General features: G+C 40.6%; 4 protein-coding genes and 1 pseudogene across 4 annotated transcripts; 1 reads left to right on the top strand and 4 right to left on the bottom strand.

Annotated features, from left to right (window-relative positions):
- The first annotated feature begins 10,112 nt into the window (after positions 1–10,112).
- Positions 10,113–16,488, top strand: LOC125245188 (annotated as a pseudogene).
- Positions 16,489–20,451: 3,963 nt separating this feature from the next.
- On the bottom strand, positions 20,452–25,650 carry LOC125245191 (gastrula zinc finger protein XlCGF57.1-like). Its single transcript, XM_048155695.1, has 3 exons — positions 25,261–25,650; positions 23,520–23,668; positions 20,452–22,608 (listed from the first exon to the last, which is right to left on the bottom strand). Exons 2-3 carry the CDS (start codon positions 23,602–23,604, stop codon positions 21,209–21,211), a joined length of 1,485 nt encoding a protein of 494 aa, XP_048011652.1. The 5' UTR covers positions 23,605–23,668; positions 25,261–25,650; the 3' UTR covers positions 20,452–21,208.
- Positions 25,651–38,904: 13,254 nt separating this feature from the next.
- LOC125244402 (E3 ubiquitin-protein ligase TRIM47-like) lies at positions 38,905–45,011 on the bottom strand. The gene is made up of 5 exons (XM_048154489.1): positions 44,423–45,011; positions 42,451–42,546; positions 40,493–40,699; positions 39,414–39,452; positions 38,905–38,964 (listed from the first exon to the last, which is right to left on the bottom strand). The coding sequence occupies exons 1-5, from the start codon at positions 44,993–44,995 to the stop codon at positions 38,905–38,907; spliced, it is 975 nt and encodes a 324-aa protein (XP_048010446.1). The 5' UTR covers positions 44,996–45,011.
- A 2,906-nt stretch (positions 45,012–47,917) lies between these two features.
- Positions 47,918–66,600, bottom strand: LOC125245198 (tumor necrosis factor receptor superfamily member 14-like). The gene is made up of 9 exons (XM_048155711.1): positions 65,530–66,600; positions 58,231–58,350; positions 55,734–55,859; positions 55,457–55,612; positions 53,469–53,556; positions 53,201–53,382; positions 53,071–53,111; positions 52,905–52,948; positions 47,918–48,051 (listed from the first exon to the last, which is right to left on the bottom strand). Exons 1-8 carry the CDS (start codon positions 65,669–65,671, stop codon positions 52,925–52,927), a joined length of 879 nt encoding a protein of 292 aa, XP_048011668.1. The 5' UTR covers positions 65,672–66,600; the 3' UTR covers positions 47,918–48,051; positions 52,905–52,924.
- Positions 66,601–96,208: 29,608 nt separating this feature from the next.
- On the bottom strand, positions 96,209–104,976 carry LOC125245186. The gene is made up of 5 exons (XM_048155690.1): positions 104,819–104,976; positions 103,646–103,816; positions 101,577–103,559; positions 101,418–101,465; positions 96,209–96,275 (listed from the first exon to the last, which is right to left on the bottom strand). Exons 1-3 carry the CDS (start codon positions 104,834–104,836, stop codon positions 101,940–101,942), a joined length of 1,809 nt encoding a protein of 602 aa, XP_048011647.1. The 5' UTR covers positions 104,837–104,976; the 3' UTR covers positions 96,209–96,275; positions 101,418–101,465; positions 101,577–101,939.
- Between the last annotated feature and the right edge of the window lie 26,406 nt (positions 104,977–131,382).

The following is a 131,382-nucleotide window of genomic DNA, read 5'->3' as shown; positions in this document are numbered from 1 at the left end:
AGAGTGTCATGACCTTCTGGTCATTTAAATGAACAACTACACTCTCTGGCACACAATTTTTAAAATCTTCCAATAAGATCAGCTCTTGAAGCTGCTCAAGACTCGAAATTTTAGTAGCAAAACACCATTTTTCAAAGAGGGTTTTCTTTTCTCGAGCAAATTCAGTGTAAGTTTGATTGACTGTTTTCGTTAATTTTCTATAACGCTGCCGGTAGGCTTCCGGCACTAGCTCATAAGCTCTGAGAATGGCAGCCTTAACCACATCATAGTCTAAACACTGCTCAACTGACAGGGAAGAGCACACTTGCTGTGCCTTGCCAGTTAAATTACACTGGAGCAATAACCCCCACATATCTTTTGGCCACCCCAGTTTACCAGCTATACGCTCGAATGCTATAAAATAGGAATCCACCTCCATTTCTTTAAATGGGGGTACAAGTTTTATGTGCTTCGTCACATCAAAAGTGGAGTGAGACTCTTGAGTTTCTGAGGGAGTAGCAGTTCGCACACTAAAAGGGGAGGAAGGAAGTCTAGCACGCGGTGCCGGGACAGGTTTTCGCCGTAAAGACTCTGCCTCTAGATCTAGAGAACGCAATTTAATATCTCGGTGAGCCTGTACCTCTACCGTACGAAGATGTACTAGCTGAAGCTCTTGTTCCTGCTTTTTCAAGGCAAGATCTAATTCTTTAAATTTGAGTGCGAGTACAGGGTCAAAACACGGACTGGTAGGATCAATACTGGGTGGCAGAGGAGCAAAAGAGCCTTCATCTGCAATCCCAATATTCTCCTCCAAAGCATCTTCTGAATCAGTCGGCAGAATTCCAGCAGTAACTAGTTCTGAGTAAAGCTTATCCTTAATTACCCCTTTAGCAGCTTCTCTTGGAACACTGATGCTAAAAAAGTCTGCTATCAACAGCAAATCCTGCTTTCTACACTTATTAAAGACCTCAATAGTAGGAGCTAAAGTGAATGCTGTTAAATCAAAATCCATACTCACCCTCCAAGACGTCTCCTCTCACCCCTCAAAAAACAAAAACAGTCAAGCAAACTAGAGTAAAGAAAATGGCCTCTTTGAAAAACTTTGAGACGAGCCCCCAAATATGTTACGTCCCCCTTTTGTCTAGGGGTGGCGGGAGAGCAACATATAGAAATAAAAAGTAATAAAAGATATGTCCCTTCAAAAACACAGGGCAAAAATGAGAGAGAGTTGGTTCAGTCTGCACTCCCAGAACTCACACGAACACAAAATAACTCTTGAAAAGGTTTATTGAACAAAGTCTCTCATAACAATCAAGGATAAGGCAAAATAATAAGGATAACTCACAAGTCACTTCTAACTTTGGGAGGGGGTTAAAGCCAAAATAACAAACAAAAGGAGTAAGCTAACTGGAGTAAGGGAGTCTAAATAACCTATCAAAACAAAACACCAAAATAAACAACAAATCCCTTACCTGACTGCCTCACTAACCAAAAACAGGGGAAAACAGGGGTTAGTAAAAACAAAAGGGCACCCACCTCCCTACTGCATCTGCAACATTAATAATGGGACAATTACACACTGCCACAACAGCAGATACAACAGGTTTCTCTCAAAGAAGCTTTCACACCAGCAAATACAACAGGTTTCTCTTAAAGAGGCTTTCACACCGGCACATACAACAGGTTTCTCTTAAAGAGGCTTTCACAACAGCCAAGACAACAAAAGTTCTGGGAGGGAAGACAGGCCACACTCTCTCTGGGGAACAGCCAGCTCCTGCGGTGTAAATGCAAGCTCCTCTCCATACTCTAACGAGGAACAGGTGGCATCAATTGGGCTCCTGCAAGAGGACAGGGAGGAACAGAGGAAATAGGGAAAAAAACTACACTTCCCAGCAGGCTGTTGGGCATCAGAGAGACAGTGTCACATACACATTCACAGAATTACAAAACAATAAACGATATACGTCCTGGGACGTAACAACTTAATATGGAACAGCACAAATGAAACCTTGATGAGTTTAACAACACTCACAATGTGGATTACAGTTCATATCCAGACTGGAGCAACCGTGTTTCAAATTTTATTGTCATATTTCATATATATTTTTATATATATAATAGTGTAGAAGTAGTGGATCCCAAGCTTTGTATTGGCTATGACCTGTTGCTGTTGTTCTGAACTGGCCACATTTCTTGCAGGTGTTTGCCTCAACTTTCCTATTGTATGCACATGGCGGATGTGTATGGAGAGTTGCAAAGGGTAGAGGAGCACTGTTGCCAGCTTCAGAGCACCAAACCCCTGTGCTGGCAAACCACTGCAGACGGGACATCCACTCATCCATGGCCTTGTGTGACTTTTAGAAATCTCTGGAACATGTGAAACATATTTAGTTAAAAATGATTGCATTTACTTATTAACACTAGCCATGTCTTGACTACTTATTACTGTATGATACAGTACTTTAATTACAATAACTCTAAACAATAACACACCAGTATCATGATCGATTATGACATTATAACACCATAAAGAACACTGAAAGCTAAAAATCCATGAATTTAATATTGTTGTTAATGTAGTTCATCATAGGAAACAGTAACATGAGAAGTGCTGCAGTATACTACATCAAGATAACTACTGTTATGACACTAAATGCTAAACATAATGCATCATAATTAAAAAAAAAAAGAAAAATACAATGAATATGTTGTTAAAAGTAGTTTATCATAAAGGGGAGTAGTATGAAAAGTGCTGCAATATACTAGCTCATCAAGATAGAGATGTCATGACATTAAAAAAGCAATTGAATGGATTATAAAATACGAGAAAAAACATGTATTAGTCTGTTGTTGTTAATGAAGTTTATCTTACTCTCTCGCTGTTGACATCCGATGAATGAACTTCAATACTTCGTTGGGGTACACCCAAGAGAAAAAGAGAGCCCGTCTCTACAGAGACTACAAAATGAAAAGATGAAGCAAAGATAAAGCCAGAAAACACCATTTGCTCAGCAAAGATGGAGATCTGACACATGTTCAGTACACATGTTGTGTAATTTAGATTCCTTTATTATGTGGGTAATCATTGTACTAAACTTTATTCCACTAGGATTTTTTTGTTTTGTTGTTTTTGTTCATTCTGTGTTCGTTCACATCTAAACTTCTGCTCATTTTGGGTTCATTCTCCCCTATACTTCTGAACCAGCTGTTTTTCATGTACATTCAACTTCTGCTGTTTTGATCTTCCTGCCCCATTGCACTACAGCCCTTTCAGGGGCTTAGCCCTGTTTCACTGCTTACAGCTATATTTGGTATTATTATTGGATTTCATTTGCAGTTTTGTGCTTTTCCAATTTATTTCTACAGGGAGTGCAGAATTATTAGGCAAGTTGATTTTCTGATCATATTTTTTTCCCAAGCACATTTTACCAATTCCAATCCACATCAATCTTAATAACTACTATTAATATTGTTTTTAATCATTTATAAGTGATATATAATTGTTCATGAAGGCTGAAAATGAAAAATGCCTTATATTCAGGTGTGCAGAATTATTAGGCAAGTTTTCTTTTACTGGCAAAATGAGCCAAAAAAGAGATTTAACTCAGACTGAAAAGTCAAAAATTATTAAATACTCATGAGAAGGACGCAATACTAATGCAATACTAGAAATTGCAAAGTTAAAGCATGACCAAGGGACAGCAAAATGCTCATTGGGTCAGCGGGGTCAGACAAAAACAGGTGGAAAAGAAAAGACACATGTTAACTGCAAAATAATTAAGAATTAAGGTGAAGAATTAAGTGTGAAACCATCAGGAACCCTTTAGTCTCCAGCGCCACCATTTTCCAGAACTGCAACCTACCTGGAGTCTCCAGAAGTGCAAGGTCTCAGGATCTCAGAGACTTAGGTTAGCTAAAGAATCCTAAAAAATGACCTGCACTTGATAAGAATCACAAGCTGAAGTGTTATAAAATACATGAAGACTGGGTTTTAATAGGGCTTATAGACAGACAGCTTGAGAATGACTCCTGATGGACCAGCACCACATCCTCTTGTACCACTGTTTGAAGAATTTATCCAGAATCTGGCAGTAAGGTGTTTGAGTTCACTTTTAGTCCATCTCTTATCCTGAAATGTCTGTCTTGCAGAGATGGACTAAAAATGATCTTCCAAAACTTACTGCCAGATTCTGGAAGATAAATACTTCAAACAGTGGTACAAGAGGATGTGGTGCTGGTCCTTCAGGAGTCACTCTCAAGCTGTCTGTTTATAAGGCCTATAAAAACCCAGTCTTCATGTATTTTATAACACTTCAGCTTGTGATTCTTATCAAGTGCGGGTCATTTTTTAGGATTCTTTAGCTAACCTAAGTCTCTGAGATCCTGAGACCTTGCACTTCTGGAGACTCCAGGTAGGTTGCAGTTCTGGAAAATGGTGGCGCTGGAGACTAAAGGGTTCCTGATGGTTTCACACATAATTCTTAATTATTTTGCAGTTAACATGTGTCTTTTCTTTTCCACCTGTTTTTGTCTGACCCCGCTGACCCAATGAGCATTTTGCTGTCCCTTGGTCATGCTTTAACTTTGCAATTTCTAGTATTGCATTAGTATTGCGTCCTTCTCATGAGTATTTAATAATTTTTGACTTTTCAGTCTGAGTTAAATCTCTTTTTTGGCTCATTTTGCCTGTAAAAGAAAACTTGCCTAATAATTCTGCACACCTGAATATAAGACATTTTTCATTTCCAGCCTTCATGAACAATTATATATCACTTATAAATGATTAAAAACAATATTAATAGTAGTTATTAAGATTGATGTGGATTGGAATTGGTAAAATGTGCTTGGGAAAAAAATATGATCAGAAAATCAACTTGCCTAATAATTCTGCACTCCCTGTATTTATCATTTTTTTGTATGGAATGAATGATTCATATATTTTTTAAAATAAGCTCTTTAAGCATTAGATTTCCATTTTTTTTTTTTTTTTTAGTACATGTTGATACATATGTATCACTACTAAATACAAATTTCCTTTTGATACAGACCTCCAGAGGCAGTGCTGAAAACACTAGTGGATAATCCCTCTCGCTTGACCAAGAATCAAATACAAAGTTGTCACCTCATGACTCATGAACTGTCTTCAGCTATAACAACCCCTTTACATGTCAAATCGCGCTCCTCCTCATTCTCACCTGATTGAATTGAAGTGACAATATTTTGTGCAGTTTGCTGCTTATGAATTCCTCAGGATATATACGTGAGCTGTTTCATCATTGTCATCATATTTTTTGCTGTGCACAACGATCATGAGCAATATTTTATAAGCATGACGCTTCGGAGAGGCTTCAGTCTTCTGGTTGGACACAGGATGTATGTGGAGACAGAAACAGAAGGGTTGTGAGGTTTGAGAAGTGAAACTTGGAAGCTAGGGTGAATCCTGTACTGAGGGGGGAGCTGGAGTTGATAAGTGACAGGATTGACCTGCTTCACAAATTGTAAAGGAGCCAATGAATCTGGGACTTAACTTTCTGCACGGCAGACGCAGCCTGATGTCCCTGGTAGACAGCCAGACCTTCTGTCCTGGCTGGTAGTTGGAGCGTTGGATTGACGAAGGTTGGCTGTCATCCTGCATCTGCGCAGTGCCCGTTGAAGTTGATGGTGAGCTGAGTCCCAGACCCTCTCACTCTCTCGGAACCAGTAGTCGACAGCTGGAACGTCTGATGGTTCCCCTGTCCAGGGGAACAGTGGGGGTTGGTATCCGAGTACGCACTGGAAGGGTGTGAGACCAGTGGTGGATTGCCGCAGGGAGTTCTGTGCGTACTTGGCCCAACCCAGGAACTGGTTCCAAGAGTCCTGGTGGCCGTGACAGAAGGTACAGAGGAAGTGGCCAATCTTCTGGATCTTCCGCTCCGTCTGCCCGTTCATCTGAGTGTGGTATCCAGACAAGAGACTTACGGTCACACCTAGGAGAGAGAAGGCGGCTTTTAATACTCTGGAGATAAATTGGGGCCCTCTAACCGACACGATGTCCTCCAGGATTCAGTAGTACCTGAAGATATAGTTGAACATGAGTTAAGCAGTTTCCATGGCAGTCGGTAGTCCCTATAAAGGAATCAGACGCACAGATTTAGAGAATCTGTCAACAACCACTAATACACAGGTACAGTCATTGGAAACAGGCAAGTCAGTGATAAGGTCCACTCCAGGGTCTGTTGGGAACAGGCGAGGATGGAGTTTACCGGAGGGAAGTTGACGAGGGCTTTTGGGAGCGCACATCCCTGCACGTACCTTCTCACGTCAGATGCCATATTCGGCCACCAGAAGCATTCTTTCAGCAGCGAGAGAGTTTCATTGACCCCTAGGTGGCCAGTGACCAGTGACATTTGAGTGGAGAGGATGAGGGGAGTGCGCCGTGTCCGAGGGATGTACTGTAAACCTGGTGGACAAACCGGCGGAGTTTTGGCGGAGGCACTGGAGGAAGGCAAGGTCTTTTCAGTCCAGGTAATGGGACTTACTATGAGCTTTTCAGGAATGATGGGTTCTTGTTCTTCAGTATTGCTTCAGGACTGTACAGATGAGACAGAGCATTAGCTTTGACATTCTTAGGACCAGGACGATAGGAGATAGTGAAGTTGAACCTAGTGAAGAAGAGTGCCCATTGCGCTTGTCTGGGATTGAGTCTCTTTGCATCTCGGAGATATTCTAGGTTCTTGTGATCTGTTAATACGAGGAATGGATGTTGAGCACCCTCCAACCAATGCCTCCACTCTTCCAGGGCCAACTTGATGGCGAGAAGTTCCCTGTTGCCGATGTCATAATTTACCTCCACGGGGTTGAGTTTGCGGGAAAAGAAGGCACATGGATGGAGTCTACTTGGGTTCCCCTGCTGCTGAGATAAGACTGCTCCAACTCCGGTGGTAGAGGCATCCACCTCTACTACGAAGGGCTTGTCAGGGTCAGGATGCACGAGGAGAGGAGCAGTGGTGAAGTCTTTCTTCAGTGTTTCAAAGCATCCCCCTCACGTGTCCGGATGAGGTTGTAGGCGCTGCAGAAGTCCAACTTGGAGAAAACAGTGGCACCTCAAAGTTGTTCCAGGGCAGCTGGGACGAGAGGAAGTGGATAGCGGAACTTGACAGTTATCTTGTTGAGTGCCTGGTAGTCTATGCAAGGCCGCAAGCCTCCGTCCTTCTTTGCCACAAAGAAAAAACTCGAAGCAGCAGGGGAAGTAGACGGGCAGATGAAACCTTGCTCCAAAGCCTCCTTGATGTATTCCTCCATTGCCTTCCCCTCCGGTAGTGACAGAGGGTAGATCTTTCCTCGGTGCACTGGCTCACCCAGAAGCAGATCGATGGCACAGTCCCATGGCCGGTGTGGAGGCAGCTTAGAGGCTCTCTTCGGGCAGAAAACATCACTGAAGTAGGAGTAGCATTGTGGAATGTCCACAGACGGTTTCTCAACAGGGCTCTAGATGGATGTGGAACAAACGGAGAGAGGTTTGGAGCATAGAGAAGATGGCAGAGGAAGTATTAAGAAACAAGATGGAAAACAGTTTTCGCCCCACTTCAGGATCTCTTTTCCATGATATTACAGGGTTGTGCTGCTCCAACCATGGGTGCCCTAGAATCACGTCAGTGGTGGACTCCTCCAGAACTAGCAGATGGAGTTGTTCAATGTGCAGGATACCCACTTGAAGTTGTACAGGTCCGAAAATGTGATTGACTTTTCTTCGACTGAGGGGCCTTCCAGTTATTGAATGGATCTGGTAGGTGGACGGCGTGTTTGCTGTCTTGAGCTTGAGCTGGCGGCAGAGGGCACCGGAGATGAAATTGCCAGCTGACCCTAAGTCGAGGAGAGCACTGACTGGAACAGAAACATCAGCAGCAGTAAGGGTAATGATAATAGTGAGTGAGCTTCATTGAATTCAGAGGAGGGAGAATGGCACTCACCATGGGACGAGGAGGACAGATAGGGCATGCCGAGAGTATATGCCCAGAAGCTCCACAATATAAACATAATCTCAGGGTCAGCCACCTCTGCCGCTCAGTTGGTGTAAGTCGATTATTGTCCAGTTGCATGGGTTCACTGGCTGGTTCTGGAGGGCTGACGGATTCAGGCCGGTGGAGGAATGATGAAGGCTCAAGCTGGCCCTGGTGCTCTTCAAGTCACGACTGCATACAAGTAGCGAAGAGTATTGACAGCTGGATGAAGCATTCAAGCCTGATGGTGTCCTCGTATGCAGCATGATGCAAGCACACACGTGGATTCAATCCTTGACAATAGGTAGTGAGCAGGGATTGTTCGTTCCATCCACTGGCAGCTGCAAGTGTTCTGAATTAAAGAGCATATTCATTAACAGCCATTGATCCTTGTTTTAAATGATAAAGTTCCTCACCAATTGAAGAATCCCATGCAGGTTTTCTGAAAACCTCCTTGAAATGGGCGATGTAACTGGTGAGAGACTTGGGTTACAGCATTTTTTTGGGTCCAGAGCGTTTCAGCCCATCGAAGCACCTTGCCGTTTAACTGTGAGATGATGAAGGCGGTCTTCGAGTGATCATCCGGGTACAGGTGCAGTTGCATCTCCAGGACCAGTGAGCACTGTAGAATGAATCCATTGGGTTTAGCCATGGGACTGGCGTATACTAGCAGCGAAGGAGTAGTGCTGGGTGGTGTGGAAGTGATCGCTGGTGGATTGGCATTGAATGTATGGTGCATGGCGTCGGCGAGCACCTGAAATGAATCCGAGTTGCTCATACTGGAGTGAATCGGTTTTGGTCCGGTCTTCAGTTACAATCACAGAAGGACAGAGACACAGGATGTATAAATGTAAGGTGTTTATTTTCACAACCAGATGAACAACAGTAATGCAGGTTGACCAGGTGAATGGGAAATCTTTAGGTGAATAGTGATAAACGGAATGGTAATACGTTTCTTTGTTTTGTAGATGGTGAAATGGAGGCAGAATGCTGGTTTCCAAACACAAACGATTGAGCTGGACTTCACACACGATGACGATGTACACAGGAGGGAAACAGGAGACAAACATTGAGACAGGTAAGTATTCCAACGGAGTCCTTGAGGTAAGCATACAGGTATGATGCTAACAAGACCGGACAATGAGTGTGTCTGAATGAGAGTCCTTTATACTGCCGGTAATGAGTGTGCTGATGACGTGCAGGTGTGCATGATTAGTATTCGGGTGACGGAGTGCGTTGTGATTAGGTGATGGTGGAGCCTGGCATTTCTGTGACAGTGAAGAAATGCACTTGGAATTCCTGGGTCACCTGACTTGAGAGTGTGCGCATGTTCATCGCTGTGCAGATATCAACTCGTCCTTTTAGATTTGAGGTGAGTATTTAATTTGTCATGAATGTATTTAGCTGTTCTACATGCCTTAACATAATCAATATCATGTATGGCCATCACCACCCCCCTCATGTCTTGGTATCAGTCATCTTAAGGAGGCATTGTCTGACCCATGCCCAGAGTGCTCTGTAATGTTGCTCGCTGTGCGTCAAGCACGTCTAGCAGGCCTGTAATCTAGAATGGAAGGTTTGTTGCTTTCTTCCAGTATTACTACTGTTGATTGTAAGCGTAAACAAGTATCTCAAAATAAAAAGAAGATTACAAAGAATATTTTCTGATTCTAGAATCTTCTGATTTAGCACACAAGCTTGACTAGTTGTCTTCTGCGGTAGAGTTGTTACTGACTCTCCTGGCTAAAGCTCATCCTAATATGGAGATACAAGAGAAAGCTCTACCTGATTCCGCTGTCGCTTTGTCACTAATGATGCATACGGGATGTGATGTCAGTGGCTGCCTCTGATTCACTTTTTGAAGCTACTCCAGTAATGTCAGGTAATAAAGAAAATTCGCCTGCATATCAATCGTGTCACTCTGGCAGTGAGACAGTGTCGTAGAAGTCAGGTGGGTCATCTTCAGTTGCATTAAAGAAGAAGCATTAAAAACAATACTTGCCTGCATTAATCTGACCCATTAATCTGAGCTTGGTATCATGCCACCTCTAGAATCTAGTGTGGCAGCACTCATTGTGTGTCCTGAGGAAGCACTTTGTGAAAATATGCGCTGCCCCAATGTTGAGTGCAGATGCACTGATGAAATACTTGCAATTCAATACATGCAATTCAAAAGGTTTGGGAACCACTGGTATAGGCATCTTCAGAATTTCCAACTTCGGAATCCAGAAGCTTATCACTGGACATCAATTTCAGACATGACACCCAGGCCCCCAATGATATCCCCTGACCTCTACAAAAAAGCTGACGTGGAAATGTCAACCGTGGGCTGTTTCACGGAAAGTCACCTGGATAATTGCAGATCAATAACCCCAGATTGGTGGCTGCTGACTACCCTGTCAACAGGGTACCATTTACAGTTTCACTGTTGACATCTTGTTCATACTGGAGTGAGACGTACAATAGTTTATGATCCATGCCAGTCACCAAGAGATTTATCAAAGTCTGCTGGCAAGGCTTTTCAGCAAGGCTTTTAAATGCATGCAAATAATGAACTTGTGATTGTGATTAAGTGCAGTGTCCTGTGAGCGTAACTCTACCGCTTTGTTAACCGCTGTGTTACTTTAGTACATAGTGGTTGGATATTTACTCATATAAGAGCATAGACTTAAGGGCACACACAAACAGGGCCATTTTGGAGAGAAATGAAATGCACAGAAATGATTTAAAACCACAATTCACAAGTGCGTATTGAACCGTGGATGTCGTACTGAACGGTTCAATATTTTATTAAGAATTGTGGCATCCCTAATTTATACCTTTCAGTTCCTTTTGTTCATTTGTCTGATGTTGACTGAGTTTAAGTACTCACCATTACACTGCTATATCTGCTATTTATATAGTCTTTTAATCCAAATACTCAAGGAACAGACAGGGAAACTCAGAAAACAACCATCAAACATAGAAGAGACTTGACAAATAACTGAACCAAACAGGGAGTAGCCTTAATATGTTTGAGGAAGATGTAATATGTTCTTCCAGCAGTAGGGGGGAGCTGTATTTCATTGTTTGATTGTGCCCTCTTTACATGGGTGGAGCTGTTGTTGGTCACAGTGTTCTTCCTTTGTGACAAGGTAAGGAATGTCTTCCCAGCTTTTTGTTATCTTATAAATTTATATGATTAGTTTTACCATCCGTGTTATATAAAGAGATATATTGTTGTTAAAGAGGTTTACTAATGAATATGTGCAGTTATTTTCGTTGGATGGTTTTGTATTTCTGATATTATTTCATATGTTGTAAGTTCCATGAGGTTGAGTATATTTTTCCTTGTATTGTATTGTGTTCAAGGTTTATTTGTGTATTTTGTGGTTTTATCATTTGTATTTTGCATATATCTTACATCCATCTTTAGTTTTTCTGTGTTGTAGTTTATTTTTCCTTAGTTTGCAACCATGTGATTGGCTCAGCTACAGCCGTTTTGCTGCCTGTTGTAATTTGATAAATAATGTTTTGATATTAATTTGGAATTAACACAATGTTCTTCTTTTGTGACAAGTGGCTGATGTGTACAAGACACATAAAAAGAAATCTTCACTGCTGTGACAACGACGGTCTTGGTGTCCTCCTCTTACACCCAGTACATCACACAATGCAGAGACATTTGGGGGAGCACACCAACGAAGAGGGTTACATATACAAGACTAAACAAGGAACTAATTGAGCTAATTAACGACCAACCGGTGAATAAGAAACAAAGAAACATATGGGAAAGCTGGGTCAACTGAAGATGAACAAACAGAAGGTAAACACAATGAAAAGCCTCCTCTAAGGACAGCAAGCCAAGTTCGTTTACTATTAACCTTTAAGGCTGAATGGGCAGGTGAATTTGTGAATCATAATTATCATATGTGTAGATATACATGTAATTAGTGTAGCTGTAGGTCATTTCAGTCCATTAATTTTGTTACCTGCCAATAGTGGTACACGTGAGGGAATGAATAAATAAAAAAATGTCTATGCCACATAATTTGCCTGGATCCTCTGAATTAAGGATGAAGCTTATGACTATGTCTTCTGTGTAGATATTTTCAATTCAGGAGCTAATGTTCGTCTGAGGACACAGTCATACAATGACATACTGTATTCAAGAACTGTTTAAAAAAACAAAGCAAATAACTTATCTAGTTTAAACCACTTATAGCACTGCATAGATGTGATGAGGATGCAGTATCACTGCAGTTATTAATGGTGTTGCCCTGATTCTCTGTAACTCTTATTCTTTGAGTCTGTCTGAGACTGACACCTAGTGGACGTTTTATGATCTGTGACTTTTGCACACGGCACTCAAACACAGAACCAGGAAGCAGGTATTGCATGTTTTCAGAGACGGAGAAACTGAAGTGTTGTTGAGCTGTTGTGTGTTTGTCTCTGTATTCATGCAGTAAAATGGCAGAAGCCAGAATATCTCAGGACGAGTTCACATGTCCAGTGTGTCTGGATCTCCTGAAGGATCCGGTGGCCATTCCCTGTGGACACAGTTACTGTAAGATCTGTATTACAGGCTGCTGGGATCAGGAGGATCAGATGAGAGTCTACAAATGCCCTCTGTGCAGAAAGACCTTCAGTCCAAGACCTGCTTTAGCTAAAAACACCATGTTAGCTAAAGTGGTGGATAAACTGAAGAAGAGAAAACTTCCTGCTGACTGTTATGCTGGAGCTGGAGATGTGCAGTGTGACGTCTGTACTGGAAGAAAACACAAAGCTGTCAAGTCTTGTCTGGTGTGTCTGAACTCTTACTGTCAGAATCACCTTGAACAACATGAGAGTTGGTTTAAAAGAAAGAGACACAATCTGACTGAAGCCACTGGACGACTGCAGGAGATGATCTGCCAAACACATGATAAACTCCTTGAGGTTTTCTGCCGCACTGATCAGAAGTGTATATGTGTGCTGTGTACGATGGATGAACATAAAAACCACGACACTGTATCAGCTGCAGCACAGAGGACAGAGAAACAGGTATGAACTATAATCTAGACACTGATGAAATAATGTTGACTATTTATATTTATACTACTTAAATAATTCACACTGCAGATGTCAGCAGAAGTGAACAGGAGCTGCGAGTGGACTTTAACTGCTGAGCACAAATATTTATCAACTTTTTAATGACAGCACTATAATGTGACATTTGCTGTTTTTTGGTTTGTGCGGCAGAACCAGCTGAAGGAGACGCAGAGGTCGTTCCAGCAGAGGATCCAGCAGAGAGAGAAAGATCTTCAACAGCTGAGAGAGGCTGTGGAGTCTCATAAGGTGAGTCTGGAGAAGAAGAGAAGTTTGAGAAGTCTCAGTCAGGACTCACTGAAGCCACTGTGTGATTGTGATGTGTGTCCTAACAGCGCTCTGCACAGACAGCAGTGGAGGACAGTGAGAGGATCTTCACTGAGCTCATCCGCTCCATCGAGAGAAGCTGCTCTGAGGCCACACAGCGGATCAGAGATCAAGAAAAGACTGCAGTGAGTCGAGCTGAAGGACGACTGGAGCGACTGCAGCAGGAGATCAATGATCTGAGGAGGAGAGACGCTGAGCTGGAGCAGCTTTCACACACACAGGATCACATCCATTTCCTGCAGGTAACAGAGATCTAGAAGAACAGGATCGTAGTGGACTTGAGCAAGAGACTCACAGAGAAACATTTTATGAGAGCAGAGTGAGCCTTTGACTGAAGTGTTGATCTGTGTGTTCAGTTATTATATAATCATCAGTCAGACATCTGATCTTCTTTTGAAAGAGACACGCTTACAAATGCAGTTCAGCTTTCAGAAATATCTTAGGAAACATTTTTTCTGAAATATATATTGAGATATATTGAAAGACATATTTAACCTTTTTTTCAACCACATGAAATCCATGAACTTGATGGTACCAGTTTCACCCAGCTAGATTTCCCATCATCTCTTTACTTAACTTTACTAATAAAAACTTTAGTAATGTTTCCCAAAATCATATAATTCTTTTATAATAATTTTCATTAACACATTAGACTGGAAGTGAGGCTGTATATCAGCAATGCTTCAGTGTATTTAAACCACAAAACCTGATCTTGTGATCGTGTCCTAAGAGTCCTTGTGAATTTCAGAGTCACTAACTGTTCAAAAGTTATAAATTATAGTCACTCTATCTACTCGTGCCTTTGAATTGCTTTTCCTGAACAAACCTACTCAACCCTGTCATGTGACATCATTTATGAAATTGATCCATTGGCAGTATTTTTCTAGAAAATTCACATATAGTCCCAATCCCAATTCTCTTTTATACCCCTTCGCCTTGCCCCTTGTAACGTAGTGGCAAAATGTAGGGGTGAAAATATTCCCCTAAGAAATAGGACACCACTACTACACATCATCATACCTAGTTTCTTTTGTTAGTGTCCTATAACATTTAACCAGTATGAACAGCAATGAAGTGTGCATATCAACAGAAATCAGCATGTTTAACAGATACTCACTCCCAACATTGTTTTGCGCTGTATTTTGGACGTACTTTGTTTCAGTTCAAAAACGTATGAGCCTTCGAGTTTCCCAAGACTGGTGAAGCCCCTTGTCCATTGGGCCAAGATGTTTGTCTAATCATTGCATTTCGTGCCGGTACAGAGATGGTTTCATTTTCTACTGTGGTGCTGCGATAACGGAGGTCTTTGCAATGTAATACAAACGAGTCAGTTGTTGCCTTGGTAACGCAAGAGTTTACAGACGATACAAGATGCAAATAGCGACTGCATTATGAAGGATGACCAGATATTTCTTTAACTGTATTATTCATGTGTGTTCATATCATTCAAATAGTGAATTTAGTAAGCTACGGAGAAACTGGCAGCCAGGTAACACATAAGTGATCGATCCTGAGTGGAAATATCACTACCATGATCACTACACACAATCGGTGTATGCAGAGAAATTTCACATATCCCTTTGTCCGAAGTGGGTCCCAAAAAAACTTTGTTTGAATCTGTCCCTCCCCCTTCCCCCTACCACTCCAGCCAAAAGAGAATCGAGTCACCCCTACCCCTTCACGCGAACACACAAAACGAAGGGGTGGAAATGGGATTGGGCCTAAGTGTCAAACACCAGAACTTACAACTCCAATATGATATAATGAATTTGAAAAGAATGAATTTGATGCCGTGAAAGTGCTGGATTGAGGAGAGTTACTAAAGATCAACAACAACTGCTCAAATCTGACAGTAGTGCAGGTTATTGTCTGAAGTGTGGAGGTGATGAGCTTTGATTTGTGTTTTCTGTAGAGTTTCCAGTCTCTCTCAGCTCCTCCTGAATCTACAGACGTAAATGATGATCCCTTCAGTTCTTTCTCATCTTTTGATGTCGTGAGAGAATCTGTCCTTCATCTGAGAGAAAAACTGGAGGATTTCTGCAAAGAGGAGCTCAGGAATATCTCTGACAGAGGTAAAGTCCTGGAGATTCATCTGCTCTCAGAAATGATCCTCCATCTCATATCATGTAGAAGATCATATAAGAAATGTCTTAGGAATGGATGCAGGGATCAGTTTCTCTTGACCTGATAATCAAACTCTTCATGTCTGTTGATTTCCACAGTCACTTTCTCCAACATTGTTCCCAGGACCAGGAACAACTTCTTACAATGTAAGTCACTAAGAAAACAAGCAGAAAAACTCACTGAGTGTGTTCATGTTCTTTCTGCAGAAGGTGAAAGAAAACATGACAGAAGAGTTTTATAGTTGATCATGTAAATGATTATTTGCATCTGGTAATTTATATCTGGTAAACTGTACTGAGACACTGATGATGTATTGAACATGAAGAGTTCAGATACATTAAAAGATCAGATTCATAATTCCTGATTCTGGTGTGTTTTATCCCCATCAGATTCCCATCAGCTCACTCTGGATCTGAACACAGCACATAAACTCCTCCATCTGTCTGAGAAGAACAGAGTGATTACTGTCACTCGCAAAGATCACATGTATCCTGATCATCCAGACAGATTTGATCGTGTGTCTCAGGTGTTGTGTAGAGAGAGTGCGTGTGGACGCTGTTACTGGGGAGGTTGAGTGGAGTGGCTATGTGTATATATCAGTGTCATATAAGAGCATCAGCAGGAAGGGATGGGGGTAGTGAGCGTGTGTTTGGAAAAAATGATCAGTCCTGGAGTTTGATCTGCTCTTCCTCCAGTTACTCATTCAGACACAATAACATAGAGACTAAAGTCCCTGTAGAGTCCATCAGCAGTAGAGTAGGAGTGTATGTGGATCACAGTGCAGGAACTCTGTCCTTCTACAGCGTCTCTGGAGACACAATGAACCTCATCCACACAGTCCAGACCACATTCACTCAACCGCTCTATCCTGGGTTTAGGGTTGGTTCCGAAGGGCCTTTGTTTTATATTGGATCATCAGTGAAACTGTGTTGATGAATCAGAATACACTCTAGAGATATTCTACCCATAATACCTTCATTATCTCATTACATTAAAGCCGTTTCTCAATGTGCGTACTTGTCTGTACTTGTGTTCTTGTGGACTTGTGAAACGTCATCAGTCGCTGTCCAAGTACTGTTCCAATTCAAAGTTCACATCTAGCCAAGTACAGTTCAAATCCCCGGATGTGTTCTTGATCCGCCCCTTTTATCGAGGATGCATTGAGAGGTGACTTGTGCAGACTTGAGACAGCCAGGTATCCCAGAATGCATCTCAGACTAACCAGCAAGCGTCAATAGTAAAGGAGAAAACCCACGTAATTTAAACATATTACTATTTTTTTTGTGTGATATGTAGTTTTAAGAGTTTTTCAGGCGATAATGTGCTAGTTTAAAGCACAAATTTATGGTTTATTGATAAAGATAGTGCCTTTCTGAAAATTTAATCTGACTTTGTCGGAGTTGTGAGATCCAGGCGATCAGCAGACACTCAGCGCTCATGTACCCAGCCGAGAGCAGCCTTACCTCGGCGAGTCCTTCTGACGTTTGCTGCTGGCTCCGTTTTGGCTGAGGGCAACGTGACGTTTCATAACTTTATATATTCAGGCTATTTAACTTTTGTATCCTATTAAAGCGCTGATTTTGTACGCTTGACTGAATTGTTTGCTTTATTTCTTATCGTAGCTATATTGTTATACCTTTTATAATGGCTATTGATCATTAAAAGGGTTGTGTTTTATGTTATAGCCTATTTCATTTAACTACAGTGAAGATAATCAGAGTATGCACAAATAGTATTACATTTAATATTTTTGAAATATATACGAAAAGAGGCAGGGTTGTTTAATATTTCGTTCACTCACTCGTTGCCTCAGGTTATGTTTTTGTTTGCCTATTTTCGTTTTATTTAAAAAACAGAGTGGTGTTTTATAACAAATTTTGTTTTATTGTTCGCTAAAATATACATAAAGAGATGAGTGATGTTATCAAGTATGTTGCATTTGCAGAATCACCGGACTTGCGTCCTCACGTCCACGGGAGTTTGTTCTCCTGAGTCGAACTTGCCAAGTCCTAACTACCAAGGATGCAAGTCCGAACTTGGTTTTGAGAAACGCCTTAAGTCTCCATTCCTGGGGGGGAACATCAAGTGCATTCTGCTTTCAACAAGCAAAAATCTCAGTAAAAATATTTCCCATAGAATTAATATTATTTAACAGTGTAAAAATGGTATTATATTGTATGTTGTTTTATGTCAAATAAAAAATGTTCTTTCTATGGTTTTTCAAGTTTCATCAAATAAAATAGACTTGAACTGTAATGATTTATGACTGCTGTGTATGCCTAAACCCTTCCATGAGCGGGAGGTCATTGCACGTCGCTCTGTGGTACATGTCAGCGATTTCCATCTTTCTCATTCTTTGGGACAGGTGTACAGTTCAGGTGTAAAGTGTAGAGTCCAAAGAGGAAGACGAGGAGACAATGAAAGTACAAATAAGGTAACACTTTTAAGGAAGTTAAAATGTGTGTTATGGTAACTGAAGATGAGACTTGTGAACGTAGGGCAAGTTATATGATAAATTTGTGAATTTAAAGTACGAAAGACAACTACACTGTTGGAGAGATTTATAAAGAATGAAGTTGTGTTTATGAATTATACAGACTGCAAGTGTTTAATAATGAAAATAACGACTGATTTTGTCTCTGTGAATACAGTAATAAACGATGGTAACTTTAACCACATTTAACAGTACTTTAGCAACATGCTAACGAAACATTTAGAAAGACAATTTACAAATATCACTAAAAATATCATGTAATCATGAATCACGTCAGTTATTATTGCTCCATCATTTTTCGCTGTTGTTCTTGCTTGCTTTCCTAGTCTGATGCTTCAGCTGTGCACAGATCCAGAGCTTAATACTGGCTGCCCTTGTCTAATGCGTATGCATATATTGGGGGCGTACATATTAATGATCCCGGCTGTAATGAACACCGACCAACAGTCGGTGTTATGTTGAGATTCGCCTGTTTTCTGGAGGTCTTTTAAACAAATGAGATTTACATAAGAAGGAGGAAGCAATGGAGTTTGAAACTCAATGTATGTCATTTCCATGGACTGAACTCTTGTTATTCAACTATGCCGAGGCAAATTCAATTTTTGATTCTAGGGCACCTTTAAAACTCCTGAGACTTGTGGAAATAAATTGCCAATCTCTGAGTCTTCGGTACAAGGAACTGTAGCTCAAGTAACCAGAGAGAATCTGAGCATGTACACACTTCTTGGTTTTGGTCATTTAGTTTTGGTCAATTATTTTTCTGACTGTCAAATCCTCCTGATGATGCTGCTGCTGCTGCTGCTCCAGTCATCATTTGGTGTCTACTTGCTCAACTACTTCCACGGGAGTTTCCAGTAATAGCGTTCAACGCACACACGTACATACAAGCAGTTATTTGCAGATTATTGCAAGGTTTAAGGGCTGTCAATATTTTAAAACAGTGAATCATATATGATCATGACAAAATCATACAATGAATAACTGAGTAATTTGAGGTTTAAAGAACTTTACAGAAGAAATCTCATTCCTAACTTATGTGCCCATATTAAACGTTACCTAAGGTAATTTCTTGTTTGTTGAGGATGCTATCACTTTTTTAGCAATATTTGTCCAAAAATGTGTTTATAGTAACATCCACCCACTGTGTAGGATAACAAAAAGTTTTGCCTACTCTATACAGTAAAATAAAGAAAAAAAGGGTAAACATCACATTGCCAGAAATAAGTGCAGATGTACACTTCCCAGAAACTCCTTAAATGAATTAACATCAGTTAATTTCCTTCTCCTATTGAACCAATATAGACTATATTGTCATAATACTGTATGTATTGCAGTGCAATATCTTAGATATGCATAATAAACTCAAATCATCTGCTAGTGAAAGTTATTTGCAAAATACTAAACAGATACAGCCCTACTTAATTTACTTATTCTTCTTTTTCATTTAATATAATAACAGTATTTATGAAAACTGAAATTAGAGCAGTAAAGCACACATCAGAAATATACAAGGTTTGTTCCACTGAGCAGTACAGTTCAGTTCAGTACAGTAAACCCTGATCCAGCTTGTATTTCTACTACCAACAGTACCCTTTCTTGATAGGCATGGTGTATGATGGAAAGTAGCAATCGACAAGCAATCGCCATTCTAGTGTGAAGAAGAAAGTGACGGTAAACAACAATGAAGGACATATAGCTGCTTTGTTAGAGCAGCTGAAGACTGCAAGGAAAGGCTGAAGTCTGCAAGGAAATACAGCCGAAATATTATTGTGGTATTGTGTTGTCATTCCCCTTGTAGCATGCACAAGTGATAATTCTTTGTCAACCAATCAACGTTGCTCCACCCTTTTGGTACTAGTACTATTGTTCTAGGTACTCCAACGGAAAGGTCCCAAAAAAAGTGGTATGGTACGGTTCTTATTTTTGTACCATTCACAACTTCTGACAATGGAAACAGAAATAATTGCGTACCGTACTGTACTGTACTAAACCTTACCTCTCGGTGGAAGCAAGGTACTTATGTCCTTTTTCGAAACATTCAAAGGCTCTAGTGCAGGGGTAGGCAAGTTCAGTCCTAGAGAGTTTGGCTCCAACCTTAATCGAACAAACTTGAATAAGCTACTCAGGCTCTTCAGGATTACTAAGGCTATAGGCAGGTGAGGGTTTTTTTTCCATGGTTGGAGCTAAACTCTGCAGGACAGCGGCTCTCTAGGACCAAACTTGTCTACCCATGCTCTAGTTTGTTTGCTCTTTGACTTCTTTGCTTTTACTTCAGCATTTGCTAGTCAGCTGTAGACACAAATTCAAAGTTGATGGTGCTTGTGTTCTAAACCGGCAAATGCTCTATCCCAAAATGATGCCAAACTACATAAGATCATTTTTAGAATACATTACAGTCACTCTACTCAACAGCCCCAGAAGGTGTCATTTTGGTGGCATCATAATTCAATGTCAGTCAGCTGTAGAAACATTGCATGTTAATACCAGATTTTTCTTTTATTCAGAAGGTGGGACACACTTTGATAAGGTCAGAAAAATTGGCTTCATTACTGGTGAGTGTTAATTCATCTATATCCAATGAACAAAGGGCCTAGTATTTTGCTGCCCATCTTGATTGGTGGACTATTGATAAGTGGATGTTACAGTTATGGAGGCCCTGCATCAAAGCTGGAGGCCCTAGGCCAGGGTGGCGAACCCTGTTCCTGGAGAGCTACAGTCCTGCAAAGTTCAGGTCCAACCCTAATCAAACACCTGAACAAGCTAATCAAGGTTTGAAAGGTTGTTATTAAGCTATAGGCAGGTGACGTTTTATCAGGGTTGGAGCTAAACTTTGCAAGACTGGGGCTCTCCAGAACCAGAGCACCCCTGCCCTAGGCAACTGCCTGCTCTGCCTATGGGTAGTGCCAGCCCTGAGCATTTCACTGCAAGACAGAAGTTTAACTAAGAATTTGATTCTGAATTGTCAAAATACCAAATGGAGTGACACCCGCATACAGTTAGAGCATGTTTACTGCAACCACTCAATTTTTTAAATAATGGCAAAGCAGATGGGCAGTAAAATTTGAACCAAATTCAGTTGCGGCATGAGCATAGTCTTAATTTTCACACCAATACATATTTTTTAGTGCCATTTTAGACACTTTGCACACAAAGAACAAAAATGGGGTCTCACATAAGCATGACTTGTCAGGAATTTCTGAACATTTAATGGCAAAAAAAAATATTACAATGAACAGAATTAATTGTGAACCTTCATGTGGGATTTAAGGGATACTTTACGTTTGAAATTCTTTCCACACTGACCACATGTGAACGGCTTCTCTCTAGTGTGACTGATCATGTGATTCCTAAGGTTTATTTCTGTTGTGAAGCTCTTCCCACACTGTTGGCAGGTGTAAGGCTTCTCTCCGGTGTGAATGTTCATGTGTTTTTTAAGGTGTGCTTTATGAGTGAAGCTCTTTCCACACTGAGGGCAGGTGAAAGGCTTCTCTCCAGTGTGAATTCTCATGTGTTTTGTAAGGTTTCCTTTTTCAGTGAAACTCTTTCCACACTTTTGGCAGGTAAAAGGCTTTTCTCCAGTGTGAATTCTCATGTGCCTGTTAAGGGTTACTTTTTCAGTGAAACTCTTTCCACACTGGGAGCAGGTGTAAGGATGCTCTCCAGTATGAATTCTGATGTGGGCGTTATAAGTGGGCTTATTTGCAAAACTCCTTCCACATTGAGAGCATGTGTAAGTGTGTTCTCCAGTATGAATTCTCATGTGGGCATTAAAAGTTGTTTTATATGCAAAACTCTTCCCACACTGAGAGCATACGTAAGGCTGCTCTCCAGTATGAAGCCTAATGTGGTTTTTAAGGCTTGCTTCTCGAAGGAAACTCTTTCCACACAGTTTGCAGGCGAATGGCTTCTCTCCGCTGTGGATTCTCACATGGTTATTAAAAGTTGGTTTATGTGTGAAACTCTTTCCACATTGAGGGCAGGTGTAAGGCTTCTCTCCAGTGTGAATTCTCATGTGGCTTTTAAGGCTTGCTTTTCGATTGAAACTATTTTCACACATTTTGCAGGTGAATGGCTTCTCTCCACTATGAATTGTCATGTGGCTTTTGAGGCTTCCTTTTTGAATAAAAGTCTTTCCACACAGTTTGCAGTTGTAAGGCTTTTCTTCAGTGTGAATCCTCATGTGGCTTTTGAGGCTTCCTTTATTAACGAAAATATTTCCACACAGTTTGCAGGTGAAAGACTTCTTTTTAGTGTGAATTCTAACATGCCTGTTAAGGATTTCTTTTCGAGTAAAACTTACTCCACACTGTTGGCAGGTAAAAGGCTTTTCTCCAGTGTGAATTCTCATGTGTTTTGTAAGGTTTCCTTTTTCATTGAAGCTCTTTCCACACTGAGAGCAGGTGTAAGGCTTCTCTCCAGTGTGAGTTCTCATGTGACCTTTAAGACGTTCTTTTCTGTTGAAACTTTTTCCACACTGTTGACAGGTGAAATAACTTCCATTTGCTCTTTTTCGTGAAGACTTTTCAGTCTGTGAGCAACCAAATGACTTTTCTCCAGTAATAAGATCATGATTCTCATACTGGTCTTTCTTTTCTATTTCATTCAGTTCTTGACTCTCCTCTTTCAATGCCATCAGGTCTAAGGCAAAAAGACAAATACAAGTTAACTCCAGTTTAAGGGCACAAAGCAACAAACATCAAAACCAACATCAAGTATCAAAACAACAACATGTTAGATACTATACACACTAAGCTACTAAGATAGGCATTACATATAATCTCAAAACCACAATATTGTCAAATCTTCACTGTCTTTAGGACACGTCCCCAAAAATGTCCAAACTTTCAGTTATAAACAAAAAAACAAAAAAACACTTGCCTAGAAGTTAATTATAGGTCATAGATGTCTAAAATATTATATAAAATATTATAGCACACAATTATGGAGTACCACAGGGCTCGGTATTAGGTCCTCTGCTTTTCTTCCCTAATCATTCACCTTTAATGAGGGTGACAAGAAGAAATTTGACAATGTTTCCTAAATGGAATGTGTCCTAAATGAATGTATTGGAACTTTATATGATTTTTAAGAACACTGTGACTTTGGGGAACACAGAGATGTTTGAATTTGTGGGCAAACTTTCAAAGTCTTCCTTTTGGCATCTTCAGTGCCCCACAAATATTTCAATGAAAGATGACGGAACATCTACAATGGCTTAAAGGAAAATTAGTATAGACAATATATTACTTTATGGAAACACTATTAGTGTATGGAGACACCATGGAACAGCATGACCAAAGGCTTAACAAGGTATTGTAAAGAACTGAGTATGTTGGGTTAAAGTTAAACGAAATAACATTACTGTGTGGTTGAAAAGTTGTTTCATACTTATACATGTCAATTGCTCATCAACAGCACTAATGCAGATTTGAATGTTCCAGTGTGATTTTGTAAGTTTTAATAGACACTGGCAAATTGTTTCACTAATTTCCCTAGAGCTGCTTACTTTAAGGATAAGGATAAAATTTAGATTTGAGAATGAAACCAACCTTTTTGTTCCTCAGTTTCTTCATGTTTGACTCTGAATGTTTCTTCAATCTTCACATCTTCACTCTCCTCTTTAATAAACTCCATCTTTATAATAGTGTGTCACGTGGATCTCAGTCGCTTCACCAGTTTTTCTGTGTGTTTGGACACTCTGTCATGATTAAGATGAGAATAATTAACAGAAAGAAAAACACATCCAAATTAAATCTCTGGGTGCATCTCAATCAACTCCTTTGTTCAGTAGTCAGCGCAATGATAAGGGAGTCAGAGTGATATTTAAGGAACTTACAGTTTTTCTGAATTGCTTAAACACATTCAATGAAACAACAAAATAAAACCATAAACATAAAACCATAAACATAAAATCTTCAAACTACATTCAGAGAACATCTGACTCTTTTGGCAAAATCAAACAATTGCCTCAAAACCATTTTATCTGTGCTCAAAACCAATGCTTTCAGATCTTACACAGCGAGTCAATATTATAAACTGTATGCACTGCAAGTATAATCACACCATGCTCTTTCTCATCCTCTTCTTCCACTCTTTCTCATATTTTTTCCATCTATTGCTGGTATCATCATTCAGCACCTGTGTACTTTGAACTGGCTTATTTTGTACAGTTGGTGTGATCACATCATTAGAAACAAGTGTGAACAATTTTGAGTCATTGTGTGTAAGCCGTGACAACTGTGCTGTAGTTGTGTTCATCATTTACCTGCCTGTGTTTAGCATTTTGCATCACAGTGAGAAATGTTTTAGTAAGTGCAAATGTGTCTAAAGTTTTGCAAATTGTGTGTAACTAACTGACACTTGTTTAAGGTTTTAAAGAAAGAGTGATTTATTTGACAAATTGGTTTAGATTATTGAGAATTTGGTTCAGAAAATGGGGTTTAGTGTTTTAGCAATTCAGGAAAAAAACTGTAAATGACCTGATTAGCCATAAAAAACATATATTACACAAACAATATCCATTGTAGACAAATGATTTACAGTGTAGGTTATATATAGCATGATAACTTTCATTAGACTGGCGATTGAAATGAATCATACTGATTATTGGCCTAATGTTTTTAAAATGTGACAAACAACTGCTTATTCAGAATTTATACACTGTTTGAATATTGTTGCAATTAGCCATCTCAACTTAAAAAAATTGTGTTAGAATAACTTTCCTGGATTTAACTTGTTGGTATAACTCAACTATCCATGTTGTCTCTTTCACATTTTAATTTAAAAGTAAGATGTGTAGCCTAATTAAGAATTTTATTTAATAAAAGATTAATGCATCTTTGAATATTACAAAGAAACAGTGCTTTAACAGGAGCAACACCACGAACGTGGACACGAACACTAATTCTGTTATGTGACACCACATTTATTTGCATTAAAGAAGTTTTTCTTGATAAAAATTATTTCCAAACTAATTTTTGCATTCGATATAGAATTTATCTGCTAATGTTAAAAGGAAAAAGATAGTGTCGACACTGGAGAAATTTTGCCGATAAATGGCATTTCTATCAGCTATATCCATCATTTTTACGATAAACTGTTCTTGATAAAGGGAGCTAAGTGAGACCCAGCTTTTCTGTTATTCATGTATGGAATCATAAAAAAACTGTTCATTAATTCTACATTACAATATTACATTAAAAAAATAATGAATTCCTTCCCAAGATCTCTATATAATTATATGAACGGGTTGTATGGATTTAAACACTTTAAATGATTAAAACCACAAACCTTTCTTCAGCAGAATCACAACAGATGCAGGAGCTTGGCGCAGACTTATGACGTCATATCCCCACACCAAAATAAAAGTCCTGTTCACATGCTAAAAAAAAATAATGGAAATGAACATACAGAAAACACATTCAAATGATAAGATAAAGGATTGATTAATCTGTAAATGTAAGCAAGTGTTAAGTAATCACAAATATAATACCAACTACAGAGCATTTGTGATCGTCTCAAGCAAGGATAAAGTCAAGTATTAATTACAAACGATTGGAAAGAATGATTAAATATTTCAAACTCGTTAGTGAGTGATTTGAATCACTCTACATAGGCAGACACATGATATTGAAGACTTGACTTGCTATTTTTTTGTATTGAATGAATCACATTTATATTTGACATTTATTAATCATCATCTTATTCTTGTGAGATCATAATTTTTTTAAATTTATACCAATTTGTGGGGTATTTTTTGATAAAAATTAATTGTATGTCCATATTTTAAAAATAGAAGAAAAAAAACACTGACCTTTATGTTTCAAACTCTATTTTTATTTTATTTTATTTTATTTTTACATGTTTTTAACACATTTGTCATTATTTGCATTTTAATAATAATGATATCTGGAATTAATATTTTCCTCCTAAACATTACCCTTGTTCAGCACGTTATTGGAAAACACAAATTTAAAAATTTATTTTAAATATGTATTTCACTGAATTCCTGACATCTATTTAAATATGTACACTAATACTCTAATGACTGCAAAGTTATTTATAGTTAGTAGAGTTTCTAAACTGGACTACGGTATTTTTTTAAGAACTTAGAAAAAAGATGCTGCAGCCATTAATGCACAGCCGGCAAGGGCTGGTTGCAGGATGAGTCAACCTCCGCAGACAGTTTTTAATGTTTATCAGACAATAACTACTCAAGATTTTGCTTTAGTATAATTTTCAGGACAATTAGGACCAGATTCGGGATTCGGGACAACAGTGTGGGGGTGTGGGGGGTCGTCACAGTTTGGATTGATGTAGATGTCACTGACATGCAGGCATACATAGGACTGCTGATTCTGGCTGATGTGTACAGGTCCCAAAATGAATCGACAAGCAGCCTGTGGGATGTGAAAAATGCACAGGCCATTTTCTGAACCACCGTGTCCCACCCCCACACTATGGTTCGATGACAGGCTGATGCAGCCTGCACATCATTAGCACGAGAAGCTGGCTGCATTTTAGCAAATAAGCTGCAGCGAGGAACAAAGAAACTTTTTCCCAATTGAAATTATACCTTTGCATTGGTCAAGCCAAACTCTAGGGGTGTGATCTCTGTGGAAGTTAAAAGACACTATCTCTGTGACCTCAGTTGTTGTTGTTATCTGGAAAAGAGCTAAAGAGAAATGGAGACATCCAGTCCTACCACAATGCTACAGGACTTCATTTTGAATTGGAGATGTACCGTGGCATCGCCACAACTACATTAAGCTATGTTGTAACTTTCCACCCAGGAGAGAGAGCATTCTTCCAACAAAAACCAGAATAACATCTGAGACTGCATCCAGACACTCGTTTAACAGCAAAAAGCAATGCAGGTACTGTATTTACCTAAACTAAACAGAGGTTTAATATAAGCTTGTATAACCCCTTTTTACCAAGGCACTGATGGTTGTTCAGGTGGTTTTTACATCACCAAGTGCAATGCAAAGTGTCGGATGCAGTGGTGTAATTCATGCCACCACTGGACGCAGTGGAGACGTGTTCTCTGGAGTGACCAATCACGCTTCTCTGTCTGGCAAGGCAATCCGATGGATGAGTCTGGGTTTGGCGGTTGCCAGGAGAATGGTACTTGCCTGACTGCATTGTGCCAAGTGTAAAGTTTGGTGGAGGGGGATTATGGTGTGGGGTTGTTTTTCAGGTGTTGGGCTTGAACCCTTAGTTCCAGTGAAAGGAACTCTTAATGCTTCAGCATACCAAGACATTTTAGACAATTTCATGCTCCCAACTTTGTGGGAACAGTTTGGGGATGGCCCCTTCCTGGAACAGGAACAAAAGCAAGTGCACAAAGCAAGGTCCATTAAGACATGGATGAGTGAGTTTGGTGTGAAGGAACTTGACAAGTCCTGACTTCAACCCGACAGAACACCTTTGGGATGAATTAGAGCAGAGAAAGTGAAAAGCCTTCCCAGAAGAGTTGAGGCTGTCATAGCTGCAAAGGTTGGGCCAACTCTATATTAAACCCAGGCGTCCCAAAACCTTTGGCAATATAGTATATTTTAACCTGTTAACCATCACTGGTGCGCCGACGCACCGAAGCTTCTTTGTTTAAATTAGCTCAAATTTACTGTTAAATGTAATGTAATTACCCTGACAAACTATACATCATTAAAAAGATCTAAGACTCGAGCTTCAATTTTTAATCTTTATTTTACTCTCAATATCGTATAGTGACCGTTATTTGTTTATATGCGTCGGGAGTTATGAATATGAAAAACTGAGTCGTTACCTTTTCATTGAAATATGAGCGTCAGCCTCAGCCATTGAAAAAAAAACTCCATGAGATCGTCATGAAAAAACTCGACAAAATAACATCCCTCAGGGCTTTTAGCTTAAAAGCATGCACATTTGGAGAAAAATTGATGGATTCTCATACGTTTATGTGAATTTTCTATACAGAGGAGTAATACTTATTATTTTTTACCCGAAATGTTGTCATCATATTAACGCTGTATACACAGATCTACTGTGTTTTCAACTCATACTGCAGCTGGAGGGCGCTCTCTGTGCACATTTAGTCCAAGAGTTATGACACAAAGAAGAGAAAATCATGTGACCTCAAAGGAACTAACAACAGTTGTCCAGACATTGCTATGCTATGCTATATACTCCTATGCTATAATCCAGTATATCACGTGCAAATCGACACTTTTGGAAGTAATAAAAACACGATTGTGACGATATGTGGTTTATCTGTGTTCTTCACGCCATGTCAGGTATTCATAATAGTAAATTATATTTATAATGCAATGCTAATCGAGATAGCTTTTTTCATTGTGCAGAATAGCCTAAAATGATATATTTTCTGTCTGATTTTTGATCCGAAGCCACATCACATCACAAAAGGTTATTTAAAACACTCGACTTGTACATTTGGAGCAAAAACTTGGTTTTAATCTTATAAATTGTCGTGTTTTGTTGGTGTGCTAAGCTAACATGCTAACGAGCCCAGAGATCCACCTGTTCTGAGCTAATGCAAATAAATAATTTTGAATTGTACAGCTTACTGAATTTTTTTCTTTTTTTCAAGGAGGGCATTAGATACAGTTTCAAACAAGGTGAAGTGAGAAGTTTGGTGAAAGAAATGAGGGATTCAATCATCTTGAATAGAACATCAGTCTAATTATAATATAGACAAAAGAAAACAATAATAGAGCCATAAGCAGGCTGGAGAGGTGTGAATGTGTTCAGGGGAGACTGAAACTGAATGGGGCAGTTTGCACCACATAACAAATGAGACAATACACTTGAATAGATGCTTAGATGATGACAATAAACATCAGTTAACATTTTAGTCTTTTCAATATAAAATCACATGACATGGTCTTGAAAAACTTTTAATAAAAAGCTTTAGCTGTAGTGCATTTTTAGATTGCTAAAAGGCCAACTTCACTTTTATTTCCATAAAGATACTTCATAAAATTTTCAAAAATTTGAAGCTATTTTAAACTATTTTCTTCTTTCTGACAATAATTAATTATGACTTTACCATAAACTGCAAAGTGTCTGCTTTCAAATGAGACCATACTTAGGCTTTTAGTGCAAAGGGTTCATGAACTGTATCTGTTTTAGTTTGGGTATGTCATTTCTTGGGATTTTCCAAAAGCGGGGGTGCTGGCTAACAGGTTAAACTGTTAATTTAAATCCTTTTGATGGATTTAATTCTGCCTATTTTTTTTTTTTTTTTTCAATTAAATCCCTATAGTTAGGGTACCACCGTTACAAACCCCTACTCTTTTTTTCGAAGGACATCCTGGGATTTTTAATGAGCACAGAGAGTCAGGACCTCGGTTTAACGTCTCATCCGAAGTATGGTGCTTTTGGACAGTATAGTTTCCCCATCACTATGGAGCGTTAGGACCCACACAGACCACAAGGTGTGCACCCCCTGCTGGCCTCACTAACACCTCTCCCAGCAGCAACCTAGTTCCCTTTCATGGGAACTATCGACGCTACGTCGAATGACATTATGGGAACACTCTGCGTGATTGCGTCATGAAGCACTTCTGTATCCAACCAATGATGAGACGAGACGTCAGAGGCGGGTGACATCACGGACCAGGAAACTATAAAGCATGCCCAGAACAAAGAACGCTAGCTTCTGTTGTCTTCAGCAAGCGCTATCTGTATCTTGTTTGTCTTATTTAGTGTTGTTTGTCTGTTGCTATCACAGTGATCTCTTCATCTGAGGACAAGAGTTTCAAACACCAACACGATATATATATATATATATATATATATATATATATATAAAATGGCGGAAAAAGACAAACTTAGCAAACAGCAGTTCACCAAGTGTGCCTCCCTGCACGTGATTTATTTTGGGTGGGGACACACATGAGATGTGTGTTGTTTGTATGGGAGTTGAGCATGCACAGGCAGCTCTTGAGGGAGCTGTCTGTGTACATTGTGAGCGGCTCACTCTCAGAGTGCTAAGATCACGCCGGGCGCTCTTTGAGGAGGGTGCCGCGGTGAGTGTTCCCCGCAGATCAGGTCCCGCTGCTGCTGAGGCACAGTGGAAGCTGCATTCGTGGGGATCACAAATGGATCTGACAGAGGGGGGAGAGACGGGACCAGCCCTATCGCTCCCCTTACCTGCCAGACCCAGTGTCTCTCCTTTGGTGGTGGAAGCAAGTGCTGCGGTTTCTTCCCCCCGGAGGGAGACACCAGCGCTCAACATATCTTCCTCCGAGGAGGTGGACATGGTGAGCGTCGAGACTGGAGATGAGGACCCGCCATCCTCATCTCCAGCCTATGAGGAGCTGCTGGAGGTGGTGACTAGGGCAGCCGACAAGTTAAAAATAGACCCACAGAGAGAAGCGACACGAAACCAAAGAGTAAACTTGATGAGCGTTTTCTCCCCGCACGGTCACTACCCCAGCGTCGGGGTCTGCCGTTCCTTCCCGACCTCCACACTGAGGTGTCGAGGTCGTGGAATAGACCTGTACAGTACCGTGTTTTCAGCCCCCAAACATCAACATATAGTAACATCATGGGGCTGAAACACTACGGCTATGGGGCGATGCCTCGGGTTGAAGAGACGCTTGCGAGCTATCTCTCGCCCGAGTCTGCATCATCCCTCAAGACCCCGACATTGCCCACTAAGCCTCTAAAAACAACTTAGGGCTTGGTGGGCAAGGCTTATTCGGCAGCAGGTCAGGCTGCAGCTTGCCTCCATACTACGTCAATATTGCAAGCTTACCAGGCTGACCTGCTGGGGGAAATTGATGAAAGCGGGGAAGCGACATTTGAGTACATACAGGAGCTCAGAAAAGCGACAGATCTAGCTCTTCGGGCCACCAAGGAGACGGCCAAATCAATCGGCCGCTCTATGGTGGCCACGGAGAGAGACCTGTGGCTCAATTTGTCAGATATAAAGGAGAAAGACAAAACATCCTCATGGATGCACCGCTGTCTCCTGTGGGCCTATTCTGTGATGCAGTATCCTCTGTCATCGATAGGTTCCAGGAGTCACGTAAACAATCAGCGGCCTTCCAAAGATTTCTTCCCCGCCGCGCTCATCCCCCCAAGGCTGCTGAGCAGGAGCAGTCTCGGCCGATAGCCGGCTCCTCGGCGCACAGAGCGCAGCAGAAAGCCAGTGTGGCCACCCGTGCTCCCCTGCGGAGAGCTTGGGGACCGGGGCGGTCAGCACAGGAGAAGCCTTCTGGGGGTAAGACGGATCTGAGGACCGTCATTATTTCACGGAAGGCTTCAAAGAAGAAGTCCTGATGCCAGCAGTCAAGGACTTATGAGGGCAGCCCTCTCCGGAGGGGTTAGATATTAAAATATCAAGTGTCCGTCCCCCTTCGGCACCCTCAGGGGGCCGTTCTGCCAACCCTGCCACCCAGTGTATGTCAGGGCGCAGCGGTCTCCACCGATCCTCCGAGGAGGGTCGGTTGTCACTTGATTCGTTTGTCTACCGGTGCACCGGGTCAGACCAACGAGCCAAGTACTCAAAAAACACCAGAGGCCAGTTTTGAGAGACTGGTTCCCTTAGTAGAATTTATGGAAGAATGGAAACGTCTCCCGAACATTTCGAAATGGGTGCTGCTCATGGTAGAACAGGGTTACAAAATACAGTTCGGTTCTCGACCGCCCAGGTTTAATAGGGTTCTTCCCACAGTGGTGGCCCCAGAGCAGTCTCTGGTTATGGAACAAGAGGTTATGACGCTTTTGTAAAAAGGAGCTATAGAAAGGGTTCCTCCTCCCAGCAAAATGTCAGGCTTTTACAGCCGCTACTTCATTGTTCCAAAGAAGGATGGAGATTTGTGTCCGATCATAGATTTACATGTGTTAAATCGATCTGTACGAAAGTTGAAGTTCAAAATGCTTACACTCAAACAGATTATTCCACAAATCAGGTCCGAGGACTGGTTTGTGGCGATAGACCTGAAAGACGCATACTTTCATGTATCCATCCATCCTTCTCACAGGAAGTTCCTCAGGTTTGCTTTTGGGGGACGAAGCTTACCAATACAAGGTTCTTCCCTTCGTCAAATTACTAACTACTTAGGGGTAGTTTGGGACTCCACCACGATGCAGGCATATCTATCCCCTGCTCGTGTGAGTTCCATTCTCGGGGCCGTGAATGGGGTAAAATCTAGCGTTAGTGTCAGTTCTGGCAGGTCACATCAGTCAAGCTTGCATCAGCTGACTCCCAGGTGACTTGCATCTACCTATAGGAATACAACGCCTATTACGGCATCTATATATAAGCTCCTCAGTATTATCAGCAGCTATTGCATTCTCAGGAGCAAATTACCCTCCTCCATCCCCAGCTCCTCCTCTCTTCAGTCAGGATTGGCCTTATTATTTCCCCTGAATCAGACTAATTCTCGAATATGTGTACGTTAAATCATGACATTTAATGATATCTGCATGTTGGTCCTGTTCTGTTTACCCTAGGGGGTTTATTGCTGCTCTCCCTGCTCTTATCCATGCTAGGCTGCATGGATGCGCAGGGAGTTCTTGCCCAGAACAGAACCATACCGCCAATACAAACTCTATGCATTATCTATCATATTTGACGATAGTGGTCCTGACAGAAGTTAGGCCAGTCACTCACTGTAAAACAGTTTCAGAGACTGTTGGGTCTTATGGCAGCTGCGTCCAACGTGATACCTTTTGGCCTTCTGCACATGAGACCTTTACAGTGGTGGCTCAGGACCAAGGGGTTTTCTCCGAGGGGAAATCCTTTTCGCATGATCAAAGTCACGCGGCGATGCCTTCGTGCTCTGGTCATGTGGAAAAATCCTTGGTTACCTGTCCCAGGGACCTGTGTTGGGGACTTCTTGTCGTCGCATAATGCTTACGACAGATGCTTCCCTCACGGGCTGGGGGGCGATCATGAGTGGTCTCTCAGCTCAGGATCTTTGGGGGGGACCATCAGCTCTCCTGGCACATAAATCGGCTGGAGATGATGGCGGTATTTCTTTCATTGAAACACTTCCTCCCAGACCTGAGGGACCATCACGTGTTGGTCCGCACGGACAACACGACGGTGGTCTCATATACAAACCATCGGGGGGTCTGCGGTCTCCCCGACTTTGCAACTTGGCCCGTCGGATCCTCCTGTGGGCCCAGGGAAAGCTCCTCTCACTGAGAGCAGCAAATATTCCTGGGCATCTAAATGTGGGAGCAGACGCCCTGTCGAGGCAGGGGCCGAGGCCCGGGGAATGGAGACTCCACACAGAGGTGGTGAAGCTCATTTGGAAAAATTTTGGTCAAGCGGAAGTAGACCTATTTGCTTCGGGAGAGACAACTCAGTGTCCACTGTGGTACTCCCTCTCGCATCCAGCACCCCTGGGTCTGGATGCCATGCTGCAGACGTGGCTGAGGCTATGTCTGTATGCATTTCCCCCGGTCGCTCTGCTCCCGGTTCTGGAAAAAGTACGCCAGGAAGGGGTCAGCCTAATATTGGTGGCCCCGTACTGGCCAACGAGGATTTGGTTTGCAAACCTAATATCTCTATTAGACGGCTCTCATAAGGAGCTTCCTCTCAGGCAGGATCTCCTGTCTCAAGCGGGCAGCACGATACTCCATCCCCGCCCAGAATTATGGAAGCTGTGGGCCTGGCCTCTGAGGGGGCAAGGCTCATAGATTCCGGTCTCCCAACCGAGGTTGTGGAGACCATTCTTCATTCCAGAGCTCCCCCGAGGAAGCTGTATACCTATAAATAGAAATTGTTTTCTACATGGTGTAGTCAACGTAATGTGGACCCTGTCCAGTCATCTATCAGCCTTGTGCTTCAGTTCCTCCAAGAGAAATTCTTGGAAGGTTTATCTCCTTCAACTTTGAAGGTTTATATAGCAGCCATTTCTGCTTATCATGTTCCTATAGGGGACTCCTCGGTGGGTCGAGACCCCCTTGTCATATGCTTCCTTCGTGGCACGCGGAGGCTGAGGCCTGTAGTGTGTACAAGAACTCCTACTTGGGACTTGGCTATAGTTTTAAAAGGTTTAGCTGAGGCTCCCTTCGAACCACTAGAAGAGGTATCGGAGAAGTTCCTTACTCTAAAAACGATATTTCTGTTGGCAATCTCGTCTCTTAAAAGAATAGGAGATTTACAAGCATTGTCGGTTGCTCCTTCGTGTCTGGAATTTGTGCCTGGTATGGTGAAGGCTTTCCTACACACTAGACCTGGCTATGTGCCAAAGGTCCCCACCAACGTCTCAGGTCCTATAGTACTTCAGGCTTTCTGTCCTCCTCCTTTTGTAAATTCGGATCAGGAGAAACGTAATCTGCTTTGCCCAGTTAGGGCTTTGGATGCATATGTCCACAGAGCTGCCCTGTGGTGGAAAACAGATCAATTGTTTGTATGTTATGGGTCCCCTAAGAAGGGGGGCCCAGCATCTAAGCAGAGGATGAGCAAGTGGGTGGTCGAGGCCATCTCACTTGCCTATGGAGTGTCTGGACAGCCATGTCCTTTAGCTGTCCTGTGCTCATTCCACCAGGGGTATGGCGGCTTCTAAGGCATTAATGTCAGGAGTGTCATTGAATGATATATGTGATGCAGCTGGATGGTCATCCCAGCACACGTTCCTCGGTTCTGTCTACAAGATCACAGACAGGCACTTGGTGATACGGCGTAGTTGGGATAGCGTTCCCATAACGTCATTCGATGTAGCGTCGATAGTTCCCATGAAAGGAAACGTCTCGGGTTACTGGTGTAACCCTTGTTCCCTGAATAAGGGAACGAGACGCTACGTCACGTTGCCGTACCCCCAGCGTACCTATGAGCGTCTTGCTTCAGCCATAATCCAGAAGCTAGCGTTCTTTGTTCTGGGCATGCTTTATAGTTTCCTGATCCATGACGTCACCCGCCTCTGACGTCTCGTCTCATCATTGGTTGGATACAGAAGTGCTTCATGATGCAATCACGCAGAGTGTTCCCATAACGTCATTCGACGTAGTGTCTCATTCCCTTATTCAGGGAACAAGGGTTACACCAGTAACCCGCGACGTTTTCACAGGAAGTCTCCTATCCAGGTATTGACCACCAGGCTCAACCCTGCTTAGCTTCAGTGGGCAACCAGTCTTGGTCTATAGGGTGATATGGCTGCAATCTGAACAGTGTAATTTGTAATGTAAAGTTAAAATATTCTGTTGCCCAGAGAGAAAAACAATATGTGGTGTCGGAAGAAAAAATACACAAGAGACAAGAGTTGGCGTATTTTCCCCAGATTTAATAAAATGACTTAAATGTCACACTCATCCACATACATGGGGATTGAGTGAGAGAAAGTACACAAATACACCAAGAAAGAGTAAGAAAGAGTTCTCTTGCTCACCTTTCACTTCTATGCATTATCTATGCACTTGCACAGTTCTCATTCTACCCAGAATTACTGTAAATGCTGGTGACCGTTAAGTGACTGTTACACAATATTTAGTACAATGTTGTCATGTAAACATACCCATAAATTATATTTGAATCTGTTCATTAAAATAAAACAGCTTGTAGTCACTAAAATATAATTGTAAATTGAAATCAGGAAGCCACAGAAAGAATATATTTTATTTATTAAAATCCTTTTTTTCCCCCTTTATATATTTTTTTTCACCCTTTATATATAGTTTTTTCCCCCTTTCCCCCTTCATTTTTCATCAGACATACTGTAACATGTTTAAAATGTTGTTGTGTTGCGGATAGCAAGGAGTTAAATAAATAAAAGTGCAACATAAACATTATTGTGTTGGGAACTGTTATTTCCTGCAGCATATTTCATGCTGTCTCAAAATACCACAGTTGAGTACACTTTGATGTTCTTAAGATTATATTATGTAGTACTAAAGAAGAGCTTTTAGTATATTAAGTACAAAATTAGTGCACGAAAATAGAGCAATTTAAGTATATTATAAAAATGTACTTTTTTCACCTGGGTTGGCATCCCATGATTATCAATTTCTATGAAAACTTTTATTAAATATGTTCAATTAATAATTAATTGTATTTCAGCATTTTATTTTCGTAATCCATAAAAAAAAAACTTTCACACAATTGGAAGAATCCCATGATCCCTCTAAAATTCAGGCTATTTATTGGGTCGAAAATGTTGTTCACGGTGAGTTTGTGAAGTGTCTGCCTAGGGTGATAAAGAACATGAGTGGGTCTGTACCATTTCGTTTTGTTTGGGAAAAGCTGGCATAGTAAAGCGGAGTAAACTGATCAGGTAATGCATCTGATTCTGTTTGAATTCTTTAATTATTGAATAATGAAATATTTAACAATTAATAAACTTTTATGACAAAAATAAAACAACATGTAAATGATTTAGACTAATTCCTTCATTATCTATACACTTTAAAATATTTAATTAGGCTAATAGAATAGTCATTTAAGTCTGAATTGTTCTTTTGAGACTCTTGTTTGTAGTCTCAGATGCTCAGATATTGGGGTTGGGAGAGTTAAGTAGGTTCACGGTGGGGGTGCAGGACAATAGCAAAAAGGTGTGAATCGTGCGTCAGCGAGGAAGACAGATACCGTCGTCCCATAACGGCGTGATGAATACGATCTTTAACTAGATGGAACTAGATTAAATATTTTGACTGTTGTAATCCCAGTCTGACTTATGACCTGTAGAGCTGCCTGAATCATAATCAAGCACTGTTCACTAAAGGCCAGATGAGAACTGGCCCCCCCGACTGATCCTGGTTGTTTTTTTTCTCCATTTTGTCACCTGATGGAGTTTGGGTTCATTGCTGCTGTCGCCTCTGGCTTGCTTAGTTGGGGACACCTGATATTCAACAATGTTTTTGATCTCCCTGCATCGACACCATTGTATGAGAACTGAACTGAGCTGGACGATGACATCACTGTTTTCTTCAGAGTCGATGTATAGATGAATGAACTAAATTAACTGTGCAGCCAAAATTATTTACCAGTTATCACTGTAAAGCTGCTTTGACACAATCTTCATTGTAAAAAGCTCTATATAAATAAAGGTGACTTGACTTGACAAGGAAATTGAAATCTAACGTGTTGGCGAGAGAGACAAAAAGAAAAACTTCTGTTCTTAACTTGAACTATTTCCATTTTTTTTAAATCATACACAGCAACCTATTTGGCAAAACAAATGTAAAATATTGCAAGAATAAGATTCTGTATTCCTCATTTTACATAAAATTTCACCAATAAACACCTGTAATAAACACCTGTAATAAATAAATAGGCTAGGCCTATTGTCCCAAGACTTTACCTTAAAAATAGCAATACTGTTTAGCCTAGTTCAAGCCAGGTCTCGAACTCGGATCTCGGATGTGTTGTAGCATTGACCACTACCCCCCAGGAATGAAGACTTAATGTAATGAAATAATGAAAGTATTATGGGTATAACCTCTCTACAGTGTAGGAACTGTGGACAAACCAGTCAAATGAATCATTCAGTTGATTCTTTCAAATCATAATTCCAGAAACCCAAGCTCAGAGAATCTAATTTTTGGCTCCAGTCTGTCTACAGAAAACCCCTGCTAGGTACTTTTATGACCCCCATGCTTCCTGACTGAAGGAGAGGTGGCAAACTTTTTAGCCATTTGTAGAAACCAAATGGTCACCAGAAGATAAAGTGTCTTTGATCTCCAGTTTAAAAGAGACAGAGACAATTCAGACCATGTTGTTTTTCTGAGTGACCTAACATACAGAAAAACTCACAGAGACTGTTTTTACGACTGCATCATATTGTTCCAAACAATCTGTGTAAAATGTATCATTATTCCATTTAATAGAAATTATGCCTAAACAGTATTCTCTGCCAAAGCCGGCAATTCCAGAGAAATAATGCTTATTTTATGATTTGGGGCGGAGAAAAGCCACCTTTTGAACCAAGACGATATCTGATTGGCCAGAACGCCTCTCAGAGGTGGGACAAACACCTAAGTATAAATAGTCACATCACAAGAACTAGTAACAAAAAAGTAAAATTTAAATGTCTTAAACTGTCGATCTTAAAGTTACCGCACTCTAATTAGTGTTTTCACAATAGTAGATATTCATATCCACTACAAGAGCTTATTAAGGCCCGAGCAGATGAACGCTGGATGATTCGATTGGTCGGTCGTGAACTAAATGACTATAAATTAATTATTCCATTTGAACTGATTTTGGTCCTACAATAGTCTTTTCTAATTTATCAACACAGTTTTACTGATGATTTATAACCAACCCTAAACCCAGGATAGAGTGGTTGAGTGAATGTGGTCTGGACTGTGTGGATGAGGATCATTGTGTCTCCAGAGACGCTGTAGAAGGACAGAGTTCCTGCACTGTGATCCACATACACTCCTATTCTCCTGCATCGGATGGACTTTACAGGGAATTTAGTCACTATGTTATTGTGCCAGAATGAGTAACTGAAGGAAGAGCAGATCAAATTCCAGGACTGATCATTATATCCAAACAAACAGTCACGACCCCGTCCCTTCCTGCTGATGCTCTTATATGACACTGATATAGACACATCTCCACTCCACTCAACCTCCCAGTAACAGTGTTGATTACTTACATTCTCTCTACACAACACCTGACATATATCAAATCTGTCTAGATGATCAGGATACGACTGATCTGTGTCAGTGACAGTAATCACTCTGTTCCTCTCAGACAGACGGAGGCGTTTATTCACTGTGTTCAGATCCAGAATGAACTGATGAGAATCTGATGGAGATAAAAGACATCCGAATCAGGAATGATCAATCTTATCTTTTTATGTATCTGAACTCTTCATGTTCAATATTTCATCAGTGTCTCAGTACAGTTTACCAGATATCCTGTGCAAATCATCATTTACATGATCAACTCTAAAACTCTTCTGTCATGTTTTCTTTCTCCTTCTACAGGAAGAACATGAACACACTCAGTGAGTTTTTCTGCTTGTTTTCTTAGTGACTTACATTGTAGGAAGTCGTTCCTGGTCCTGGGAACAATGTTGGGGAAAGTGCCTGGAAATCAACAGACATAAAGAGTGTGATTATCATGTCAAGGGAAAATGTTCCCTGCATCCGTTTCTAAGACAATTCTAATTGGATGATCTACAAGGGATGGGCAATTTCGGTCCTGAAGGGCCACTGTCCGGCAGGGTTTAGATCCAACCATGATAAAACTCACCTGTCTGCAGCTTTCTAGTAATCCTAAGAAGTTGATTAGCTTGTTCAGGTGTTTGATTAGGGTTGGAGCTAAACTCTGCAGGACAGTTGCCCATGCCTGATCTACATGATATGAGATGATGGAGGATCATTTCTGAGAGCAGATGAATCTCCAGGACTTTACCTCTGTCAGAGATCTTCTTGAGCTCCTCTTTGCAGAAATCCTCCAGTTTGTCTCTCAGCTGACGGACAGATTCTCTCACGCCATCAAAAGAGGAGAGAGAACTGAAGGGATCGTCATTTACATCTGTAGATTCAGGAGGAGCTGAGAGAGACTGGAAACTCTACAGAAAACAGAAATCAAAGTTCATCACCTCCACACTTCAGACAATAACCTGCACTGCTGTCAGATTTGAGCAGCTCTTGTTGATCTTTAGTAACTCTCCTCAATGCAGCACTTTCACAGAATCAGCTTCATTCTTCTCATATTCATTATATCTTGTTAGAGCTGTAAGTTCTAGTGTTTGACACTTACACTATATGTGAATTTTCTAGAAAACACCTGATGATCAAACATCTGAAAGTAACATAAATGTAACAGATTAATGTTGACATTCAGGGCCGTTTCGAGGCACAGGTGAACTAGGCGTTTGTCTAGTGTCCCACCAGCTGGAGGGGGCGCCAGTGAGTGCCTCAATGCCCGTTACCATGGTAACATAAATAAGCTGCGCTTGATTCAAACATTTACCACAGGCTAAGAACATTTAAGATCAATATTAGCTTAAAAAAAGACATGTTTTTTTAAAACATATTAGAAATATTAACATGAATCCAAATATTTTGTGTGTTTTGAAATGATATATTTAAAAAATAAAGGACAGCAACAGCAAAATTACACAAATGTTTGGTTGGTTACGACCACATTTTTAAAAATATTTGTAAAATTTGCTAAATTCATATTTTCATGACAAAAAGGCATTAATATGTAATATTTTTGTTTTCATTCATTTAATTTAGAATGTGAAGTAGTATTACTAAACAATTTAACATATGCTCGGAGTTGGGATAATTTAATTTTCAATAAAACAATTTAAGTGTTAAAAGAAAAACAATTATAGAAATAGATATAAATTTTATCAGCTTTAAAGATCATCTGATGCAACTTTAGTGAACATTACTCAAAATTTGCAATTTGTACTGAACTGCATTTGTAAGTGTGTCTCTGTCAAAAGATGATCAGATAAGAGTCTGACTGATGATTATATAATAACCGAACACACAGATCAACACTTCAGTCAACGGCTCATTCTGCTCTCATGAAATGTTTCTCTGTGAGTCTCTAGCTCAAGTCCACTATGATCCTGTTCTTCTAGATCTCTGTTACCTGCAGGAAATGGATGTGATCCTGTGTGTGTGAAAGCTGCTCCAGCTCAGCGTCTCTCCTCCTCAGATCATTGATCTCCTGCTCCAGTCGCTCCAGTCGTCCTTCAGTTCGACTCACTGCAGTATTTTCCTGATCTCTTCTCTCAATGGAGCGGATGAGCTCAGTGAAGATCCTTTCACTGTCCTCCACTGCTGTCTGTGCAGAGCGCTGTTAGGACACACATCACAATCACACAGTGGCTTCAGTGAGTCCTGACTGAGACTTCTCAAACTTCTCTTCTTCTCCAGATTCACCTTATGAGACTCCACAGCCTCTCTCAGCAGCTGAAGATCTTTCTCTCTCTGCTGGATCCTCTGCTGGAATGACCTCTGTGTCTTCTTCAGCTGCTTCTGCAGCACAAACCAATAACAGAGATGTCAATTTATACAGCTGTCACTATATCATCATGTGAAGAGATTTGTAAAAAGGTTTGCGTTGATAAATGTTTACGGTGCATTTCACCATATTTTCTGTTAAGTACAATATGGAGCACAGATACACTCAGCAGTGATGTCATTTACATCTGTAGATTCAGGAGGAGCTGAGAGAGACTGGAAACTCTACAGAAAACAGAAATCAAAGTTCATCACCTCCACACTTCAGACAATAACCTGCACTGCTGTCAGATTTGAGCAGCTCTTGTTGATCTTTAGTAACTCTCCTCAATCCAGCACTTTCACAGCATCAGCTTCATTCTTCTCATATTCATTATATCTTGTTAGAGCTGTAAGTTCTAGCGTTTGACACTTACACTATATGTGAATTTTCTAGAAAACACCTGATGATCAAACATCTGAAAGTAACATAAATGTAACAGATTAATGTTGACATTCAGGGACGTTTCGAGGCACAGGTGAACTAGGCGTTTGTCTAGTGTCCCACCAGCTGGAGGGGGCGCCAGTGAGTGCCTCAATGCCCGTTACCATGGTAACATAAATAAGCTGCACTTGATTCAAACATTTACCACAGGCTAAGAACATTTAAGATCAATATTAGCTTAAAAAAAGACATGTTTTTTTAAAACATATTAGAAATATTAACATGAATCCAAATATTTTGTGTGTTTTGAAATGATATATTTAAAAAATAAAGGACAGCAACAGCAAAATTACACAAATGTTTGGTTGGTTACGACCACATTTTTAAAAATTTTGTAAAATTTGCTAAATTCATATTTTCATGACAAAAAGGCATTAATATGTAATATTTTTGTTTTCATTCATTTAATTTAGAATGTGAAGTAGTATTACTAAACAATTTAACATATGCTTGGAGTTGGGATAATTTAATTTTCAATAAAACAATTTAAGTGTTAAAAGAAAAACAATTATAGAAATAGATATAAATTTTATCAGGTTTAAAGATCATCTGATGCAACTTTAGTGAACATTACTCAAAATTTGCATTTTGTACTGAACTGCATTTGTAAGTGTGTCTCTGTCAAAAGATGATCAGATAAGAGTCTGACTGATGATTATATAATAACCGAACACACAGATCAACACTTCAGTCAATGGCTCATTCTGCTCTCATGAAATGTTTCTCTGTGAGTTTCTTGCTCAAGTCCACTATGATCCTGTTCTTCTAGATCTCTGTTACCTGCAGGAAATGGATGTGATCCTGTGTGTGTGAAAGCTGCTCCAGCTCAGCGTCTCTCCTCCTCAGATCATTGATCTCCTGCTGCAGTCGCTCCAGTCGTCCTTCAGCTCGACTCACTGCAGTCTTTTCCTGATCTCTGATCCGCTGTGTGGCTCTCAGAGCGGCTTCTCTCGATGGAGCGGATGAGCTCAGTGAAGATCCTTCACTGTCCTCCACTGCTGTCTGTGCAGAGCGCTGTTAGGACACACATCACAATCACACAGTGGCTTCAGTGAGTCCTGACTGAGACTTCTCAAACTTCTCTTCTTCTCCAGACTCACCTTATGAGACTCCACAGCCTCTCTCAGCTGCTGAAGATCTTTCTCTCTCTGCTGGATCCTCTGCTGGAATGACCTCTGCGTCTTCTTCAGCTGCTTCTGCAGCACAAACCAATAACAGAGATGTCAATTTATACAGCTGTCACTATATCATCATGTGAAGAGATTTGTAAAAAGGTTTGCGTTGATAAATGTTTATGGTGCATTTCACCATATTTTCTGTTAAGTACAATATGGACCACAGATACACTCAGCAGTGAAAGTCCAGCAGCTACTGTTCACTTCTGCTGAAGCCTGCAGTGTGAATGATGTTATCTGATCATATAGGTGCCAGTATAAATAATATCAACATTATTTCATCAGTGTCTAGTTTACAAACCTGATTCCAAAAAAGTTGAGACACTGTACAAATTGTGAATAAAAACAGAATGCAATGATGTGGAAGTTTCAAATTTCAATATTTTATTCAGAATACAACATAGATGACATATCACATGTTTAAACTGAGAAAATGTATTATTTTAAGGGAAAAATAAGTTGATTTTAAATTTAAGGACATCAACACAAAAGTTGGGACAAGGCCATGTTTACCACTGTGTGGCATCCCCTCTTCTTTTTATAACAGTCTGCAAATATCTGGGGACTGAGGAGACAAGTTGCTCAAGTTTAGGAATAGGAATGTTGTCCCATTCTTGTCTAATACAGGCTTCTAGTTGCTCAACTGTCTTAGGTCTTCTTTGTCACATCTTCCTCTTTATGATGCGCCAAATGTTTTCATTGGGTGAAAGATCTGGACTGCAGGCTGGCCATTTCAGTACCCGGATCCTTCTTCTACGCAGCCATGATGTTGTAATTGATGCAGTATGTGGTCTGGCATTGTCATGTTGGAAAATGCAAGGTCTTCCCTGAAAGAGATGACGTCTGGATGGGAGCATATGTTGTTCTAGAACTTGGATATACCTTTCAGCATTGATGGTGCCTTTCCAGATGTGTAAGCTGCCCATGCCACACGCACTCATGCAACCCCATACCATCAGAGATGCAGGCTTCTGAACTGAGCGCTGATAACATCTTGGGTTGTCCTTGTCCTCTTTAGTCCGGATGACATGGCGTCCCAGTTTTCCAAAAAGAACTTCAAATTTTTATTTTGTCTGACCACAGAACAGTTTTCCACTTTGCCACAGTCCATTTTAAATGAGCCTTGGCCCAGAGAAAACGCCTGCGCTTCTGGATCATGTTTAGATATGGCTTCTTTTTTGACCTATAGAGTTTCAGCCGGCAACGGCGAATGGCACGGTGGATTGTGCTCACTGACAGTGTTTTCTGGAAGTATTCCTGAGCCCATGTTGTGATTTCCATTACAGTAGCATTCCTGTATGTGATGCAGTGCCGTCTAAGGGCCCGAAGATCATGGGAATCCAGTATGGTTTTCCGGCCTTGACCCTTACGCACAGAGATTGTTCCAGATTCTCTGAATCTTTGGATGATATTATGCACTGTAGATGATGATAACTTCAAACTCTTTGCATTTTTTCTCTGAGAAACTCCTTTCTGATATTGCTCCACTATTTTTCGCCACAGCATTGGGGGAATTGGTGATTCTCTGCCCATCTTGACTTCTGAGAGACACTGCCACTCTGAGAGGCTCTTTTTATACCCAATCATGTTGCCAATTGACCTAATAAGTTGCAAATTGGTCCTCTAGCTGTTCCTTATATGTACATTTAACTTTTCCGGCCTCTTATTGCTACCTGTCCCAACTTTTTTGGAATGTGTAGCTCTCATGAAATCCAAAATGAGCCAATATTTGGTATGACATTTCAAAATGTCTCACTTTCAACATTTTATATGTTATCTCTATTCTATTGCGAATAAAATATAATTTTATGAGATTTGTAAATTATTGCATTCCTTTTTTATTCACAATTTGTACAGTGTCCCAACTTTTTTGGAATCAGGTTTATATATTTCATACCTGTTTCTCTGTCCTCTGTGCTGCAGCTGATACAGTGTCGTGGTTTTTATGTTCATCCATCGTACAAAGCAGGCATATACACTTCTGATCAGTGCGGCAGAAAACCTCAAGGATCTTTTCATGTTTCTGGCAGATCATCTCCTGCAGTCGTCCAGTGGCTTCAGTCAGATTGTGTCTCTTTACTTTAAATAAACTCTCATGTTGTTCAAGGTGATTTTGACAGTAAGAGATTAGACACACCAGACAGGCCTTGACAGCTTTGTGTTTTCTTCCAGTACAGACGTCACACTGCACATCTCCAGCTCCAGCGTAACAGTCAGCAGAAATTTTAATGTTCTTCAGTTTCTCCACCACTTCAGCCAGCATGGTGTTTTTAGCTAAAGCAGGTCTTGGACTGAAGGTCTGTCTGCACTGAGGGCATTTGTAGACTCTCATCTGATTCTCCTGATCCCAGCAGCCTGTAATACAGATCTTACAGTAACTGTGCCCACAGGGAATGGCCACTGGATCCTTCAGGAGATCCAGACACACTGGACACGTGAACTCATCCTGTGAAATTCTGGCTTCTGCCATTTTACTGGATCAATACAAAGACACAACAGCTTAACTTCACTTCAGTTTCAGTTTCTCTGAACTTGTGTGATTCCTGCTTCCTGGTTCTGTGTTTGAGTGACGTGTGCAGATCTCTGCTAGTCTGTAAAGTCACAGATCATAAAACGTCCACTAGATGTCAGTCTCAGACAGACTCAAGAATAAGAGTTACAGAGAATCAGGACAACACCATTAATAACTGCAGTAAAGGCATCCTAATTATCACATCTATGCAGTGCTGTAAGTGGTTTAAACTTTTTTAAGATAGGCAGGATAATTGTTTTTAAGTATGAAATTTTAGTAATGGATGGAGATTTTACTCTTGAATTGAACGTTTTTGAATGAAATCGTTGTTTGATGCTATGCTGTTTCAATTAATGCAATAGGCTTATCAATAGACATTGAGGGGGACAATATTTGATATTCTTGATGCTGCTCTGTTGCACTGTATCGCTCTGCATGTTGAAAAAATTAAAATGTTACATTTTTAGGCTGGTGTGTTTTGGTTGTCTAACAGTGTGAATTCCAGCATGATACTTTAAAATATAGCAAGAGTTCAAGGTAAGGTAAAGGCTAGCTAAACATAATGAATAACATAATAAATGTCAACTGTTTTACAACAAAAATGTTAAATGACCAACAGCAATCCACAACTTTTTTGTCAAATGTTGCCCTTTTGATTTTGAACTTAATTTATATAATTTACGTGACTGTTTAATGTTATTCGTTTGAATGTAAGAAAAGCAGAGCTGTTTTTGGCATATTAGGCATATAATTAAGAGTGAATGTGTGCATATTTAAAAATAAAAAATATAATTTGCAAATGCATTACAATAAATTCTATTCTCTGAAATCCTTTTCAATCCTGGGCAGCGATCAATTTGTGATAACTTCATTAAATTTCGCGAGGCCCCCTAAAGCGCGAGGTCCTGTGCAGTTGCACGCTTCGTACAGCATTTGCGACGGCTCTGGGTGTAATGATGTAATTGATACAATCTTTATTTGAAGCATTAAATTACTTTAGGCCTACTCTATTTTGATCACTAGCACAGACATTATTATATTCAATAATGTAAATGTTTGTTTATGATACTGTGTTAGTTATATTTAGAATAAACAATATATTTATACTAAATATAACAACAACAACAAAAGAAAAAATGGAATATTGCTAGAATATTTAACTGGAATAATTAATTAGACATACACAAAAAAGACCTACAATGCCATAATGGACTCAAATCTGTGAACCTTTCAATCAAGGTGATTTACTAGAATGAATTGAACTACATAAGCTACATATGAGAGAGGACTGTTTAAAACAAACCGATTCAATCGAATAAATCGGACTTGCAAAGCTGTAAGTGTTTGGAGTGTTAACATCATAGTAGTGTGCTCAAAGGACACACTGAACCTTATAGCTCGGATTAATTTTTATTGTTGTCATGTAATTTTGTAGAAATTGTTTACACAAAGATCATAAGACTATGTTGTTGTCACTGTAGAATAAATAATCACTCTAAAAACGAAACAAACCGGCACAGTATGAACGAATTATCATTATTCATAGCTGCTGTCGAGACTCATCACTGAACCGACAAATTGAGATCTTGCTAGAGAGACCTGTCTACTTTGAATGTATCTAAAACGAGCCAGTGTACATTAGAATGCGAGATCAGTTGCGCTACGCTGCAGTGTGGGTATTTAATGAACAGCAGGTGCATTGCACAGCTTTTCACTTCGGAGCCGAGCGGTTCTATTGTTCCAGCTCCGCAATTTATTTTGTGTGTTCTTCAACAAGTCTTCTTTTTGGGAAGCAGTGGTGGTCACAATCTCTTCATTCAAACAAACAGCTGATATCGCAGCATTTTTCAGAGAGGTGAACCTTAATGACATCCCTGTTTGATCAGCCTGAGTGAGGTTGTGTCTTCTATGAGTGAGAGCACACAACGGGCTGCACTTTTTCCTATTTGTTGTGCCATGGCCATTTCCCCTCTGCGCTTCAGCACCAGAGAGAGAGCTTATTTCCCTAAAAGAGTGCTTTTGTAAAGATGGCATTCTACTTGTGTATTTCTGGATGCGGTTGTTACCTGGCTCCGTCTGACAGTCACGATGTGTCTGGGAATTAGGCACGAATCATGCACCCACTATGCGAAGATGACCATCGCAGTTTTGCGGTTGAGACTCCAATACCTCAAACAAGGTGGAGTCCCCAATCTAGTTCTGCTTCTGGTGGACACCAGAAGAGGGCTATTTCGGCTAAGAGCCCAGGTGACCTAAGGATCACAGTGAGAGCTTCCCTGTCGAGTAACCAATCTCTGTGGGTCCCTCACTCCTCCAGCAATCCGCAAGCTGTAGAGCTTCCTCAGGAGCGCTTTGGTCCCTCTCGTGGGGTACCAGTTGTTACCTTTGGGGCTGTGGCAGATGTCGATTGCTGCATCGGAGGGTGAGCTTGGTTCTTCTGGGGATGAAGATTCACCTGCGTTACCCCCTTCGGGGACTGTAACATTGACCAAACCTGACCTGGAGCTGACAGCTATACTTTCCCGGGCTGCCGAGAGAGTCGTGCTTGAATGGAGTCCTCCACCGTGTCCTGAACCCTCGAGGCATGACCATGCTAGTTCTCAGCACCCTGCCCCAGTTCCATTCTTGGTGCACAAAGAGTTTACCAGATCATGGGTGGCACTTTTTTCTGCCCAAATCTGGTCTGGTGCCTTGCCTCTTCTGCCCTCACTACCCTAAATGGCAAGGCGGTCAATGGGTACATGGAGATCCCCCCAGTGGATCGGTCTGTTGCGATTCAGCGGTGTCCAAAGTCCGCTACTTCCTGGTGGGGTAATCCACGTCTCCTCTCCCGGGCCTGTATGTTCTTATCCTCACTTGGTGCCAAGGCTTTCAGAGATTGTGGTGAGGCTGCCTCTGGCCTGCATGCCATGGTGGTGCTGTAGGTCTACCAGGCTAAAGTGCTAAAAGAACTGCACGAGGGTAGTTCTGACCCAGGTGTTTTGCAGGAACTGCGCACAGCAGCAGACCTCGTCCTACATGCAATGAAAGCAGTTTGTTCAATAACAGTGGTTATGAGAAGATCTTTTTCAATGGTAAAGTTATTAACAACTTAATAATGACAAAAGTTGCTATTTTTTCCAGCTACCATTCAGTCACTGATTCCAAAAAGTGCACAAATGTCATTATAGTCAGGAGCATGAAATATTGTTGACAATAGTGATGACATACACTTTTTAACAATTGCTGAGAAAATTAATTCTTCCCAAGTCAATAGTCAAGTGTCCATCTAAAGTGAACACTGAACAGACTTAACAACCTTTGTACATGTACCAAAGAAATAAAGCCAAACTGGTTTATAATAAGTGATTATGGTGATGCTGTTTTCAGAGTTGTTTAAAGGTGCCCTAGAATCAAAAATTGAATTTACCTTGGCATAGTTGAATAACAAGTGTTCAGTACATGGAAAAGACATACATTGAGTTTCAAACTCCATTGCTTCCTCCTTCTTATGTAAATCTCATTTGTTTAAAAGACCTCCAGAAAAGAAGCGAATCTCAACATAACACATAACATAACACGTTACGTAACAGTCGGGGTCATTAATATGTACGTGCCCAATATTTGCATATGCCAGCCCATGTTCAACGCATTAGACAAGGAAAGGCAGTATTAACGTCTGGAGCAGCACAGCTGAATCATCAGACTAGGTAAGCAAGCAATAACAATAGCGAAAAATGGCAGATGGAGCAATAATAACTGACATGATCCATGATAGCATGATATTTTTGGTGATATTTGTAAATTGTCTATCTAAATGTTTCGTTAGCATGTTGCTAATGTACTGTTAAATGTGGTTAAAGTTACCATCGTTTCTTACTGTATTCACGGAGACAAGAGCCGTCGTTATTTACCATATTACAGCCGCGTGCTCGGTGGGCAGTGAGCACGAGATTTAAAGGGGCCGCACGCTGAATCAGTGCATAGTTAATGATGCCCCAAAATAGGCAGTAAAAAAAATTTATAAAAAAAAATCTATGTGGTATTTTGAGCTGAAACTTCACAAACACATTCAGGGGACACCTAATGCTGCGTTCACACCAAACGCGAATAGAGCGTCAAATTCGCGTCTACCGCGTCTAGTTTGCCGCTTGAACATTTTGAATGCATTCGCGATAGACGCGCGTAAAAAACAAGCGTTTGAAGTGAAATTGACGCGCGTCCGAGGCGAAATCCGCTTCTTGTGGGAGGGGCAAGTGCTAGGCGGTTGTCTGTTTGCAAGATGGCTGATGTTGATCGTGCGTTCATAGAGAGAGCTAACGTTACCGCTTTGTATTCGCAGGTCGAAAAACGTGTACGTGTCTCAAAAGTGAAATGTGTATTTACAACTTACCAAGTTGCCCAATCTCCTCACTGACACTCTTCCAAGCGAGGTCCTTTTTATTCCTGTCTCCATAGAAGTATGAACTTGTGTCATAAATCTCTGGGTGACTGCTCACTGATAATATCAGTCGTTCCTCCATTTTGAATGAGTGACTCCGGGCGGGCCTGCCGCCACAGCAGCAAGCAGGCTCCTGATTGGTTAATGCGGCGCGAATTTACGCCAAAGTTCAAATTTTTCAACTCGGGCGTCAGACGCGAATTCACGTCAAACGCGTAAATGCACAAAATGCACCATTCGCGCGTATCGTGCGAAACGCTCAATTCGCATCTTCCGCGCCGCTCTAAACGCCTCATTCGCGCCGCGAGACCTCCAGACGCGCGTAAACGCGTCTTTACATTGACTTAACATTGAAATCATTCGCCCCAGACGCTCTATTCGCGTTTGGTGTGAACACAGCATTAGACTTATATTACATCTTGTGAACAAACATTCTAGGGCACTTTTAATACATCTAAGATGATTTGACAGATGCCAGATCCTTGTAACCATGATAATTAATCTCTGAATAATTTGGTTCTTCAAATTAATTTGCAGATTTGATTAAAATATCTGGATTAAGTTGTCTGAGATTACTGCATACTCTTGTGATTATTGGAAAGGGCAGATATATCGATACTCGGACCCATGATTAGCAATGGAGCAATTAGCTGGTGGCAAGACAGCAATGTAATGACATCATATTAAAAAAGAACATCACACACCTGATGAAAAACTTGATGAATTTCTGGACCTTTATAAGTAAACAGCCAAGTGACCAAAACCACACAAAAGTTAAAATAAAATGTGTTCTGTTTGCTACATGAGTTTTTAATTATTTCCATTATTTCTTGATTTCTATTTGTTCAGACTTTATTTTTATTTTTAATGTTGTAATTAGCAATTTATTTAATTTTACCTGTGCAGCAGATTTATGTGACAGCATTAAAGTTTGACAGCACAGCAGGCAGCATTTTTTCACTGTATTATTTGATTGCATTATAAATTTTATATCATTCTATGTATAATATTTCATTTACATTATAGCATTTCCAGGGCCGTTTCTAGACATCTGGAGGCCCTCCGATAAACACCCCTCCTAATAAAAAGCACTTGAAACAAATATGATTCCTAACATTTTTATTAAACATCTGTTATTAAAATGTGTATATTTTAAAGTCCCTGTGAACCGGAAGTTGCAAATGTCTTTTCTCCAGTGTTGTGACGTATTTTTGAGTGAAAGGGAATATTGAATAAAGGGCAGAGTTTTACTTTACTTTACTTTTTTTTTTTACTTTACTTTTACTTTTCTACTAAGCAGATATAGGCCTGTTTAATTTCTTCATTCAACTGTGTAATTATTTTTTAGTTAGAGCAGTAATGTACACATCATCAGAATTTAGAAGATACAGAGAGATTAGGTACGTTTTTGAAACATTCAGATGCTCTAGTTTTAGTGCATGCCCCGGGTATACTTCACTTTCCGTGGCCGGACGCGTCACATGCGCAGTCACGTCTTTTAAAGTATACTACACCACGGAAGTATACCCGGCCGAAGTATACCTGAGGCTTAACGTTCTGTGATCATACGCTCCAGGGACCAGCCAAGACTGATCACACCGGTGTGATCCTACGCGTCAAAGGGGAATTGATATACCATTTTACTTTATGCAATATGTGGGTTTTCCCATTCAATACAATGTATCTATACACTTTGTACAATATCTCTACAGTGTATCACACATAACATTTTCCTGAGATGTTGATTTATAATTTTTTTTTTGAAAATGAATCCGATTTAAATGATAATTACAAAATATCATATTTCCATAAGAGTGCTTATTCTCTTTTTTCAGTCATATTTAAAGACCCAGAAGTTGCTGTTGTCATGGCGAAACTTCTACACATTTGGTAGGCCTATCTCTGCAAAGCCCTGAATGTGCTCTTTACACGAATTAAAACTGTGACTATGATGTCACAGGTCCCAGGAGGATATGGAAACGTTTCCCAACTTACCCCCGCCTCTTGCCGAGCCCACTCTACTCCCTTTTCACATCAGAAAGTAATTCATTTTCAATAGAAATGAAGACAACGTTCTAAAAGTATAAGTATATTGCCGAACGAGTGTTTAATAAAGATAAATTATTATTGCATCCTGTTAATGTACGACAGTACTGGGGTGCAAATAGTATGTATCTGCCAGTATAAAATGTAAATAGCATCTAATTACTATTTATACTTCTTGCAAAGAACTGCTACTTTTAGCCTACATGATAAATAGAACATCATTTGCAAAAAAAAACCCCAAAAAAACAAACAAACAAACACTTAAATTATTATTATTTAATTTTTTGTGCATTTGGGATACCATGAAAATTAATATTTGTTCAATAACTTACCGTTCTGCCAGTTTTAACCTTTGATATTATAACAGTGATAACAATTAAACTGTATAGAGTACCCCAGGGATGACGTGTTTTTGTAGGCCAACCCGGAAATTAGCGGCGCATGGGTTCCCTCGATCCCTCGATTTAGAGGCTTTGTTAACCACAGACCTTATTTCAGGCGATTTAGCAAAAACCCATTCAAAAAACCCATAGACTTTACAGCGTTGGAACCAGAAGCCCTGAAATGCTAACTCGCTTCCGGATTTTGCCTACAAAAATGCGTCATCCCTGAGGTACTCTATTGACTCAGAAGTATGCAGACGTCATTTTGTCACATGCTGTTGCCATGGTGAATCGTAATATCGGAGCTCATAATTGATGATGGCTTTTCATAGTCGTGGTGCACGCGCTTAACTCAGAGTCAACTGAACTAGCTCAATTCAGCTGCTCTGAAACAGAAAACTCAGACTTTCCCATCTCAGAGTACGTTACCTCAGGTTTTAACTCAGAGTTGTTTGATCCTCCTTATTGAAACGGACCCCTGGCGAACCCACGAACCAGAGTCTGGTTTAAATTGATCTCAGTTTTATAATTTAGGTTCAGTATTAATGAGTCAAGTGCTTAGCCAAACCCTCTCAAAAACACAAAAACAAACACTTCTTTCAAAGCATGCATTTCATTGTGACACAATACACACTGAAAAGAAAAACTTTAATCTGTTCATAAAGAAGCAGGTAAAAAATACTATCAGTATGGAAGTTTTAAACTGTCAGCAACATACAGGTTTATAGTGCTAAAAAGTAACTGGATGTTATTTAGAGATTGTGGGACATAGATTCAAGTATGTAGGGACCTTTATTAGGTTTCATTTTAGCACCATTATATAGCTTTCCTGTAGCTCAGTGGTTAGAGCGTGGCACTAGCAATGCCAAGGTCATGGGTTCAATCCCAGGGATTGCACATACTCAGATACAAATGTATAGTATAATGCAATGTAAGTCGCTTTGGATAAAAGCGTCTGCCAAATGCATAAATGTAAATGAAAATATACAGGCCCTAATGGTCTGCTGTTGGTTCTTACCTAATCCTGGTTTCTCAAAGTTAGTTCAGCAGGGTCTCCACTTTCTGTACAAAAAGAGTAATTATTTCAGCAAAATAAAGCTTTATGTACAACCTTTAGACTGTTTCCTATTATAATCCTGTTTTAAATGTTTAACATAAAAAAAACAGGTCAGATATTCACTTACTAGTTCTGAATCATCCTCAGTTGCTTGTTGTGGTTTGACACCTACAATATAAAAAGTAATAACAATGCTAATGCTTGGAATATTAACATTAAAATGAGTACTTTTATTAATTTATTAATTTAGTTCTTACGTTTGTTAGAGGGCTGTGCTTTATGTTTTCTGTATATGAAGTATGCTATTAATGCCACCAAAACGGCAACAAGAACTGGAACTGTGACTCCAACTATAAGTTTAACTGAAGTCACTTTCTCGCATTCAGCATCAGAAGATGATGTTCCTGCTTTTATTTCTGTAAGTCCCTTAATCTCACATCTGAAAATGTGTAACTCAAGAACATTAGAACGTCCAGTCTGATAATCTTTAATTAATATTTTGTAAATCTGTGGGTCACTACTCACTTTGAATGTGGTTGGCAGGCCATCAGAGAGCCATTTGAATAAGTGCCATCTGTGCAGTTAGCACATACAGTATCAGTAAATGCTGTTCCTGTAAAAATATTGAGAGAGTGAATGAGATATAACAAAAATAATACTAATTTTGTTTTTTAAAGGATACTTTTCCTGATAAATTTACTCATCCAAGATGTTCATGTCTTTCTTTCGTCAGTCGAAAAGAAATGAAGGTTTTTGAGGAGAACATTCCAGGATTTTTCTCCTCATAGTGGATTTCAAAGGCTACCAACAGGATGAAGGTCCAGTGCAGTTTCAGTGGCAGCTTCAAAGAGCTTTAAACGATACCAGACGAGGAATAAGAGTCTCATCTAGTGAAACCATCGGTCATTTACGAAAAAAATACAACCGTTTATGCTTTATAAACAAAATATCGTCTTGAACGTACTTTCCGTTTCCACATTCTTCATAACGCTTACACTGTGTGTTCTACATAGGCATGTGGCGGTATCAAATTTTCATGTTGCGATTAATTGCTGAAGCTTTTATCACGGTATACGGTATTATCACGATATTGAAATAAGTTGCAAAAAAAGTGTTGTCAGTATAACAGGTTTAAGAACTCTTTTTCTTTTTGTAATAACAAAAATAACTCTGAATAAATATAAATATAAAGTCAATTTTTCAAATAGATTAAAGTGCAAAAGAGGCTATAAAGAACAACAGGAAACACTTTACAATAAGGTCTCATTATTTAATGCATTAACTAAGATTGAGCAATAGCTACATTTGTTACAGAAAGTACACAACTGATCATTGTTAGTTTTCTCTCAGGTCCATTAAATAAGTTCTTTTGATTTTAGTAATGTTATTAAACAGTAACTAAGAAATTATCATTAACTAAGAATAAGTAATGCTTTTTAAGTATTTTTCATTGTCAGTTTGGTAATAATGAATTAACATGTTAACTAATGAAGCCGCATGTCTTTTACGAACAATAACAAATAATCAGAACATTTCTAATCATTAAGGCATGTTGTAGTCCAGATTAAAATATGTTTGAGGCATTTTAAAAAACTTCACCAGCGCAGTTGCTTTGTTTGCGGGGTTTCCGGGGTAACCGCTGCATTTCTGCTGTTCCATCAGCGCCCTCTGCTGTCAGAGAGTGAACGCGCACTTAAATTCAGCGCGTCTCCTTCACTCGTTCAGTCATGTGTTTCTTTGTTGGGCTTGTTTACATCTGAGCGCGTGTTCTTTTGACGCAGAATACAGCGGTGTTGTGCATTTTATACGGTTGATTGAGAAAGTATTCTTAAATGCATTATAAACATTTTAATAATTGGTAATAAATTATTATTTACGGTATTTTGAAACGCCCACGATAACAATATCGTGCATATTCATTATCGCAATATATCGCATTACCGAATATCTAGTCCTACGCCTTCCCTATTCTACTTACGGAAAAAACTAAACTGCCGCCGCGTTCCTTCCGTAAGTAGAATAGGGAAGAATGCGGAAGTGGAAAGTACGTTCAAGGCGATATTTTGTATTTTTTTCGTAAATGACTGATCGTTTCTCTAGATAAGACTCTTATTCCTCGTCTGGTATCGTTTAAAGCCCTTTGAAGCTGCACTGAAACTGTAATTTTGACCTTCGACCATATGGAGTCCATTGAAATCCACTATATGGAGAAAAATCCTGGAATGTTTTCATCAAAAACCTTCATTTCTTTTCGACTGACGAAAGAAAGACATGAACATCTTGGATGACATTAGGGGGAGTAAATTATCAGGAAAAGTGTATTTAAAAGTGGACTAATCCTTTAATTACTGCGGTTATCAAAAATACAGATTACCTCAGTAATTTATTTTGAATTATTCAATACAGAAAAAAAGCTTGTACGAAATATTATATAATTAAAGTACAAAAAACTATTATTTGCATTAGTTTAAAAAAAAAAAAAAATCTACAATTCAGTATATACACACACTCACCTTTTTGTTTAATATATTGTCCAGGTTTACATTTAGCATGTTCCACCGCTGATTTACAGTTGCCTTTATTTAGTTCGATGCAATGGAATCCTTCCTGTGGCTCACAAATTGTGTCAGCAGAGCGTGTGCAGGCCTTCCTCACCCTTAATCCTTGGACTGTGGGCACAAAAACAAAGCACCTAATCATATCTGAAGTGTAATGCATTAGACAGCACTTCATTATTACAGTTTTACATCTCTTTATCTCAAGTTAATGCGCTTAACACTGGGCACACACCTGCAGCACACACAGTGCAGGAGAAACATGTTATGAGTCCATTGGGTTCATCTGTGTAAGTTGATGCAGGACATGGAATACAAGATGTACTGGTATCTACAGTGCAATGCCAATAAACACGGTTTCCTAAAAAAAAAAAAAAAAAAAAAAAAAAAGTAAAATGTGTCTGATCAGCTGAATTCTAAGTAATATAAATGTGTGGATATAGCCAAAAACATTTAGACAGATATGACATGGCCAAAACAGCTGCTGCTTCTTCTTTACTTTTTTACAGAATCAATAGTTTAAATGAGTTCATTTTGTAATACAGTTTTGAAAACAGTGCATCTTTGGACTTCTAGCCTTTAATGCATACTTGGACTTTCATTTTTTTAAGTTTAACTCTTTAGGATCCACAAATTCCTACTTCTGTCACGGTAAACAAAAGACAAAAAGTGGATCCAAATGCAGTTGAGATATTTATTAAAGGGGTAATCCGAAACACATAGTCCAAAAAGCAGGCAAGGGTCAAAGTCCATGAAGTGAGTCCAAAACAAACAGGAACAAAAATAACACAAGGAAAACCAGAACAGACAACCGGGAAATAAGAAAACGCGTGACATTAGACAACGAACCACAACCAAAGACAGAAACAACTCAGTATAAATAGACAGACACTAATAACATAATACAATCCAGCTGGGTGCAATGACATGGTGATAATGAGTCCGGGGAGTGCGTTATGGGTAATGTAGTGAATGCAATGGGTGGAAATGAGAGTCCGGGATGGAGTGCCCTCTAGTGGCTGATAGGGCACTCTCACTGGTGATCGTGACATTATCCCCCCTCAAAGGAGCGGCTACCAGACGCTCCACCAGTCCAAAAAAACAAAAACACAAAAACTCAGGAGGGAGGTGGACAGGAGGAGGATCAGGGGGAGGGATGACGGGCCAGATCCAGGGTCCCCAACTGATAGCCAGGGCGGTGCTGGAGGAACTGACCAGGCTGGTTCCAGCGGTTCTACAGTCCTGGCTGAATGCCAGGGCGGCGCTGGGGGAACTGACCAGGCGTGTTCCAGCAGATCTAGCTTCCTGGCTGATTGCCAGGGTGGTGCTGGAGGAACTGACCAGGCGGTTCTCAGCGGTTCGGGTAGCCTGGGCAGAAGCGGCAAGGCAGAAGGCTTGGACGGCGGCGGCGAGGCAGACGGCTTGGGTGGCGGCAGCAGGGCAGACGGCCTGGATGGCGCCAGCAGGCCAGTCCAAAGGTGCTCCGTGGCCGTATCAGGGAGAGTGGGCAGCTCGATGACGGCCTCCGTGGCCGTATCAGGGAGAGCGGGCAGCTCGATGAAGGCAGCGGGCTCGGGCTGCTCCGGGACGGCAGCGGGCTCGGGCTGCTCCGGGACGGCAGTGGGCTCGGGCTGCTCTGGCGCCGGCGGCAGGGCAAGGCGCTTCGGTGGCGCCGGCAGGGCAAGGCGATTGGAGAACCCACGAACAACCTCTAGAGTGGTCTCCAGGTCTTGTAGGATGGAGGAAGCCCTTTTCCTCCTTCTCCTCCACTTATGAGGGTGAGGCGGTGGCTTACCCAAAATGGCCTCACTGGCTGGAGCGGACTTACTGACTGGAGCGGACTCTGGAGTGGACTCACTAACTGGAGCGGGCTCTGGAGTGGACTCACTGACTAGAGTGGACTCACTGACTGGAACGGGCTCTGGAGTGGACTCACTGACTGGAGCGGGCTCACTGACTGAAACGGGCTCTGGGGTGGACTCACTGACTGGAGCGGACTCTGGAGTGGACTCACTGACTGGAGCGGACTCTGGAGTGGACTCACTGACTGGAGCGGACTCACTGACTGAAGCGGGCTCTGGAGTGGACTCACTGACTGAAGCGGGCTCTGGAGTGGACTCACTGACTGAAGCGGGCTCTGGAGTGGACTCACTGATTGAAGCGGGCTCTGGAGTGGACTCACTGACTGAAGCGGGCTCTGGAGTGGACTCACTGACTGAAGCGGGCTCTGGAGTGGACTCACTGACTGAAGCGGGCTCTGGAGTGGACTCACTGATTGAAGCGGGCTCTGGAGTGGACTCACTGACTGAAGCGGGCTCTGGAGTGGACTCACTGACTGAAGCGGGCTCTGGAGTGGACTCACTAACTGGAGCGGACTCTGGAGTGGACTCACTGACTGGAGCGGGCTCACTGGCTGGAGACTTCTTTCTCCTCCTCCTCCTCCTCCTCCCTTTACCGGGGTGAAGCTGAGGCTCAGTGCCCACCTCCTCAATGCCTTCTGAAACGGAATTATGGGCTGGAGCATGCAAACTGCCTGGCTGATTCAGTGAGGTCCATTCCCTCCGACGGCGAAGATACGCGGCGAATCTCCAGAAATCTAAACTCCGTAGCCCTTCCATCTCACATTGAGGCAGAGGATCGTCGAGGCAGCAATTACACAAATCCTTCAAAGTCGCGTCATTGTAACCCAGCCCCACCGCCATCGTCCAAAAGACCTTAGCGAAGCATCCTACCTCCCACCCCTCCTGGCGTAGAGCCCTCAACGCCCGCAGTTGATCCAAGCGCTCCCTGGTAGTGGCTGGAGGAAGGATTCGGAACCCCACACTGCTGGATCCTTGCATGGTTGGTTTGTTCTGTCACGGTAAACAAAAGACAAAAAGTGGATCCAAATGCAGTTGAGATATTTATTAAAGGGGTAATCCGAAACACATAGTCCAAAAAGCAGGCAAGGGTCAAAGTCCATGAAGTGAGTCCAAAACAAACAGGAACAAAAATAACACAAGGAAAACCAGAACAGACAACCGGGAAATAAGAAAACGCGTGACATTAGACAACGAACCACAACCAAAGACAGAAACAACTCAGTATAAATAGACAGACACTAATAACATAATACAATCCAGCTGGGTGCAATGACATGGTGATAATGAGTCCGGGGAGTGCGTTATGGGTAATGTAGTGAATGCAATGCAGGGACGTGCACAGGGGGGTTGCTCAGGTTGCCCGGGCAACTGCCCATATGCCCTTCTCGACTCACGTTGCCCTTCCGAGGAGGAAAAAAATAAATAAAAAAATTGTACAATGGATGCAGAATTTCACGTAGGCCTAGATAAAAATAATAATAATAAATAAAAAATCGCAAAGCCTCATTTACTTCCATATTCGGGCACCCCTCCGAAAGTGAAAGTCAGTAGGGGAAGGGCAAACTCTGTTTACGTGGCTGCACGCGACCGGCACCTGAGCTGAGCCTGCATGAGCGGCACTAGAAGGAGATTGTCGCGGTTGTCGGGTGAGACGACTTAACGTTGTCGGAAAGGTGAGTAAGGTTATAATCGTTAACATTCATTTCCATGCGTCTCTCACTCATGCGTCTCTCTCACATACTCAAGCGCACAGCCCCTCCCCTCCGTGCACACCGCGCGCGCCTCCATGAGAACGAGTGTTGGAAGCAAGTTTGCGAAAGGTTGGTATCTCGTGAAAACCTTTACACAATCACACATTAAAAAGTGGTATAAAAATATTTTTAATTCTGAATATAATTTTGTCAGTGTGTTAATGTCGACCCGAGAAGCGATTGCTACTTTAGAAAGTTAACTAGAAAGTTAACTTTGAGGTAAAATGCACTTGGGTTGTCGATGTCAAAACACTATTTAAACTGTGATTCAAGTAAGGAATAATTGACAACGGGCTGTTGAATTATTAGAAAAAATAATGCACACCTGAGGTGGTGATTCGGTCACGACTCGAAGCGGAGTAAATTCCGCTTATACCACGGTTATTCTCAGTCCTTCATATAGCCCGTGAGTTTTTTTTTTTTTTTGGGGGGGGGGGGGTGCCCTTTTTTTAGGTCAGAGCAACTGCCCCTCAAAATTCCTGTGCACGTCCCTGATGCAATGGGTGGAAATGAGAGTCCGGGATGGAGTGCCCTCTAGTGGCTGATAGGGCACTCTCACTGGTGATCGTGACAACTATGTTATATTGGTTAACAACATTACTTAAAGGGTTAGTTCACCCAAAAATTCTGTCATTCATCAGAGGTTGGGAGCATGAATCAAACTCCCAAATTCAAGTTAACTATTGAAATTTCGAAACATTTATGACGTAACGAAGCCTTGTTTACTGAAATCACATGACTTTCACGCTCCCAACCTCTGGTACAAAACAAAAGATTTGTGAAGATTTGAAGCTTCACATAAAGTATTCCCGTTACATTAACTATTTTAAAAGCATCTTTTTGTAGCTTTCTGGGTAACGTAAGTGTTAATAGTCTTCAGGGCCGTTTCTAGCCTTTTTGGCACCCTATAGGTGCGAATATAAAACTCTAGCATAAACAAACAGATTCTCATAATCTTCAAGCCCAGATCACAATGCCTGTCTGTCTGTGACTTCAACTGCACTATTATAGTATTACACTATTACTATTTTCCTCATCCTCTTTTTTATTTTTATGATATTGTAAGTTTGAAAAACTTTGAACTCGGTTTGGGATCTATTTGACACACAAAAAAAAAAACAGGATTATCCCGATCCCCTCAGAAAGGTGGATTATGTTGTGGTTTTTCAAACCAAATAAAATCAGAGAGGTTTTTTAAGTTAATGATCACAAAATCAATGTTTACTGACGATATATACATTTCTTCATATTTGAAGCATATATGAACGTTCCTCAGCTACAAACCAGGATGGTGACAGCTATGAGTTACTTCTAAAACGGGAAACCGATAGAGCAGAAGTACAAATTGAACTGGGTAAAGAACAAATCTTGCTTACCCAACCTCAGCAGAAAAAAGTGCAGATTGAAGATACAGAGATGGAAAGAGCTGGTATCGGTCCTGTAAATGATTTTTGACTATTGGATATTATTGGTTTGTTTTGTTATTTAACATTATAACAAAATAAGGAATGTAAAATGTTTATGTTTATTACAATTAAAACAAACAATGGCTATTTGTGGCCACGGGTATTTTGCGTACCTGTTGTTCTTTGCTAAGCCAGTAGGCTACACTGTTAGTTCCATTTAAGGTTCTGGTACACAGAATTTGGTCATCCTGAAATTTGGTATTTGGATCACAGTGAACCAATCCAATATTCCTTTAAAAAACTGGCATAAAGTAAGATGGATCAGGCAATCCTGGATAGCATAATGGATTTCCAAATCCAGATAAATTTGATCCAGTGTACATTTTTTGAAAAACTGGGCCCTGGAGACTTGTCACTCAGATAATACGCAAGTAATCATAATGCCTCGAAATGACAAAAGTACGAAATAATAATAATAATAATTTTTATTTTATTAGTGTTTATATATATAAATCACTTGGTGTGTCGTGGGCTCACACTGGAGCCCCCCCGACCGCCCAGTTTGCCTATGCCTAGAAACGGCACTGATTGTCTTGCTGGTGATGCAGGCCTCACTGAGCCATCGGGTTTTATCAAAAATATCTTAATTTTTTTTATGTTCCGAAGATGAACAAAAGTCTTACAAGTGCGGAACGACACGAGGGTGAGGAATTAATGACAGAATTTTCCATTTGGAATAGGCTGGAATACACTACTGCAGGGGTTCTCAAACCTGTCCTTATGTACCACAAGACATTTTGTATTTTAAATTAGCTAACATACTTGATTCAACTCATCAGCATGTGTCAGATAAGGGAACACATACAAAACGTGCAGTTCTGGGGGAGCTCCAGGGGGGTATTCCAGAAAACAGGTTATGCAACATACCATGGTAAGTTTACTAAGTGGACAACCTCAATATTTGGTTTCAAATCCTGAGGTATCTTTCAGGGTATGTAAGTAGCAGGTTCTGTTCCAGGGTTAGTTCACTTCAGAGATATTCTGCGCATGAGTGGCCTATTGATGAGATTCTAGTGGGTGTGACAGATTTCGCACAATATTATGTTATATTTTCTCTATAATGTATTTTTTATAATAAAATTACATATGTAATGCATCTCACCTTACAACAAATGTGGAAGCAAAATGGCTAAATAAAAAATAAACTTATACAGCTATAATGTCTTTGCAAACCTGATTTTAGTTCAATCTTCTTGGGCCAGTTGTTCAAAAGTAATCTGATCGGATTTCGGCCATTGGATTGGATCAAATCTTGAAAATGGGTTGTTCAAAAGGAAAAAGGGATTCTGAAATCAGATTAGATCACGGAATCCAATCCTGGTTTTAATCTGGATCAAACCTTCAGTTTGTGTTGTTCAAAACTTGTCAGTAGGATTTGGAACAATTTTAATCCAAAAAAACAGGATTATACTGATCCCATTAGAAGGGTGGATTTCAGGAACAAAAATGTGATAAAACTTCTAAAACTGGTCAAAACATACAACATTTTTATCATGTAACATACATACACACATATATATATATTTTTTTTTGCTCTTGATTAGTATAACCGTTAAAGTAATAAATTAGTAGACATTAGGCTTCATATTTAGCCTTTCGGTAACTAACTGTTAAGTTAAAAAAAGTGATTTTTGTGCCATAAAACAATCCCCAAACACCTGTTAACTATCCAACAAAAATATCATATTTAATTCAAAACCCATATTCTTTCTATCAACATGTCCTTTAGGGCCTCCGTAGAGCACTGGTAATCCAGATTTGGTAATCTGGAAAAGTGTGTATCTGGATCACGGTGATCCAATCCAATTTTTCTTTGAAAAACCAGCACAAAAGTAAGATGGATTACCTGATCCTGGATAGAAAAACATGGGATTTCCAAATCCAGATCATTCTGATCCAGATTAAACTTTTTGAACAACTGGCCCATTAAGTTTATAATTAACATCAAATACACAATATAATTCTTGTTCACAGAAAGAAAAAAAAAACTGATTCAAAATTAAAAGGTATTTATGATGGTAAGCTAACCTTGCTTTCTGGAATGTCCCACAGGACAGGTTTGAGAATCCCTGGTGTAGTTTATATACAGGACTTAAAATATGAGCAGATTTTTAACACACAGGGCATCATACACTTGACAACTTTGTAAATTGTTACTGAGGAAAAACTGGACATCATACACTAAATGACTGAGAATCACACACTACAAGAATTGTAGGCGTTTTAAGCACAACCAACTCACACAGAAACATGCATCTTGTTGCTAGGAGATGCATGACAAATGAAAAATAATAAAAATAACAATAAGGTTTGATATCTTCCAAACTGGTTGGAATCCAGACTGCAAATTGGGGGAAAAAATTCTGTGCAAAGTTGTGTAGTGTATTCTAGCCTTTACTCAGGGTTCCCACTCTTTCATGAACACCAGATTCAAGGACTTAAAGCACCTTTTATTTTATATCAAGCACAATAAAGACAATAAATGTGGGTTTGACCTACAGTACCTGTTACTGCAGTAATCTTGTAATCTTAAAGGGTTAGTTCACCCAAAAATGAAAATTATGTCATTAATGACTCACCCTCATGTCGTTCCAAACCCGAAAGACCTCCGTTCATCATCAAAGTAGTCCATGTGACATCAGTGGGTTAGTTAGAATTTTTTGAAGCGTCGAAAATACATTTTGGTCCAAAAATAACAAAAACTACGACTTTATTCAGCATTGTCTTCTCTTCCGGGTCCTTTGTCAATCCGCGTTCACGACTCCGCAGTGGCACTGCTTCTTCTTCTTTCCTGTTTTATGGCATCCAGCTTATTGGTGCATTACCGCCCCCTTCTGCTCCGGACAGTGACGCTGCTGACGCGAGCTGTTGCGCCCAAGCTTCGTTTACAGTCTGAGGGAGACGCACGCTGTATTCAAGCTATTCTACATTGTTTGTATTTTGGTATTGCTATATTTTTTAAAACGGTGCGCAAGTGTGCATGACCCCTGTCAGCAGCGTCTTACGTCAGCAGCGTCACTGTCCGGAGCAGAAGGGGGCGGTAATGCACCAATAAGCTGGATGCCAACCGCCGTAAAACAGGAAAGAAGAAGAAGCATCATCACTGCGGAGTCGTGAACGCGGATTGACAACAGACCCGGAAGAGAAGACAATGCTGAATAAAGTCGTAGTTTTTGTTATTTTTGGACCAAAATGTATTTTCGATGCTTCAAAAACTTCTAACTAACCCACTGATGTCACATGGACTACTTTGATGATGTTTTTATTACCTTTCTGGACATGGACAGTCTACCGTACATACATTTTCAATGGAGGGACAGAAACCTCTCGGACTAAATCTAAAATATCTTAAACTGTGTTCCCAAGATGAACGGAGGTCTTACGGGTTTGGAACGACATGAGGGTGAGTCATTAATGACATAATTTTCATTTTTGGGTGAACTAACCCTTTAAGGCAGTGGTCACCAACCTTTTTAAGCCCAAGATCCCTGACCTCGACCTTTATGAAAGACAGCCCAGATTGTATTTAGTTAGTGGCCAATTTAGATTCTGATTTATTTATTTTTACAAGCAAATTGGCTGATTCTGATTCTGGTTGCAGATATTTATTATTATTATTATTATTATTATTATAAACAAAAATACATAGCCATTTCATTAGAGGACAGCCATTAGAGGGAACCACTGCTTTTTAATCACAATCCAAACAAAGATGCTATCACATTGCATGAGCAGTTGTTTTTTATTTGAATTAATTGAGATTTAATTTCAAGATTTAAAGCAAAAACAGAACGGTCTGACTTTATCTTTGTGAAACTATATGCTACACAAAAAAGCATGAAACAGAAACAGCAGGCTGAATGAGACGCAGATTCACTCTCTGACAGCAGGTGGCGCTTATGGAGCATCAGTGATACAGCGTTTCCTTGGTTACTGCTGTAAACAAAGCTGAACTGCGCTAATAATTAGCTACTTTATTCGGAGGTAAGATGAAAATAAAATGCCATTGCCAGAAGACAGTAATTCCTTTTAGAGATGCATTCATATAACCCTTCACCCCTAATTCAATATTTATATTTTCTTCCTATATTTCGAGCATGGTGAACAGTGAGCTGCTCTGCCTGCTACAGAATTTTCTCCTCTTTACGTCCGTCTTCAGCGTCTCTGGCCTCTTGTTTACGGCCGTTTTACAGACTTACAGACCTTTATCACTGTCCCAGTAGCTCCCGAAAATAACAGAAAAATAAATACAAAAATACAGTACAAAGACTGGAGAAATGTAATGTAATGTAGGCTATTTTTGTACTCATATTTCTGTTATTTTCGCGAGCTACTGGAACAGTGATAAAGATCGACCGGTCGATCGTGATCGACGGGTTGGCGACCACTGCTTTAAGGGATATACTGACAGCTAAAATCTCATTTAAAGGGCCATTATTTAAAAATACAACGAGGAGAGAGGGCTGGTACAGTGTGAGAAAGAGAGAGTGGGTTTGAACCAGAGAGGCAGTGTAGCTTTCTTATTCCTGCTTATTCCTTCTCATTTATTTCACACTGGTTTTAGATTTATGTTTTATTAATCATGACTTGATTAAAACATTAAAATATGGAGAGAATATAAGTTAAACAGCTTCACGCTTCTCATGGGTTCATCATGCAGGGCTGCCGGCACTTGATCACGAGTCACGACCCATCCGCTCGCGGTGTTTTCCCCCCCACTTTCCCCTCATTCAATAGTGCGGTTTCATTCTGGCTTTGGCAGCGCATAAAGGCTCATTTTTGTAATAGCATCACACACTCTAACAAAGTTTATTTTAAGAACGTTCAAAGCCTATGTTTGTTTTCACAGAGTTTCCAGGCCTTGAATCCATCTGTCTGAAATTTAAGTACTTTCAAGAAGTGTGGGAACCCTGTTTATTGTATAGCACCCAAAATAAACATTTTTACTGTACCGGGAGCACACATGGGGCAGCATTCTCCATTTATCTCATATTCAGCACGGGAACATCCACAGAAACAGAGTTCAAAATGAACAGCGATGACGATGCCAACAGTTGATATGATGGTCCTTAGCAATAACATGTCCATAAACATTGCAAAGGAGGTTTATTTAGTCCTTTTCAAAGCAAAGGAAAACGTTTCACCCTGAGACTTCATGAACCTATTTCTTCACAACTTTACATTAAATAATAGATTAGATGCCAGTACTTTGGCATTCCTTTTCTGTTTATATCATAAAGGCTATCGCAGATCCTGATGGCTGGCTTTATGCCTTTAGACGATCAGCAGCTTGATGTAGTCTTTAGATAGTTTGGCAGAACACTCCAAACACTTCTTCCTCCTCACAATTGGCATGACTCCTCTTGATTAAGCAGAGCAATCAGCTGAATTCTGTGAAGAGTTGAAATAAAATGGTTACAACTAAAGTTTCAAGGTAATGCACCATTATGAGTCCTGCTTTAAAAGTGTCACTTGTTAAATTGTTAAAGGGTTCATATTCAACAAAAAGTAAACATGCTGTGTGTTTGAAAACTAAAAATGTCACTAGTCCAAAATGACCATCTGATCAGCAAAAACAGCAAATACATACTCATTCCACATGCAAAGAGGTTGATCAGCAAAGAAAGGCCCAGGTCAGAGGGGGTGAAAATGGTAATGTAAAACTAATGTGAGAAGCCTCGGCCTCAGAGAACAGAATAAAAAATAACAAACATATGTTTAATATGCATAATTATGCATATGCATAATATTTAATTAGGCAGAAATTGGATATGCATTGCAGGGTTGGGTTTTCCATATTTGACTAAAGGGGAATTAAGCGGTAAGATATTCTATTAACATTTAGCTATTGTGTCTGACTTGTTCTGAGCGTGCTTTCATTTCAAGGCTTACAACAAATGAACATGTTAAAACGGATTCAGTCATGCTTACAGTAAATCAACTTAAAGGTGCCCTAGAATCAAAAATTGAATTTACCTCGGCATAGTTGAATAACAAGAGTTCAGTACATGGAAATGACATACAGTGAGTCTCAAACTCCATTGTTTCCTCCTTCTTATATAAATCTCATTTGTTTAAAAGACCTCCGAAGAACAGGCGAATCTCAACATAACAGCTGAATCATCAGACTAGGTAAGCAAGCAAGGACAACAGTGAAAAATGGCAGATGGAGCAATAATAACTGACATGATTCATGATATCATGATATTTTTAGTGATATTTGTAAATTGTCTTTCTAAATGTTTCGTTAGCATGTTGCTAATGTACTGTTAAATGTGGTTAAAGTTACCATCGTTTCTTACTGTATTCACAGAGACAAGAGCCGTCGCTATTTTCATTTTTAAACACTTGCAGTTATAATTCATAAACACAACTTCATTAGTTATAAATCTCTCCAACAGTGTAGCATTAGCCATTCGCCATGGAGCACAGCCTCAAATTCATTCAGAATCAAATGTAAACAGCCAAATAAATACTGTACTTACATAATCTGACGCATGCATGCAGTATGCATGACGAACATCTTGTAAAGATCCATTTTGAGGGTTATATTAGCTGTGTGAACTTTGTTTATGCTGTTAAAGGCAAGCGCAAGCTCCATGGGCGGAGAGCACAAGGATTTAAAGGGGCAGCAGCCCTGAAATGGCGCATTTCTAATGATGCCCCAAAATAGGCAGTTAAAAAAAATAAAATCTATGGGGTATTTTGAGCTGAAACTTCACAGACACATTCAGGGGACACCTTAGACTTATATTACATCTTGTAAAAAAACATTCGATGGCACCTTTAAAACAGATTCAGTCATGCTTACAGTAAATCATAACTTAAAGTAGGTCTAAACCAAGAGAGCATTAAGAAGTACCAAACATATGTGTGGGAGGAACCTAATTATTCTGTCCTGACTCCTGTCAATATTTTTGGAAGCATATAGCTCAGAGTCTCAGCAAGCCAAGTTTGTTTACTATTAACCTGAAGGCACACTATGTAGTTTTCGTCGCTAGAGGTCTCCTATTCAAAACAAAGGCATAGCTTGATGATGCCAAGATTGAGCACGGATTCTTGGGAGAAGTTGTCTTCACCTCACAGCTGGTGGAAAAGAACCGGCATCAGGCAGAAATGTTAATGAGATTATTAATGTTACTGTACTATGAAGCAGCGCAGGGACCAGTGATGTGAGAGTGCAATGAGTGATTGCTAATGAGAAACTAGTTTATTATTGCCGCTTCTGCTTCTTCCGTCAAGCGTATGGAGTAAAGCAGCGCTCTTATCATATTAGAAACATTTGAGTGTGTTGAAAATGATGTTATAACGTTACTCTGTGCGTTCGCTTTGCAGCTACTATAAGACTCTTGTTGAACACTGCAGTAAACTAGATTGATATTAGTCATGGTAAAACATGGCATTCGCTGTAAATCAAGAAAATGAGATTCAAACAATAAGAAAGATTGATAACAATTCGTTTTCTGTCTATAAATGTATCCAAACAGTTGTTCCCTTATCTAATAAAGCATATATTATATTAAAGCATCTCTGGTGTAAATCGTGCGCACGATTTATTAATTCGTTCCCTCGATTTACTAAAATGTGCACACTAGCCTATTTACTATTTCGTTCCCTCGATTTATCATGCACATGATTTATAAATCGAGGGAACGAAATATTAAATCGTGCGGATGATTTAGTAAACCGAGGGAATGAATTAGTAAGTCGTGCGCACAATGTCATTTTTTACAGCAGCTTTTTTCTACAGATTAGCAATCGAATTCAATTTATTAGGATTGACAAAAAATGTTGCACGTAAACATAGCCAATGATAAGTGAAGCACAGCAACAAGGCTTGTTTGAGATGAGCAAAATGCAGAACCGATCAACGGTGATCCCAGCGGCATGCATGCCGGTTAGAAATGTGTCCGAGTGTGGACCGCCTTGCTCTGATGTCAGGCCGACATGTGTCAAAAAAGAATGAGGCAGCCGCATTGGATTCTGCAGTCAGGAGCGGAGACATATCCAGCTACAGTTTCAGAACCGCAGCCACAGAACAGGAAGTGAGGGGCAGGGCTTAAACAGTCATATTTGCGCTACCCATACATGTCATTTTCTTTTGTTAAAAATAAGTTGTTTTTACATGGATTTTGATCGGATCGATGTCTACAATATTTAACAACAATACTTTTAAATAAAGTATTTTTTTGTTCATACAGGCCTAATATGCATAAGATATCATGATGTACAATGAGGAAACTATGTTTTGTTAAGGCATGAACTAATTTGTATAAACTGTGAACAAATACTTATAACCATATAATTTTGAAAATATCTTGTTAGAGCCATAACAACATTAATAAATGTATAATATTTTTGCCTTATATTAAGAATAGTTATGTTTTTGAAAAATGTGTATTTTGGATTATTTGTATTTGTATCACGTGACTGTGACTAGTTATATACGTATTACGTATGCGTAAAAAACTTTGAGGAAGAATACTGAAGGAAGGAAGGGTTGGAACTAGACAGTCTTTTGACCGTGAAAAAGTCTTGTTTTGGAAACTGGAATAAGTGTAGACTTTCTTTTTGAATTTATTTTGTAATGTAACTAGACAAAGAAAAAGTAAACATTTACAAGAAAAGTATTTGATTCACGCGTCAAATCCTTTGTGCCACACCCTAATGGAAATGGTGAAGAACAAGGCTTGGATCGCCATTACATATATTAATAAATGTGTAACCATATAGTAAAATGTCTCATGTTGTGAACTTGTGACAAATAGTATAAAGACACGGAGGTATGGGCATTTAATGTCAAAATATAGGCTTACATGTATTTAATCATTGCAAATCCTTGTAAAATATGCATTTAAGCCAATGAGACATTTAACAACAAGGTGTATACGGTGAGTATATGATATTTCTGTCATGATGTGGTGAACAAATTTATATTTATATATTTATATTAAGTGTTTATCTGCTATAGGCTATTGAATCATTTACATTTTATCATTAAAGATTTTTGTGCATTTGTCAAAGATATTTATCGTGTTAATATTAAATAAATATTAATTAATAAAACTTATTCATTTTGTTTTCAGGGATGAAAAGACAGGTTTTTCTGCAGAAATGCCACGATATGGGCTTATAATCTTTAAGTGTTTTAAGATGATTATTTGTTTTTTGCTTGTTTTTATTTTATTATGAGCAGTTTAAATATGTTTAAACCCTATTATTTTAGAAATGTTTTTTTTTTATATATATATATATATCCTGTTTGTTTTCATACAGAGAAACACACGTTTCACTTGTTCAAACCTTTTTTTTAAATGGTTATTTTTATTTGACATTAAATAGCCTACGTTACATAATATAGGTATTATTTGAAACAATTTGAACATGAAGGAAATAATACGATCAAATATACAGTCAGTGAGGCGAGGTGCATCCCAAACGAGCCTAGGTCTGTGCACGATTTACACAGATATTTTAATCCACAAATCTTACATATTGTGCCTTTAACTGACTGGATGGGCAGGCGAACTCGTGAATCGGGCAAAGGTTTACAGCGTCCAAGTGTTATAGACGCTGCTTTTTCAAGTAATGTGTTAGTTTCACTTGCATTTTTGTTGACTGGAAAGTACCTATACTAAGTGAAACCAAAAAGATCAAAGATCAAGCAGCTATTTAGAGTTATGCAGGTTTATCTGCTGAAATCAAAATGACGCCTCGCAGTAAAATTATGTTATTTAATTTTATAAGCCTGTTTGTGTTCACGAAACGGACAGTTTACTTTTGTATTTCAGCAAAACGCTGAATGAGTAACTTTGAAAAGTGACAACAGACGATGTTTTAAGAATATGCATAACCATTTTCAAGAACTGCGTCAAACATCATTATTTCTAGGCTACTCTAAATCATATGCTAACGAAACAATGTCACACGGACATCAACACATGAACAATCAACGAATTAGACAATATTTTGTTTTAAAATATACACACGTTCACTCTACTGATATCTGATATGCTGCAAACGCAAAACGTTACTGTCTTATCACATTCAGTTATGAGTTATATGAATCAAATGTAAATTATACTTACATTCAAAACAGTGACATTTTTTTGAAGAGTTGAGTTGCTTGCATCCCTAGATATTACTCTCGGTAGTTCTCTAAGACCCGCCTTCTTTGATTTGATTAGCCATCTCACTCATTTTGACATTGTCGAGCGCTGTTATTGAGACAAAGCAACCTAAAAACGTTTAAAACTTTTTGTCCTCCAAATAAACAGAACAGCATCACGAATAGCTCGACACAGAAGAGCAGTGGGGAGAGGACACAACCCTGAGGAGCAGGGACGTGCACAGACATTTTGGGGGGCAGGGGCTCAAGTGGAAAAAAGGGCACTTCTAATAATTATTTATTTAAAAAATAATGAACCCTTAAATATATTAAGACAACTTTGACTTCCCTTACACTCACGCAATTGTTTTATACTCCACAGATTTCTACAAAATAATCAGTTCACACAGAGACCATGGTCTTCTTTAGTATTCACTAGGTTTATCACAACAGAAGTCAACACCAACTATTTTCAAGTAGCTATCTATATATATTTAGAATAAATGCCTGCACCTATAGGAGAGGGACATAGTTTCACTAATAATTTGTTTATTTTGCACAAAACAATAAATCGTTTTAATTTTTTTGGTGTTATTGGAGTACTTCTTTCACGAAGTGTACAATTTTAAGATTGTGGTCCATTTTTGCTTCCATGTCTTTTACTCTAATGAAAAGAAAACTTAAACTTAACCCTACACATTTAGATGGAGTTTGTTTTAAGAAGATTTATTAGATTTAAATGTATAAATAACCCTTAAATAGCAAAAAGGTTTCAGGTTTGTGAACATAGGCTAGCCTACCTGAGAGAAATGCACGGGATGCATCCATCTAGAGCTTTTTACTTTTTTGCTTCTCGTCGCCAGACAGCAGTTGCATTTTCGTGGGAATAGTTGTCACAAGTTTTCAGCCAGCAGCAAACTCGAGGTGAGGTGGGGCGTGGCGCGCGTGCGTGTGTGCGTGCGGGCATGAATGGCGCGTCGCGGAGTGAGGGCATCTGAACTCGACAAAGCCGACCTGATATCATATTTTTTTTATTTGTTTTATTCAGTAAATATATTTGTTTGACAGGGAAGCTGTGCACAAACAGGAATATTTATTCATTTATTAAAAAAAAAAAAGCACCCCAGAAAAAAAGGCACTTTCTCTCGAGGAAGAAAAAGGGCAGGTGCTCAAGCCCCTTTTTGTCTATGTGTGCACGTGCCTGCTGAGGAGCTCCGGTGCTGATGAGAGTTTTCCCAGCCTGTCTGTCAGGAAGCTGGTGATCCAAGAGCTGTGCTTATCCCGAGTGAGAGAAAGGGAACAGAAGATCCCTCTGGACCCGTCACATCCAGCACACTCACAAAAAACGGACGGTTGTTGTATTTTTAAATGCTATGGTGAATACCAAAATTTAAATTTAAACCGAATACACACATTTAATGTGCACAAAATAAATTGACTATTGATTTTTTTTTTTTTTTCAAATTAAAAAAGGACAGATGAAAGTCGAAAAAAATGTCAATTTACAAGTTTTCTTTTGTAAAATTGTTGTTTCTCCCACACTATCGAGATCCATGTCTCTGAAACATGATAATAATTGACTTTACCACCCCATTCTCACTCACGGGGGGTCCGATAGCCGCATGTCCAAGAGTAGCTACCGCAAACCAGTCCAGCGACAAATTCACTACTTATAAGCAGCCCATTATGAACACTTAACCCATTTGTGCCCAAATTTTTCTGAATGTTTCATGCATATAGTCCTGTTAATAGTGTCCTATGTGAACATGTTCTGCATTTATTTTTCCCAGGTTTTGTTTTTTTTCTTAAAAAACGTGTTTGAATGTGCGGCAACTATAGTTGCCGGTGGGCAAATATGTTGTATGCACTCCTCAATGTAAAATTTGAATAGGAGGAGAGCATTTATGCATCTAACTCAAAATAACTGCTTTCAAAAGATCAACAGATCAATCAAAGTTGAAGAACATTCGATGTGAACACAAAAAAGTTGCATCTAGCATATAATTTCTTGAATATGAAAACACAACAAACAACAAATCCATTAGTCTTAAAGTGGTGGAACATAGTGCCGAACAAAGTCCAGCCATTAAGTTGCTCTAACAGAGCATTGTGAATCAAAAAAGTTAAATTACATCATTCATTAGAAAAAAATTACTCCTATATGTGACCCTGGACCACAAAGCCAGTCAGAAGTCGCACGGGTATATTGGTAGCTATAGCCAACAATACATTGTATGAGTCAAAATTATTATTTTTTTTTTTTTTTCTTTTATGGCAAAAATCATTAGGATATAAAGTAAGGATCATGTTCTGTGAAGATATTTTGTAAATTTTCTACTGTAAATATATAAAAAATATTTTTGTGAGTGGATATACATTGCTAAGGACTTCATTTGGACAACTTTAAGGCAATTATCTCAATATTTCGATTTTTTTGCACCTTCAGATTCAAGATTTTCAAATAGTTGAGTCTCGGCCAAATGCCCTATCCTAACAAACCATAGATCAATTGAAAGCTTATATATATTCAGCTTTCAGATGATGTATAAATCTTAATTTCAAAGAATTGACCCTTATGAATGGTTTTGTAGTCCAGGGTCACATATAAGAAACAAAAAATAAATTAATTAAAAAATAAATTAATTAACAAATAACAATATATAATATATAACAATATAAAATATTATGAAAGCAAAAAGCACTAAACAAGACCAATAACCTTGATTTATTAACCCATTAAACACAGTATACCCCATTTCCCCATTATATATGTACTTACAAGTCATTTGCCCACCGGCAACTATAGTTGCCGCTTGGACATTTGACTAAGTATACAAAAAACTATAGATCTCTTGTAAGATTTGTTTTGTTTGGATGATTCTAGAGACCCTCTTGATTACGTAGATATATATATGTCAACAAAAAATTTCTAATGTTAACATGAAAAATTACTTTTCTTTGGGAGGGTTTGCCTTCGCTATGCTTCCTGAAAGTAGGGGTAGGAAGTTGACAGCCTCATGTCACAGGAAAGAAGTGAATACCTTTTTTTTGTTCTTGAAATCCTTTATTTAGATGTTTTCTTGCATGTCATTGAGAAATAAAACATGGAAAACATCTAGAAAAAAAACTTACAAAAGTAAAATGACAACCATACACTGTGGCAACTATAGTTGCCGGTGGGCTAAAATGGGTTAAGCCTCGTTTACACTGCACGCGTGTGCGGCTTGTTACGGCTCCGGCAAGGTTCTGTTCCGTCCTCTGCGCGGTGTCAACTCACACCAGAAGCGTTTCAGAAGCGAAGCAGCTGGATTCGCGAGACCACGAGATTTGCCTGTCGTTGTTTTCGTTGCTTTTTTCGTGTATTTAATGGCTAAATTGTTATATTTTGTCCGGTTTTATTGTGTTTATTGCTATGCCATACTTTATTTTGCTGTAGCCATACAAATGCACCGCGGCGCGGCTGGTATAAACACGAGCATTGACTAGAGTGGCCGCGTATCAGCTCCGGTAGCCGCATCGCAGCCGTAACGAGCCGCACACGCGTGCAGTGTAAACGAGGCTGATGAGTATGGCGCGGGATCAGTGCCAAAATCAAGCTTCCGAACGACCGACTGTAGCTGGGTAGTCCCTATCAATATTTTGAGATGACAACTTTGTCCCCACCAATATTTAGCAAGCTCCTTTGAACTGCTATTTGGATCTTTGAACTGCTATTTGGATCTTTACACTGCTATTTGGATCGATTCTAATGGCCAGGACGACCCCTACAAACAAGGGACGTCCCCCGGACGTTGTGAACGTCCGTTAAGGTCCGCAGTAGGTCCACTTTGTAACGTTCGCTGACGGACGTTCGGAGGACGTCCGCGTTTGGTCCGCTTTGTAACGTTCGCTGACGGACGTTCGGGGGACATTCAAGTCCTTGCCAGTTTGCGAAAGTACTGACGTCCCTCATCTGATATTTCCATAACAACACTTGCAAAAACCAGTCGTCCATGCGTTGCCTTTTACCAACAGACCTGACACTCAGACAAAGGACAAATTAAACTAAACCTTGGATTTAAAAGAGGTCGTGTTCCTTAAAAAAATCACTTTAAATTTGATAATGGATTTTACAGAAACCATGTTTGTTTTTGGGTTTTTTTTGTGCAGGTTGCTATGGTTTTAAAAATAGTAGGTCTATTTGAATTCGGGTCATTCTAAAATGTCTTAAAATGTATTTCTTTTTCTAACGTTTAAACGTACACCACATTATATTACACATTGACTTTATGAATACAAATGACAGCTTTATGATTTTTATTTTTATTTTTTTTGCATGCATTTAAAGACAGCATGTACTTCTCTGGCATTTTTAAACGTTTTTATGAAATATTATTTCTCAATTTTTTCAGAACATGCAGTCAGAGTTACAGAAAAATAATGATAATGCAAAAAATAAGGAGATTGTGTTTTTTTATTTTAGTCAGGTTAGTTAAAAGTGTGATTGAATGATGTTAATTCAAATTCACAACCATGTATTTGCTATAACAATGAAAATATTTGAAAAACGGTTAAAAACAAGTAATGATGCAATCCTTTACATCTTAATTCTTGAGTGTAGCAGAATTCAATGAATGTAAAATTATTATCATGTCACATATGACACATTTTATTTAATGTGACAGACAAAAAACAGTAACACCAGTGACACAATGAATCACCAGTGACATATACATAGGACCAAAGGTCCTTCATTTTTCAACTATAATTAAGTAGATTGGACAAAATTTTTACATTTGGTATACAATCAAAGACTTATCATTGACATTAGTGGAATCAGTCAGAGGATCATGAACATTTTAAAAATGTCTGTAAGATATGCTGTCTGTATAGTCGCTGCTTCTCAGCTGTGCTCAATTTAGCCATAAACCTTTAATTTAGCCATATCTGACCAAATGAGGATTAACAATGAGAAAGAAGAGTTATAATCATGTACTCTTAGTGCTATTTTATGCAAAAGAACTTAATGAATAGCTTTGAATAAAGTTTATCTATATGGGTAACACCAGTGACATTTTTCATGAAAAATGTATTTTACAAAATGGCTGCTGCAAGGTATCAATCCACATGTTGTCAATCATGATATATTCACTAAATTAAGTAGTTTAATCCATTTGTATTCTAGTTTTTAAAAAATCTCTAACAATAATGTAGGTCATACCAGCGACTTCACCTAAAAGCTTCATATTAAATTATGATTTTCTAATTAAAATTTTTACAATTAAAAAATGAATATTGCCACGTTGATGGCTCAAGAAGGTTTAATTGTTCAAATAACATATTGTTTCATATTAAAAAAAAAAAAAATTATATATATATATATATATATATATGTAACCCGTGCGGCTCGCTTATGCCCAGCGTGATGTGCGGCCAGCGACACCGGGTATTAAAACTTGGTCTGCGTTGTGTTACGTTGTGGATGCAGAGACAGACACGGGACAGCAGGCAGCCGATTCACTGGATCTTTTTACTGAATAATAGAGACAAAATAAGCAGCCTCAGAATGAGTGGCCCTTATAACACTCTCTTCCACTGAATCACAGTTCAAAAGGGAAGAGGAGGAGACAGGACAGGAAATTAGGTCATACTGTGACCACGCAACACTTAAAGGAGAAGCGCACCTTTAAATCAGGTATCATAAAATGTATAAAAGAACAATTTTGTGTGAATTATAACAATATTTAGTAGTATACTTTGTATACCTGTTACACTCACCCCCCAGAATTTACACAAAATTCCACAGAGTATAACAAAAACAAGAGCACAGGTCGTGAGAATGACTTGGTCTACACTCCAGAAAAAAAACAGTGAAGACTCTCAACATGAAAAGTTACCCAACTAAGGGATACAAACATGAAAGAAGTTGGCCAAACCACTACACATGTTGTAGGCATACCAAAGTGCCTTTTACACTTTGAGAAACTCAGACCTTTTGCTTAAACAGTATACACATGAGAAAATACAATACATTATACTCAGTAGTATCAGAGAGCAATGCTATACACAGATTTAAACATGAATAACAGGAGATATGGACTCCACACCAAGTAAGGTCTCAAGTTGAACCATTGATTCAATCAGCCTACGAACAGGCTTAATTACTCTACCAAGCCTGGTAATGTAACGATTGTCAGGGTTATTGTCAACCACAGGATCGTACAAATCTGTAGAAACAGGGACAGTAGGTGAAAAAGCACTAGCTACAGTGTCAGGGTCAACAACAGATAAATCAGCTTGTGCTTCAGAAACATCTTGAAAAGAATGAGATGAGACCCAAGAAGCTGTACAATCATCACACACAGCCATGTGAGAAATGACAGATAGAGACTCTGCATGTGACAAAGCATTAGTGACAGGTATTGTTGACTCAGTTACATCACATACAGATTGAGAAGGTGAGGAACAAGGACCATCACCAGTACATTCACCAACAGAAAACTCAAACTCTGTTGCGGGCAAAGGAAGAAAGTTAACTGGCAACAAGAGATTCCGATATACCACTTTCTCATGACCAGATCGGTCACGGATCTTATAAATGTGCAGGGAAGGTTTGGAGGCGACAACGGAGTACATGGTGGGTTCCCATTTATCTGCAAGCTTCCGTTTACCTTGACAGCCTTTGTTTGCGATGAGAACTTGATCACCAATTGACAGAGGCAATCCCTTGACTCTCTTGTTGTATTGAACAGACTGGTGTTTCTGTTCTGCAGTAGAATTCTTTTGAGCCAGAACCATAGCAGACTGTAGATCACTGACGAGAGATTGAACATAGTCATTGTAATCACAGATTGACTCATCACGAAGCACACTTGAAAACATGAGGTCAACAGGTAATCTCGGCACCCTTCCAAACATCAGGTAAAAAGGGGCAAATCCAGTTGTTTCATGGGCAGTGCAGTTATACACGAATGTCATCGTTTGCACTAACTGTGGCCACTTTTGTTTAGATCTGGGTGGAAGCGATCTCAACATGTTACCTAATGTTCTGTTAAACCTCTCAGTTCCACCATTTCCCATGGGGTGGTATGGGGAAGTTCGTGACTTGTCGACGCCAGCAAGATCAAGGAGCTCTGCTATCAGCTCGCTTTCAAAATTTGCTCCCTGGTCTGAATGGATACGCTGAGGGAAGCCATAAACACAGAAAAAGCCATCCCAGAGTTTCTTCGCCACACTCTTAGCCGATTGGTTCTGGCATGGAAAAGCGTGAGCTAGCTTGGTGAAATGATCCGTGATTACCAAGACATCCACAGATTTATTGTGCCTATCCTCGGCGGACCAGAAATCAATACAAACAAGCTCCAATGGGGCAATAGTCTTGATGCTCTCCAAGGGTGCTCTTGCAGCTGGCTCTGGAGTTTTACACAACGGGTACAAGTCTTGACGTAATCACGTACATCACTTTCCATCCCAGGCCAATAAAACCTCTGGCGGGCTAAAGACAGTGTACGTGGCTGGCCCTGGTGGCCGGCCAAATCATGAACACCAGAGAGAGCTTGCTGTTTCAGGGATTCAGGAAGGACGAACTGAATTCTCTTATGCTTTGTGAGTGGATCTTTGATGGCTCTGTACAGAATGCCATTGAGCAATAAGAGTTTGTCCCACTGCTTTAAAATCCTCAATACACGCAAATCCTCATTCACACGCTCGCGCCTTGAAGGTCTGCGCTTCCTGGTGACATAGAAGGACACCCGTGAAATAACTGCATCATTGTGCTGCTAACACTGCAATTCGGACAATGAAAAAGCATGGGAGACATCTTGACAGGCAAGAATGAAAGAGCTCATGTGATCAGCTAGGGACGTTGCTCTGGATACTGCTCCTAAATCCCAATCACCACAAGACGACAAGATGGAAGACACATCCTCAGCAGTCATAGAAACATCCATTTCAGAATTTTGATCGCGTTCAGTGTCAAGTGTTTGCGGCTGGCACGTGAGATGGAATGCTCTCTGTACAGAATCATCTTCCATACTGTGTACATGCTTCAGCAGCTCGGAGTAAGGCTCGGTCAGAATTCGCTGACTCACCGGCTTGACAAACGGGTCGCGACTGAGCGCATCCGCCACAACATTCAACCTTCCAGGGATGTACTTGATCTTAAAGCTGTATGGGGCAAGTTTTGAAACCCAGCGCTGCTCACATGCATCCAGTTTAGGCTTTGTCATGATGTACGTGAGCGGATTATCGGTCCATACAGTGAACTCATGGCCTTTAAGCCAATGGCTGAACTTGTCACATACGGACCATTTCAAGGCCAAGAACTCCAGCCTGTGTGCAGGGTAATTGGCTTGGCTGTGGTTCAAAGACTTGCTGGCGAACGCTATAGGACGTGCTTTATCCTCGCCAACAGTAACTTGAGAGAGCACTGCGCCAAGGCCGTTCAACGATGCATCAGTCAGGGTGGGCCAACACCACGCTCTCGACAAGGGCTCTCTTTAACTCCTCGAATGCGACATCACAGTCAGGAGTCCAGTCATGAGGAGTCAACTCCCGGAAAGTGCCATTACTATTACGATGACTTCTGCCTTTCGCCAAACACTTTTGACCAGCAGTCAACTTGAACAATGGCTTTGCGATTTGTGAGCAGCCAGGGATGAAGCTCTGGTAGTAAAGAACCATGCCCAGAAACGATCTTATTCTTTTTGGTGAAGGTGTGCTGCCATCCTCTTTCATTAGGTCTTTCTTCTGAAAGGCAGCAATGACTGCAACCTTATCTTCATCCACTGAAACTCCTGAACCACTTATCACATGGCCCAAAAACAACGCCTGAGGAAATGACACTTTTTTGGAGCCAACTTCAAATTACTAGCTCTCAACCGTGCAAACACCACTTCTAAGCGTTTCAATGCTTCTTCTTCAGAACAGGCGAAAACCAGCAAATCATCGAGATAGCAAAGGAGGCTGGAAAAGTTAAGATCTCCAAATATGCTGAGCATCATGCGCATAAAGGATGCTGGACTGTTACACAGGCCCTGGGGAGACGGTTATATTCATATAAGCCCATGGGCGTTGTGAATGCTGTGTAATGCCGATCAGATACATGGAGTGGGACGTTATAAAATCCAGATGTTAAGTCCACAGAGCTGAATAGAAGATTGCCACCAAGAGCGGCCAGGCAATCCGCCTGATGGGGCAAAGGATGAGCATCTTTTATAGTCTTTGCATTAAGCCAGCGAAAATCAGTGCAGACTCTTAATGATCCATCCTTCTTCCAAACCATTACCAAGGGAGATGCGTACTTACTAACTGATTTGCTGATAATGCCTTTTTCTTCCATTTCTGAAAGAACTTCTCGCAACTTATGGTAGTGGGCAGGAGGGATTCGGCGGTAGGGCAGACGGAAAGGATGTTCATCACATAAATGTATCCTGTGTACGAAGTCTTTCGCCTCTCCACAATCAAGTCGGTCAATGGAGAAAACATCATGATAAGACACAATAACACTTGCCAACTTCTCCTTCCATAAGTCGGAGACTTCACACGCATTGATATTAATGTCATCCAAGCCGTACTCGTGCAATAACCTAACAGGATCGACAGATGACACGGGCTTGGGGAAAGCTGCATCAGGAGCATCATGAGATCTGCACAGGCTTTGCGTGACAGTAACATCCTCCACTGCCAAACAAGGAGACACATCAGCCAGCTTAGCATTGCGACGAAGAGTTATTGAAGACTGTGTGGGGTTCAAAATCTTCATCGGCACCCATCGATCACCCCACATAGGGCTTACTACGCGTCCCACAAGAACATGACGGGGTGCTGAACGTGAAGTAGTGGGTTCAACGATGACTGTGCTTCCCGGGGAGACATTAACATTAGCAGGAAGTTTTCCCCAGACCAGGTGTTCACATCTGGGAAGTAAGGTAACTGCTTGACAGAGCTTCACAGTGCCGAGCTTAACAGGCTGGCGAGGACCAGACCAACGAGAAATACAGCTCAAAAGCTCAAGGAACTCTTCAGACTCAGGATTGCTGTTTTCACATGAAATTACTTCCCAGTACTTCTTTTCGGCTTTCATCTTCTTAAGCACACATTTGATAACGTTACTGCCGATGATGAACTCATCTTTCTGTCCAGGCACTACTAAAGTAGGTACGATGAACTTGAATCCATAGACTTCGATTTCCAGGTCATATGTGCACTTAGGCTGAATAGTAAGACCACCACAGCCCACTAGGACCACGTTACCAGGAACTACTGAAGGTTGCGAAAGAACTCCTTCGGCACGCAACTTGGATTCACTCTCCGTACTCAGGGTGCAAGCCATACTGCCAGAATCTAGCAAGCCATTCCGTACAGACTGGCCACTGACAGTCACAGGAGCATAAAACAGTTCACTAGCTCCATCGATTCTCTGAGATCCCACATACAGCACCGTTTTATCAGGTGGCTGCAATTTGCAACTATTTACAAAAATCTCATGTGGGTCTGACTCATCTTTTAGGGGAAGTACATCAGTGCCCATGCTACCCCCTTCCACACATGGGCTATTTAGTTTAACTGAGTGGCAGAAGAATGCGGCTCAAAGCTTGTCGTCTTTGGACAATCACTCTTAAAGTGTCCAGGCTTGAAGCAGTTACGGCAAAGCCTCTGCCGCATGCAATGAGTATGTGTAGTGTGCTCTTTAGATCGACATACTTTACATGTTGGGCTCACACTAGGCTTGGGGTCTGATGTTGTGACGTGACATCCAGGATTGGACGAGGACAGTGAGGCAGTGCAGAGAGACAGAACTTTATCCATCATGCCGACTAACTGTTGCATACTATCGTTAGGCATAAAAGGGACAGCGTTAGGGTTGAGCTTACCATTCGAACATGGTGACTGACCTGAGGAGGGTTCAGGCTGTTTGGGCGAACTCAATACAGGATCGTCACGGACAGTCACAGTGTCCTGATGGCAGGCGAACACAGGTGAGTAACGTTGGGTTCTAGTAGAAGTTCTTTTCAGGTTCCTGCGGTGACAATCCAGTCGTTCTTGAACCTCAGCTGCACTCCACTGTTTGGCAGGCTTGAACTGAAAAGACAAAGCAAGGCCAGGATCTGGACAGTGAGAAACAAACATCATAACAGCTTCAGCTGCAGGATCCTCAACACACTTGTTGCGTCTACGTAAACACTCATCAGCCACATCGATCGCCTTATTCAGCTGTATCCAGTAGTCCATTGGACTCTCGTCCACCTTAGGGAGAGTGTCGTAGAAGTCAGCCATAGGCATGTTCGAGTAAGTTAACTCGCTGAAATTACGCTTCAGTATATCAAACACTGTGGCGGGGAGTACTGCAGTAGTCTGCCCTGGGAAGCTACGCAAGGACACTTTGACCACGTCCCTTGCTTTTCCGGCCAATCTGCTCAAAATGAGATTAGAAGCAGTTTCATCAGTGCATTTCTTACTGTTCAAATAACTGTACATCATGTCCTCCCATTCGTGCACAGTAAATGAATCACTTCGATCACCTCTAAAGAATGGTGGAGGTGTCACATCATGTTGGACAATCACTTTCAATTTTGACGTATCAGCACAGTCATCTGAATGCTGCACATTTGACTTAGACTGCATTTGGCTGGGTTGTTGTGTTAAATTGAGACTGGCTGAAATGCTTTTGCCAATTTTCTGAGCTAAATCAGAAATAAAACCACCTAAGGACTCTGGAGTAAAAACATGATCAGCGTTTGAGCTTGCAAAAGGTGTGGAGCATGCAGTAGGGCCCACTGAGGCACCAATAGCTGAATCAGATGCATGTACATGGTCAATTTCTGCATTAAAGAATGCCCTTCCCCTCCCAAAACAGTGAGGTGGAGTTTCAGACATTTTGTCAGGACGACTAAACACAGCCCCACTACCCCTGCCTACTGGAAACATGGCGTTAGGTTGTTGCACAGAGCTAAAGTTATCTTGACTAACAGTGTCCTCAAACATCACTCAACTTGAATAGTAAACACCAAGAAATATGCAGAAAATGGAATTAAAAGCATTAAAGACACAACATAGTATGCTGAAAAAAAATATGTACACTTTGCAGAAACACATGTAATAACGCTCTTTCAAAGCAGTTCAGTGTGACGTCTCATGGAGAGAAAAAAAAAAACTTACGTATGTGACAATCACAAAAACCTGCGTGCAGCAGCGCAAAGAACAGTTCAGCATACAGTTGCACGGAGAGCGAGAAAAAAAAAAGTTCCACGTGACGATCAAACTCCTTTATAATGAGTGTTCAGTTTCACGGAACAGTTCAACACACATCAAAGTGTATATGCAGCGAATAGTAGTCGATAGAAACAAAACAGTTCTCAACCATACCTCACAAAAAGCAATCGTTCGATTAAAGCCGTCCTACTTGACGTGAGCAGCAGATACAGTGAACTGGTCGAGCACAGGTGATGAGATGAGACGAGCTGCGGCCTCCGCGGTCAGCGAAACACTCCTCCAGCGATTCGGAACAGCACACCCGTCGTCTGTTGAAGCAGCGACTCCGGCGATCGGTGAACAGCCGATCATGCGAAACCCAAAGGTTCACGGCACCACGTGTAACCCGTGCGGCTCGCTTATGCCCAGCGTGATGTGCGGCCAGCGACACCGGGTATTAAAACTTGGTCTGCCTGCTGTCCCGTGTCTGTCTCTGCATCCACAACGTAACACAACGCAGACCAAGTTTTTAATACCCGGTGTCGCTGGCCGCACATCACGCTGGGCATAAGCGAGCCGCACGGGTTACATATATATAAAAATTTAATCCTGAAGTGTGTAATATTTGTCTAGGGACAGAAAAGTGGAAGTTTCTGTACAATGACCATTCATTGTAAAATGAAGTAAATATTAAAAATGAACAACTTTCATGTTAGCCTAATGGAAAAAATAATGGAGTACTTCAACCTACAAACTAATAAAAGATGTCATCAGATCATGTGTGCCTTCAGCAGATATCATTTTAAACATCAAAATCATGATAGGCCTACCCCTCAATAGTAGGCTTTATATAAGATAGGGTGAATGCAGACTGAATGGGACATTTTATCCAAGTCATCTCAATAGTAAAAAGTGTCCCAAATCACCCTGAACTAACCCTATACAATTTATTATGTATTCCCATGCTTAAAGAACATTTAATCCCGTGGAGCTCTAAAATAATGTTATTGACTTCAACTGATGAATGCAGCAAAGAAAAGATGAAGAATGGAAAAGCACTTTGCTGGCAAAGAAAATTACACAGGTAAGACAATTCCTATACCAATAAATACCTGTCAAACATTGTTTTATTAAAGAAAAATTATTTTAGGAAAAAAAATACTTTAATTTTTACACTTAAGACAGGTATAGCATGTGGCAAAAAGTGTAATATAGCCACACTGGGAGATACAAGCGAGTGACGATTGAGTGACGTCATTCTTTAGGGTACGCGCATGTATCCATGGCAACGCTCAGCTGCGTCGAGAGTTAACGGTGATTTTCTCAGACGAGTTTTCTCTTTCTTCGGCCGAAAAGGTATTTTAAATTTTAGTTTAGTAGACATTAGTTACCTGAACCACTGTTTATCTTGTAAATTTTAAATTATATGACAAGATTACATTTACAAATGTTTGCTGAAGTTGTTGTCCGTCACGGCTGACCGTTACGGCCTATCTTCAAATGTGCGCTAATCTTGGTCTAACTAAACCTAAATTGACAGTAACAAATGTTTTTAATCGACAAACGATACCTGATACATGATTGAATGTGTTCATTTTGTCGTTTTAGGTTAGAAGCCAACGGAAAAAACTGCCATCAGACTACCACAGCTGACAACGAGAGACGCGCGTGCACACACAACTGCATGTTTGCCTAACACACACACACACACACACACGGAAAGAGCACAACAATTATAAAACTGTTAATTTATAAATAAATACACGTATTTTGCTCCTTACAACGTGTTTGTTTTCTTTTGTTAACCTAGAAGTAAAATAAAAAACAACAAGAGGACTTAATCGAAAGTCCCCTAAACGTCCCGAATGGCCGCTGAACGTCCTGTGAACGTCCCCGTGAACGTCCGGAGGACGTCTTTGCGGACGTCCCCGGGACAGCTAGAGGACCCTACACATGGACGTTCGGGGGACATTCGCAGAGGCCATTCAGGGGACGTTCTGGGGACCTTTTTTTGTTAGCTGGGGAGGCGCCTATCTTTAGCGAAGCGGCGTGGCGAGCCGCTTCTGGGACGCTTCTCAAACGCACCGCGCCGCGGCTGGTGTAAACACGAGCATTGACTAGAGTGGCCGCGTATCAGCTCCGGTAGCCACGTCGCAGCCGTAACGCGCTGCACACGCGTGCAGTGTAAACCCGGCCTTAACATAAAACATTTTCCTTCCACTTTGTTTACGCTGTCGTTGTCTTAGCCTTAGATGCTGTTGATGACAAGAAAATGTGTGAGAAAATAGTTTCTAGATGGTTGTCTTTTTAGTAGGATTAAGCCACGTAAAGCGTTAATGTCCAGCGACTCGGCCGTATTGCTTTTAATGAGAACTGAGAAATATTTCATGTCAAACCTCCACTGAGGCAAAGGGCATGGGAATTTTCTTAATTAAAATCATATTCGGGTATAATTTTGTCATCATAACTGTCACGAATCCTGTTAAGTTCCGGACTACATTTCCCATCATCCTCTCTGCCAGTCATCATCAGTCACATGCACACACTCTACACCAATCACCTGTTGCCACATACAGCCTAGCACACTACACTGATCACCACACCCAGCTGCAGCTCATTACCTGGACTATAAAGGACTTCTCATTCACACCATCTGATCGCGAAGTCTTGATTACCCTGTGTGTCATTTCCGAGCGTTTATATCCTGTCTGCCTATCTGTTGTTGATCCTGCCTGTTACCCATTTACGATTCCGTTGCTGCCTGTCCTGACCCTTGCCTTGAATACTGTTCTGTGAGTGATATCTGCCTAGCCCTGACCATTGCCTGTTTCCTGACCTACGATTCTGCCTAGTCCCTTGCTGTTCCTGTTTGCCTCCTGCTTTGACCCTGCCTGTACGACTACTCTTACTTCTAATAAACGCTGCATTTGGATCTTACTCTGAGTCCCGCCTTCGTTACAGAAGACTTCGCCAATACCAAGATCCAGCAGCTACCGTGAGTGTTCCTGTCTCAACAAATATGAACCCATCTGCCAAGTTAATAGGTCTCCGTCAAGGGGACAGACCCATTGAGAACTATGTCATGGACTTTATTGAACTGGCACCGTTTACCTGTTTTAATGAGGAGTGCCTAAATCCCTAAATGACCCTAAATGACTACTGACCCTAAATGACTATCTGACTGCTAAATGACTAAATGACTAAATCTGACCCGCTCAGTGCTGTCATGCCGCTACACGATCCAAACGGGACATTGGAACAGTATATTGAACAGGCTTTACTACTGAGCGGATCTCCCTTTACTGTGGGTGTCGCAGAAGAACGCGACACCATGCTTAATCATGTAATGGTCGCCGCATCAAAGAACACTCACAAAATGGCGGCCACCATCACAACAACACCAGTCTATGTCCCAGCTGATCTCCATGAGCAACGTCACGCCTGCGCTGATCGCCCAGAGCAACGTCACGCCTTCGCTGATCGCCCAGAGCAACGTCACGCCTTCGCTGATCGCCCAGAGCAACGTCACGCCTTCGCTGATCGCCCAGAGCAAAGTCACGTCGCCGCTGATCGCCCAGAGTCACGTCTCCGCGTCATCACGTCACATCTCTAGATCAGTCCGGGAGCGGAGAGGGTTGCGTTCCAGTGTGACTGATCCACCGCTGATTTCAGCACGAGCGGCTGGCATTCCTAAGCCTCCGCCGGCCGCTTCACTCTCAAGCCCAGCGGCCGCTTCGCACTCAAACTCGTCGGACGCTGCACACGCAGGTTCGTCTGTTGCAACGCTCTCAAGTTCGTCTGTTGCAACGCTCTCAAGTTCGTCTGTTGCAACGCTCTCAAATTCGTCTGTTGCAACGCACTCAAGTTCGCCGGTTGCAACGCACTCAAGCGCCCTGGACGCGATGGACAAAATGGCTGCTTTGCCAGTGCCCACGGGCAAGATGGCCGCCCCTGCAGTGCTGAAAGATGTAGGGGACATTCCAGCCATTGAGTCCGCTCCAGAACCCGCTTCAGCCAGTGAGTCTGCTCCAGAACCCACTCCAACCGGTGAACCATCGCCTCACCCTCGGAAGAGGAGGAGGAGGAGGAAGAAGGCTTCTTCCATTCCTCAAGGCTCAGAAGCCTTTCAAGAGGCCGCTGGGGGTCCGGAGACTACTCCAGAGGTCTCTCCAACTCCGCCCAGGCGTCTCACTCTGCCGGCGCCACCTGAGCTCCTCGCCCTGCCGGCGCCACCTGAGCTCTTTGCCCTGCCGGCGCCTCCTGAGCGCCTCCTGAGCGCCTCGCCCTGCCTGCGCCACCTGAATTCCTCGCCCTGCCAACACCACCCAGGCGCCTTGCCCTGCCAGCGCTGCCCAAACGCCTTGCTCTGCCGGCGCCATTCAAGCTCCTTGCCCATCAACCCGCTACGTACTCCGTTAATTTCCCCAAGAACTTTTTTGGGGGGGGGCAGTATACCTAGGGGTGGGGAGCTTGTGGTTGGGGAATTGGTGGGTGGGGACCCTGCCCAGCCACTGCTGTCATGGCCATTTATGGACTGTAGCCCACTAGGGCCATTTATGGACTGTAGCCCACTAGGGCCATTTATGGACTCATTGCTGCGGCTGCCCAAGCCACCTGACCTGCCGTGGCTGCCCAGGCCACCTGACCTGCCGTGGCTGCCCAAGCCACCTGACCTACCGTGGCTGCCCAAACCCCCTGACTCGCCGTGGCCGCCTGTGGCACCTGACCCGCCGTGGCCGCCTGTGGCACCTGACCCGCCGTGGCCACCTGTGGCACCTGACCCACCGAGGCCGCCCGAGGCTCCTGACCCGCTGTGGTGCCTAGAGTTCCTGGACCTGCCCTGGAGACCTCCATACCTGTCTGCACATCCAGTATCTCCTGCCTGTAGGTCTCCAGGGCACCCACCCCCCCTCCCCAGTTGTGCCATCTACGGCGCGAGGACGCGCCTTCCGGGAGGGGGACATTCTGTCACGAATCCTGTTAAGTTCCGGACTACATTTCCCATCATCCTCTCTGCCAGTCATCACTAGTCACTAGGGGTGTGACGAGACCAGTATCTCACGAGACGAGACGAGACTCGAGATTGAGTTCACGAGACGAGACAAGATGGCGAAATACATGACTAGAAAAAATATTCTGCAGGTGTATTTGAAATGTTTTAACTAATCATTTTGTAATGAATGTCATTTCAGTTCTACTTTCTGAGACTGAATTATCATATGCAGTAAAAGACAACAATACTCAAGTACTGTAAAAAGTTTTGCCACTAACTCAACTGACTGACTTCCCTCCTGTATGATTTCAGTCTCTTCAGATCTTACTGTACATGATTTATGAGCTTCTACAGCTTTTGACCTCCTAACTGAACTCCTTTCCACAATCTGATCACAGACATAAAAACAGTATAAATAAAAATGGTAACACTTTACAATAAGTTCTCATTTATTAACATTAATGTATTAACCAACATCAACTAACAACAAGCAATATATTTGCTACAGTATTTATTAATCTTTGTTAGTTGATAAAAATAGTCATTCATTGTTAGTTCATGATAGTTCACAGTGCATTAACTAATGTTAACAAATGAAACCTTATTGTTTGTACTAGTAAATAATAAGAAGAGAAAACTGTTATTCATTTTTATGGTAACTTTACAATAAGTGCAACCATAATCGCTCTCTCTCAATATTCAAAGATCAAATAAGACCAAATTTTTCTTTGATACAGAGCTGAGAGATGGTTACAACTACACTGCACAGCCTAAAATAGCTTTCATATTGAGAGATATCTGTATTCATCAGTGAGCCGCTTTCAAAATGAGGGGTATTGAAATCACGTTTGAATGCGCGCGCGCGTTTACTTTCACTTTTAAACGGTGTAATATGGAGCGGCGGCGACCGTTATCCAACTGAATTAAATGAATTAAATTAAAAAATTTTATTTAAATACAAAGCAAAACGACAGTGGAGGCATAATGTAAACGTAGCGGTGGCATATTCTTTCCTAATCATCCTAACACTCTGTCATGGCAACATCACGAGACTACTTTTCGCCTCGACGAGAAATCTCGTCACAGTTTAGTCTCGCGAGATCTCGTGCCACGAGATCTCGTCACACCCCTACTAGTCACATGCACACACTCTACACCAATCACCTGTTGCCACATACAGCCTAGCACACTACACTGATCACCACACCCAGCTGCAGCTCATTACCTGGACTATAAAGGACTCTCATTCACACCATCTGATCGCAAAGTCTTGATTACCCCGTGTGTCATTTCCGAGCGTTTATATCCTGTCTGCCTATCTGTTGTTGATCCTGCCTGTTACCCATTTACGATTCCATTTACATTGCTGCCTGTCCTGACCCTTGCCTTGAATACTGTTCTGTGAGTGATATCTGCCTAGCCTGACCATTGCCTGTTTCCTGACTACGATTCTGCCTGTCCCTTGCTGTTCCTGTTTGCTCCTGATTGACCCTGCCTCTACTCTTACTTCTAATAAACGCTGCATTTGGATCTTACTCTGAGTCCCGCCTTCGTTACAATAACAAATGTTGGTATATTTTCAATTTGAACAGCATAGCTATAAAGTGACTCCTAATCCCAAACAATTTCTCAATATAAAACAACACAATCACCTAACAGAGCCAGACGAAAAAGTCACAGTAATTTAGATGTCGTTTTGGCCTTTATTCATATAAAACAGAGTAAAAAGCAAAATGACGGGATTGAGACCACAAGCGGTAACACGATAATGTTAGAGCGCTAAACACGTGGCTATAATGTTTAGAAATTTAATGTTTAGGTTAAAATATAAATGTACAAATAATAATAATAGTAAATTTAACGAATTAAAATTAATCAATGTCATTTAGGCAGTGTAATGACTCATCACTCGACATGGGATCCATTTAGCAAGCTTTAATAAAGTACTCGTGGTCGTACAGGCAGGGGTCAGAACCAGCAAACACAGCAATGGAGAACAGGCAGAATCGTAGTCAGGAACATGGGCGTAGGTTTGGTCTCAGCTTTGGTGGGGACACCCCCCCGGAATTCTTTTGTTGTAAGATACCAGTGATTTAATGGTGATTTCCTTTTTTTATTTCAGACTGTTGGCAATACAGAATATCACAATACAGAAGTGAATCTACTTCATCTCATTATATTGTATCCTGAGTCAGGATTCCTGACCCTGATATACCATCCTGTATACTGTCCCTAAAGAGCTAGTATAACTGTATAATCTCAAAAATGCACTCTCAAAAAATAAAAATAAAAACCTGAGACTGTGTAATGCTGCACAACCAAACGTTTTATTAACAGAAATTATTATGTACATTAGTATTTACACTAACAAGAAAATACTCTGCCACAAGGAAACAAATCTAAATAAATAAATATAATAACCTTTTTCTATTACAAACACTATTTACCCTCCAGTACACTCACCTTAATACCTGGGAATGTGAAATGGTTTATTAACAAACAAACATAATTTTATACAAAATGGTTAATTAATTTTGTAGTCTATCCTATGGCTAGCAAGTTTAACCCTCCAACCAAATAGTGTTATTGGATATTATCAATTAAATAATGATTCATTATATTTGAATAACCAACAGTGTTAACTTTTGCCTTTTTAACATTGCCAACACGTTTTTCCAGCACATGTGTCTAGCAATGTCAGTTCTTCATTAAACTGTGGGTGGTTTCCCTTTTATTTCTCTGCATGTAGGGTAGGCTACACTCACAAATACATTACATAAACAGAATGTAGGAAACGAAAAATGTCTCAGATCCACTGTTTTTGTTGACTGCAAGATTCTAAGTTAAGGTACAGGCTAATTGACATTCAGTTACTTGCTAACGTAGCATTCTATCATCCTGGGTAACACATACTATCACCAGTTAATACTATTTTCCACAGTAGAATCTGCATTTGAAAGCCTGGTCAGTCACTACTGCTAGTTTATTTGTGTGTTTAGCTAGTTATTTTGCCTACTTACACTCTGACTCTGCTTTAGTTTATGAAAAAGCTTCTTATGTCCCCTTTCTTCTTCTTAGGTGCAAAAAAACGGAATATTAAAATGTTTTTACTCTGGCCTTTGTATGTGGCAGAGAGACAGCCCTGGTAAGATCCTACAGACCTAAAAAAAATTAGTTGACAAAAACTAAAAAGCCTGTTTAAAATTATCACTTCAGATTACAAATATTTCACTAAAAAAATTATAAACCTGACACAGTGGTCACTTGTGGGGACATTTCAGGTATTGAGTATATCTGGGGTCCGGCAAACACACAACCAGTTTTTGGTCATTCTGTGGACCGCACTCGCACACTAAACGCCAGTCTTTGGTCACTGTGGGGACCGCACTCGCACACTAAACGCCAGTCTTTGGTCACTGTGGGGAGCGAACTTGAACTCACACACTAAACGCCAGTCTTTGGTCACTGTGGGGACCGAACTCGCACAACTAAACGCCAGTCTTTGGTCACTGTGGGGACCGAACTCACACACTAAACCCCAGTCTTTTGTCACTGTGGGGATCAAATCTAAACACACTGATCGCCAGTCTTTGGTTCACTGTGGGGACCGCACTCACACACTAAACTAAACCCAGTCTTTGGTCACTGTGGGGACCGAACTCGAACTCACACACTAAACGGCCAGTCTTTGGTCACTGTGGGGACCGCACTCACTGTGGGGACACTAAACTAAACGCCAGTCTTTGGTCACTGTGGGGACCGAACTCACACACTAAACGCCAGTCTTTGGTCACTGTGGGGACCGAACTCGAACTCACACACTAAACGCCAGTCTTTGGTCACTGTGGGGACCGAACTCGCACACTAAACCCCAGTCTTTGGTCACTGTGGGGACCGAACTCACACACTAAACGCCAGTCTTTGGTCACTGTGGGGACCGAACTCACACACTAAATGCCAGTCTTTGGTCACTGTGGGGACCGAACTCACACACTAAATGCCAGTCTTTGGTCAATGTGGGGACCGCACTCGCACACTAAACGCCAGTCTTTGGTCACTGTGGGGACCGCACTCACACACTAAACCCCAGTCTTTGGTCAGTCTTTGGTCTGTGGGGACCGAACTCACACACTAAAACTCACACACTAACACTAAACGCCAGTCTTTGGTCACTGTGGGGACCGAACTCACACACTAAACCCCAGTCTTTGGTCACTGTGGGGACCGAACTCACACACTAAACACGCCAGTCTTTGGTCACTGTGGGGACCGAACTCACACACTAAACACCAGTCTTTGGTCACTGTGGGGACCGAACTCACACACTAAATGCCAGTCTTTGGTCAATGTGGGGACCGCACTCGCACACTAAACGCCAGTCTTTGGTCACTGTGGGGACCGCACTCACACACTAAACGCCAGTCTTTGGTCACTGTGGGACCGCACTCACACACTAAACCCCAGTCTTTGGTCATTCTGGGGACCGAACTCACACACTAAACCCCAGTCTTTGGTCACTGTGGGGGCCGCACTCGCACACTAAACGCCAGTCTTTGGTCAACTGTGGGGACCGCACTCACACACTAAACCCCAGTCTTTGGTCATTCTGGGGACCGAACTCACACACTAAACCCCAGTCTTTGGTCATTCTGGGGACCGAACTCGCACACTAAACGCCAGTCTTTGGTCACTGTGGGGACCGCACTCGCACACTAAACGCCAGTCTTTGGTCACTGTGGGGAGCGAACTCGCACACTAAACGCCAGTCTTTGGTCACTGTGGGGACCGAACTCGAACTCACACACTAAACGCCAGTCTTTGGTCACTGTGGGGACCGAACTCACACACTAAACCCCAGTCAGTTTTGGTCACTGTGGGGACCGAACTCACACACTAAACCCCAGTCTTTGGTCATTCTGGGGACCGAACTCGCACACTAAACCCCAGTCTTTTGTCACTGTGGGGATCAAATCTAAACACACTGATCGCCAGTCTTGGTGGTCACTGTGGGGACCGCACTCGCACACTAAACGCCAGTCTTTGGTCACTGTGGGGAGACCGAACTCACACACTAAACCCCAGTCTTTGGTCAGTCTTTGGTCACTGTGGGGACCGAACTCACACACTAAACGCCAGTCTTTGGTCACTGTGGGGACCGAACTCACACACTAAACGCCAGTCTTTGGTCACTGTGGGGACCGAACTCACACACTAAACGCCAGTCTTTGGTCACTGTGGGGACCGAACTCACACACTAAACCCCAGTCTTTGGTCACTGTGGGGACCGCACTCACACACTAAATGGCCAGTCTTTGGTCATTCACTGTGGGGACCGAACTCACACACTAAACGCCAGTCTTTGGTCACTGTGGGGACCGAACTCACACACTAAACCCCAGTCTTTGGTCATTCTGGGGACTGTGGGGACGAACTCGCACACTAAACCCCAGTCTTTGGTCATTCTGGGGAACGAACTCACACACTAAACCGCCAGTCTTTGGTCATTCACTGGGGACCGAACTCGCACACTAAACCCCAGTCTTTTGGTCACTGTGGGGATCAAATCTAAACACACTGATCGCCAGTCTCACTTGGGGACCGCCAGTCTTTGGTCACTGTGGGGACCGCACTCGCACACTAAACGCCAGTCTTTGGTCACTGTGGGGACCGAACTCGCACACTAAACGCCAGTCTTTGGTCACTGTGGAGACCGAACTCACACACTAAACGCCAGTCTTTGGTCACTGTGGGGACCGCTTTGGTTACTCGCACTCACACACTAAACGCCAGTCTTTGGTCACTGTGGGGACCGAACTCACACACTAAACGCCAGTCTTTGGTCACTGTGGGGAGCGAACTCGTCACACACTAAACGCCAGTCTTTGGTCACTGTGGGGAGCGAACTCACACACTAAACGCCAGTCTTTGGTCACTGTGGGGACCGAACTCACACACTAAACCCCAGTCTTTGGTCACTGTGGGGATCAAATCTAAACACACTGATCGCCAGTCTTTGGTCACTGTGGGGACCGAACTCACACACTAAACCCCAGTCGTTGGTCACTGTGGGGACCGAACTCACACACTAAACGCCAGTCTTTGGTCACTGTGGGGACCGCACTCACACTAAACGCCAGTCTTTGGTCACTGTGGGGACCGAACTCACACACTAAACCCCAGTCTTTGGTCACTGTGGGGATCAAATCTAAACACACTGATCGCCAGTCTTTGGTCACTGTGGGGACCGAACTCACACACTAAACGCCAGTCTTTGGTCACTGTGGGGACCGAACTCACACACTAAACCCCAGTCTTTGGTCATTCTGGGGACCGAACTCGCACACTAAACCCCAGTCTTTGGTCACTGTGGGGGTCGCCAGTCTTTGGTTCTGGGGACCGAACTCGCACACTAAACCCCAGTCTTTTGTCACTGTGGGGATCAAATCTAAACACGCTGATCGCCAGTCTTTGGTTACTGTGGGGACCGAACTCACACACAAAAGAGAATCTGCAGTACTTTAGACAGAACAGGAGCTCCAATTTGCAATTCCATGCTTTAATTGATTTTGCAGATGTTTGTTTTTTATGTAGAAACAAAATTAATTGTTAGAACTTTTAAAGGTTTAGTAAAAAAGTGTTATATAGTATATGACATACATTTTCAAAACTCATAACATCAGTACGTCAACATAGTCAAGTCAAGAATCATTGGCATAAGTTTCAGTCGTCAATAAACATTAGCATAAAACTTTCATGAAGTTGTTCACAATAAACACTAGTTGAGTTTAAAAAAGTATATTAATTCATAAAATCCTTCATGACAAACACTGCATTCTCAAGTTTGAAAACAAGTACAATAACTTTAGGCAAGGCAAGGCAAGGCAATTTTATTTGTATAGCACATTTCATACACAATGATAATTCAAAGTGCTTTACATAAAAAAGAATAATAATAGAACATAAGGAATAGAAAAAATAAAAACAGAGAATTTTGCTTCTGGATGGAAGATGAGTCTCAGGGAGTTTGTTGTTGTTGTTGTTTTTGTTGTTGTTGTTGTCGTCCACAGAGTTGGACTAAACGGATCATCCATCAGAGCGGATCAAGATCTTTCACACAACAGGACTGACCTGTTAAGGCACTTCAAGTACAAGTTTAATCTCCCCTTTTGCCAAGACACCTCAAACTGCACCACACAGCATGAAAGTCTACCATGCCTGCATTTATAGAAAAAAATTATACATTTGAAGCAGACAAGGATTAAAAACAATAAAATTGAAGTGATGGTCTATTAAGTAATAACCATGTGACTATGGAAGCTTGTTTTAAAACTATAAAAGCTTGTTTCTACCAATGAACAATTAAATCTGCCAGTGTGTCAATGTGTCAGATCTTTTCTGTTTAGAGCGGAGATTCGATTTTTGATGTAAAAATTAAGTGTGGACCACTCTCTATTTTTAAGTGCAAGTGGTTCCGCCTCTTTACACCTCATGCAGTCCGCCTTTCCTGGAATTTTGCGGTTGTTAATAAACCTCATCATATGCTTCTCCACAGCCTGTATCTCATGTTTGTTCCAGGGCGTCTTCTTAACGTAACCTGTGGGGGGGAACACATTAGCATTTACTCATGAGAAGCACTTGCATCAACAATGCATCAACCAGTGGTCTTATGCCACTGAGTGGTACGGTACAGTACAGTACAGTTCGGTACGGGTAACCCTGATCAGGCTTGTGTTTTCACTGCCAACAGTACCCTTACTTGGTAAGTGGGGTGTATGCGGAAAAGCACGCCATAGGCACAACTCTGCCTCTTTTTGTTAATGTCAGTTTTAATGAACAATAATAGCATTATAAAAGGTATAAGTACAAAGTATAAGAGTCTTATATAAGAAGAAATAAATAAAGCAAGCAAAGAATTCTAAGTATGCTACAAAGTCAGCGCTGTACTACGGTAAAATTCAAAATAAATATATAAAGTAAAACATCATTTGTGCTCAGCCAAAACGACATGACCAGGAACAAATAATAGATTCATGAGACCACAAATGCATGTTAAATATAGCCAACCCAAAACAAAGTGTATCTCTTGCTTAATCACTACACAGACAACAGAGCCAGAGGGTAATGTGGGAAGTACTAGCAGAGCTAAGGCTGCTCTCTCAGCGGATACATGAGCACTGAGGGAGAGTAAATCAACAGCACCTATCCCTTTAATTGGCTTACCCATAGTTAGAATACTAAAATGCTTCAAAAACATGTTGTAAATAGAATCCTGATGCAAAAGGACTTTTTTTTTTTTTTCAGGACAGTCGGCAATAAGTGAGGTGTAAGTAAAATGATCATAACTTTCTTTTTTTTGGAGACTGGATCTGCTGGAAGTGTGCTGTTCTCACAAACAGTGTCCTGCGGTGATGATACTGTGGTGCACTCTGAAAGTAAAAATTAAGCCTTGAGTATTGACAAGTCTCTGCAGCCAAAAAGACAGTAATCTCAAGAACACAAAGTTCCTGAGGTGCAGTCAGGGTCAGGGCTGTCAGGGCAGGACAATATGGCCAAAATTTACATCACAATACATTTCTTAATTTCGGTCTAAGATATAATTCCGATATTGATATTTGATTTTGAAATGTGCAGTGCTCATGTTTATTCAACGAATTCAACCACCACAAATGTATGGGATAATGTAGCCTATATCAAAATATCGTAAATGTGTTTAAAAATCAAATCACCTTTACTGAAAAAAAATTTGTCATATATACAGTACAGTCCAAAAGTTTGGAACCACTAAGATTTTTAATGTTTTTATAAGAAGTTTCGTCTGCTCACCAAGGCTACATTTATTTAATTAAAAATACAGTAAAAACAGTAATATTGTGAAATATTATTACAATTTAAAATAACTGTGTACTATTTAAATATATTTGACAAAGTAATTTATTCCTGTGATCAAAGCTGAATTTTCAGCATCGTTACTCCAGTCTTCAGTGTCACATGATCCTTCAGAAATCATTCTGATATGATGATTTGCTGCTCAAGAAACATGTATGATTATTTTCAATGTTGAAAACAGTTGTGTACTTTTTTTTTCAGGATTCCTTGATGAATAGAAAGTTCAAAAGAACAGCATTTATCTGAAATACAAAGCTTCTGTAGCATTATACACTACCGTTCAAAAGTTTGGGGTCAGTAAGAATTTTTATTTTTTTGAAAAGAAATTAAAGAAATTAATACTTTTATTCAGCAAGGATGCATTAAATCAATCAAAAGTGGCAGTAAAGACATTTATAATGTTACAAAATATTAGATTTCAGATAAACACTGTTCTTTTGAACTTTCTATTCATCAAATAATCCTGAAAAAAAATATTGTACACAAATATTTTGTACAATTGTACACATTAAATGTTTCTTGAGCAGCAGATCAGCATATTAGAATGATTTCTGAAGGATCATGTGACACTGAAGACTGGAGTAATGATGCTGAAAATTCAGCTTTGCCATCACAGGAATAAATTACTTTGTCAAATATATTTAAATAGTACACAGTTATTTTAAATTGTAATAATATTTCACAATATTACTGTTTTTTACTGTATTTTTAACTTAAATAAATGTAGCCTTGGTGAGCAGACGAAACTTCTTTTAAAAACATTAAAAATCTTAGTGGTTCCAAACTTTTGGACTGTACTGTATATATAAATAAAATTATTGTCCAGCCCTGAGTGTAGTGTTTCTCAATTTCAGTCCTGGGGGCCCATCTACTAGAAGTTTTAGGTTTTTTAGACATCACCATCTAAAACAGCTGATTAAACTCAATTTTATATTACTAAAAAATTTAAATACATTTACATTTATTCATTTGGCAGACGCTTTTATCCAAAGCGACTTACAAGTGAGGAATACATAAATAGTCTGGAAATAAATTCTTTACATAAATTTAAAAACTTTATTCTTTAATACATTTATTCTTTATTCTTCACTTATAAAAAGATAAGTGAAACGTTATTTTAACATTGCAGAATTTTAGCAACTATATTAACATTCTTCAGTCAAGAACAGTGAGTTATTGTTCACTGCATTCTATTTTACTAACAATAAATGAATAGTTCATCCAAAAAAAAAAAGAAAAAAAAAAGAAAAAAAATTTATCATTTACTCACTCTCAAGTTGTTTTAAACCTGAATGAGTTTCTTTCTTCTGTTGAACATATGTAATTTAGAGGAATGTGGGAAACCAAACAGTTGCTGGATGATAGTGACTTCTATATTTTTTTTAGCAGTCAGTGAGGACCAGCAACTGTTTGGTTTCCACATTCTTCAAAATATCTTTTGTTTTCAACACAAGAAAGAAATTAATACAGGTTTGGTATTCAGTATCAGCTTAACCAGACAATAGCTAAGTAAGTGCTTTTTGACCAACCTTTTAAATGTACGCACATTTATAAAAAAACACGTGAGCGGCTAATCACGTGTGCCAGTCGGGTCATTCTTTTCTCTTTACTGTCATCACCAGCATTTTTCAGTGTTTAATTCTGACGTTTAGTAATATTTTTTTTGAAAATTATGATTGCTTGATTAAAAAAAAAAAAAAAAATTTAAATTAAATGAAATAATGACAAAACATTAAATTTGAATTAATAAAATCTGAAAAATCACCCAGCCATTTTGTTAGCCAAAAAATTTTAATTTTCATGTAGGGCTGGGCGATATATATAACGGCATGATCATGCACATCTAGTCGGTAAAGCTGCTTCCGTGATTAGCGGTAAATCTCTATTAGCTGTTTTCAAATAGAGCGGGAATTAATACACAGAGCCATAGTTCACTGACAAGCTACACAATAACGAGTTCTATATCGAAGATGAATCTATGATATTGTTCATATTTTGTAGCTTGTCAGCAATTACCGAGGAAAATTTCTTTCACAGGGCTATTGTAAACAAATTTTAAAGGGGTCCTAGAATGGTGTGAGGAAAAGATCATTTTTATCCTTATTTGGTATCATGCAATGAGTTTACTGGGTTTAAATAAAAAATACCTGCATTATTTTCCACATATTTTCCATTATTTTATCTCCTCTAAGCCCCACCTTTCTGAAACGGGTGGATTTGGTCTAAAGTCAGCGCTGCAAGACACTGAGGTATGTTCTGATTGGCCAGCAATCCAGTGCGTTGTGACTGGCCGAACAACAGTCAAGCATTTGACGGAAATGTTACGCCCCTTACCATTATAAGATGCCGCGTCCCCACGAAAAACATTAAAAGCCATTTCAAATGAGGCATTTGTTGCGTTCACTGGGAACATAATTACTGATTATGACTTATACTGTCTTTTTACACGTTGTGTAAACATAACACCGTGGCTGCATTTGTGATTGGAGAAACAAACCACAAGCAATTCGCGTTTAAATAGCAACGTTAAGCAGCAGATTATACAGATTAAACGTAACTTACTTCCAGGCTGTGAAAAGTGCCAGCCTGTCTCTAATATCCGTGTTGTCCATCAGCTGTGTAAATATACCTCACTCGAATGATCACAGAATGATGAGGGTTCACGGCGCACTCGGAACAGGGCGAGTTGGAGAGCGGTTACATGCGCAACCTGCCTTTCTCTTTCCCATGTTCAGAAAACAGTCCTCATTGAAACTGTCCCAGAGCATTACAACACAAATACTCCAGTGTTGCAAATAAAACTCAGCCAGAGATTTCTTGTTCTCTTTACTCACATCCAAACACAGCTCTCTCCACAACATGTCACCGGCGCACATGACAACATACAGTGAGAAAGTTACGCCTACTTTCTTTGCGTATACATTTGGGTGGTGCGGTGCAAATCACCACCACATGCTGACGTAGAGATGTGGGGGTATGTTAGAACAAGCTATTTTAGGGGTCACACTCCCCCATACATTTAATAAAGAATATCTCTTTGGATTTAAGACTTAAGTCTTTGCAACTTTACAGATCTTCTTTACGCACCAAGAGCTTGTAATACTCCAAAGAGAAAGGAAAAATGTAAAACTTATTCTAGGACCACTTTCAAAGATAAAATTACATGACAATTTACTCACCCCCATGTCATCCAAGATGTGTATGTATTTCTGTCTTCAGTCGAAAGGAAATTTAGGTTTTTGATGGAAATATTTCTGTAACAGTCACTGGTCGGACGCAGAGTTAAGTAAACAACAGTGACGTTTATTAAACAACAGGAGAGCAAAGGAGCTGAGTGGAGATTGTTCAGGTGAGTATGCCAGCACTGAGATTCGTCTAGAGGATGATCCAGGAAATTATCAGATCTTTCTTGCCTTACAGGAGACTCATGCGGATGGAGAGTGGAGACCAGGACTGACGGGAAACATACACCTCGACTGGAAAATGGAGCTGGAGAGGGAAGGGATCACAGAGGAAGGAGACAGGTGATAAGTATCACAGGTAGGTAAAAGCTTGCTTAGGATAAAGATACAAAGGGTAGAGTCCACATAGAGTTTACGAGACCGGACAGTGAACGATTCTGAGGTTTGTGCTTTTGTGTTCAGCAAAGTGCTCATGGGGTGCAGGTGTGCATGATCAGGAGCCAGGTGAGCGCTGTGATGAGAAGAGGAAGGAACAGGAACTCGAAGAGCCATGGCAGAGTAGGAGATCCAGGAGGCCATGGGAGATCAGGCAGCTTGAGGACGATAATCTTGGCCCATAGCCCACCCACCCTTAACTCAGCCATGGCTATATAGCAGCCTGAGTGGCATGAGTGCGGGCTGAACAGTGGAGCCGCGGACAGTGATTCAGGACTTGAGGCACCGGCGGTTGGCAAATCCGAACTCAGATGGGGACCAGCAGGTGGAACTGATAGTGGAGGGGCTGCCAGGACCTCCAGGGCAGATCAGGTACCTCGAGGGGCCATGGCGGAGCAGGCAGCTCGAGGACAATAATCTTGGCCCATAGCCCACCCACCCTTAACTCAGCCATGGCTATATAGCCACTGGCACGTGAGGGTCCTCTGGAGGAGCAGAGCTGGACGGGACCGGCGGAGGCTCAGGGGAGCTGCACGGGCACACCTCAACTGGAGAATGGAGCTGGAGACCGTAAGGATCACTGAGGAAGGAGAAAGGTGGTAAGTATCACAGGTAGGTAATGGCTTGCTTAGGATAAAGATACCAAGGGTAGAGTCCACGTAGATTTTACGAGGCCGGATGGTGAATGATTCTGGAGGTGTGTGCTTTTATGTGGGGCTTGATGAGTGAGTTGATTGGAGTGCTCATGGCTCATGATCAGGAGCCAGGTGAAAGAGAGTGCTGTGATAATAAGAGGAAGAAACAGGCCAATCTGTGACAATTTTGGCATATAGTGGACGTGGACAATGAGAAAGTCTAACGCAACCTCTGATTATATATATATTTTATACACACGCAGACATATCCGCTTGAACTGCTTCCGGGTTTCAGAGTCGGCAGATGGGTATTTTGCAGACATTCCATGAAGACCCTAAAGAATCAGTCCAACTCATGAAACATGGGTATCCGATGTTCCATTAATTAGGCAAACATAAATGGAACAAACTGACAATATGTAATCATTACCTTTCGGACTAGAAGTGGACTCCAAATCACTGTCCACTGTAACTTCCTCTAAAAAGGTAGAAAATACAGAAATATATAATTTTAAAACACAAGGTAAATGTTATTTAAAGCAAAATCTGAACCCATGTTGTGTATGGTGTATAGTGTATAGTATAGTACCTTCTGGATCAATGTTGATTTCATTGAGATTTTGCCCTTTAAAGTCTGCCAAACGTCCTTTTTCAAGAGCCAGTAAAATTTTACTGATTTTAGCCAGTTGGAGGGTGCCTTCGGGTAACCTGTAAAATTGACGATGAACTCTAATGTCATGGCCTAGAAAGTCTGCCAACTGATCTAGTTCGGTGTTGCTAAGATTAAGAACTTCGGAAAGTGTCCCGATCTGTTTCCTCAACTCAAGGATTTTTTGTGCCGCATGCAACAGCAAATTCTTGAATGCAATCAGAGCCTCTGAAAAACGTCATTGCATATGGACGTGCAAAAAGGAAAGGGTTTTCATTTGGTATTCCACACCTACTCCGATTTTCAATAAGCCGGCTGATTGATTCTTGCATGGAAGGTGTGAGAAGCACGGGAACCTTTCTGCCTCTTTTGCCTCGGATTTCTACACGCCTGAAGTACTGACAGTTTGTTTTCTAAATCTGTGAGGGCCATGGTAATATCCGGATGAGCATCCGTTTGGTTGCTGGAGATGTATGCAGACAACGGCATCTGGGACACTTTCCCTTCTCGTCTACGATTGAAAAGCATAACCTCAGTTAACGTGATCTTGGCCAGTTTTGCCCAGTGCTGAGACAACGGCTGCGATAACAAGAGTTTGCGATGGGTCTTCTCTTGCTCATCAAGATATATATGAAGGAGCTTAACATCTTTGGTGAATGGAAGTAATTGTGGGGAATTCCATTTTGCTTCCTCCAGTGTTCGCCGAGCTTTTGTAGCAATGTATTCGGACCATCTGGACTGATAAAGCTGTTGAAAGCTGTTCGCAATTTTTCCTGTCTCTTCATCTCCACTAATAGTAGAGTGGCTCTCAATGAGCATTGCGATTTTGTTTAGACTCTGTCCAAGTTTCACAGCCACACTAGCCTTTTCAAATACATTGGTATCTTCATTGTAGCCAGCAGCCCTTTTAACTGCATTGATGGTATGCATGAAGTTTGTGGGATGAATGAGCTCCTTAATAGATGTAAGGGGGGATACCTCTCTTGCACATATTAGGAGTCTTCCAAGCTCCCTCATCTTTTGGCGGATGTGTTCATGCATTTTAACTCTTGATCCATACTTGTTGTAAAGATGCTTTCCTAACTCTAAAATGCACCAGTCATTTCTAGTTTCAAGTGCCACTTGGTCCTGGTTCATGGAATTTAACAGCTTCCAAACACCATGAGTTACTCCTGGTGGGGGAGGTTGTGCAAAGCCACAAAGAACCTGGACACGGGTTTTTCCAGGTTTCGGCTTCTCATCACCAGGCCTAAATTTGCAAACCTTGAAATGTCGCCACAGAGTTTTCTTTAAGAAGAGTCCTTTGCAGTAAATACAGTGCATAAAACTTTCCCCATCCAGGTTCTTTTTGGGCAGTTTCCACGGAATCATCAGTCCTGCACCTGTATTAATAACATTACTGTTGTAAGCAAAGTTCCCTTTGTTGCGTAGATACTCCAGTTGCATCCTCCTTTCTTTTGAGCCCTTTGGATGACTTAATGCTTTCGCTACCTCTACCTCATTTCTATGCTTTCGTTCCAGGTGTCTAGAAATTTTTGTAAAAGCACCGTCACAAAAAAAGCACTGCTGTTTTTTGCTGTACATTCTCAATCCACCTCTCTTTTTAATTATAGCTGGGATAACTACTGATGTTGTGCTGTCAAGAATGGAAGATGTGTCAGGAACTGTGCCTATGTCGTGGTCCTGGGAGCTCCCTAAGTCACCGCTGCTTTGAGTACTGAACTTTTTGATTCTGTTCACAGCTGAACTGCTCTGGACTGGCAAAGTCTGTAACTTTTTTTCTTTACCTTTTGGTGAAGCAGTAAGGCTCATGCTACTATCTGATGTGTAACTCTCTGATGTGTCAGGAATGTACTCTTCCACACTGACAGATAACTCATCTTCACTTGAACCATCTGAGTACTCAGCAATCTTCGCTCTAGCCTTGAAAGACAATGACCATTCAGTTCATTTAATCCTCTATCATGGGCTATTCTCTATTCTATTCTATTAAAGTAATTAACACTTACTCTGGTGTTTTTTGCTCTTTTTGATGCTGTGGTACAAGCAGAATGTTGTTCACTCATTGCAAATGGTGCATGATTCCGTCTGACGTCATCTTGAATGTCTGTATGGTCATCTTTACTGTTTACACTGGAATTTTCAAACAGATCATCCGAATCATCACGAGTCACAGATCTCTAAAAAAACAAACAAACAAACAAACAAACAACATCAGAATGACAAGTTTTAAATAATCTAGAAAAAAGTATGTTTATCATATAATGAAAAATAACTGTTGCCTTTTTTACACTTTAAAATTAATGTGTAAAATCTGTATCTATTAAATCAACATTTGTTAAACGCTCGTTCCATGTCTATCAATTTAAAGGGATAGTTCCCCCAAAAATGAAAATTCTATCATTAACATTACTCATCCTCATGTTGTTCCAAACCCATAAGACCCTTATTACTCTTCAGAAAACAGATTACAATAATTGATGAAATCTGAGCTTTTGCCTGCCATTCTAACTCCAGATGGAGGGAAAGAAAGCACTTGGATTTCATCAAAAATATCTTAATTAAGTGTTCTGAAGATTAACAAATGTCTTATGGGTGTGAAATGACATGAGGTTGAGTAATTTGTTTTCATTTTTGTGTGAACTAACCCTTTAACAACACAGATCATGAACATTACCAAACAATATTAAAAACAAAGAAAACAATATAGTTTCCTAGCACCTTAAGACTATTCTAGTGAAATTAGAAATTATACACCTCTGACTATGACTTAATATTGCAATGAAATTGTAGTAGACAATTGTAGACAAATATTTTTTCTTCTATTGTGATGTACATCAGAATTGTACAGTTAGTTATTAATTGGATTTTTAGCTTTAAGTGTTGTATTTTATGCACAATAAACAACTGGAGAATTCCAATGTCACTAGAAACATTTAATCTTTTGAATTTTAATTAAGATCAACGAAATAAAAGAAATAAACAGCATATGTACGGAATTGTTGAATTATTCACAATAGTAACTTGCATTTAGAAAACAGATTTTAAGGTGGTCCAAAAGATGGTCCTCTTTCAATTTTTATTTGTCCTTTTAAATTTACTTCACATTATTCAGCTAAAAATAATGCAATTTAGGTATGAGGCAGGTAAAAACAAATGGAAGTAAATATAAAAATAAATACCTTTTTATAAGATGTCATAATTTTAGAACACACAACTTCATCTTCGCTGTCAGGGTAATCAACCAAAGGCTGTTAAAAACAAAAAAGAAAGAAAAATATGAAAATGAAGTGGAAGAAAGAAAATCTCTATCAGACAGAGACGGGCACAGAGTGAGACACAGACAGAGACACAGACAGAGAGACAGAGACACAGATAATAAATACACATACCTCAGCTGTGAATCGTGAAGTGCCTGCAGGAATTCCAGAATCCTCAAAGCAGTTCTCTACGGCTGTCATGTTGTCATCATCACTGCATGGAGGCTATAATAAAGTTATATAAAAATAGTTACAAGTCTTTACTTATTAGACAAGGACCCCACTATGCTAAACCTGTGAAATGTGTGTATTTGGTACCAAAGGGTTTGTATGGCTTTCCTAAAACTACAGGTCCCCACTACGTACATTACACTGGAAACAGCGTGTAAAACTTTCCCAAGTCAAAACCAAATATAATGAATTAATAGACAGAGGCACAGACAGAGACACAGACAGAGACACAGAGACACAGACAGAGACCCAGAGACAGAGACACAAGACAGAGACACAGACAGAGACACAGACCGAGACACAGACACAGACACAGAGACAGAGACAGAGACAGAGACACAGACAGAGACACAGATAATAAATACACATACCTCAGCTGTGAATCGTGAAGTGCCTGCAGTAGTTCCAGAATCCTCAGAGCAGTTCTCTACGGCTGTCATGTTGTCATCATCACTGCATGGAGGCTATAATAAAGTTATATAAAAATAGTTACAAGTCTTTACTTATTAGACAAGGACCCCACTATGCTAAACCTGTGAAATGTGTGTATTTGGTATAGGGCTGGGCGATATATCGCATGCGATTCTCACGCGCATTTCGTCAGTAAAGCCGGTTCCCTGATTACCGCTAAATCGCTATCACCTTTCAAATGGAAATGTCCTAATTTGCCCTAATTTGGTACCAACAGGTTTGTATGACACAGGGTATCTGCACATATGAACATGTTAAATTTAAGACTTTTTAAGACCTTTTTAATACCACCTCACATGAAATTTAAGACCAAATCTGTGATGGAAACACACACACACACACACATTATATATATGTGATCAGCTGACGGCACCTTTTTTAAAAATTATATATATATATTTTATCACATTAAAAGATATGTCATATATTGTAATAATACATACTATTGTTCTGTAAAAATAAAAAGCAGCATTTAATAACCATGATAATAATTAATATAATATAATTTTAAATGTATTAATAGAATTGTTATTATTAAAGTACCTGCGAAATGTTTGGAAACAACTATTGATTTTACAATAAGTCCCTTCTGCTCACCAGGGCTGCATTTAATTGATCAAAAATACAGTAAAAACAGCAACATTGTGAAATATTCTTACAAATAAAAAAAGTTTTCTATATTTTGTAAAAAATAATTTATAAAATGTAATTTATTCCTGTGATAATTTTCAGCATCATTACTCCAGTCTTCAGTGTCACATGATCTTTCAGAAATCATTACAATTTGATTTGATTCTCAAGAAAAATTTCTGATTATTATCAATGTTGAAAACAGTTGTGCTGCTTGCTTCATATTTTTGTCGAAATGGTAATATTTGTTAGTTTTCTTTGAAAAATACTAAGTTCAATGAACAGCATTTATTTGAATTATATACGATTCTAATGACTAATAATGTGTTCCCAAATGCAAATTTAAACGTCACAAACTAAGTAGCATTTACAGTTAATCGAAAATGAAAACACACCACTGTTACAGCAAGCATGCAGCGCGTCATGACTATTATTTATATAATTACATCACATCACATTATTTATATAATTACATCAAGTTATATAAAAATAGTTACAAGTCTTTACTTATTAGACAAGGACCCCACTATGCTAAACCTGTGAAATGTGTGTATTTGGTACCAAAGGGTTTGTATGGCTTTCCTAAAACTACAGGTCCCCACTACGTACATTACACTGGAAACGGCGTGTAAAACTTTCCCAAGTCAAAACCAAATATAATAAATTAATAGACAGAGGCACAGACAGAGACACAGACAGAGACACAGAGACACAGACACAGACAGAGACACAGACAGAGACACAGATAATAAATACACATACCTCAGCTGTGAATCGTGAAGTGCCTGCAATAGCTCCAGAATCCTCAGAGCAGTTCTCTACGGCTGTCATGTTGTCATCATCACTGCATGGAGGCTATAATAAAGTTATATAAAAATAGTTACAAGTCTTTACTTATTAGACAAGGACCCCACTATGCTAAACCTGTGAAATGTGTGTATTTGGTACCAACGGGTTTGTATGGCTTTCCTAAAACTACAGGTCCCCACTATGTACATTACACTGGAAACAGCGTGTAAAACTTTCCCAAGTCAAAACCAAATATAATGAATTAACAGACAGACAGATGGACAGACGGACAGAAAGAAAGACAAAAGAAAAGAAAGACTGATAGACAGAATGGCATACAGAAGGGGTGTCATGATTCCATGATTACATTAAGGAGTACTCAATTTAAAAAAAAAATATATATGATTACTATTTTAACTGTTGATTAACTGGCAAAGTACCATGCATGAGAATCCATGAAACACATTAAACCGCTTCCTAAGGCTGCACTATGCATTTAAACCATTTAAAACTCGTACTTTAGCAAAGTGCTATTGTGAATTCACTAAGTCTGCTATTCCATTAAATAAAAGATAAATTAAATTAAACCTACACTAACACAGGACAATACATCATCTTCCTAAATATTCTGTTCATTGAAAATTCATCAAAATTACAAAAAAAATTAAAACCCTCGCAGAGTTTGCATGTTTTGATGTCCACATGTTCTTGTTCAAGAAGTGACAGTAGCTGTAGCAATTCTATTGTAAAGAAATGGCCAAATGTTAATGATCAAGTGAACATTTGAATTAATTGTTGTTTAGTCAATATCTTTAAAATATTACATTATGTATTTTAACATTTTTGTTCAATAAAACCATCTAACTTGAACAATAAAACCATATAACTTGAAAACCATATAACAATGCTTTGATACTAGCCTGACTTCGTCATACTCATATTCTAGGCAGAATGTGAGTCTGATACTGCTCCATTGCACTTGAATTATGGGGCGTGTCTTAACCGAACCAGTAAAAAAAAAAACTCTGCACTAATTGGATAGACCTACAACCAATCAGAGCAACGCAGTAAGTGACGTATGCCGAATCCCGTTGGAAGGACGGCAAACATCTTTCCCATCGACAAATGCCTTGATTGCGGTTCTTTGTTCGTCTTTTAAAATTAATGCGCTGTCGATTTCTTTTATTACAGACGTGATAGCGGAATCTAAACATCTTACTTCTCCAGCTGCAGTCATCGTTCGTGAAAACCAATTCAACCCAAGCGCTCTTTGATGACGTGGGTGGTTACGTAACCGCAGATAGCCTGTCCATCATCGATTAAAGCCCGCCCTGGCAATTTGATTGGCTCGGCCTTCTGGGAGCCGAGCATAATTACTCCACAATGGATCGAGTCCAGACCGAACTTCCCGTCCAAAAATGTTGTGGGCGGGGTTCGGGCTGGCACCCAGGCTACTTTGATACTTGATTTGAACCAAAATTATTATTGCCTCATTGCTATTATATATATATATATATTTTAAGCCATTGTAAAGGCTTTTATTCCCTTAGATAAATTTTTATTACCACAAAAAAATGTTATTTATTTGACATTTCCATGGGGGTATGGCATAGTTGACAGGTGATGCAATGACACCACTGCACTGGTTAAAATAGCTGATTTCTTTGGTTTCAAACATTGTTGGAAACATTTGTGATAATGTATGAAGGTCAACAACATACTGAACATACTGTGTCTTTAATTAAAAACTTTCCATTTCCTCTACTGTACAAATTATAAAAGTAGTCAAATCTTGCCAAACCTTTCTCCAAGGCCAGTGACTTCCTCCATAGTCATATGTGAGTTCCTCTCCAGGAATGATATCTCTTGCAGCGAATAGGCACAAACGGGGCTTTCCCTCAACGATAATCCTTTTCATTGTACAATTTGGGTTTATGTGTTCATCATTTATAAGGCGGCCAAGGGAGCCATCCTCAGGGGTTGCATCAATGCTTCAGGAAACAAAAATTGATCATTTAGTCTAACAAACCATAAGACAAATTTGGATTTGAACAAAATGAAAATTACTTTTTTTTACTGTAAATTTTAAAGATGCCCTAGAATCAAAAATTGAATTTATCTCAGCATAGTTGAATAACAAGAGTTCAGTACATGGAAATGACATACAGTGAGTTTCGAACTCCATTGTTTCCTCCTTCTTATATAAATCTCATTTGTTTAAAAGACCTCAGAAGAACAGGCGAATCTCAACATAACACCGACTGTTACGTAACAGTCGGGATCATTAATATGTACGACCCCAATATTTGCATATGCCAGCCCATGTTCAAGGCATTACACAAGCCAGTATTAAAGGGCAGGACGTCTGGATCTGTGCACAGCTGAATCTTCAGACTAGGTAAGCAAGCAAGAACAACAGCGAAAAATGGCAGATGGAGCAATAATAACTGACATGATCCATGATAACATGATATTTTTAGTGATATTTGTAAATTGTCTTTCTAAATGTTTCGTTAGCATGTTGCTAATGTACTGTTAAATGTGGTTAAAATTACCATCGTTTCTTACTGTATTCACGGAGACAAGAGCCGTCGTTATTTTCATTATTAAACACTTACACACAGTCTGTATAATTCATAAACACAACTTCATTCTTTATAAATCTCTCCAACAGTGTGTAATGTTAGCTTTAGCCACGGAGCACCATTAAACTCATTCAGAATCAAATGTAAACATCCAAATAAATACTATACTTACATAATTCGATGCATGCATGCAGCATACATGACGAACATCTTGTAAAGATCCATTTGAGGGTTATATTAGCTGTGTGAACTTTGTTTTTTGCACTGTATTACAGTCGAGAGCTCGGTGGGCAGTGAGCACGAGAATTTAAAGGGGCCGCAGCCTGAATCGGTGCATAGTTAAAGGTGCCCAAGAACATGTTTTCAAAAGATGTAATATAAGTCTAAGTTTCAGCTCAAAATACCCCATAGTTTTTATTTGATTAATTTTTTTTAACTGCCTATTTTGGGGCATCATTATAAATGAGCCGATTTATGCAGCGCGGCCCCTTTAAATCTCGTGCTCTCCCACGGAGCTTGCGCTTGCCTTAAACAGCATAAACAAAGTTCACACAGCTAATATAACCCTCAAAATGGATCTTTACAAAGTGTTCGTCATGTAGCATGTCTAATCACGTAAGTATAGTATTTATTTGGATGTTTACATTTGATTCTGCATGAGTTTGATTGTGCTCCGTGGCTAACGGCTAATGCTACACTGTTGGAGAGATTTATAAAGAATGAAGTTGTGTTTATGAATTATACAGACTGCAAGTGTTTAATAATGAAAATAGTGACGGCTCTTGTCTCCGTGAATACAGTAAGAAACGATGGTAACTTTAACCACATTTAACAGTACATTAGAAACATGCCAACGAAACATTTAGAAAGACAGTTTACAAATATCACTAAAAATATCATGATATCATGGATCATGTCAGTTATTATTGCTCCATCTGCCATTTTTCACTATTGTTCTTGCTTGCTTACCTAGTCTGATGATTCAGCTGTGCACATCCAGACGTTAATACTGCCTGCCCTTGTCTAATGCCTTTCATAATGTTGGGAACATGGGCTGGCATATGCAAATATTGGGGCGTACACCCCGACTGTTACGTAACATGAGATTTATATAAGAAGGAGGAAACAATGGAGTTTGAGACTCACTGTATGTCATTTCCATGTACGGTACTGAACTCTTGTTATTCAACTATTCTGAGGTAAATTCAATTTTTGAATCTAGAGTACCTTTAATGATGCCCCAAAAATAGGCAGGTAAAAAATGAATTAAACAAATTCTATGGGGTATTTTGAGCTGAAACGTCATAGTCACATTCAGGAGACACCTTAGACTTGTATTACATCTTGTGAAAAAACATTCTAGGGCACCTTTAAAATGTATTCATTAAACAAACAAACAAACAAAAAAACTACCTCCACTTCTTGTTCTGCCAGATGAAGTCAAACATAAAAAATTGTCATGATTGGCCTCTCTTCTTTGTTCAGCTTCAATTAAGGTGATAATTTCTCCCCTATATTCCACAACAAAATCTCCTTTAATAAAAGGAATTAAGGCAAACACTCCACGACCTGAAAAAAAGAGGGGGGGGGGGGGTACAATTGTTAATACAATTCCTTGTAGACATGTAAGTAATACATTGATGGTTAGCCAAATGTAAACAACTTTTATGCTTTGTAATAGTTTAACCAATGTATTCAACATTCTTTCTTAGCTCATGCTTATTTCTTTCATTAATTTACAGATACTTTCACAAAGAGCAAACTCTAAAACAAAAAAAACACAATATCCTTTATATTCCAATGGACCAAGATCCCATAAAATAATCGTGGTTACTTATTTAGTATTGTTAAGCCACTTAAATCATAGTTAAAACGTATGTGATTACTGTTATATTTAAGACTCATAACGTTACCAATTAAGAAACGAGCCCTCCTAGCAATACTAGGCTCTTTGCTATATCGTGCTAACAAAAATAAGAAATCATTCGTTGCCTTGTTTATTCATGGCCATGATTTCCCATTTTATTCCCTGGTGTTAGCAGTTTCATAATTCGTGAAAGGAAGACTTCCTATTCATGGCCATGATATATATTTATATTTCCCGCATCATGTGGGGAGCGCCGTAGTGCTAATCACAATCCAGTCACAACAACAACCAAGTTCTTTACAAACCTACCTTTAAAATCATTTATGTGTTTGGCCTCCAGTGCGTCTGTCTTATCGATGGAGCAGAGAACATAATCTTCCGCATCTTTAAATGGGTTTCTTCTTCTTTTCGGTCTCATCATTTCCACATGCCGTCTCCCGCTGCTCCTCCGGTTCCCGTGATTCAGAGATGTCACGCGGTCTCACAATTTCCCGCCACACACAAGTAAATAATTTAAATTGTATAACGACGTGAAATTTTAATTGATCAATAGTTCATTCGACACATTCAAAGATTATGACTCTGATAAAAACTTTAACGTTAATTAATCTCATTAGAAAACTCCATCACATTCTTAAAAATAATTCGAATTTGTGATGTTTATTTATTGAATTATGTAATATAATATTTACAAGTAGGTTAATTACCTGTAAGAATGTACTTTCACCGTTGACAGACACTGTTTAAATTTGTTTTTGTCGTTTAATTAAGCGATTCGCTCATGAGCAGTTGAAAAAATGTGTACCTTCATATATTACGTCATATGTGTGTGTAGAGGTGCAGTTCCGCGACCAGGCTACAGGGGCGCTGTAGAGCAGAGCAGCCACACACTCACACACAGAAATCCGTTTTTTGTTCATGGAGGGGATCAAGAAAAAAACTGCACTAGGCATATCAGCACCGCCTCCTGAGCTGATTACAAGCAAAACATTGTGGGGACCGGGGATTTGGTCCCCACTATATTTTTGGTCCCCACTATGTGAGTGTGCTAACGTGTTGAGGACCCCACTATGTAATATAAACAAGTACACACACACACACACACACACCACCCGCTCGCTGCTAGTGCAAGCACAAAAGTAGTCCCGGCCCGCGCGTGTAGCCTGTCAGATACCCCGCCGCCAATCAAATTACGGCGTTTCTTGTACTGTCGTCGTCCTGGCCGTTAGAATCGATCCAAATAGCAGTGCAAAGATCCAAATAGCAGTTCAAAGGAGCTTGCTAAATATTGGTGGGGACAAAGTTGTCATCTCAAAATATTGATAGGGACTTAGGGTTGGGCGATGTCCCCTAAATTGGCAGTTGACGATGTTTACAGTAAAACATCGTGATGGACGATGATATCGTCGGGGGTATCACAGACACGCCTCCTGTCACTCAGTCAGAGCAGCGGCAGGTCTCGAGACTCTCTTTCGGTCCGGTGGAAGGATTTTTGTTATATAACAACCGATATGACAACTTTAGCACATTTATCAGCTATACATTCATTCAGTGTTTCCCATTAATGACCCTCTACTGCCACCACCGTTTCATAATGAACTGAAAATTCAAAACATACTACATTTGCCAACGAGCTAAAATCGAAACCGTGACAGTGATTAAGTATATATACAGTCTGTCTGTGCTGCGTGTTTTAAAGAGAAGTGCGCACATTTGCGCACGCGATCAGCTGGTGATCTGGTGATCAAAATGAAAGCTCAAGGATTTATCTTTTAAAAAGAAATGAGTACAAAAGTATTGTAAAAAAAAAGATGTTTGAACCCCTTTTAATGTCCAGGTACAAGTCAATGCTGTTTCTTTGTTCAATTTGCACACTGTACATGGGTTGAAGCTCTTAATTTTTGAGTTTCCAGAGTGCACCAGATTGATGCATTTAACCTTAAAATGTACAAAATTTTCTTGACCCCCCTAGAGGTACACCAAACATAGTTTTACAAATTCCAGTGTCAAATAATGTACATTTTCTGAACAAGAATATGACAAAAAAGCTCATTTCATGTCAGTTAAGCTGTTAATAGAAAATTAAAACGTCTTTGGACAAATATAGATTTGGGCTAAGCCCCGGATGTTTACAATGTCTGGCTCCGCCCCTGATTAGAACGTTCAGTGCAGTGCGTCACGTGATCAACTGCCAAATTCAAATGTGCGCGTCCATCTCTAAACCAGAGATGGACGCGCGCAGCACTTTTCATATATCACAAATATGCAGTGTTTTCAACCACATAATGTTTATTTTAGGTTTCGGATGTTTAAATACATATAAGATGTTGTGAATCCAACAGAACCTGCGGCACAAACTAACATGGCGACGCCCATAACGTGTATAGCTCAACTAACGCAATCATTATAAAGTTGTTTAAACAGCAAAACACATCCACTTTCACATATTTGACAATCGGAATATCAGATATTTCATGTTATATAGTTACAGAGATATCGGTGTGTGACATGGCAAGCAATGACGCGTCACCATGGAAACAATAAAGTGATACGTTCTAAATAACGGTCGCCTTGAAAAACTCACGCTGGGGGGTCAGCCAGAACATTTTAAACTTACGTGCGAAAGGGTTATTTTATTTCCCAACTAATGACTCATCCGGGCTTTCCAATAGGTTGCACGTGAGGGGAATAAAAGGGGCGGAGCGGGGTGGGGGCGTGGCATCACGATGGTGTCTCTCCATCGTGATGTCGGTCAGCCATCACGATGGACGATGATATCGTCCATCGGCACAACCCTATAGGGACTAGTACCTAGCGTCCCCCCCTAAACCTACGCCCATGATAAAACTCATCTGTATAGTTTTGGCCATCATTCGGATGGTACAACAGGCTTGTACTAATATAACTGATAAAAACAAGAAGACAATAATAAATTATAACCATAATTTAACTACACTATACCTGTTCTATATCCATGCAGCATATATTCATAGTTTCTGACATTATAGTCCGTCCTGACTGACTCCTGACAGGGGAGAACGAGCTCTTGAAGCTCCGCCCTCTTAAGCCGATCGCAGCAGCTCATTTGCATTTAAAGGGACCGCACTGAAACGGCTCGTTTTTGCTCAACCCCTAAAAGTGGCAATTTTAACATGCTATAAAAAATTATCTTTGAGGTATTTTGAGCTAAAACTTCACATACACACTCTGGGGACATCAGAGACTTATTTTACATCATGTAAAATGGGGCATAATAGGTCCCCTTTAAATGTCCTCCTAAAATACTCTTCGGCTTTGACATGAGTCTGTGCAAATTACATAAACTTCGCTAACAAATTGAGCGAACATAATTTGCCTTGTGATTTGACATCGTTACCCTCCACAGTTGATTTTTACCTTCATTTTATGGGTGTTAGTTTCAAACCCCTCATTTCAAATCTTGTGTGTAAAAGCTGTTTATTTGGGTCATTCTACAGAAACGTCCACTTTTGGTGTGGCAAGATGTCTTAAAATGTATTTATTTTACTAACACTTAAACTTAGACCACAATATTATATTACCTGAGATTCTTGTGATTCAACAATGTAAACCATATTAAGATATAATCAACACAGCAGGTACAATCAGTGTCTTTGTCAGACCACCAACCAACAAAAAATAACGCAAAACTGAACAAACTCACCTTCCTCAAACATCCAACAAAAACGGTGTAGCTACACTGTAAAGGGTCCAGTCTATCCAGTCCAGTGAAATATTTAGTCCACGTTTATTACACGTTTATGTCAATAAACATCCATGGAGCAGAGTAGTATCATTTCAAGTTAGCCGATAGAGAAATCAGATCTTCAAACTCATCCGATGTGTAAGCGTCTGCACACTGTCAAAAAAAACAGATTTTTCTATCTCAAAATGGCCGCTGAACTTTTGATTGACACATCTTTTGAACCAATTGGAGCATCAGTAATGTCAGAGCTTAAAAATAACTGTCTTATCCGATAGCCAATGAAATTCTGAAAAGAATGAAATATAGCTTTAGTGAGACGAGTCAGGTTTGCGGTAAGGAGGGACGTGCACAAAGTTGGATAGCCACTCGTGCATCATGCATAAAAGCAAGAGCGCAGTGGGGCCGTCTGCAAATCAGGTTTAGAGAGTGTCTCAGAGGAAAACAATGGTGAAGGGGATACGGAAAACAATCGGAAGAAATCGACTCGGCAGTAACAGTGATCAGTCGGTGACATTTCTGAAAAACAGAGTGATGACGGAGATGTTATGGATGGGAGTGACGTCACTCGCGGGGATATATAGTGTGAGTTCTAATAATAAAGTGTTTTAATACCATAGCACTTTTGTATCTTTATTTGGATAAAATATAGTTTCAAGAATTGAAGAAACACTATAATGTGTTTATGCTTCAGTTATATGTGTCAGCAATATTTGACAGTAAATCTGGATAAGGGACAGAATAGCTCTAAATGTAACCTTTCATTAGAGCCCAAAATTATAACTGTACATTAAAGCATTGAAGAATAACAGTCTTTTATGTGTTGATGGTTCCAAAGGGCCATTTGGAGTCTCCAAGTGTCTTTTTTTGGGGAGCGCTGTGACACTGTCCCATAAAATACATGTTTTACCGCTCTATTTATTACAATGATTTTATGTTTAATAGAGTTTTAATTGGTTTACATGTGTTTTAGTCCATTTTATTCCTTTTACTTATTTTAATGTGTGTATGTCTTTAAATGTGTATGGGTCTGCCTGTCATGTGACTGATCACGTGACAGGAACCAGGAAGTAGACCAGGGGCACGTTCAAGTTCAAACCGGTGCGCAACGTTTTGCTACGTTTTCCGGGTTGAACGACATGTTTCCTGGAAACGGCGTGCAACGGGTTTGAGATGCGTTTTCTCTTGTTTGGTGGGTGTGTCAGAAATGTCAGCCCAATCAGCGGCAACCTGTATATAAACCACGCGGTATTAAAGAGACAGCTCGCACAATGGGTATTAATGTAACAAAAATACTATACCTATATATTTTGCTATTGTATCGTGAAGTGACACTTTAATAAACTTTTCTATACTCCTCTGATTATAGAATGGTAAATATTACAATATCAAAGCACAATAACAGTGATCAGCAATAATGATAAGCCTAATAAAAACAATAAAAATAATATAGATCATAACACAGTCTCGGAGGGAAGAAGTGGATTATCCTTCACCTGAAGTGTTTGTCTTTTCATGCTGAAATGCGAGACAAATGTTGGATCACAATAATTAGAAGTTTCCTTCTATTCTCCTTTTATTATTATTCGCGATTGTTCTCTTTTATTCAGGACGGCGAGGGCAGTAACTGTAACATCGAGCGTATGTTGTAGTATTAAACAAGTATTTATACCGATTTCATCAGGCTCTGAAAATTCTTCAAAAAGAACACAAAGAATGGCCTTCTCAGCTGCCGTAGTTGCATCTCTTGCGTCATCAGAACAGGGTGTTCAACGCACCTCCGTTTCTGTTTAAAAAACGTTTTGCAATGTTTTGTTGGGCTGAACGCAGCCCAGTATAAAGGAGGCAGCATGACAGACAATCAACCTCCCCATTACAAACGTGATCACCTGTGAGCTGGACTGTGGAGTTTAATTTTATGGACTTGCCTTTCCAGCACTTCACATCATCTTCACTTGGATTAATACTTCCGTGGACTTTGTTTATACACCGGTGGACATTTCTCACTTTCACATTGGGACTTTATCAGCACTCTACTAGGATTCTTAAGGACTGTTTTATGGTATGGTGCAAATGGACTCCACGCTTTTAAACGGCCTAAGTTTTTCTAGTTTTATTGTGTTATTTTAAGTTCCATGTGGAAATTGTAAATACACTTTATTTATTCACTTTATTTCTGTTGTCTGTCTCATCTTTTTAAACACTCCAAAAGCTCACACAGTTTAATCTGACCCCATTTTAATTAATGTAAAATCGACCAATACGGCCGATCGTTACAGCGCCTAGACATAAACTCAAATAAACATGTGTAAAACACTCATTTTCTAAGATATTTTTATCAAATTTGAAATAGGCCTTGGTAAGGCTTCAGGCTGTGATCCTGTTGTGTTGTCCAGCTAATAGCTGTAGTCATCTGCAGGCATCTGTTTACAAAAAAAAGAAAAGGCAGAATATTATTTCCAAATTCTATGACTCAATACCAGTAAGACTTGGAGTGATTCTGACTGTTTAGGAAGAAACCTCAGAGTGTCACCTTTTCACATGTTTAAGCACGGCCTCTTATCATAACGCTACTTTACGAGATCGCATGACCAATCGGAGATGACTATCTCTTCAGTTGTGTTCACTCTTCCCAGGAGCGGTGCAGGTCGAGTGAAGCCAGGAGGCTTCAGGAGGCGTGATTTTCAGGAACATTTTCAGTCACAACTTTGGATTTGATATAAAAAAAAACATCCTTTTGTCCAATCTGTAGTCACATTTTCAAAACTGTACACACATTTAGCAGAACATTCGTCTGTTGTGATCATATCATTAACACATTTCATGTCATTTACACACAAAATACAGTCAATTAACACGTTTCTAAAAGACTTAAATGTTCTTTTCATACAAGCTTACCCCATACCAAAATCATGGATCTTTCTCATCTTATTTACAAATTCAAAAAGTATTGAAAAATATATAAAGGAAATACTGAAACAATGTGAGGTGGAGGGGCTTGAGCTCCTGCCCCTTTGATCCCGAAAGTGAAAGTGCCAAAATGGGAAAAGGGCAACAGAAACAACGTAATGATTGATTACGTCTATGATTGATTGTGTCTGTGTGTTTTCCAGTGTGGATCATGGAGGAGAGAACTGGATTACACCAGGACTATGGAAATGTATGTCTACACACACACCCCTATCTTATCTGTTTGGTAACCATGGTGATTTCTGTCAGAACCTCACAGAATGACATTTCTTAAATGTATTATTATTATTATTATTGGTTGCTTGGCAACAGACCTGAGAGTTGAGTACCGAACTCAAGATTTCCTAATAACTACAGATGAGATTCTGTAAGATAGAAGAATCCTGAATCAAGTTCAGATTTGCTTCTGTAACACAAATTTGTGAAAAATCCTAAATTAACTTGTCAGATCTGAACTGAAGATAGAGAGTTTCTGTAATAGATGATACACTGATGTGTTTTATCTCCATCAGATTACCATCAGTTCACTGCAGATCCGAACACAGCACATAAACAGTGATTACTGACACTGCCAGTATCCAGCCGTATCCTGATCATCCAGACAGATTTGATGATGTGTGTCAGGTGTTGTGTAGAGAGAGTGTGAGTGATCGACGCTGTTACTGGGAGATTGAATGGAGTGATAATGGTGGTGGATTTGTGTGTATATCAGTGTCATATAAGAGCATCAGCAGGAAGGGAGAGGGTAAAGAGTGTGTGTTTGGATCTAATGATCAGTCCTGGAGTTTGAACTGCTATCCCTCCAGATACATATTCAGACACAATAACACAGAGACTAAACTCACTGTAAAGCCCATCAAGCAGTAGAACAGGAGTGTATGTGGATCACAGTACAGGAACTCTGTCCTTCTACGGGGTCTCTGGAGACACAATGATCCTCATCCACACAGTCCAGACCACATTCACTAAACCGCTCTATCCTGGGTTTTGGTTTTATCCTACAGGTACATCAGTGAAACTGTGTTGATGAATCAGAACAGACTGTATAGAGACTCTACCCATAATGCTTTGAGCTCATGATGAATCAGTGACTGTCACACTTGACTAGATCAGGGGTTCCCAAACTTTCAGCCCAAGACCCCCAAAATACTGATGGCAGTGACTCGTGACCCCACTATCCTCAGAGGTGGTTAAAGTACACAAACGTTGAGCACAATGGCGCACACACACTAACGCCTGTACATCATCTGTTTGCAGTGCGTATTTTCTGTGCCCATTTTAACGGATTAGAGCGTTTTTTGCCCTGGGTAAAGCAAGGAAAATGACACCTTACCAGGCATTTAGGTGAACAAGGAGACATAAAGATAGCACTCGTCTCTTCGTGAAGGTGGAAAAACAAAGTTCCCTTTCAAGGGAACTCGCGCTGCGTAAAAACGCTATGGGAACGCCTCTGCGTGATGTCGTCTGAAGCACGTATGCAATCTGTCCAATCAGGAGACGGAACGTCATAGGCGGGTGACGTCACTGACCAGGAACCATAAAGCTAGCCTGAAAACACTGTCATTCAGCTTCTGTGTCTTCAGCAAGCGCTCCGTGTGATCTGTCTGTCTTATTTACCGTTATCTGTCTATTGTTACACTGTTTGAAATGGCGAGTGAACAACTTTACAGGAAGTGCGTGCACCCTTGGCCGCATTTTATCCCGGACGGGGACTCGCATGAAATGTGTGTTGATTGTATGGGAGTGCAGCATGCCCAGGCAGCTCTCGAGGGGGCTGCTTGTGTGCATTGTGATCAGCTCCCGCTGAAAACGCTACGCTCCCGCCGAGCTCTCTTCGAGGAGAGTGGCTCGGTTCGCGTTCCCCGGGCCTCGGGTCCCGCTTCTGTCGAGGCAGGGCGGCGCCTTATGTCTTGGGGTTCGCAGATGGATGTATCGGAGGGGTTAGAGACAGGCCATGCCTTATCTCTGCCCTCACCCGGTACATCTGGAAGTGTATCCATCCGGAGGCAGGAAGCACGCTTTGCGGTTTCTTCCGCTCCGGGGGATACAGTCACATTAATGGCGTCTAGTTCTGAGGAATTAGATGTTGTTAGTGTGGCCACGGGAGAGTCTGAAGATCCGCCACTTCAGTCTCCCGCTAGCAAGGAGCTAATGGAGGTGCTTTCTCATGCTGTGGCCAAGTTGAACATCGATTGGCCGGCTGAAAAGCAAGAGCAGACGGTGAAAAGCAAGCTCAACGAACGCTTCTTACCATCCAGGTCTGCTCAGCCTCCACGTCGGGCACTGCTGTTTTTTCCCGACCTCCACACTGAGGTGTCGAGGTCGTGGAAGAAGCCGGTTTCCACTCGTGTTTATACCCCTCAGACCTCCGTATACAGCAATGTTGCGGGGATGAGGAGACACGGGTATGGGGCGATGCCAAGGGCGGAAGAGACGCTTGCGAGCCACCTCTCTCCGCACGTGGCGTCGTCCCTGAAAGCCCCGACGTTGCCCACTAAGCCACTCAAGACCACTTCAGCGCTAGTGGGCAAGGTTTGGTGATGCTCACCTGTTTGGTGATGCTATTACCACCGTCACCGACAGGTTCCTTGAGGCTAAGAAACAGTCTGCAGCCTTGCAGCAGCTTCTTCCTCGCCAGGCCCAAATCCCCGCTGCTGCCGGGCGAGAGCAGCAGAAGCCTGGTACAAGCTCCTCGCAGTACAGACAACACCAGAAGCAGAGTGTTGCTACCCGTACTCCCCCTCCGAGGAGCGGGGAGACGGAGCAGCGCTCGCAGGCGAAGTCCTCGAAGGGTAAGACGGATCTGAGGGCCATCCTTACCGCTAAGAGGGCTTTGTCTAAGAAATCCTGATGACAGAAGAGCGGTCAGGATTCTGAGGGTGGTCCCCTCTGGAGACAAGCAGAGTTCACCTCATTATACGGTGCCTGTGAGTCTTCGGTGCCCTCAGGAGGGCGCTCTGCCAACCCCGCCGCAATGCCGGGGCGCAGTAGTTCCCTGCGTGTCACCCGAGGGTGGCGCGCTTCAGCAGTCACGCCAGTTGTTCCCTGCCGGTCCGCCGCTTCGGGGCACTGTGCTGGCTGCTCATGTCACACCAGAGGCCAGTCTCGAGAGACTGGTACCCCTAGTAGATTTTTTGTCAGAGTGGAAAAATCTGTCAAAAGTATCTCAGTGGGTCCTGCGAACTATAGAAAAGGGGTATGCGATTCAGTTCAAAACACGCCCACCCCGATTCAACGGGATTCTATCCACAGTGGTAGATCCCGAGCAGGCTCTGGTATTGGCACAAGAAGTGCAGACACTCTTGCGAAAGGAGGCTATAGAGAGGGTCCCTCCTCCCAGCAGGGAGTCAGGCTTTTACAGCCGTTACTTCATTGTGCCAAAGAAAGACGGAGGATTACGTCCGATTTTAGATCTGCGACAATTAAATCAAGTTCAAAATGCTGACAATAAAGCATGTCGTGTCACAAATCAGATCCGAGGACTGGTTTGTGACGATAGATCTAAAAGACGCGTATTTCCATGTGTCAATCCTTCCACATCACAGAGAATTCCTGATGTTTGCTTTCGGTGGCGAAGCATACCAATATCGGGTTCTCCCCTTCAGCCTAGCATTGTCACCCCGAACTTTTACCAAATGTGTAGATGCGGCGCTGGCGCCCTTGCGCATGCAGGGCATCCGCATTCTGAACTACATAGATGATTGGTTGATTCTCGCTCAATCAGAGCAGATGGCGGTTCAACATCGAGGTGTTGTTCTCGCTCGTATGGAAAAGTTGGGGTTGAGACTAAACGCAAAGAAAAGTGTGCTTTCTCCTGCTCAGAGAACCACTTATCTAGGCGTGGTATGGGACTCGGTGATTATGAAAGCCCATTTATCTCCGGCTCGAATAACATCAATCCTCAATACCGTCTCGGACATAAGGCAAGGCCAGTCACTCACTGTAAAACAGTTTCAGAGACTGTTGGGTCTGATGGCAGCAGCGTCCAACGTTATACCTTGCGGCCTGCTGTACATGAGACCGCTGCAGTGGTGGCTCAAAACCAAGGGGTTCTCACTGAGGGGGAATCCGTTTCATATGATCAGAGTCACGTGGCGATGCTTACGTGCTCTAGACATATGGAAGCAACCTTGGTTTCTATCCCAGGGACCTGTGCTGGGGGCTCTCAGTCGTCGCGTCACGCTAACGACAGATGCATCCCTCACGGGCTGGGGGGCGATCATGAGTGGTCGCTCGACACGGGGGCTGTGGCAGGACCATCATCTCACATGGCACATAAATTGTCTAGAAATGATGGCGGTATTTCTAGCATTGAGATACTTCCTCCCAGACCTCAGAGACAAACATGTGCTGGTCAGAACAGACAACACATCAGTAGTCTCATACATAAATCACCAGGGGGGTCTGAGATCACGCCCACTTTACAAGCTGGCGAATCAGATTCTCCTGTGGTCCCAAGGGAAACTGCTATCCCTCAGAGCAGTTTACATCCCAGGGTACCTGAATGTGGGAGCAGACATCCTGTCGAGGCAGGGGCCGAGGCCCGGGGAATGGAGACTTCATCCGGAGGTGGTGAAGCTCCTTTGGGAGAACTACGGCGAAGCCAAAGTGGATCTGTTTGCGTCTCGAGGGACGACTCACTGTCCACTGTGGTTCTCCATGTCAAACCCAGCACCTCTTGGGCTGGATGCTATGGTACAGCCGTGGCCGAGGCTACCGCTGTACGCATTTCCCTGGAGAGAGTTCGCCAGGACGGGGTCCGTCTATTATTGGTAGCCCCGTACTGGCCGGCCCGAGTATGGTTCTCGGACCTGGTATCTCTCCTGGACGGGTATCCGATGGAGATCCCAGTCAGGGAGGACCTTCTCTCTCAAGCGGGCGGTCTAATACTGCATCCCTGCCTGGAGTTATGGAAGTTGTGGGCGTGGCCTCTGAGGGGGCACATCTCATAGATTCCAGTCTCTCAATTGAGGTTGTTGAGACCATACTCCAATCCAGAGCTCCCTCCACGAGGAAACTTTACGCTCTGAAGTGGATATTATTTACTTCTTGGTGTGAAAATCATCAGTGGGATCCAGTTAACTGCCCGGTTAGCGCGGTGCTGGACTTCCTGCAGGATAGATTTTTCTACTATCCCCTTCCACACTAAAGGTGTATGTGGCGGCCCTAGCTGCTTACCACGCTCCTTTCAGTGGAGTCTCTTTGGGGAGACACCCGCATGTAACTCGTTTCCTTCGTGGCACTATGAGGATGAGACCTGCAGTTCACACGAGAGTTCCGACATGGGATTTGGCCATTGTATTACAGGGCCTGTCTATGGCCCCCTTCGAACCCATTGAAGAGGTGGCAGAAAAGTTTCTAACACTAAAAACAGTGTTTCTCATCACTATCTCGTCTCTCAAGAGAATTGGAGACATTCAAGCCCTGTCGGTTGCTCCATCTTGTCTTGAATTTGCACCTGGTAATATGAAGGCATTTCTACGTCCCAGACCGGGATATATTCCTAAGGTTCTCACTAATACTGCGAGACCTATCATGCTGCAGGCCTTCTGTCCTCCTCCGTTTACATCATCGGACCAGGAAAAGCTAAATCTGCTATGTCCAGTACGGGCATTGGATGCATATGTTCACAGAGCTGCCAACTGGAGAAAAGATGAACAGCTGTTCATATGTTTCGGTGCACTAAGAAAAGGTCTACCAGCATCTAAGCAGAGAATGAGCAAGTGGGTGGTCGAGGCCATCTCACTTGCTTATGAGGCGGTCGGGCAGCCTTCACCATTGGCTGTCCGAGCGCACTCTACAAGGAGTATGGCTGCCTCCAAGGCTTTTATTTCGGGGGTCTCCCTTTCTGACATTTGTGATGCGGCAGGCTGGTCCTCACCGCACACATTTGTAAAGTTTTACGAACTAGATCTCGGCTCCGCTCCAGGGGCACAGGTGTTACTGTGAGTTGTGCGCTTCGGCTTCACACGATCGGTCACTTGTTACTATGGCGACGTTGGTATGGCGTTCCCATAGCGTTTTTACGCAGAGCGAGTTCCCTTGAAAGGGAACGTCTCGGTTATGTATATAACCTTAGTTCCCTGATAGGGAACGAGACGCTGCGTAACTTTACCATACTCCCTGCGTGCCTGAGAGCGACTTGCTTCAGACTTTGAGAAGCTGAATGACAGTGTTTTCGGGCTGGCTTTATGGTTCCTGGTCAGTGACGTCACCCGCCTATGACGTTCCATCTCCTGATTGGACAGACTGCATACATGCTTCAGACGACATCACGCAGAGGTGTTCCCATAGCGTTTTTACGCAGCGTCTCGTTCCCTATCAGGGAACTAAGGTTATATACATAACAGAGACGTTCTTTATGACCTGAGGGATTTCTTGTAAAAAGATTTAAAATGAAAGAAAAGACGAGAGTCGCCTGTTTTTGTCTATTTTAAGTTTTAATTCAAAATGTTTGTGATTTTAACATAAAGCTTATGTTTAAATTTTTGCCACTTGCGTGAGCAACGTAATATATAAATCAAAAGAATGAATCTAATGAAATGAATAAAACGTTTAAATGTAGTACGTTTAAATGTGACATCTATGAAATATAGTGTATTCAAACAGAACCGCAATGCTGACATGCCATGTTCAGTAATCGGTTTTGGATTTGAAATAAAATAAGTAAATGTGTCTGTGATAAACAGTCATGGATCAGTCGGGCACTGCAAATGCAACATATGTGCAAACACACTAGCGCATGCTGCATATGAACTGATAATGCTTCTCCACTCTCCTCCATGCATTGCCTTTGGTCGATATTAACCAACATTTCATTTCAACTAAAATAATATCCAAAGCCTAAAGAATCACCAACGTGCACATGTCTGAATGTTTAACATGGTGCTGTGAACAGACCTGCTGCACTGATTCTGTAATGACTGAGACAAATCAGACACAGTTGTTTGTTAGTTAACCAATAGTTTTAAGCTCACTCTGGGGTCTGGCTTCCATCCCCCGAGAAGTTTTATTGCACCAATAAATGCCGCATGGAGAGCAGAGAAGAGACACACAAAAACGTGCATCTTTCCTGCATTATCCACACATAACACACACTCTCTTGCATTAATGCATAGACAGATTGTTCTATAAATGAACATTAACATTCCCAGTAGATGAAATATTATCCATTATTGCCATTGCTGTGTTACAATCATTGTATTCACGTATGTATGTGTATGTTTTATGATACATTCAAGGTAACTTCAATCATGCCATGTTTAGTGTTTATGAGTTTGTATCAAAACGATTTAAATGCTTGTGTGTGCGTTTTGTCCATACCTGCGCAACACATCAGTATTACAAGAATCTTTATTAGTTCTTATTCAAAGACTCAGCTTGTTAATCGGCCTGGTCATAAAAGCCCGGACAAGGGGGTGTGTTGTCACCCGGAAATACAACACCTTCATTGGCTGTATCAACCTTAAGAGGTTGGACTTTGACCAGAGGTTAAAAGCTAGAGAACAATGCCACTCCCTCTCTTTTCCTTGCTTCTGGACGACCGAACGGATCTCCTTGTGGCCAGCCTAGGCCAGGCCTTTAGGCCTACAAACTAGCCATGTGCTCAACATCCAACATAGAAAAGACTGGCAAGTATCATACATTTTAACACTAAACAGCGATTTAGTATTAATTTGTAAGACTTACCTTTGCCATTGCTGAAGAAACTGATGACTCCTTTCCAGATTGTCTTTGACTTTTTCCTATAGCTCTAGTAACAGTACCTCTTCCGGTTCAACCCTATCATTACTCATTCTTACCTGCAGTACGTATGTGTGTGACCTTCATGTATGTTATGTGTTTGTTAGTTTAGTTATGTGTTTGTGAGTTAGTTAATAAAGATTTTGCACAATACATGTTTGGTTCTGACTCCGTCTGCTAATAAATTGACTCTTAAGTGATTTAGATCAACGCAGCGCTGCTTTGTGTATAGTGGTAACCATAGAAACGCTATATCACTGCTGCTCCATAAGCGCCACCTACTGTCAGAGAGTGAATCTGCATCTTCATTCAGTCCGTCTGCTGATTGTGTTTTGTGCAGGTGTCTTATGTAGCATCATTTCACAAAGCTAAAGTCAGACCATGCTGTTTCTGCTGTTAATCTTGAAATTATACAATAATTTAAATTAAAAACAACTGCTCATGTGCATAACATCTGGGATTGTGATAAAAATGCAGCACCTCTAATATAAAAAAGAAACACATATTTTTTGAACAATTAAAAAAAAAAACTGCAACCAGTATCAGAATCGGCCAATTTGCTTCTAAAAAATCAAAATAGGAGCATCACTAATAAAACAACATTAAAGGTCCCCTAGAACATGTTTTTAAAAGATGTAATATTTACATTACATTTACATTTATTCATTTGGCAGACGCTTTTATCCAAAGCGACTTACAAGTGAGGAATACAACAAGCGAGTCGTCATGACGAGGCAAAAAGACAAGAAGTGCTCATAATACAAGTTATAGGCAGTGCTCAGATTATCCTAAACTACAATAGAGAGGGATTAGAGGAAGTGAAAGGATAGGAATAAGAAGTTTTTTGTTTTTTTTTAAGATGAGGTTAAGTGCTCACAAAAGAGATGGGTTTTCAGCTGTCTTTTGAATATTGCCAGGGATTCCACATTCCGGATGAAGGCAGGAAGATCATTTCACCAGCAAGGGACAGTGAATGAGAATGTTCTGGAAAGTGATTTCGTGCCTCTCTGTGATGGTACCACAAGCCTTCACTCCTTTAATGAGCGCAGGCTTCTGGTAGGAGTGTAGACTCGTAAGAGTGAGTGGAAGTAGGAGGGTGCTGAGCCTGTGGTGGATCTGTAAGCAAGCGTCAACGCCTTGAATTTGAAGCGAGCAGCAAGTGGTAGCCAGTGAAGAGAGATGAAGAGAGGCGTGACGTGGGCTCTTTTGGGCTCGTTGAAGACGAGACGTGCTGCTGCATTCTGAATCATTTGTAGAGGCTTGATTGTGCATGATGGCAGTCCAGCCAGAAGTGCATTGCAGTAATCAAGCCTAGAAATGACCAGAGCCTGGACCAGAAGTTGTGTTGCATGTTCTGTTAGAAAGGGCCTGATTTTCCTGATGTTGTATAGTGCAAATCTGCATGACTGAGCTGTCTTTGCAATGTGGTCTTTGAAGGTCAGTTGATCATCAAGGATTACTCCAAGATTTCTGGCCGAATTTGATGGGGTAATTGAGGATGTGCCTAGCTGGATGCTGAAATCGTGATTTAGAGTCGGATTGGCAGGGAAGACGAGAAGCTCAGTCTTAGCCAGGTTGAGCTGTAGATGATGTTCTTTCATCCATGCCGAGATGTCCGCCAGACAGCTTGAGATTCGTGCAGCTACTGTGGGATCATCTGGTTGGAATGAAAGGAAGAGTTGTGTGTCATCAGCATAGCAATGGTAGGAGAAACCATGTGCCTGAATGATGGGACCAAGTGATGTAGTGTAAATGGAGAAGAGGAGGGGTCCAAGAACTGAACCCTGAGGAACACCGTGGTCAGCTGATGAGCTTTGGATACCTCCCCTCTCCAGGCAACCCTGAAAGACCTTCCTGTGAGATAGGATTCAAACCAGAGAAGTGGAGCTCCTGTGATGCCCAGTGATGAGAGGGTGGACAGGAGGATCTGATGATTCACTGTGTCAAAGGCAGCAGATAGATCGAGTAGAATGAGAACTGATGATTTGGAATCAGCCTTTGCAATCTGCAGGGATTCAGTGACCGACAGCAGTGCAGTCTCAGTCGAGTGGCCACTCTTGAAACCAGATTGATTGACATCCAATTGGTTGCTCTGTGAGAGGAAAGATGACACCTGGTTGAAAACAACTCATTCAAGTGTTTTTCCTATGAATGGTAGGAGAGAAACAGGTCTGTAGCTGTCTACAAGAGACATGTTTAATGTGGGTTTCTTAAGCAGTGCGGTTACCCGACCTTAATATAAGTCTGAGGTGTCTCCTGAATGTGTCTGTGAAGTTTCAGCTCAAAATACCCCATAGATTTTTTTAAATTAATTTTTTTAACTGCCTATTTTGGGGCATCATTAACTATGCACTGATTTTTTCAGCGCGCCGCCCCTTTAATTCACGTGCTCCCTGCCACACGAGCTCTCGATTATATTACAGCTCATTTACAAAGTTCACACAGCTAATATAACCCTCAAATGGATCTTTACAAGATGTTCGTCATGCATGCTGTATGCATGCTTCGAATTATGTGAGTAAAGTATTTATTTGGATGTTTATATTTGATTCTCTATGAGTTTGAGGCTGTGCTCCGTGGCTAACGGCTAATGCTACACTGTTGGAGAGATTTATAAAGAATGAAGTTGTGTTTATGAATTATACAGACTGCAAATGTTTAAAAATTAAAATAGCGATGGCTCTTGTCTCCATGAATACAGTAAGAAACGATGGTAACTTTAACCACATTTAACAGTATATTAGCAACATGTTAAAGAAACATTTAGAAAGACAATTTACAAATATCACTAAAAATATCATGTTATCATAGGTCATGTCAGTTATTATTGCTCCATCTGCCATTTTTGCTGTTGTTCTTGCTTACCTAGTCTGATGATTCAGCTGTGCACAGATCCAGACGTTAATACTGGCTGCCCTTGTCTAATGCCTTGAATATGAGCTGGCATATGCAAATATTGGGGGCGTACATATTAATGATCCCGACTGTTATGTAACAGTCAGTGTTTTGTTGAGATCCGCCTGTTCTACGAAGTCTTTTAAACAAATGAGATTTATATAAGAAGGAGGAAACAATTTGTGTTTTAATGAGCAGTGTAATAGTTTCCTTGAGATTCCTTTAAATATCTGAATTTATAGAAGAAAAACAGCTTATAAATGATTTTAGAAGGCTTTTATTTTGAAGTTAATCATTTGTCATTCTGTGAGTGAAATGTGTTGTTTGGCTTCATTAATGTGGGTAAAAATACTGTAAAAGAGTTTTATCTTGTAAACCTGTTTCTTCTTTCATAAACAGTTTCACATTTCTTCACATTTTTAAGGTGTAATTTCAACAACATTGTGTTTCGATCTCTGTATCTAAAGATACAAAAGTGTGGAAGACATTATTGTAAATAAAAGTCTTATTGTGTTTATGTTCTAGATTCACCATGAGCTTTTTAACGTTTACTTTTGATATTATCATTTATTACTACTATTATTAATAATATTTTATGTATTATTAGTAGTAGCAATTTTTTAATTATTATTATTAATGTTTATTTATGATTAGATTGATCAGATTTTCACTTTATTGATTAATAATGACTCTGTTATGTTGTAATGCATTTGTTCTTTCATATCATGTGAATGTATTTTCAGAAACGGCCTCATTTCAAACACTGTATTTCCTTTCAGCGATGAGTAAATGCATAAATATCAGTAAATATGTAGTTTTAAGCCTTATAAGCCTGTGTATGAAAGTAAAGTTGTGTTTTACAAAAATAAAATTGTGACAAGAATAAAAACAAGACAAAAATGTTATTTAAGAACTTTTATTTAAGAACAGAAGTTGTTCTAGTGTTTTAGAGAGTTTGGCAAGGTTGAAGAAAGTGTGATGTTTTGCCCAAACTCCAGTGGATCTCTTGTGCTGTTAATGTCAGGTGTATTTCAGTATTGCTGTCCTTCAACTGTTGCATCTGCAGCGACACTATGGACCTCGCTTATCTTGTTGTCCAAGAGTTCCCATAGGTTCTGCTCCAGATTAAAAAGTTTGTCGAGACAAACTTTAAGTTGGCTTGAAAAAGCCGGTCCAGAAAGTTTGAAGAAGTTTTAAAAGTTTAAAAGTTTAAGTTAGTTAGTTTAGTAGTTTAAGTTAGTTTAGTAGGTTTGATAGATAGATAGATAGATAGATAGATAGATAGATAGATAGATAGATCAAATGATAAAAATTTGACAAGAATGCATACTCAACCAGGGCAGGGATGGGCAGTAGTTATATGTATTTCAAATATAAAATAGGATTTTGTAATGTGTATTTGATAGGGTTGATGAAAATGGCTTTATATTTTGTATTAAAATACTTTAGTGTTTTGTAGTTTTAAAATACTGTAAAATACTTTGTAAGAAGTCTACAGGATGAAATCATAAAAACGCAGCCTCTGATTGGTGCTTACTCAGTAGTTTGCCCAGACTTGAGATGAGAACAGAAACAGTGTAGGCTGCCAGCTTTCCATAAACTGCTATAATTTTTAAATAAATGTTCTTACTACACCCTGACAAGTTCTGTTGCTACTTTCTGATTACGTTTATGACTACATTTAAACATACTGATCATTTAATAATTGCTGAAATGTTTGTTTTCAACTTCAAATTTAACTTGTCCAGTAATTGATTAATAAATATTTGATTGCTGAACATTGTACCCTAATTGAAGAAGCTGTTTACTAGGACCATGATTGCATAATTGACTGCCTGACACATAATATATTATTATATTTATGATTAACAATCAAATGATTAATTAGTTAGAAACTGGTTGCTGTGGATACAGGTGCCATCAGTTGTCTTCTTATGAAAGACTTGTTTGTCACTGATGCAAAGTAGGCCCTTCCTTACCAAACACCAAGTAACTAAATTAGGACACAATTATGAGTTATTCCCCATCTGTGAAACATTAAACTGCTGGTTACTTTAAACATAGCCTTCATCTGGGAGATCACATGGATATGTGAGTATTTGATCTGTTAACTGGTTGCATATGTCAGATTTATGGCATGACTGGCAGAGAAAAGCTATCAAACATTGTTTACTTAATCAACTGAGTCCTGATGAAGAGAGAGGCCAACTGATGGAAGCTTTGTGAAGAAATGTCATGCTCTCTTGTAAAAGTGTTTTTAGTATTTTTAAAATAGTTTATTTTGACACATGGTGTGGCTAATGTATTTTGTAGTTTATTTTGATACACTTAAAAATAAGGTATTTTATTTTAAAATACAGTTTGATGTATTTTTGCATAACCCTGGACCAGGATTAATTACATCTCCACAATCAAAAATAAATCTATTACGACTGTCACTATTAAAGTGAAATATGAAAATAAATGAATGAGTAAATGCGAGATTATGTTTTAAACTTTTTTCCCCACTGTTGAGCATTATAACCAATCACACACGTTTCTGTTGAGCTCATGATGCAATGACAAATCAAATGAGTCAGATTAT

This window comes from Megalobrama amblycephala, linkage group LG14 (assembly GCF_018812025.1).
Source record: "Megalobrama amblycephala isolate DHTTF-2021 linkage group LG14, ASM1881202v1, whole genome shotgun sequence".
Taxonomy (NCBI): Eukaryota; Metazoa; Chordata; class Actinopteri; order Cypriniformes; family Xenocyprididae; genus Megalobrama; species Megalobrama amblycephala.
The sequence above is the reverse complement of the archived record's forward strand: the minus strand, read 5'-3'. Positions and strand labels throughout refer to the sequence as shown.

Bases quoted from the DNA above. Each gene is read 5' to 3' on its own strand.
- LOC125244402 (XM_048154489.1), bottom strand. From the start codon at position 44,995: ATGGCAGAAGCCAGAATTTCACAGGATGAGTTCACGTGTCCAGTGTGT. The intron at 39,453-40,492 runs GTAACAGAGATC...TGTTTTCTGTAG, and splicing joins ATCACATCCATTTCCTGCAG to AGTTTCCAGTCTCTCTCAGC. The intron at 38,965-39,413 runs GTAAATGACGAT...GTTGATTTCCAG, and splicing joins CTCCTCCTGAATCTACAGAT to GCACTTTCCCCAACATTGTT.
- LOC125245186 (XM_048155690.1), bottom strand. The intron at 103,560-103,645 runs GTAAGTGTTAAT...TTGTCTTTCAAG, and splicing joins AAAGAGCAAAAAACACCAGA to GCTAGAGCGAAGATTGCTGA.
- LOC125245198 (XM_048155711.1), bottom strand. From the start codon at position 65,671: ATGTTTATGGACATGTTATTGCTAAGGACCATCATATCAACTGTTGGC. The intron at 53,383-53,468 runs GTGAGTAGTGAC...ACACATTTTCAG, and splicing joins GCCTGCCAACCACATTCAAA to ATGTGAGATTAAGGGACTTA. The intron at 53,112-53,200 runs GTAAGAACTAAA...TTTATATTGTAG, and splicing joins AGCACAGCCCTCTAACAAAC to GTGTCAAACCACAACAAGCA.
- LOC125245191 (XM_048155695.1), bottom strand. From the start codon at position 23,604: ATGGAGTTTATTAAAGAGGAGAGTGAAGATGTGAAGATTGAAGAAACA. The intron at 22,609-23,519 runs GTTGGTTTCATT...TTTTTGCCTTAG, and splicing joins AGAAACTGAGGAACAAAAAG to ACCTGATGGCATTGAAAGAG.